General features: G+C 53.8%; 11 protein-coding genes and 1 long non-coding RNA gene across 16 annotated transcripts in view; 1 reads left to right on the top strand and 11 right to left on the bottom strand.

Moving 5' to 3' along the window:
• Nucleotides 1-6,267, bottom strand: part of KLK6 (kallikrein related peptidase 6) — a 7,868-nt gene extending 1,601 nt beyond the window's left edge. The window contains exons 1-5 of the mRNA XM_081275828.1: nucleotides 6,151-6,267; nucleotides 5,134-5,243; nucleotides 4,709-4,759; nucleotides 4,178-4,334; nucleotides 683-930 (exon numbers count right to left, since the gene is read on the bottom strand). Coding sequence (XP_081131954.1) covers nucleotides 683-930; nucleotides 4,178-4,334; nucleotides 4,709-4,757 — 454 coding nt within the window. The 5' untranslated portion in view covers nucleotides 4,758-4,759; nucleotides 5,134-5,243; nucleotides 6,151-6,267. The remainder of the gene's footprint in view (nucleotides 1-682; nucleotides 931-4,177; nucleotides 4,335-4,708; nucleotides 4,760-5,133; nucleotides 5,244-6,150) is intronic.
• A 9,400-nt stretch (nucleotides 6,268-15,667) lies between these two features.
• KLK7 (kallikrein related peptidase 7) lies at nucleotides 15,668-18,607 on the bottom strand (the record flags this gene model as incomplete). Its single annotated transcript, XM_081275835.1, has 5 exons — nucleotides 15,668-15,823; nucleotides 17,088-17,224; nucleotides 17,693-17,936; nucleotides 18,054-18,217; nucleotides 18,535-18,607. The coding sequence occupies 5 exons, from the start codon at nucleotides 18,605-18,607 to the stop codon at nucleotides 15,668-15,670; spliced, it is 774 nt and encodes a 257-aa protein (XP_081131961.1).
• A 7,892-nt stretch (nucleotides 18,608-26,499) lies between these two features.
• On the bottom strand, nucleotides 26,500-30,710 carry KLK8 (kallikrein related peptidase 8; the record flags this gene model as incomplete). 2 transcript variants are annotated; one of them, XM_081275837.1, is made up of 5 exons in its annotated part: nucleotides 26,500-26,695; nucleotides 27,794-27,927; nucleotides 29,601-29,863; nucleotides 30,058-30,217; nucleotides 30,641-30,710. In XM_081275837.1, 5 exons carry the CDS (start codon nucleotides 30,708-30,710, stop codon nucleotides 26,540-26,542), a joined length of 783 nt encoding a protein of 260 aa, XP_081131963.1. In that variant the 3' UTR covers nucleotides 26,500-26,539. The 2 variants fall into 2 exon arrangements, with proteins under 2 accessions (XP_081131963.1, XP_081131964.1); XM_081275838.1 differs by lacking the exons at nucleotides 29,601-29,863; nucleotides 30,058-30,217.
• Nucleotides 30,711-32,411: 1,701 nt separating this feature from the next.
• On the bottom strand, nucleotides 32,412-37,110 carry KLK9 (kallikrein related peptidase 9; the record flags this gene model as incomplete). The annotated part of the gene is made up of 5 exons (XM_081275851.1): nucleotides 37,065-37,110; nucleotides 36,742-36,898; nucleotides 34,158-34,423; nucleotides 32,892-33,028; nucleotides 32,412-32,564 (listed from the first exon to the last, which is right to left on the bottom strand). Exons 1-5 carry the CDS (start codon nucleotides 37,105-37,107, stop codon nucleotides 32,412-32,414), a joined length of 756 nt encoding a protein of 251 aa, XP_081131977.1. The 5' UTR covers nucleotides 37,108-37,110.
• A 2,905-nt stretch (nucleotides 37,111-40,015) lies between these two features.
• Nucleotides 40,016-44,376, bottom strand: KLK10 (kallikrein related peptidase 10). Of its 3 annotated transcripts, none has more exons than XM_081275814.1 (6): nucleotides 44,326-44,376; nucleotides 43,728-43,832; nucleotides 42,737-42,914; nucleotides 41,799-42,073; nucleotides 41,282-41,415; nucleotides 40,016-40,880 (listed from the first exon to the last, which is right to left on the bottom strand). In XM_081275814.1, the coding sequence occupies exons 2-6, from the start codon at nucleotides 43,816-43,818 to the stop codon at nucleotides 40,728-40,730; spliced, it is 831 nt and encodes a 276-aa protein (XP_081131940.1). In that variant the 5' UTR covers nucleotides 43,819-43,832; nucleotides 44,326-44,376; the 3' UTR covers nucleotides 40,016-40,727. The 3 variants fall into 3 exon arrangements, with proteins under 3 accessions (XP_081131940.1, XP_081131938.1, XP_081131939.1); XM_081275812.1 differs by lacking the exon at nucleotides 44,326-44,376 and adding an exon at nucleotides 44,165-44,315; XM_081275813.1 differs by lacking the exon at nucleotides 44,326-44,376 and adding an exon at nucleotides 44,009-44,157.
• Nucleotides 44,377-45,004: 628 nt separating this feature from the next.
• KLK11 (kallikrein related peptidase 11) lies at nucleotides 45,005-49,864 on the bottom strand. The gene is made up of 6 exons (XM_081275826.1): nucleotides 49,409-49,864; nucleotides 48,632-48,739; nucleotides 48,097-48,253; nucleotides 47,466-47,731; nucleotides 46,821-46,957; nucleotides 45,005-46,331 (listed from the first exon to the last, which is right to left on the bottom strand). Exons 2-6 carry the CDS (start codon nucleotides 48,669-48,671, stop codon nucleotides 46,179-46,181), a joined length of 753 nt encoding a protein of 250 aa, XP_081131952.1. The 5' UTR covers nucleotides 48,672-48,739; nucleotides 49,409-49,864; the 3' UTR covers nucleotides 45,005-46,178.
• A 1,517-nt stretch (nucleotides 49,865-51,381) lies between these two features.
• On the bottom strand, nucleotides 51,382-54,477 carry KLK12 (kallikrein related peptidase 12; the record flags this gene model as incomplete). Its single annotated transcript, XM_081275827.1, has 5 exons — nucleotides 54,385-54,477; nucleotides 53,917-54,094; nucleotides 52,968-53,224; nucleotides 52,349-52,482; nucleotides 51,382-51,537 (listed from the first exon to the last, which is right to left on the bottom strand). Exons 1-5 carry the CDS (start codon nucleotides 54,419-54,421, stop codon nucleotides 51,382-51,384), a joined length of 762 nt encoding a protein of 253 aa, XP_081131953.1. The 5' UTR covers nucleotides 54,422-54,477.
• A 16,805-nt stretch (nucleotides 54,478-71,282) lies between these two features.
• KLK13 (kallikrein related peptidase 13) lies at nucleotides 71,283-81,580 on the bottom strand. Its single transcript, XM_081275823.1, has 6 exons — nucleotides 81,468-81,580; nucleotides 80,874-80,960; nucleotides 75,516-75,705; nucleotides 74,949-75,217; nucleotides 74,035-74,171; nucleotides 71,283-71,801 (listed from the first exon to the last, which is right to left on the bottom strand). Exons 2-6 carry the CDS (start codon nucleotides 80,923-80,925, stop codon nucleotides 71,613-71,615), a joined length of 837 nt encoding a protein of 278 aa, XP_081131949.1. The 5' UTR covers nucleotides 80,926-80,960; nucleotides 81,468-81,580; the 3' UTR covers nucleotides 71,283-71,612.
• A 10,039-nt stretch (nucleotides 81,581-91,619) lies between these two features.
• KLK14 (kallikrein related peptidase 14) lies at nucleotides 91,620-96,151 on the bottom strand. Its single transcript, XM_081275850.1, has 5 exons — nucleotides 95,851-96,151; nucleotides 94,976-95,147; nucleotides 92,803-93,056; nucleotides 92,553-92,689; nucleotides 91,620-92,026 (listed from the first exon to the last, which is right to left on the bottom strand). The coding sequence occupies exons 1-5, from the start codon at nucleotides 95,888-95,890 to the stop codon at nucleotides 91,874-91,876; spliced, it is 756 nt and encodes a 251-aa protein (XP_081131976.1). The 5' UTR covers nucleotides 95,891-96,151; the 3' UTR covers nucleotides 91,620-91,873.
• A 610-nt stretch (nucleotides 96,152-96,761) lies between these two features.
• On the bottom strand, nucleotides 96,762-103,398 carry LOC308638419. Its single transcript, XR_014019833.1, has 5 exons — nucleotides 102,082-103,398; nucleotides 101,062-101,168; nucleotides 98,042-100,606; nucleotides 97,582-97,772; nucleotides 96,762-96,990 (listed from the first exon to the last, which is right to left on the bottom strand). It is a non-coding gene; the product is annotated as an uncharacterized lncRNA (long non-coding RNA).
• Nucleotides 103,399-105,526: 2,128 nt separating this feature from the next.
• Nucleotides 105,527-112,326, bottom strand: CTU1 (cytosolic thiouridylase subunit 1). Its single transcript, XM_081275801.1, has 3 exons — nucleotides 112,220-112,326; nucleotides 109,122-109,646; nucleotides 105,527-106,136 (listed from the first exon to the last, which is right to left on the bottom strand). The coding sequence occupies exons 2-3, from the start codon at nucleotides 109,627-109,629 to the stop codon at nucleotides 105,613-105,615; spliced, it is 1,032 nt and encodes a 343-aa protein (XP_081131927.1). The 5' UTR covers nucleotides 109,630-109,646; nucleotides 112,220-112,326; the 3' UTR covers nucleotides 105,527-105,612.
• Nucleotides 112,327-131,815: 19,489 nt separating this feature from the next.
• Nucleotides 131,816-135,675, top strand: part of LOC308638377 (sialic acid-binding Ig-like lectin 8) — a 10,124-nt gene continuing 6,264 nt past the window's right edge. Inside the window, exons 1-6 of one of the 2 annotated variants that reach the window (XM_081275787.1) lie at nucleotides 131,817-132,438; nucleotides 132,650-132,928; nucleotides 133,147-133,194; nucleotides 134,071-134,328; nucleotides 134,929-135,025; nucleotides 135,388-135,469. In XM_081275787.1, coding sequence (XP_081131913.1) covers nucleotides 132,003-132,438; nucleotides 132,650-132,928; nucleotides 133,147-133,194; nucleotides 134,071-134,328; nucleotides 134,929-135,025; nucleotides 135,388-135,469 — 1,200 coding nt within the window. In that variant the 5' untranslated portion in view covers nucleotides 131,817-132,002. Of the gene's footprint in view, nucleotides 132,439-132,649; nucleotides 132,929-133,146; nucleotides 133,195-134,070; nucleotides 134,329-134,928; nucleotides 135,026-135,387; nucleotides 135,470-135,675 lie in introns of both variants that reach the window. The other variant, XM_081275788.1, reaches the window with a different exon arrangement.

Genomic DNA, 135,675 nt, shown 5'->3' with positions numbered 1-135,675 from the left:
GTGGGTCCTGCCCTTCCGCATTGGCTCTCCCTTCTTATTGGCTCTTCATCCCCTGGTCCACAGCCCTCATTGGTCCTTTCCTTTTGACCCCACCCTTCTCCATTGCCTCTCAATTCCTATTGGCTCTTCATCAGGGAATCCGCCTTGTTCATTGGTGTTTCACTCCCAGACCCTCCTCCGTGGTTCCTACTGATCCATCGAACCTGTGCTTCCTCTGATCCTTCCTCTAATGACTCCTCTCAACCCCTGGCCTTTTCCCATTTGACCCCTTTCCCACCAGCTGTCTCTACCCTGTTTGCATTTGGAATTCACATAACAGACTCCTCTGTTGATTGATCTCTCTTCTTCTATTAGTTTCTCCTCCATTTATCCATTCTTGCCCATAAGTGCATCTTGTGGACCGTTGGCCACCTTCCTGATTAGAATATTCCTACTGGTCAACCCTTGTCACTGGCCCATCTTTCCCACTGTTCATCCACTGGTCTACTTTCCCCATTGGCTGTTCACCCACCGGCCCAGCTCCTAAGGATCCCTCTCACGGTGATGCGCCCAGCAGACCTCACCATTAACCCATCTTCCCATGCCCTTCATCTTCTGACCCACCTTCATTTTTGACCATTCACCCTTTGCTCACCTCCCCCATCGCCATTGGCCTGTTCCCCTGTCACCTCCCCTCACTAACCATCGGCGGTCTTGCCCCAGCCCAGGATGTGGCAGCTGGTGTGGTTGGCCAAGCAGTTCTTCTCCAGCGGCAGGGGCTGGATCCATTCAGAGAGTTTGACAGGGTATTCCAGACGCAGCAGCATGATGTCCTGGTCATGGGTGGCAGCGTTGTAGCCAGGGTGGGCCACAGCCCGGACCACAGGGCTCTGCTCCTGTGAGTTCTCCCTTTGCCGGAGGTTGTGCTTCCCCAGGTAGACTTGAAGCTTTCTGCAAGGGAAGCAGGCTGGGTCTTACCATGGGCTGCATCTGAAGCTGGAAAATCGTGACTCACCTGCTCTGCTCCTCCCACAGCCTTCCAGAATACCCTGGGGGCTATCCGTGACTGTCTATTTCCTGCCCCACATCCAAGCTGTCCAGAGGCCCATTTGGCTGTGTGAGTTATATCCAGCCGCTCACCTCCACCATCGCTACCATCTTGGTTTGAGCTGTCGTCTCTTACCTGGACTACCGCAGTGGCCTGCTTACTGCCTTTGTCTCTCTACAGTCCACCCTCCACAAAGCAGCCAGAGGGTTCTAACAAGGAAAGTCAGTCCTGTTCCTCTTGTGCTCACACCCCTCCTGCAACTCCCCCTCCTGCAGAGTGAAGGCCAAAGTTCTCTCCATGGTACAGACAGCATCTCCTCCTCTCCCCCTCCTCCTCTTCCATCCACACTGGCTTCCCCTGAACACAACAGTGGTCCTCCCACCCCAGGGCCTTTGCAAGAGCTGCTTCTTGTGTCAGCAAGACAGGTATCTGCATGGCTCTCTCCCTCAGCTCCTTCAAGTGTCACCTTCTCAGTAAAGCTTTCCCTGCTGCCCAGTGAAAATGCAAATATCCAGCCCTGCTTTCCTTTTCACCAGAGAATCTGTCACCGTCACCCGCCCACTGTGTATTTACTGCTAAATATTCTCTACTGCATCTCCTCCTCCTGTAGCACTGCCGTCCAATACAGCTTGCCGCCATGATGGCATGTTCTCCACCTACGCTGTCCAGCACAGTGGCCACCAGCCGCATGTGGATATTGAGAGCTCAAAATGTGCCTTTTTTTCCCCATTCATTTTTATTTAGTTAGCCCCTGAGGGCCGTGGTGTTTATTAGATGGTGAGGCCCTAGGAGTTTAGCCCAGAGACTTTTATTCTGTTCAGATACAGGATCCCCAGGGCTCAACCTGCATCTGGTACATGATACGTGTTTGATAGATATTTTTAAAACAAATCAAAGAATTCCTCCCCTGCTCAAAAGTTCCCCACTGCCCTCAGAAAAAAGTCCAAGCTGCTCAGCCTGGCCTTGGAGACCCCCTGGGATCCGCCTGCTCACCTCCCGCCCTTCTCTCCCACCACCTCCTGCCCTCCAGTGAACTAGTCACTCTTAGAAGATCCAAGATTGTTGGGTCTTCAGGGGCTTCATTTTGGCATTTCCTGGGCCTCCAATGCTCTTTCCCCTTCTTCCTTTGGCTACCAGTTCTCCTATTTTATGCCTCAGCTTGAATCACATCTCATGGAAAGTCTTTCCTGATTTCTCCCATCAAAAGTAGGAACCCTGTTTTTTCCTTCTTTAGCCTTATGGTAATTCGTAATTATCTTGGATTTTGAAGATGTGTTTCTTAAAGATCTGACTTGCTGGGGCTGGGGATGTGGCTCAAGCGGTAGCGCGCTTGCCTGGCATGCATGCAGCCGGGGTTCAATCCTCAGCACCACATACAAACAAAGATGTTGTGTCCGCCGAGAACTAAAAAATAAATATTAAAATTCTCTCTCTATTTAAAAAAAAAAAAGATCTGACTTGCTACTTCTTTCTGCCCTGATGTGTCCCTGGCTGAAGCTCTACCACCAACTCAGATCTGGCACTTTGTGGTATTCTTAGTCACTGTGCACCAAATGAGTGGATGGTGATGTTGGGGGTGACCCTGGGTCTCCCTGGGGGCCTTGGAGTTCCTGACTCTTCATGATTCTGCATTCCCCACACGGGGAGTCCTGACGATTGGTTTCCAAATACCCAAATTGTCATTTACTACTCATCTGAGCTCAGTTTCCTCATCTACTACTGCAGGAATTCCAGGACGGGTGTAAACTGTGTTCTTCACTGTGTGATTTAACCCTGGTCTGCATTTAGCACTGAACGCAACAGCAGCTGGAATCTAACTGGTGATCCTGAGGTCCTGGGCTGAGCCCTGGGTCCTCTATGCTTCCCTGTCTAGAACTGCTCTTTGGATGATCCTGTCTAGTCTCATGTCTTTAAATACGATCTGTTTGTGGATGGAGCCTTAATTTTACCTACTCCTCTGAGTGCTCCCCTGAGTTTCAAGGGCCCACCTAGTGTCTCTGCTTAAACACCTTCAGGTAGCTCAAACTCACCTTGGCTGTAAGGAAATGTCTGATGTCCCCTCCCTGCACCTGGCCTATATGACAAGACTCCCAGTTGTTCAGGGCAAGCACCTGGAGATCAGCCCTGCCTCCTCTCTCTCCAGTCCTTTGCTATCATGTCCTTGGTCTTAAAATACCTCCCAATTTCCCTCCATCCTCACTGCTACCTCCCTGGTCCAAGTCACCATCTCATGTCCTAGGCGACAGCAACAGCCCCCACTTGGGGCTCCCTTAATCTCCTCTTGCCCTGTCCTCTTTCACATGGTTAGGTGCTCCCCAAAATGTAAACCTCACTCTATTGAGTCCCACTGTGGTTAAGAGTTAAACCCCCAGCATGTCCTTCAGGACCCATTAGAAGGCAAGTTCATGAGAGGAGCAATTCTGCCAGGCTTCCTGCCCCGGCACTGCTTGGTACAGTCAGTCCTCTGATCTGCAGATGCCACATCCACAGAGTCGACCATCCTTAGACTGGGGAAGAAAACGATCTGTACTGATCATGTACAGACTCTTTTTTTCTTGTCATTATTTCCTAAACAGCACAGTGGAACCACTATTTGCATAGCATTGGCACTGTCTTAGGGATTAGCTGGGTGCAGTGGCTCAGCCTGTAATCCCAGTGGCTTGGGAGGCTGAGGCAGGGGGATTGTTGAGTTCAAAGCCAGCCTCAGAAACTCATGGAGGCCCTAAGCAAGATCCTGTCTCAAAATAAAAAATAAAAAGGGCTGGGGATGTGGCCCAGTGGTTAAGTGTCCCTAGATTCAATACCCACCACTAAAACAAAACAAAACATTGTCTCAGGAATTATAAGTAATCTAAAAAGTATTTAGGAGGAGGTGCATAGGTTATATGCAAATACCACGTCATTCAATATTCAATCTACCATTCTCGAGCACCTGAGAGTTATGCCGTCCTTATGGGATCCTGGAACCAACCCCTGAGAATTCCCAAGGATGATCAGTACTCCTTTAAGTACTATCTGGATGAACTTAGTCATGTGGGGGGGCAGGGGGTTGTGCAGGGGCAGGTGGAGGCTTGGGTCTGCCTCCTCCTAAGCCTACGAGACACCTGAAGGTCTAATTGCTTCAGCTCATTCTGCAGCGCACAGACTCACGGTTTTTTGCAGTGGGCAGCTGTGAGGACCCACTGCGGGTGAATGAGGACCCCACCACAGAGCAGGTGGCCCGAGGTGTAGAGGGCAGCTTGGTAGGGGTGAGATGTCTTCTCACAGGGTCCACCATGGACCAACTTATTCTGCTCCTCTGCCCAGGCTGAGGGAGAAAGGGTCTGAGTCAGAGAGGAATCTGGGCATGGCCACCAGGCAGACCCACCAAGGTGACCTCAGTCAAGGCCATCGCCACTCCCACCAAACCCAGCCCTGTGTCCATCTTCCTCCTCACCTTCTCCACCGCCCACTCCTTCCCTGTGCCCATCCTCAAAGCCAAACTCATCCCTAAACTCTACCTCCAACCCCTGCTCCGGTCCTCCCCATCCCCCTTCTCCCCTCCTCACCCCATTCCTAACTCTTTCTCATTTTGAAGGCACCCCCCCCTCCATGCTTTGGCACATCCCACCCTGCCGACTTCTTCCCCATGGAGGCAGACTCCACCACCAGCCTCCCCCATCTAGGTTTCTTTCCTCCCACCTGCAGCCACGAGGGTGAGCGCCACCATCAGTGTCTTCTTCAAGTCCATTCCTGGGGGAGAGGCCAGCGGTGCCTTAGTGCCCCAGCCTCCCCCTCCTCCTCTCCTTCCTCTCCACCTGCTCTGCTCCCCTGACTGTGACCTAGCCTTTCCCTCTGGCCTCCTGATCTTCTTTCCCCAAACCCATGCCTTCCCTCTGAGGGTCCCATGAAGGCGGGTGCCAAAGAGAATCCACAGCCACGTCTCCTGGGCCCGAGGCTCAAAGATTCTGAGTCGTGCTTTCTGCCTCTGCAAGCTCTAGATCACCCCTTGGAGGCAGGAGTTCAGCCAGAGGGTCCCTGACCTTCTTCCCAGCTGTGGGACTTCCCCTCTGCAGCTTTGTTCTGTGCCGACCTTGTCACTCACCCCCACATCTGTAGGTTCTTACCTGCAGGTGGCCTGGGGCCTCCTAGCCACAGGTTTCTTGGGTGGGAGGAAAGGACAGCAGCTTATCACTCTGGCAGACAGGGAGGCCAGGCCCGGAGAGTCCGGGAGCCCCTGGCAGAGAAGTGGGGAGAGGAGACTCACAAAGCAGAACAGGTGTCTCCGAATCAGACACACAGGGAGCAGGCAGGGACGTGGGTGCTGCAGGGGCTGTGCACAGGACCTGCCTGGCTCCCTGGCCTCCTGGGAAGAGGCTGGGTCTGTCCCCAGACGCTCCCTGATACTTCCTTTTAACCCCTGTCTCCCCACGTCCTGGAGCCTAAAGGCTGACCCCACCCTTTTCCTCCTAACCCAGGCCACCCACAAGCATTCCTTCTGCCCCACACCTCGGCTCCTGGTGACCCCCTGACCCAGCTGTCAGGAAGGGAGTACTGATCCCAGAGTGCACTGGGGGTCTGGGCCCCAGGTCTGAGGGAGGAGGCTGGGCCTGGACCCCAGTCTGAGGGAGGAGGCTGGGCCTGGACCCCTGGAGAGAAGTGGCCAGGTCCCTGGGTCTGAGGGAGGAGGCCTGGGTCTGGACCCCTGGGTCTGAGGAGGAGGGCTGAGGTCTGGACCCTGGGTCTGAGGGAGGAGGCTGGGCCTGGACCCCTGGGTCTGAGGGAGGAGGCTGGGGCTGGACTCCTGGTTCTGAGGGAGGAGGCTGGGCCTGGACCCTGGGTCTGAGGGAGGAGGCTGGGCCTGGACCCCTGGGTCTGAGGGAGGAGGGCTGGGAATCAGGACTCTCAGGTCTGAGGGAGGAGGGCTGGAGTCTGGAGAGCAAGGTAAAGTGGATTTGTTCTCCTTCTTTTTAGACTTCTGAGTTTTTGAGAAGCTGACTGAGGACCCAAATGCCAGCCTCCCAGATAATCAAACGGAGGCCCAGCCTCAGGAGTCCCCCACCCTGTCTGTGAACTTCTGGGACCTGCAACCCTCACTCCTGGGTGGGGAGCTGCCTGGGTTCAGTGGGGTTGGGGTGACTCACCTGCCCAGAAGTCCCTCTGTGGGTGCTGACGACCTCTGTGTCCCAGGAGAGTGTGAGCAGCTGGCAGTGAGAAAGGGTGTGTCCGCTCGCTGGCCCTGGCCCCCGCCGCGGGCTGGGGAGCAGGCCCAGGCACTGTGGGGAAAGGGCCCCAAACAATCCGGCTTTGTCCGCCCTGCACCCAGTGCCACGCTCCCAGCAGCTCCGTTTCTCAACCTCTTCCCAGGCAGGCGGGTGGGAGGCTGTCTCAATGGCTCTCCTTTGTCCCTGTCTGATTGGCAGTGGGCCAGGTCCTTGACTGCCCACCTGGTCCTGCCTGGGTGTTTCAGCACTCTGGATCCTCCTGGACCCGCTCCTCTAAGTCTGGCCACCTTTGGGGTGTCTGGCTCCATCTCTCCCCCGGCCGTGGTCAGGTGTCTCCATGTCTGTCTCTCTTCTCCATCCCTGGTTTGTGTCTCTCTAACCTTTGCCTCTTTCTTGTTTTCTCTGCATCTCTCCCCCTCCCCGCCTTGGCCGTAACTCTGCGGGTTCCTGCAGGTTTCCTGGGAAGTGTGTGCCCATGGAGTTGGTCTCCGGGGCTGCAGAGGTGGGAAGCTGGCAGGGCCCGGGAGCAGCTGAGGGCTCACTGGTGAGATGAGGGCACTCAGGGAGGGACACAGAGGGAGAGGGAAGCAGGGATGCAGATGACTCGGGAGCCACAGGGTTTGGTGAGAAGTGGGGTAGCAGGAGGCTATGCAGGGATCTGGGAGAATTTGGGGAGGTGCCTTTGAACTTGGGTCTGGAAACTGGAGGCAGGTGCTAGTCAAGGACAGAGGGTGTGGCCCCTCAGGTGACCTCGTTTTCCTTGCACTACATCTAACTGTCACCCTAGATTGCTCAGCTCCTATCACCTTCACACAAGGTCCAAACTGGCATTCAGGATCCTCTCTGGACCCTTCACACCTGGTCCCACCTGCACTTGGCATCTTCTTCTTGGGACCTAATCGCAGTCCTTGGAGCTGTAACCCTGTCCCCCTGTCTCCTCTCTGTGTGGGCTCACCTCCCCTCTGGCCACATGTTCCTGGCTCCTCTCTCATCAGACCCCCCACCATCCAGGGGCTCCTGGTCTCTGCTTCCCCTGCTGGGCCCCAGAGGGTCTCTGTGCCCCCACCTGGCCCTGATTCCAATCCCTGCTTCTCACCGCCCTGCCATGGTTCCCCACACCTCATGGGACAGTCTCAGTTCTTGACCTGGTATTTAAGAAACTTCAGCATCCAGAGAAGCACTAATCAAGACACACATAATGCCCCCCCCCATGCTTACGGTTTCTAGTAGTCACATTTCTTTAAAAACTAGAACGAAGGCTGGGGTGCATGTACTCGCCTAGCATGCTAGCCCCAGGGTTCCATCCTGAGCACCCCCAATAGTAAAAGTAAAAAAATAAATAAAAAGAAAAAGAAGTAAGATCTTCCATGTTCTCACCACACACACACACACAATAAGAATCAACATGTGAGGCCGTGTGTGTGTCAAATAGCTGGATTTCGCCCTCACACAAGGTACACGTGACTTTTATCAAGATCTCATGTTTTACAATATAAATATGCCCAACTTTTACTTGTCCATTTAAAATTTAAGAAGGAAAAAAATAAAAAGAAACAGGAATTCATTCTAATACTCATTTAACTCAAGGTGTTAAAAATTAACATCTCAGAGAAATGCAAATCAAAACTAAGATTTCATCTCACTCCAGTCAGAATTATAGCTATTAAGAATGCAAACAACAATAAGTGTTGGCGAGGATGTGGGGAAAAGGTACACTCATACATTGCTGGTGGGACTGCAAATTGGTGCAGCCAATCTGGAAAGCACTATGGAGACTCCTTGGGAAACTGGGAATGGAACCACCATTTGACCCAGCTATCCCTCTCCTCCGTCTATACCCAAAGGACTTAAAAACAGCACACTACAGGGACACAGCCACATCAATGTTTATAGCAGCACAATTCACAATAGTTAAACTGTGGAACCAACCTAGATGCCTTTAGTAGATGAATGGATAAAGAAAATGTGGCATATATACACAATGGAATATTACTCAGCAATTAAAAAAAATAAAATCATGGCATTTGCAGGTAAATAGATGGAGTTGGAGAAGATAATGCTAAGTAAAGTTAGCCAGTCCCCAAAAACCAAATGCTGAATGTTTTCTCTGATATAAGGAGGCTGATTCATATTGGGGTGGGATGGGGAGCATGGAGGATTAGACGAACTCTAGATAGGGCAAAGGAGAGGCGGGGAAGGGAGGGGGATGGGGTGACAAAGATGGTGGAATAAGATGGTCATCATTGCCCTAAGTACATGTATGAAGACATGAATGGTATGACTCTACTTTGTGTACAACCAGAGACATGAAAAATTGTGCTCTATATGTGTAATATGAATTGTAATGCATTCTGCTGTCATAGATAACAAATTAGAATAAAAAATTATCATTGGCACATGAAATTACAGTAAGAAAATCAGCACAGGGATCTTTGGGTTCCCCCTGCTTGGACTTTGCCATCTTTGACATGTCAGCTCCTCTCAGGGACACTCACCACACCTAGGGCCATCGGAAGCCAGGTGGCTGGGGGCAGCTGAGGGGGACGGGGGTCATGGGGAGGCCGGGGGGCCCAGGGGGCTGAGGGCGGCCGTGCCTCCCATGTTGCCTGGCGTGGGCTGCCCACCTCTCTGCGCTCCACCGCCCAGGGGTCCTAGCAGCGCGTGCCCCTGACCTTGGCCTCCACTCTGCTGGGCCCTCTTAGAGGCTCTCACCACATTTTCTAGGCAGCAACCACTTGTTCTTCCGGCCTTTCCTGGGCCTCACCTCTTCCTTCCCTGAACACTAGTCACCTCCACCTGCTGCCGTCATTAGTCACTCTCTCATGTGGTTCCCACAGCCTGTGCCTCCTTCCAGTCACCCTGGACCAGGGCCATCTGGATCAATGTCCCTGACCCCCACGGGACTTCAGGCTCTTGGGGACAGGCCTGGGGCTGACTCACTGCTGGGTCCCACGTACCTGCACAGGACCTGGCCCAGAGGAAGCCTTAGGAAATGTTGACCTAATGACTAAAAGACTTTGTTACGCCCACTTTTGTTTTACAGATTGGAAAACTGAGGCTCAGAGAGGGGAAGTTCATTGCTCAATGTCAAACAGTCAGGAAGAGGTGGAGCCTGAATCGGAACTTGACCTCCAACACGGTGGTGAACAGGGCCCATCTCTTGGCCTCCCCTTAGTGGTCAGCCTTGGGGAGTGGAGGAACTTCTAAGAGAGACCCAAGCCTCCAACTCCAGCCACTTGACAGTGACTGTCATGGTCTTGCTGTCCCCCCAGCCATCCTGTTTATTCATTGGATATTTGTCTCCAAAGTGACTTGCTCTGCAGAGGTCTAGGTCTTCAATAAATTACTTTTAAAAAAGTTTATATTTGGGCTGGGGATGTGGCTCAAGCGGTAGCGCGCTCGCCTGGCATGCGTGCGGCCCGGGTTCGATCCTCAGCACCACATACCAACAAAGATGTTGTGTCCGCCGAGAACTAAAAAATAAATATTAAAAATTCTCTCTCTCTCTCTCTCTCTCTCTCTCTCTCTCTCTCTCTCTCTCTCTCTCCCCTCTCTCACTCTCTCTTTAAAAAAAAAAAGTTTATATTTGACAGTGGAATGCATTACAATTCTTATTACACATATAGAGTATAATTTTTCATTTTTCTGGATCTCTGGTTGTATACACAGTATATTCACACCAATTCGTGTCTTCATACCACACTTTGGATAATAATGATCATCACATTCCATTATCATTAATAACCCCATGCCCCCTCCCTTCTCCTCCCACCCCTCTGCCCTATCTAGAGTTTGTCTATTCCTCCCATGCTCCCTCCTCCATCCCACTATGAATCAGCCTCCTTATATCAAAGAAAACATTCAACATTCAATGCATGAATGGATTAAAAAATGTAAATGTGGCATATGAACACACTGGAATATTACTCAGCAATAAAAGAGAATAAAATCATGGCATTTACAGATAAATTACTTTAAAATTTTTTTGTAGTTGTAAATGGAAAGAATGCCTTTATTTGTTTATTTTCATATGGTGCTGAGGATCCAACCCAGCGCCTCACCAGTGTGAGGCAGGCTCTCTACCACTGAGCTACAGCCCCAACCTGATAAATTACTTTTTTTATAAAGAAAGTTCATAAGAGAATGAGCAGGAAAAATACCAGGAGTCATAAATAATAAAACCCAACACCTATTGAAGGCTTATTCAGTGTCAATTTCTACATATTAACTTATTTAGTCTTCATCACAACCCTGTGAGGCAGGTACTCTTTCTCCCAGTTCAAGGGTGAAGGAGAAGCTAGGCACAGTGCTGCTCACCTGTAATCCCAGCAGCTCTGGAAGCTGAAGCAGGAGGATCTAGCGTTCAAAGCCAGCCTCAACTACAAATTGGTGCAGCCACTATGGAAAGTAGTATAGAGGTACCTCAGAAAACTTGGAACGGATCCACCATTTGACCTATCTATCCCACTCCTTAGTTTATACCCAAAGGACTTAAAATCAGCATGCTATAGGGACGCAGCCACATCAATGTTTATAGCAGCTCAATTCACAATAGCTGAACTATGGAACCAACCTAGATGCCCTTCAACAGATGAATGGATAAAGAAAATGTGGTACATATACACAATGGAATATCACTCAGCCTTATAGAAATTATGGCATTTGCAGGTAGATGGATGGAACTGGAGAAGTTCATGCTAAGTGAAATAAGCCGGTCCCCCCAAACCAAAGGCCTATTGTTCTCTCTGATAAATGGATGCTGATCCATAGTGGGGGAGTGTTGGGAGTCCCCCCCTCCAAAGACTAACTTCCCCATCCCCCAAGAAGAGCTGTCCAATGGTGAGCCCTGCTGGCTCACATGATCCTTACCCACCAATCAGACTAGCCCTGCTGGCTCACATGATCCTTACCCACCAATCAGAAAGCACCCTGCCAACTGTCAAACCCTTCAACTATTAAACTGTCATAACTGTCAAACTGCCCCTGGCTCTATAAATATGCAGAGCTGTTCCTCAATAAACGGGCATTTTCTCCGCCGGCAAGCCTTGAACGTTCTTTCAGGGAGAGGGTTAGGGAAGAATGAAGGAACTTGGGTTTGTGCAGAGGGGAGTGAGGGGAGGGGTGGGGCTGTGGGGGTGGAAAGGACAGTAGAATGAGACAGACATTATTACCCCTATACATTATGATCACACTACTGGGGTGGCTCTGCACCATGGACAGCCAGAGGAATGAGAAGGTGTGCTCCATTTGGGTGCAATGTGTCAAAATGCATTCTACTGAAAATTTATTTATTTATTTATTTGTTTGTTTATTTATTTATTTATTTATTTATTTAAAAAGTCAGCCTCAGCAACGGCAAGGCACTAAGCAACTCAGTGAGACCCTGTTTCTAAATAAAATATAAAATAGGGCTGGGGTGTGGCTCAGTGGTTTGAATGCCACTGAGTTCAATCCCCAGAACCCCCTCCCCTACACACACATAAAAAAGGCTGAAGGAGAGGGACAGTGAAGTAATGCAGGAAGAGTGATCAGCTGGGGTGGGCACGAGACCCTGGGTTCCATCCCAGCATTGCGCGCGCACACACACACACACACACACACACACAAATAGCTGGGATTTAAATCCAAGAAGCCAGGTCCTGGAAGCTGCTGCTTTTGACTACTATACTATATTATACTGTTTGTTAAAAAAATGATGTTATTATTTTTTTTAAAAATCAAAATGAGGAGCTGCGGTGGTGGCTCAGCAGTACTTGCCTAGCATGTGTGAGGCCCTGGGTTTGATCCTCAGCAGCACATTAAAAAAAATAACTAAATAAAATAAAGCTATAAAAATGTATATTTAAGGGGTTGGGGATATAGCTCAGTTGGTAGAGTGCTTGCCTTGCATGCACAAGGCCCTGGGTTAGATCCCCAGACCAAACAAACAAAAATATCTTTAAAAAAATATTCAGCTGGGCTCAGTGGCGCATGCTTGTAATCCCAGTAGTTTGGGAGGCTGAGACAGGAGGATCGCGAGTTCAAAGCCAGCCTCAGCAATGGCAAGGGGCTAAGCAACCCAGTGAGACCCTGTCTCTAAATAAAATACAAATATGGGATGGGGATGTGGCTCAGTGGTGGAATGCCCTTGAGTTCAACCCCTGGTACCAAAAACAACAACAACAACAACAATAAAAAAAAACCCCAAAACAAAACCAACCAAAAAAACAAAACCAAAAACAAAAAAACAATTTAACATGAGCACCATCGCCAATCTTTGCAAACCAGCCCACCTATAGATTGCCCATGGAAGCAGAGGACCAGAGGCCTCCAGGCCAATTCAGTGCAGCAGTTTTTTCTATATTTTAGATGTGTGTTGATTTGGAGTGGATGCAGGAGAGAGAAGGAAAATGGCTGAGCTTTGTGGGGTTGAGTGAATAAAATCCCTTCACATTCCTTAAATTCAACACAGGCCCCAAGACAGAGGGAACTGAGGAGCTGGGGTCTGAGAAGAGGGCTGGGGTCTGAGCTCCTGGATCTGAGGGAAGCGGGCTGGGCCTGGACCCCTGGGTCTGAGGGAGGAGGCTGGGCCTGGACCCCTGGGTCTGAGGGAGGAGGCTGGGCCTGGACCCCTGGGTCTGAGGGAGGAGGCTGGGCCTGGACCCCTGGGTCTGAGTGAGGAGGCTGGGGCCTGGACCCTGGGTCTGAGGGAGGAGGCTGGGCCTGGACCCCTGGGTCTGAGGGAGGAGGCTGGGCCTGGACCCTGGGTCTGAGGGAGGAGGCTGAGGTCTGGACCCCCAGGTCTGAGGGAGGAGGCTGGGCCTGGATCCCTGGGTCTGAGGGAGGAGGCTGGGTCTGGACCCCTGGGTCTGAGGGAGGAGGCTGGGCCTGGACCCTGGGTCTGAGGGAGGAGGCTGGGGCCTGGACCCTGGGTCTGAGGGAGGAGGCTGGGCCTGGACCCTGGGTCTGAGGGAGGAGGCTGGGTCTGGACCCCTGGATCTGAGGGAGGAGGCTGGGCCTGGACTTCTGGGTCTGAGGGAGGAGGCTGGGCCTGGACTTCTGGGTCTGAGGGAGGAGGCTGGGTCTGGACCCCTGGAGGGAGGAGGCTGAGGTCTGGCTTCCTGGTCTGAGGGAGGAGGCTGAGGTCTGGACCCCTGGGTCTGAGGGAGGAGGCTGGGCCTGGACTCCTGGGTCTGAGGGAGGAGGCTGGGCCTGGACTCCTGGGTCTGAGGGAGGAGGCTGCGAGTCTGGACCCCTGGATCTGAGGGAGGAGGCTGGGCCTGGACCCCTGGGTCTGAGGGAGGAGGCTGAGGTCTGGACCCCTGGGTCTGAGGGAGGAGGCTGGGCCTGGACCCTGGGTCTGAGGGAGGAGGCTGGGCCTGGACCCCTGGGTCTGAGGGAGGAGGCTGGGCCTGGACCCTGGGTCTGAGGGAGGAGGCTGGGCCTGGACCCCTGGGTCTGAGGGAGGAGGCTGGGTCTGGACCCTGGGTCTGAGGGAGGAGGCTGGGCCTGGACCCTGGGTCTGAGGGAGGAGGCTGGGCCTGGACCCCTGGGTCTGAGGGAGGAGGCTGGGCCTGGACCCTGGGTCTGAGGGAGGAGGCTGGGCCTGGACCCCTGGGTCTGAGGGAGGAGGCTGAGGTCTGGACCCCTGGGTCTGAGGGAGGAGGCTGGGCCTGGACCCTGGGTCTGAGGGAGGAGGCTGGGCCTGGACCCTGGGTCTGAGGGAGGAGGCTGGGCCTGGACTCCTGGGTCTGAGGGAGGAGGCTGGGCCTGGACCCTGGGTCTGAGGGAGGAGGCTGAGGTCTAGACCCCTGGATCTGAGGGAGGAGGCTGGGCCTTGACCCCTGGGTCTGAGGGAGGAGGCTGAGGTCTGGACCCCTGGGTCTGAGGGAGGAGGCTGGGCCTGGAGTCCTGGGTCTGAGGGAGGAGGCTGAGGTCTGGACCCCTGGGTCTGAGGGAGGAGGCTGGGCCTGGACTCCTGGGTCTGAGGGAGGAGGCTGAGGTCTGGCTTCCTGGTCTGAGGGAGGAGGCCTGTCTCTTGTGAGCCTCCTCTCTGCAGAGGATTGGTGGTGGCAGTCCTTCGGTATGACAGGCCTAGGGGGATCAGGAGAGTCTCAGGGAGATGAGATGAGAGGGAAGACCTGGGGAATGTTGGTGGGGAGGAAATTCTGGGAGAGAAACAGGAAGGACAGGTAGGAGAGCAGCTCCTGGGCTGGAGAGATCCCTCTGTCAGCAGCGTCTGAGGTGTGACTGCCCAGAGTTGTCCAAGGGCAAGTGGCTAGAAGGCCACCTGCCTCTGAGTCACAGGAGACTCCCCTGCCCCTTCGAGACGCCCTTCCCCATCTTTGTGGAGCAGGAGCCCACTCACCACCTCCTTCCTCTGGCACCTGGACACGGGTTGCTGACTGGGGGCAGGCCTCTGGGCTCCCCTTGTCCTGTTACCTGCCACACCCACCCCTTTCTCCCTCCTGTGTGTGGCTCAGGAGATGCTCAGAGCACTTTCACATCCTGCCACCTGATGTAGTGGGCAGCTCCTCTCCTCCTTCTTCCCACCCTTTCTATCTCCCACTTTACAGACGAGAAAAACTGAGACCCCCGAAATGGAGAGAAATGATGACCAGGTGTGGAGGAGAGACCAGGCTCAAGGTCAGACACAATCCTAGTCTCCTTCCTCAAGGAGCCCTCCCTGGCAACCTTAGGACTTCGGAGCTTTCTCAGCCTGATTTTTCAGGCTATGAATATGCACATCCATAAAGGAGCCAACAGAAGAAAGGAGACTCTCAGCATTAACACCACCTGCAGGGTGGCACATGTCCTTCCAGGTTTTATTCCGTGAACATTTCATTTTACATACATTTTACATGGTTAGGATCACATAATTTTTTTTGTGGTTTTCTTTCGTTTAACATCATATAGTGTAAACATTCTTGCATGACACAATTCTGCCTGAGTATTATTTTTAATAACTTCGTAACATCCTTGGACAACCTGACCCAATGTCTAGACAAGCCATTCCTTTGGAACATATTCAGTGTTTCCATGATTTTGCCACAATACATAATGTGGTGATGGATTCAAACCTCATTGTTTTTTTTTTTAGTTTTGGTACTTTCTCCCTAGAATTGGAGCTACTGGGTCAAATGCACTAAGTGAGGTTTTCAATTCATGTGGCCAAACCACCTTCCAGAAAGATTGTACAAATTTACTGCTCCAGCGTTTGAGAGTGTTGGTCTCACTGCGTTTTCCACAGCACGGAGGGTTTTTGTTTTGTTTTCTTACTTCTTTGGGTTTTAGATCCTTGCTATTTTGACAGGTTTATAAACATGGTGCATTGTGGGGGTTTTATTATGTCTTTAAGGAAAGAAAGTCAGATATGACTTTACAGGTCATCCATGTCCTTATCTCCGCAAGCTTTCTGTTCAGAGCACGCGGTGATGTATTCACTCTTGGTGTCGCCTTAGCGATACCTTTTCATGGTCTCTTTTATCCAACTGGTAAACTTGCAGACTTGGGTGTAGACACCTGGGTCATTGGGTTGGCCACAAGGGAAAGTTCCCCAGGACACTATACCTTGCAGGGTACCTTTGCACACCAATGGTCCTCCTGAGTCACCCTGGAGGGAACAAAGGAGGGAAAATGGATTAGCTTTGGATTCAGATCAAAGCCCCCCAGAGTCCTAACTCAGTCTTCTACACCAGCTCACGGTCTTTGTCTTGCCAGACCATTGGCTTCCACTCTGGCCAATGAGAAGAGACTCATCTCTGTGAACCAATGGGAGAGCAGGAATTAGTACCCTAGCAGAATGGACAGACATTGGTTTGAGCCTGGCCAACGCAGCCAATCTCAGGAAGGGGGCGGGGCTTCCAAGGATGCGTAGGCCATTAATTTTCCCACACAAGGTGAACGATAAGGACTTTTCCAAGCCAGTGGGCAGAGGAGCATTTCTCCAGGGGAATGATGTATGACCCCTCCTGCATGAAGTGGGCCAGGAATTCCAGGACAGCAACAGGGGAGCTTTAAACCAAGCGTGGGACCCTCTGAGTGTGAGATTCAGGGTCCCTACACAGCTTGTGCATTCAGGAAGCCAGCCTTCAACAGAGGAGGGAAGGATGCCCACTCTGTCCAGAACATGCTCTTGTCCTTCCTCGTTCCTAATAACACTGTTCCACCTCCCCTGAGAGCTGAAAGGGAGGAGTCATGGGCAGGTGGGGACCAAGCCTGCCCAACACAGAGACAACTAAGAGAAAGAATGAAGTTGGGCATAAAGAGAGAGATGTGGGGAAATGTTCAGAGACAGAGGGTGGTGACAACAGATGAGGAAGAGGGGACAGGATCAGGACAAGGGTCAGGCAAGTGAGGAATTAGCATCAGGCATAAAATCTCAGTAATCACAGTAAATAATGCTTTAAGATAATACTTTCAAGATCAAATGTAAATCAAAAAACTACCACCTGGATGACACAATAGCAAATTTTAAATAATAACAGCATCAGTCCCAGGCTGTACTAAACCAGGCTGGTGCCTGAAGCAAAAGGACATTCAATAAAATGAATCCACTTTTCATTTAAAATTGTGACACTCTGTTCTTTGTGGGCTTTTTGCATGAATAATATTAAAAATGTGTTGCTTAGAATATGATTTATCTTAATCACTGAGTTTTTGGTGCCTGAGGCTGCTGAGTGGCCCCACCCATCTTTTTCAGTCCCATTGAACTCTGCACATGCCCAGGGTCACAGCAGCCCCTGGGTGGGGTCCTGCCCCTGACCTGGCAGAGAGAGGGGTAGAGAGAGCTGAGGAGGCCAGGCCTGCAGAGACGGCAAGGGCAGGTTCAGAGCTGAGAGGAGGCAGGCAGGGCGGCGGCTGGAGGGGGTGCTCACGTTGCAGGTGTTGGTCTTGGAGTCAGGGACACCAGCACACAGCATGGTTTTCCCCAGGAGGTCCTTGTAAACCTTCTTGCAGTCCTTGGAGGAGATGAGCTGCACATTACTGCACATGAGTGCTGCTGGAAAGGTCACTGCAGGGAAGGGGACAGTGTCAGTCAGAGGCGTGGGTGCCCGGGCTGCTGGTGCTGATGGGGAGAGGATGGGGTCAGAGTACCCGAAGGGTCAAGGCCAGGCTCCCAGATCTGAGGGAAGAGGGCTGGACCTGGACCACTGGGGTCTGAGGGAGGAGGCTGGGGGGATGGACCTGGACTGGTGAGCCTAAGAGAGGAGAACTGGGGCTGGACCCCTGGGTCTGAGGGAGGAGGCTGGACCTGGACCCCTGGGTCTGAGGGAGGAGGCTGGACCTGGACCCCTGGGTCTGAGGGAGGAGGCTGGGCCTGGACCCTGGGTCTGAGGGAGGAGGGCTGAGGTCTGGACCCTGGGTCTGAGGGAGGAGGGATGAGGTCTGGACCCCTGGGTCTGAGGGAGGAGGCTGGGCCTGGACCCTGGGTCTGAGGGAGGAGGCTGGGCCTGGGCCCCTGTCCCTGAGGCAGCCTCACCGTCAGGGCTGGTGGTGGTGCCCCAGCCAGAGACAGTACATGTGGTACCCGGGGGTTCGCAGCTGGAGGGCAGGTCGACCTTCTTCACTTTGGACGACAGCCTGGCCCGGCTGTTGAGCCTCACAAGCATGAGGTCGTTGGCGTGGGTCTTGGTGGAGTAGCCAGGGTGTCGGAAGGACTTTGAGGCCCTGATCTTCTGGGCACTCTTGTCCCCCAGCCGATCACTGCCCAAGTGCACGTTGTACTCACTGGGAGAAGGAAGTGACATTCAGAGACCTGACAGAGGGAAAGGGACAGGCACCCAGAGAGGGGTGGAGGCCTGGCTGCGCCCCCACCCCCGCCCCCCGGCCGCGCCCGCCACCTGCCTCATCCTGCAGTGGGCGGCGGTGAGCACCCAGCGCTCGTCGAGCAGCACGCCCCCGCAGTGCAGCTGGCTGTTCTTGAGCAGGGCCACCTGCCACGGGTGGGAGCCTCTTTCACACGGGAAGCCATCGATGATCTTGTCCCCACTCTTGTCACCCTGATCTGAGGAGAAACGTGGAGACACGTGCGTGAACGGCAGCAGAGGGGGCGGGCAGCCGGCGGGACGCCGGGCGGGGATGGAGACCCCGGGAAACGCACGGCGGATGGAGGGCAGTCTCAAAGCCCGCGGGAGCGTCTCATCCCAGGCCGAGAGGATGGAGAGACGCTGAGGGGAGGAGACAGGGCCCTGGGCAGGCAGGGGCCCCTGGAGTTGGGAGGAAGCCAGGCAGCCCCCCCGGGGAGGAAGATGCCAGGGAGGAGGGAGCGCTGACCCAGGGATTGCTTGGAGAGCTCAGGGGGGACGCGCGGAAGGGCCTCACCATCTTGTCCAGCAGTCCCCAGGGCTAAGGACAGCAGTAGAATTAGCAAGGACGGGAGAAGGGATCCCTCCATGGTGCCTCTCAGGGACTGCCAGATGAGGACTGGCCCCTGCTGGATCTGAGAAGGGGAGAGAGTTCAGGACACCGGAGTTCAGCTCAACCCTAACCCTCAGGCCCAGGAGTCCAGCCTCCTCCCTCAAACACAGGAGTCCAGACCCAGCCCTCCTGCTTCAGACATAGGGGTTCAGGCTCCAGTTCTCCCCTCTCAGTCCCAGAAGCCCAGACCCAGCCTCCTCCTTCAGACCCAGAGGCCCAGGGCCCACTATCCTCCCTCAGACATCCCTCATACCCAGGGCTCCAGTCCCAGCCTCCTCCCTCAGACCCAGAAGTCCAGGTCCCCTGGCCCTTACAGGCTCAGGTATGCAGGCTCCCATCCCTCTCCCACCCCGTGAACCTGTAAGTGGGAATTCTCAGTCTCTTTCCAAGTTGCAGGCCTCCAGCGGCATGGCACCTGGAGTCAGCAGGTCTGGCCAGCATTACTGCCTCGCCCCCACACAACGTCCTTGATAAGGTCCCTTCTCACCTTTGGAAGGTTGATCTGATCTCAGCTCTGGCCTCTGTTGGGAGCCAAGTGTCGGCAGCCCTCTGCAGGGCTGTCCTCTTATACCACCCCCGCCCCCGTGCCCGCCCCCAGCGCCCTGGGGTGCAGGCAGAGCCGGCTCCAGGACACCTTCTTCCTGTGTTCAGTTAGGGTTATCTGGAATCCCTGGGGCAGCCGAAGTAATTGATACCACACTGCTTCCCCACCCTCCTTCCCACAGCCAGGCTGGGCGGCACCCAGCTAGCTCACCCCTACATATTCGGGCCCTACCACCCCTGCTGGTTGCTCACTGGGAAGGCCCAGGTGCAGGGCCTGAGGAGCAGGAGAGGAGCAGGATTCAAGAGAGGCAAGGGACAACCGCTGGCTCTGTCCTGGGTCCTCCTCTGGGGCCATTCCCTTGCCCTCCCCTGCTCTCAGGTGGCCTGGGCCCTCCACCCTATGGCTGAGGAGCCTGTGGGAACCGGGAGAGGCCAGATCCCAGTCTTACCTTTGAGCCTGAGCTTGTTTCCAACTGAGGGTTTTCTGTTAACCGCTGAGTCTGTGTTCTGTTTATTTCTATTCATGTCATATGTAGGTTTCTCTCTATAGCCAGTATATGTAATAAAAAATGTCTATAGCAAATATTATCTAATGCAACCTTTTTTTAATATTTATTTTTTAGTTGTAGTTGGACACAATACCTTTATTTCACTTATTTATTTTTATGTGGTGCTGAGGATGGAACCCAGGGTCTCGCACGAATGAGGTGAGCGCTCTACCACTGAGCCACAACCCCAGCCCCACCTTTTTTTTTTTTAAACTTTACAAAATATTGTGAACAGTTGTCCCTGCTGGTCCCTTTAGATCCTTTCCCCTTTCTTTGTAATGTTGTATGATATTCCGTACTATGGCTTTAGTATTGTGGCTTATGTAATCTGCTTCACCTTGAAGTTCGCTTGCGGAGTTTTGAATGTAATAATGAGGAGTAAATTGGTTACTTCATCTTTGCTAGTTGCATTCATCCTTCAAATGTCTACCGTGTGCCAGAAACTGCTCTGGGTCCTGAGGCCACGACAAGACAGATTTCTGCCTTCATGGGGACTGCCTGCTTGGTTGAGTTGGAGACCCAAAAATAAACATATGGAAATAAATAAGCTCATGAAATACAGAGTTTGTTAAGTGGTGGTGAGCGCCATGGAGAGAAACTGACATGTGATGTAGTTCTAGCCAATGAGGAGTGAGGGGGAGACCCTGGCACTTCTGAGAAAGCAGGGAAGAGGGTGAAAGAATTATGGGTTCCCCCTGCCCTCCAGGATTCTGGGCTCTCATATTAGGAAAGATGTTTCGAAAGGCTCCTGGTGAAGGTGGCATGTGCACTTGAAGGAGGTGATGGAGGAATCCATGTGGTTACTTGGGGGTGGAGAGTTCCGGGGAGAGTGAATGGGCAGGTGTGTTAGACAAGCAGCAGGTGCAGGAGGCCATGCAGCCGGAGCTGGGTGGGGAGAGGAGCTGACAACTAGGCAGAAATAGAACAGGACTCTGTGGCGGGGACCTTGAAGGCCAGACTCAAACGGGAACCATTTTCAGATTATTTCTTCAACATGATAGAATTGACCTCAATTTCTAGATCAGACTCAAAAAGTGATCCAGTCTTCAACCCTGGGCCCAGACCTGCTCTCAATTTGACCCTCCCCTCCACCTTTGACCTGTGTTCCAACTGTGACAGGTATTATGTCCACCCAGGCTTTTATTCCTTCTGCAAACTCTGATTTTCTTTGAGTAACCTTTTTTGGGGGGTACTGGAGATGTGCCCCCCTTTTTATTTATTGATATTTTTTAGACAGGCTCTAAGTTGCATAGGGCCTCACTAAGTTGCTGAGGCTGGCTTTGAACTTGCAATCCTCCTGTCTCAGCCTCCCAAATCACTGGGATGACAGGCGTGAGCCACCACACCTGGCTTTTTGGGTAATCTTTTATCCTCATCATGGCCATAATCTTGGAGGATCCAATTATGGAAACCACATGATGCTTGCTGCTGATTGGTTTAAAATTGACATGTGATATGGTCTTAGCCAATAAGGAGTGAGAAGACCCCCCCAAACTTTTTTTGAGAAAGATGTCCTGATTTTCCCAAAGACAACACTGGAAGTTTCTTTATTTACCCATGGCATCTCTTCTGAATGCAGATTCTGGAACTGCGTGAGCGGACCATGAGAAGTGGGCAGAGGATTAAGCCAAAACACTGCCGGAGCCCACAGGTCATCGGCTGGGTCTTCCATGCAGTTGCTGGGGTGGCTGTCCGCCAGCTGTGCAGCCCCATCATCACATGGCTTTTCCAGGCTTCCTGGGGGGTCCAAGTCCTTTGGTCCTTGTAGTCAAGTTCATCCTTACTAACACCTCAGTGTTCCTGTAAATCCCAACTCAGATACCAGATCTTGAGCCGGAGCCATGAATCCAAATCCGGTGGCCATTTGAATCCCTATCTGGAAGCCACTGTAGTCACCAAACCCAACCCTTCCTCCAGCCTTCGTCCCCTGTCCACAGAGGCCCCGTCCTTCACGCACTTAACAACACGTAACAGGCAGAGCTGTGCCAGGCGGGGTCGGTGCTGAGTACTGTGGGGCAGGTCACTCCGAAAACACACCAAGTCCCCGTTTTGTCCAAATTGAAGAGTCTTTATTGTTGGACCGGCAGAGACTGCTTCCTACAGGACCACGTTTTATCTGCAGGAAGACAGACTAAGCCTCAACATTTTAGGATATTTAAAAGCAAAAACTGCAAAACCCACATTCAGGTTGACATAGCAACCAGCAAGCAAGCAAGCAGGCAGGAGTCCAGGAGCTGAATGACACCATTAACCAAACAATGCAATGTCCTGAATCGTATTTTCACTCTATTTCAGTATTTCTCATGGGATTTTCCATAATCATAATCAAAAGAGAAATGGATCAAAGTGACCCTAGTCGAGTACAAGTTAAAGAATGGTTACTAACGTCTAATCAATTATTCCCCAATAAGGTACACTGCCCAAGGAAAATGGGAACCAAAGAGAGGGATTTTACATCCTATAAGAATTGCTACTTTGTGTTGCCAAGTATGCTGTGCTAGGCAACTAGTCATGGGTACAGAGGCGGGGCTTTCCCACGGGAGAAGCATTTCTTACATGCTATGGAGTCTCAGGGTAAAAATGGAGTCTGTTTGGTCATTGCCCATATAGCCTGGCCCTTAACACTGAGGGCACCTGCACAGATCGGGATAGAGCCCTTTTCTTCAAGGAGCTGTGGGTCTCCTCCAAAAGAACAACCTCAAATAATTCAGAATAAGCCAATGTAAAATATGGTATGCTCTGAAGGAAAAGGACGGGGTATCATGGAAGCACATCAGGGAATTTTGACAATGAGCTCAGAGTTGAAAGAACAGCAAGCGTTGAATGGAAGTTTATGGGCGGAGCAAGGAGGACACACTGTGCAAAGAAAATGACAGGTGCAAGGGCCCTGTGCTGGCCGCGGTGTGGATGCAGCCCAGAGCCAGAGGCCGATGGGGGCAGGCCCCGAGGAGCCTTGCGTGTCGCAGTGAGTCCCACTCTATCCTGCAGACAATGAAGAATGACTTGGACTTTAGTGAGGAGAAGAGCATAACAAGACCTGTATTTTCAAAATGTCACCCTGGCCGCTTTATTTGGGGGATGAGAAGACCCTGGGAGACCATGAGGAAGTCATTGCTCTTGTCTAGGGAAGAGACGTTGGTGACTTGGACAAGGACATCGGGAGGTGGAGATGATGGTAAGTGCATGGATTCAAGTTATGCTTAGGAGAGAAAATCAACAGGTCCAAGCCAACAACAGATGTGTGCAGGGTGGAGGGTGTCAAGGCTGTGGCCTCTCGAGGGTGCTGATGGAGGAGGGGCATGGCTGGCGTGGCCAGCTGCTTCCGACAGAGGCAGAAAGAGCTTGGAGGCCAGCTTCAAGGTCAACTCTAATGCCAGCCAACACCAATCTTCACACTAGCCCTGGGCTGAACTCCAAACCTTGACTGGTACACAATCGTAACACCAAATTCTGCTCATCCTTGACCAACCCCAATTTCTACCTGAACCCAGAACTTCAACCCTGACTTGAGTTCCTGACTTCAAATATCCACACAGGCCAGAACCCAGACCTCAATAACCTTGACCCTGGATCTCCCCTAACCATGAGCCAAACTTAGCCTGGACCCAAATACCGAGTATCACCATAGCCTCAACCCCAGACCTGCCCCACGTACAACTCAGACTTCAGTGTCTGCCTTGGCGGCAGGGAGCCCACTTGATGTCCTCCCCACAGATCCACCCAGCTGCCATCCCACACCAGTCCCAACACCCTGACCCCAATCCCACCCTGATTCTCATCCCAACCCTCGATTCTATTCCAACTTCTCCCCAAACTCCACTGTCACTTCTTCAACTGACCCTTCATTGAACACAAACTTGAAAATAAACTCTGCCAACTAACTCGGTTCTGACGGGGATGCTGGGCTAATTCAGTTCAGCCCCGAGACGTTGACTCCCGTCAAGTCCAACAGCAGATTCCAGAACTGGACCCTTGGCCTTGTCCACTGCACAGCAGGGCCCTGGCCTTGGGGAGCATCAACCTTCCTGATTTGAGCTCCCCAAACAAATGCAGGCAGACCCTGGGCCATGTGAGGTCACAGCCCCATGACCCAGCACCTGAATCTTTCCTTCCTGGCTTCCCAAATAGAGGAGTTTTAGCAAGACTCGCAGGATGCTATCTCCTGCCCACATGTTCATCCCAGATCCTCTCATCCCTCAGTTCCCTGCCTCCTCAGCAAAGGAAAGGCGCTATGTTGGCGGGGAGCCCTGTCATCCACCCCTGAATCACCAGATGTGGTTGGCAGACCTGTCACCCTGGAAGCTGTGGCCTTAATTATTTAGTCTGGCTTTGTTGCTAAACGCTGGTCTTCAGGAGCAGAGGCGCTCTGTTGTTTTCTTTAGCACCCAGCCCAGACCAGAAAAGATAGGAGGGACTTACACAAACACTAGTTTGCAAGCCTCTGGCACCCACAAATCCACTGCCTTTGTGCTCAGGCCTCCCTTGATTTCTGAGCCATTCTGCCTCAGGGTGTCATAGAAAGAATGTGGCTCACAAGTCAGTCCAGCCCAGGTTTGAGTCCCTGTTGCCCACCCTGCAACTTCAGGTAAGGGCCTTTTCTTACCTGAGTCTCACACTGCCCTTCTCTAAGGCGGGAACCCGCAGAGCTTACTTCTCGAGCCAACTGGGAGGATTACATAAAAAGGATGGGAAGTTGACAACTACCCAGTAGGCTCCAAGTTAGTATCACTCCTGTGATCCACCATCCAGGGAAGGAAGCAGGTTGCCACGCAGCTCTACCTACAGGGGGCGTGTCCAGTGTTCTCAGATCTTATCTCTATTCTTATCTCTATTTGGCCCAAGTGAGGATTGACATCTTCATTTTACAAATGAGGAAATGGAAGTTTAAGAGGTCAGATCCCCTGAGCAAAGTAGCACACTGAAGGAGCAAGTGTCAGAATTTGACTGTCAGGGATTGAAGAGCCCACGGTATCCCTACTGCACAGATGCAAACTCTGAAAAGGAAAGTTCCCTGTTCCACCCTCAAACACCTTGAGTCTCTCTGCTTTCAAGACAGATTCAGAAGCCCTGGGCCTGATACAGATGCATGCCCCCACATGGGTTAGAGGCCCCTGTGCCCTTCAGGGTTAGTCCCAACACCTGTTGCTAAGTCCACCCAGACACCTGGCCTCATACCTCCCGCCCTCTGACCCATGTCCTGAACCTCTGTCTGGTGACTCATCCTGCAGCACATGATCACATGAGAACTGGCATCTGACCATCCTGCCCCGAGGGACCCTGGACACTGTGACTCTAGCACCTCCTGACTCAGCCTGTGGTTTGATGGCCCATTGTTTCTGACTTCCTGGATTCCCTTCTCCCTTCCTCCAAGAGCAGTACCCCACTTCTTTAGGGGAGTTGCTCCCTCATTCCCTGTAGTTCTGGAACACTGTCAATCATAGGTCTCCAATCCCAGAGGCCCACTGGGCCACAGGAAGGACTCAGGCCAAGCCAAGGAGTCTCATGCTTGACCTTTAACAATAATGATGGGCCCAAGGGGTGGGGCCAGTTCAAGCTGGACCAATCAGATTTGGAGACTGCTGTGAGCAAGACATCTCAAACACAAATAGCCCTAGTGGAGAATGGCCTTCCAACAGCCCTGAGTGGCCAAGTTTCCTACCATGTGACTCCACATAGCCACCCATTGGATAGGACTAGTTACCTGACCAGAATGCAAACAAATGGTCACTCAGTGATCTATGCTGTGGCTAACGGAGAAAAGGTGAGCTGGACCCGTCAAATTCTCTTTTATAAGAATAATCTGAAATCCTAGGACAGTGACTGTTTATGTCCTCACACTATGTACTACCTGCCACCTTTCCCTAAGAAAATATTTATTTATTTATTTTTCGAGATGCTCAGGATGGAACCCAAGGCCTCACACATGCCAGGCAAGTGCTCTGCCACTGAGCTATATCCCAGCCCTCCTAAGACAATTTATGTGTTTTGCTCTAATGAACAATTCCCAAAAGGCGCGTTGCTCCACATTTCAATTTGGACACAATGTCATTTCCTATAGTCATGGCAGATGCCCCAAGACAACTCTAGGTTGTGAGAAGGATTTCTAGATATGGGGGCTAAGAGGTATATTTTTTTTTGCTAGTCCCACAGGTGTCATTTGTAAATACCTGTTCTCTTCTCTATGCAGATTTCACAATTGAAAAAAGTGAAAAAAAAAATCTCCCCAAAGCTTATAACACTTTAGCTGCTCAAGAACAACAATGACTACAACTAAATGAAACCCTTTAAAGGGACATATATTTGCTCTCATATGTGGAAGCTAGAGAGGAAAAAGGAAAAGAAAGGTGGGGGCGGATCTCATAAAAATCAAAGGGAGAAAGTAGAGGAAAGAGACTGAGGGTGAGAGGTGGGTAGGGAGGGGGGAGTGCTGGGAGTGACGCTGGCCAAATTATATTGTCATCTTGTGTGTATGTAGGAATATGTTAACATCAAATCCCATCATTATGTACAATTATAATACACCAATAAAAATATGGGGAAAAGACTATCTTTCACATCAGCCACCTGGATATTGAAAAATTTTGAACGTCTTTCCTCTCTTGAAAAATGTTCCCACTCACCCAAGTACTTGGGGGTGGGGAGTCACTTCAGGCAGTGGGATGGCCAGAGTGGCCACGGGGTCCAAGTCTCCGCAGATCTCCCGCCAAGCCCGCCAGCAGGGGGCAGCACCTCCCCCTTCCCGCCAGGCAAAGCCCAGACAAGCAAGAAGCCAGCCAGTCTCGTGAGTTTATTAAAGGAGGCCCGGGGTCCCCCCAGGATCATCCCCTCTTTCCCATGGTCTTCTTGATCCAGTCCAGGTAGCGGCAGAGGTTGGTGTAGACGCCAGGTCTATCGGGCCGCCCGCAGGGGTCCGAGCCCCACGACGTGATGCCCTGGAGCAGGCCGTCGCACACCAGCGGGCCTCCGGAGTCGCCCTGGAGGGGGAGCCACACGGCGATGTCCCTTAGCCACCCACAGTCCCTCCTGCTGCAGCACCTGGCACTTAGACCAGGTCTTCAGCAGGATTGGTCCCTGGAGCCAATGGGGACGAGCACCGGCCCCTGAGACCAATCAGGAGGGAGAAGGCGGGGACACAGGATGTCCAAGGACTATGGCCAAAATCCTGAGCCGTGAGGGAAGAGTGAAGTCTCTAGGGTCCCACCCCGAGAGAAGACAGTGGGGACCAAATGGAGGGGACTGAGCTGTTCCTCCGTGGATTCCAGTTGCCAAAAATGGGAGACGGAAGCAGAGTTCTTGTGGAGACAGACGCACGGACACACACACACACACACACACACACACACACACACACAGCAGCAGCAGCAGCAGCAGCAGCAGCAGCAGCAGCACAGCAGATCCCCAGGGAAGAAACCCCTGACCGGTGGAAATGACTTCATGTTTGGCCAATGAGGAAGAAAGCATTGTCTTCAGGGGCCAATCAGTAGCGACGGGGGTGGGGCTTCCATGAAGGAGTCAAAGCCGGGGGACCCTGGAGGACCCCGGAGCAGTTACAGCCAACGGGGAATAAAAGGCCTTAGGAAAGGGGATGGGAGCTTACTGAGGAGGCAGCAAAGTCGAAGCCAACGTTCCCTGGCCACCTGGCGAGGCAGCCTGGCTCCGCACGGAAGCAATCAGAGGAGAAGGGAGCCATCCCAGGGGACCCAGGCAGGTAGGGGAGGGAAGTGGCTGGTGCCAGCAGATTCCAGAAGTAAGGCTGGGAGGGCGCAGGGAGCCTGCCTAACCTCCAGCCAGACTCTGTCCCCTTCGAGGACGTCTCCCTCATTGTCTAGAGCGCCCCTCCCGGCAGGTCATCCTGCAGGCAAGGGTTCCTAAGAGGATGAAGTCACATCCAATGCTCCTGATCCCTACGCCCTGCGACCTCGACTGGGAGTTTGGCTTCCTGTGTGCCTCCTTCCCACTCAGTAGGGGTTGGGGCAACCTCTCTGGGTACTAATTCTTTGGAGTCCCCTTCTCAAGACTGGAACTCCTGAGGGTCCTGCGAGATGAGGGAGGAGATCTCAGAAGTCACTCACCTGGCAGGTGTCAGCCCCGTTGCTGTTGCCCGCGCAAATCATGCCATCTGAGACCTGCCCTGGGTAGGCAGCCTCGCACTTGTTCTGGGAAAAGATTTGCACTTCTGCGCAGTTGAGGGTATCAGGAAAGTTCTCTGAGGAGAAAGAGGTGGTAAGAGAGCAACCCTTTCTTTCCATTCCCATCTGGATCTAATCCCCACTTTGTTCACTGGAAGCTGCTCTGGGGGAGTTTTCTGGAACATTCTGCTGGGCCTACGTACTAGATACATTAAAGGAAACTGCAAATAATACCACAGACGTGTCTTTATCCATCTAGAGAGTGGCTGTCTGATCTTATCTTGTCCTAAGTCATTTTCAAATAGAAAGGCAGGTGACTGGGGGAAAGGGGCTGTGATGTCCCCTTAAGACACCTCTGACCCTCTTAGCTAGTCTTCTTGCCCTCAGACCAATAGGGTGGAGGGGGGAGGGCTCAATTTTAGATAATTCCACTTTCCAAATGTCACTCTTTCCTAGAAACATTTCCTGGCTCCTCTAATTAAAATGCCACCCCTCTACCGCTCTCTACATTTACCCTCCACATTATTTAATTATAGCTCTTAACTCTACCTGATATTTTATGAGTATTTGCTTACTCTCTATTTCCCTCACCTGGCAACGCAACTCCATAAGGACAGGGTGCTATGGTGTGTTCATGATTGGATCCCCACTGCCTACAATAGCACCTGGGGCATGCTAGATGCTCAATAAATAAGTGTTGAATTAATGCTTGAAAGTGGAATTCATTTTTTTCATTAATCTCCTTTGAGGAATAAACATAAGAAAATAATTTTCTGTGCTAGAGTGAAATGCTCACAATCTCATGTAACCACAGCAGCTCTTTGAAGGACAGACACATTCCTTCACTTTCTTGTTACCTCAGTTGTTCAACAAATACTTGTTGAGCACCTTCTATGTACCAGTCACCATCCCAAACACTCAGAACACACAATGAAGAAAACAGATGTAACCTAAGGCCTTGTGGAGCTGAAGAGAGTCTCTTGGATGATGATTCTCAACTTGCAGATGAAGAAAGGGAGGCTGAGAGATGGAAAGGGACTTCCCCAGGTAAAGGGGCTGAGCTGTGGTTTAGGTAGATTCATGAGCAGATGTGTTTCTGCAGCAATACAACATCTCATCTGCATCAGGAGTCAGGCATGCAGGGACCTGAATCTTGCTTTGCCACTTCCTGGAGGATCCTATTGCTTCTGAGAGCTGAGCCCCAACTTTTATTTTCCACTATGAAGTAAGGCAAGGGGCTGTCTAGATTCTGAAGTCCCAAAAGGATGCTTTTAATGGAGGTCCAGACTTTTGGACCAAGAGTAAGAAGGGAACTAGGGACCTGGACCACTGAGTGCTGGGGGAGGAAGGGTATAAACTCATACCAAGGCAAGAGGGGATGGGGCCAGGTTTCCTGGGTTCTACAGGGAAGGGACCGAGGAGCCTGCTTTCCTGGGCTCCTGCAGAGCCCATATATCCCAGGTCTGTTATGAAGATTATATAAAATCATAGACAATGAAAGTTTTCATGAGATGGTGCTATCTACCAAAAAGAGGACTTTGGGGTTTGTTTTTCCAACCCTGCTTAGCCATCTGTTGACTCTCTTTCCCTCACCACTCCTGTCTGGCTTCAAGGTTTCCAATATGGACCTCTGGTGAATCTCAACATCACACATCACTTTCCCTTCTTTATCTTCTGTGGGAGCTGTGCCTTGCCCATGGCTCAGGGTCCACTGGGCCAACAGCTCCTCTTCTCCCTCCAAGCCCACTACCTCGGGGGCTGGTGACAGTGCCCCAGCCCGATATAGTGCACTTCTGGCCAACATGGGCACATTTATCCGCCAGGTTGATGGGCTTCACTTTGGGCCCCAGGGATGCTCGACCACGTAGTCGGATGAGCATCAGATCGTGACTGTGGTCATCCATGTTGCTGCTGTTGTAGCAGGGGTGTTGGATGGACTGAGCCACTGTGATTTCCTGCTCGGGCCCGTCTTTACTCTGCAGGCTGTGATCACCCAGTCGCACTGTGTACTTCCTGTAAGTGGTAGGAGGTAGCTTGGAACCCAGGCAGGAGCACCTGAGTACTGGGGCACCCAGCATCTCCTCCCTCAGGACCCAGAGTCCAGACCCCAGCCCTCTTCCCTCAGACCAGGGGTCCAGCTTTCTTCCTGAGTGAAGGCCTAAATCCCCTCAGACTCCAGCTTGCCTCTGCCCCAGAGATCCACTCACATTTTTTTACAGTGGGCAGCTGTGAGGATCCAGTTGGCACCAACAAGGACAGCCCCGCAGAGCAGTCGCTGGCCTTGGAACAAGGCCGCCTGCCAGGGCTGAGAGTGGGCTTCACACTCCTGGCCCTCCAGGATCTTGGACCCCTGTGCCTTGGCGCATCCTGCGGCAGGAGGGACAGGGTTGGATCTCCACCCTCGGGGTCAGTGCCCGGGCCAGGACAACCACTGTGGGTTCAAATGGACACACGGACAGTCCTCCGTGTGCTCACTCACTGACGGTCCCAAGTCATCGTGAGTCACATAGCCAAGTATGCGTCTGCATGCATTCACACAGATCCTCATACGTACGTGTGTCTGTGCAGGCGCCCCCCTGAATACTGATGCCATTTTCAGCAGAACTGAACCCACTCCCACGCCTGTGGTGTCTTCCACACCTCCACCCACACCCAGGAGGCCCACAGAGGCTCCCACACCAAGTCACACGCTTCACACGCCCCACACCACCACACGCACCCACATACCCACCCAACTTTCACCCAGGCTGCCTTCTGCCCCCTCCCTTCAGAGGCCTCCCTGTCCCCTACCTGCCCAGGCTCCCAGCAGCAAGAGCAGGATCCTCCAGTAAAGAGCTGCAAGGGGTGGGGGGCGTCCCATGGTGTCTGAGGGAGGGAGAGGGTGGGGCTGAGACAGAAGGGAGGAGCCTGAAATCCTAGCATTTTGGGGCTGGGGAGGGAGCCAGAGGATCGGGAGCAGTTGGGAGCTGTTGTGAGTCCTGTACCAGGAAGGAGCTGGGGATCCAGATTCTTGAGACTGAGGAAGAAGGGGACAGGAGCCCAAATTTCCAAAGCTAAGTATGGGGGCGGGCCGGGTGAGGCTGGGGAACTAGATTCCTGCATTCCGAGGGAGGAGGGAATTCTGTTCCTGGACTTCTGGGTCTGAGGAGAGAAGGACCTGGGAGTGGGACTCTGAGTCCGGGGAAGTGGGAGTTGGGGTCGGATTGCTGGGTCTGGAGGGAGAAGGGTCTGAGGCTGGGGTCCTGAGGCCTGGCGGGGAGGGGTCCCTGGGCCTGAGGCCAGTGTCTGAATACCTCTGCACCTCACCTTCCAGAATCCAGGGGGCGGGGTCACCTACTGATTTCGGGCTCAGAGGAAGAGGCCCCGGTACTTCAGTTCTGTCTGCCTGGTACACGATTCTTCAGCCTTTTAACTGGGAATCCCCGCCCCCTGCCCCGCCTCCTCCCGCACCTGAGCTGGGGACACATCTGGGAACCCAGGGTGTGTGTGAAGAGGGGCGGGTGGGGGCTGAACCGAAGTCTTGGGGACGGGGCTGGAATCTTGAACTGAGGAAATGGAGAGGGGTGCTCAATGCTGGGGCGGGGACCCCCGGGTCCGAGGGAGGAGGGCTGGGGTCTACGTTCCTGGGTCAGAGGAAGTGCTGGGGCTGAATTCTCCTCTTTGGGGAGGGAGGGGCTTGGAACCCGATTCTTGTGGGAGGAGGGGGCTGCTTCGATAACCCGGAAGAAAGGCGGGTCTTCTGGATTCGGAGTGCGGAGGGCGGACCCGGCCCGCCCGCGGCCCCGAGAGGTGCGGGATCTGGGAAGGCAGGTTTGGGAAGCACCGTGACCTGGTTTCCCCTTCCCCTGGGGGTGGCGGGACCAGCCCAAACAGAACTCAGCCCTGCGCAATGGAGACGATGGAGACCGACGTCAGGCAGGACTTACTAGGGGTATGTGCAACTCGGCGGCGGAGCCCTCATCTGCCTTCGCCTCCCATCAGTGCCCCCCTCATTCCACAGCACAGGCAGATGGAAGGCGCGGCTCCCCGCTTTATTGTACAATCATCCCTCGACTCTGAAAGGACCGAGACCCCCAACTTCTCCCAGTCGGGTCCGCGCCAGGATTCAAACCCAGGACACGCCCAGGGCAGGGCCGCGAGGGGCGGAGCCCAGCAGGACTGAATTTCACGTGGGCGGGGCTACAGAGCCACTGACGTCATGGGGGCTGATCGCTGGCGGCGGAGGCGGGGCCCAAAGGTCAAGTCCCAACGGGAAAAGTTCGGAGGGGAGGGGCTACTTGGTTGAAGATGTTCCTTAGGGCGGAGCCACACGGTGGGGCAGTTCCAGGGGATGGTGTCCGTTCTTGGTGACGTCATAGAGACTTGGCCAAGAGATGCGGACCGGTGTCCCTGCGCCTTTCCGAGGGGGTGTGGCTACACCGCGGTTTAAGCGCGGGGGCGGAGCCTGAGGGAGTGCGCAGCCTCAGTGTCAGGGCTTAGTGTGAACCGTGACGGTCGAGGCTGGATCCCTGCAGTAACTCTTGATCCCGCGTCCTCGCACAGTCGTCCTTAGCTTGAGGGTTCAGTTTTCCTCTATGGTTTTTCGAATCCAGTCCACGTAGTGGCGTACGCTAGTAAAGACAGTGGGACGCCGGGGTCTGGAGCAGGGCTCAGCGCCTCCAGACACCACGCCTGCAAGGGTCCCATTGCAAACCAGGGGTCCCCCAGAGTCACCCTGTGCACGAGAGAAGAGCGGAGAAACTGTTAACGCCAGTCTACTCATGACAATTGCATTGGCCACTTCCTCTTTCTGGGAAGTCCCCCAGAGTCCTCAACTGTCCAGGTCTCCAGTCTTTGCTCTCTCAGACACAAGAGGAAAAGCTCAGAGACCCGTCTCTCCCCACGACTTGGCATTCTGAGCTCCTAGCCCTCTCCTTCCCCAGGACTCAGTGCCCCCTCCCCACTTCCCAGTCTCCTGGGAGCTGGGGTGGGGGTCTGGGGTTCCAGTTGTCTCCTCCCCCAAGATCAGGCCTATGGCCTCCTCCCCACAGCAGGGTCTTACCTGGCAGGAGCCTCGGCCCCCCTCCCACAGGCCTGCACATATCATGCTGTCTGAGATGTGGCCTGGATAAGCCCAGTGACAGAGTTTGGCGTCCAGGATGCTGATGTTGGCACACTGCAGCGTGAGTGGATACCGCACTGTTTAGGAAAGAGAGCCACAGAAAATGAGCTGCCAGCCCAGCAATTCCCCCTTCCTGAGTCTTCTCTGAAGCCTTTCCACTGGAGAACCCACAGAACCACATCATAAGACTCAAGGATGGAGACAAGAGATGGTGACATAGACAGTCATAGATGTAAGAGAAACAGAGGGATGGAGGAGAGAGAGACCAAGAGCAAGAGAAAGAAAGAGGAAGCTGCAGAGAGCAAGAGATGAGAGCTGTGTATCACTCACTTGGAGGGAAATAGACCTTGGAGGGAGGTAGAGGCTCTTTAAAGGGAGATTCTCAGAGGAGACCATTACGAAAGAGAAGAGACCCAGAGACATGGGAGGGGAGCAGGGCAATAGGGAGGGGACAGACCGTCACTGACAGAGACAGAGACACACATAGAGATACTGCATAAAGCTCGAGGTAAGCTACAGCCCGTCCAAGAGAGACAGACAGGGATACAGATATGCATGTAGAATGTATGTGACACATAGCTACAAATCAGGTGCTCAGGGGACTTGCTGGGTAAATACGAGTCCCGGTGGGGACTGTGCAGCTGGCGGGCAGCCAGAGGGGTGGAGTGCAGCGAACCCATATCTTGTCTGAAGAGGGCAGCCTCTACTCACTCTGCCCAGGGTGCTGTTCTCGGGATGTGGGCAACTGTTATCAGTTCCTTAAAAATTTCAAGCAAATCCAGAAATCTGGCTTTCTAAAGTGTCCCTGTTTTAGATGTTGGCAGCAACAAATTCAGACTGATTTGTTTTAAAGACACTTGGGAAACTAACGCTAACATGAAAAGCCAAATGTGGCTAATGGGTTGCCAGTGTGAGTGAGATGGAGGTTTGATTGCGATTCTAAGATGCACAGATGTTCACATTGAAATGTCTGTGGAACCGGGATGTGTTCTCCAGTCCGTGAGGTCAAACAATCAACTGTACTTTTTTCCATTCTTAGCAGTTCTTAAAATAATTATGCTTTTTAAACTTTATAGCATTTTAGATTTGATGAATAGGTAGGTGAACGGGGGGAGAGAACAGAGGAGAAAAGGCAGAGACGGGGGCAGGGAGCCCAGCCCTGGGCCTGAGACCCAGGGGCTGTGTCACAGGCAAGGAAGGCCATACCCTTGGGGCTAGACACTGCCCCCCAGCCTGAGATGAAGCACTGAGTGCCTGGGGCAAGGTAGGTCTGGCTGAGGCTGAGGGGCTGCACAGCAGGACTCAGGCGTGCCCGCCTGGGCAGACGGATTAGCATGATGTCATCGTTGTGGTCATTGGCACTGAGGTCCTCATTGAACCCGGGGTGGGGGAAGAAGTCTGTGACCCGGAACAGCTGCTCTGGACCCTCCCACTGCCAGAGGTGGTGCTCCCCAAGGCGCACCCACAGGTACCTGCTGGGACAGACTTCAGAAGTCAGGTTAGAGGGAAGTGGTGGTGGGGGGAGTCAATCAGCCTCAGTTCTCCTTTTCTCTCCATCAGGGTGCTGTGTGACCCTCCACAAGCCAGGCACCCTTTCTGGGTTTCTGCTTCCAGCTCTGACTTTCTGTCTCCCTCTGCCTGTGTAGCCCTCCCCCAACGGTTCCCCTTCATAGCCTACCATGCTGAGTGAGCCACTGTCCTTCCTGCCCCACCTAGAGTTCCAGTGGTGACCTGGGTCCCCTGGAACCTTGTAGACCACACAATTAGAACCATACAATAACAACCCCACCTCCTGTGCCCACAGGGCTGTTCACTTGTGTGGGAGTGGCTCGAGGTATGTTTTGAGATATGTGTGTATGGAGAGAGAGGAAATATGGAAAGTCCCCAAATTGGGGGTCATCCCATGGCCTTGGGCTTTTTCTGTCATATTCTTTACCCTTACCCTGCAGGGCAGTTCTTCTTTTTTTATTTTTTATTTTTGTGGTGCTGGGGATTGAACCTAGGACTTTGTGCATGTGAGACAAGCACTCTACCAACTGAGCTATATCCCCAGCTCTAGGGAGGGCTTCTTGAGACCTAACCTTAAGTCCTCTTGCTGTAGTCCCAGCCCACCTGTTCTAGTCTAGGTCCATGCTCTGAACAGATGGGGGCCCTTTAGGGGTCTACATGTTCATCCCCCATCTCTGACCCCTGACTTAGGCCCTAGACTCATGACTGAGAATTTGGGATTTAGGGAGTATGAGCTGGTATTTCTGTCTCTGTCCCCCTCTCCACCCTCGTGGTCTTGACTCTGTGTTGGGGAAGTTATCCCCTACACCCCCATCTTTGCCTTTGAATCCCTTCTATCTGCCTCTCTCCATTTTTGTCTTTGGGGCTGAATCTAAACATTGTTCTCTCATTCCGAGGTACAGGCTTGGGTTAAAAGAGACCCCATTGGGCTGGCGATATAGCTCAATTAGTAGAGTGCTTGCCTCACATGCATAAGGCCCTGGTTTCAATACTCAGGAGAAAGAGAGAGAGAGAGAGAGAGAGGGAGAGACACCAACTGAGAGAGACCCCGTTGTGGAGCAATGCATGATGGGAAATTCCCATCTGGCATCCTGAACCAGCATTTTTGCTTCTCTCCTGGAGAGGATATTAGAATAGACAGGCTGGCCTCTGCTCAGAGATAGCATATAGAAGATGACTGCATCCCATAAACCCTAGGATTCTACTAAAGTGCCCAGAATCTAAGATTCTGGAATTTGAAGATCCCAACACCCACTGTCTATTGTTGTAGGAGTCTCAGAGGCTCAATTTTAGAATTTTATGGATCCAAGATTCTAACATCCTATATTTCTGTGAGTTAAAAAGTACCGGATTGGGCTGGGGTTGTAGCCCAGTGGTAGAGCACTTGCCTGGCATGTGTGAGGTCCCGGGTTCAATCCCCAAGACTTCCAAAGACAAAACAAAACCCTAGAACATCATCATTCTAGATCCATAAATCCCTGATTTTAGAAGTTAAGTGTCTAGGAGTCAATGAATTTAAGATTCAAAGCTCTCTGAGTGAAGCTCCTGTCTTTTAAGACTCTGGCATGATCAAATTCTGAAGTATTGATTCTACATGTTTATGAAAATAGGCTTCTAGAATTCTGGAATCACAGTGTCTGTGAATCAAAGATTCCATGACTTTAAGTCTCAATGTCCCATGAGCCTAAGACACTTGGAACCTAAGATTCTAGGATTGCACTAGCCAACACTGCTACTGAGCACTTGAAATGTGGCGTGTCCCAATTGAGATGTGTTATCTGTAGAAAATACATGCTGGATTGCAAAGCTTTACTTAAAAAAAAAAGTGAGCTATGTCATTCATAAGTATTTAAAATGTTATTACATTTTGAATCAATATTTTGAGTATGTCCAATTAAATCTGTTACTAAAGTCAAATTTGCCTATTTCTTTTTACTTAAAGGTGTCTACTGGAAAACTTCAGCTACACCTGTGTCTGGCATGACATTTCCGCTCCCAGGGCTGATCATGTAGATCACGTAGATCCCCGAGGTCTCTGCATCTGTGATTCCAGAATTCCAAGGCTCCAAGATTTCCAGACTCTAAGATTCTGGGTTTCTCCGGCCAAAGCCTCGAATCTTAGACTCCTAGAACCTGGGATGTTTTAGGGCTCTGGAATGAAGAGTTGGACTTCTGGGGTCAGAAATGGAGGTCCCTCTGTGCTCCACCCTGAGGCCCCTCCTCCGCCACCCGCTGGGGCTCCCCATTCCGCTGGCCAGCGTGGCTGGTCCGGGGCACTCACGGCTTGCGGCAGTGGGCAGCTGTGAGCAGCCAGCGGTCACTGATGAGAGTCGCCCCGCAGAAGAGCCGGGTGAGGTAGAACAGGCCAGCCTGCCAGGGCTGTGAGTTGCGTCGACATTCCTCTGCCCCGATGGTGCGGGTGTCTGCCCAGCCTTGCCCTGGGGTGGGGGCAAGAGGGGTCAGGGACAGCAGGCGGGAAGGGAGGGCCTGGGAGGGGATGCCGAGCCCAGAAGGCAGGGTGCCTGAGCTGGGGCTGGGAGGCCGGCTCAGAGGGCCTGGGCAGGAGCCGAGTCGGAGAGGGCAGCAGGGCTGCGGTGGGCTCACCTGCTAGAAGGGACAGCAGAGCCCAAGTGAATCCCAGCTTCATGACCTCGGGGCCTGCGGGTCCTCAGCTGGCGCTCGTTGCCCGAGCTTCTTTAAGGTACACCATGCATCTCCTTCCTCCTCCCCGGGGCCGCCCCTGTGATTAATCAGCATTGGGAAACGTCCCTGGGGGAGGGGGAAACCCTGGGGTTGTGCTAGGGGTGGGGGAACCTTGGGAGCGGCGGTGGGCTCAGGGGAACCCCCCTATTGGGAGAGCTGGACCAGAACTCCACTAAATGGGAAGGGGTGCAGGTGTGTGGAGGGGATGTGGGTGGCTCCTCTGGGCCTTCAGAGTGGGGGCTGCTCTTCCCCATGACCTTGGGCTGCAGGATCTGGATCAGAATCTCAAGGCCTGGAGGAGGCAGGGTGCCTAGGGCAGGATCCCAGGAGGAAGGTGAGTGGACTTTGGGAGCTGGAGTAGGGCGCTGGACCCACCCCTGGGTGGCTGCCCAGAGCCTAGGCTGGGGGAGAAGGACCCAGGCAGGCAGAGCGAAGTGTCAGGAGAGAGAGGAAGAACAAGAGGGGGGGCGTCAGTGAGAGGACCCCAGGCAGGCCAGGGCCACAGGGAGCCCCACACTGCACAGAACCCTCCCTGCCCTGGGGACTTGAGCCCCTCCCCAAAAGAGAGAGGCCTCTTCCACAGTCGGGAGCCTGTTTCCCTGCCCCCTTAATCCCCTCCTGTCCCAGCCTGCCCCCTTCCCCACAGCCCCATCACCCCAGGGACCAGGTGCCCCACCTGCCTGGACCCACGTGCCCTGCCTGCTCTCTTAATGCCACCTGATCTCTGCCAAGTCCCAGGAGCTTTGGCCATATCCTCCCCACCCATCTCTCTCCTCCCTGCCTCCACTGTCCTTCCCATCACCCCCTCGCCTGGCCTCTTTCCCCATTTCTTCTCACCAGCTGGGTGCCCCTGAGGAGCCAGGCCCAGGTCTGACTCATCTCTGTGTCCCCAGAATCACCCGTCTGGGCTGGGCTCACAGGAGTCCTCAGGAGATGTCAATTGGTGAGTGACTGTCTTTCCCCACAGCCTTCTTTATCTGGTGAACTCTTACTCACCCTCCAAGGCCCAACCTAAATGTCCCTCCACCAAGGTGCCTTCTCTTACTTCTTCAGGCAGAGTCACCCCTGGCTTCCCTGGGCACTCACAGCCCCTTCCACTCTCCCTTGGCCTCGGGCTTATCAGCTGGGTGGCTCCATCTGGATGTCCCCAGCTGTGGTCTCAGGGTCTGGGCCGTGCGTTCTGGAACTGAACCATCTGTGCCCAAGTCCCCTGCTGGCACCGGCTAGGCATGTGACCTAGGGCAGGTCACCAGGCCTCTCTCCTCTGCTCAGTAGCAGTAATATCCAGGCTTTCAGGGGGTTGTGGGGGGCAACGGCTAAGAGACTGGGAGCACCCAGGAGCGGGCCAACTCACGGTGGGTCCTCAGCCTGGCTCTCCGTCTCCTGTGGAGTCCACACAACCTTCCTCAGAGCATGACATGCCTGTGGCCAATTCCTCCCTCTCCCAAAGGACCTACTGTGTGATGAGAGCCCCACTAAACTGCTTTACAGGATACTGAAAAGCTATCTTCATTCTGTACCTAGAGAAGGCATGGCTCATGAGTATTAGCCCATTCGATCCTGGTGAGAGTCTAGTCAAGCAGGTATCTCACCGCAGAGCGGAGAACTGAAGTGCAGAAAGCATGCGAATAACTAGCTCAAGGTGCCATGGTGATATGCATTGTCTTCTTTCGCTGGTGAACTCCTACTTATCATTTAACACCCTCCCAATATCCCTTGGTGTGAGAAGCCTCCCAACTCCTTCAGGCAAAGTCCCCAGATGCTCCGAGGTGTGTCTGTGGTGCGTGGACTGATGGATTTGTGTTCCTTGTTCATTCAACAATATGCTGATGGTTTCTGTGCCAGGCACTAGAGCAAGTGCTTAGAATCCACAGTGGACAGTACCTGAGTCCTTGTCCTCACGGACTCTGTGTGTAAACAGGCGAATGAAATGATCCCAGCTATGATGAGTGCTGTGAAAGACATAAAGGGAGCGGTGGAATTGGTGACCAAAAGGGAACCCCTTTCCAGGACAATCCAGGAAAGCTTCCTGGAGGAGGTGACCTTTGAATGGAGACCTGAATGACAAGAATGTAAGTCCTGCCTGCCTCCCTCCTGGACCTGACGCACAGCTTCCTGAGGGCAGGGCTTATTCAGACTCATCTCCGAGGCCTGGCACAAGACACAGCTGCGTAAACAGCATGGAGTGCGTGAAGGCATGGACGGATTGACTGGAAATGTGTCCAGCCCCGAGTTCCACCTACTTCACTTGTGATCCCTGATGACCAACCGGGCTGATACACAGGACTGACATTTCCTGGGTGTGCTATGGGGTGGGACAAGGAAGAGCCAAGGGAGGAAGTGGTATACCCTACTGTGTGCTCAGACCTTGACTGCCCATCTTCTGAGGGCTCTGTGGGAGCAAGGACCTTGTGGTCACCAGTGTGTCCCCACCACCCAGCATGGGGCCTATCATAGAATAGATGCTCAATAAATTGGTGTTTGAAAGGGCAACCCAGTCCATGCTCTGTGGAAGAGTCCTGCTGTGTCAATGTTCAGCTGCGTCATAACTTACAAGTTCAGACTCCAAAGTCCAGGCAAAGCTGAGACCCTCAAACATCTGCTTGTTTTATTTTGCCTGGATTCTGTGTGTAAGCCCCCTTCCCCCCAGGACAGAAATATTTACAGAGACAATTTCAGGGAGAGGGAAACAATCCCTCCTTCCAAGCTTCCAGGACAAACATCTCAAAGCCAGTTAATAACAAACCAAAGATTCTCCCTGAACCTCAGAGGCTCTGGGCACTGAGGTAGGAAGCGAGGCTTGGCCCTCTGGTCCTGGGGGCCCGGAAGGATGCAGGGTGAGTTCCCTTCAGTGGCCCCATGAAGGCAGAGAGCAAGCAGATGAGTCAAGGGCAGGCTCACTGCTGCTGGGACAGAGGAGCTGGTGTTGGGTGGACCCAGAAGTGGGAAGTAGTGGGTGGGAAGGAGGAAGCAGGTGCAGTGCTCCCTGAAGCCCAGATGGAGAGCAGGGAATGGTCCTCCCATCAGCCCAGGGTGGGGCTGGGGTTTGGAGTGAGGGCTATGCTGGACTTTTCTGCCTTGGACAGAGACACTGTTACCACGATGTGGTCATGACAACAGGTACCGTTTAGTCAGCGCTCACACTCATTGATCAGGCTTACATGACAATGACCAGAAAGATTTACGCACGTTCCGTCACCTGTGCCTGATGGTGCATTTAAGAGGTAGGCACTTCATTGTCCCTGTTTTTCAGGTGAGGAAACCAAGGCTCAGAGAGGGTACATGGCTTGCCCCGGGACACTCAGCAGTGAATGGTAGAGGAAGCCAGGTCAGCTGACTCGGATAACTTCGCTCAGAGATTTGGTGACTTTCAGGTTCCTTACTTTTCCTGAACAAACCTTTGCCACAACTTTCTCTTCTTTGGCTCCAGAGTGAGCAGAGAACAGGAGTGTCAGGGGAATGAGGGAAGAGAACAGATGGGCAGGCAAGGTACGGAGGGTCTGGCCAGCCGGGGAGGAAGGGCCGAGGAGGAAGTCAGGTGGTGAAGGGGTCTTGGGGGCTGGATCATTTGGAGCGTATGGTTTTCTTGATCCAGGGGACATATTTGCAGATCTGGGTGTAAACAGCCGGGTGCTGGGCAGAGCCGCAGGGGTAAACGCCCCAGGAGAGGATGCCCTGTAGGGTCTGGTCACACACCAAGGGGCCGCCCGAGTCGCTCTGCAGGTGAGAGAAGGAAGACCCCAATGTGAGAGCTTCCACTCGGGGTCTGATGAGGAGGGAAGGGGCTGGGGCCAGGCTAGAGTTAGGTGGGATAATGATGGGGTCGGGTGGGGTTGGAGTTAGGTGTGAGGTTGGCATGCACTGGGGTGAGGATGGACGTGGACTTGGGGTCCAGGGTAGGGTCAGGAGATGTGCTGGGGTTGAGGTTGGACTCTGGATCATGGTAGGTGAGGGGTGGATAGGGATCGGGAGATGGGAGGATTGGTGGGGTGAGGACAGCTGGAAGGTGGGCTAGGGGCTGAGAGGGTGAGGAACAGGGAGGGCCTGGGGTCAAGGATGGAGCAGGGAATGGGGTTGGGGCAGGGACAGGCATCTCTTTCCTCCTGGCCATTCCCTACCTGGCAAGGGTCCTGGCCCTGGTCCAGTCCAGCACAAATCATGTTGTTGGTGATCACTCCAGGGTAGAAGACTTCACATGCTTTAGGGGTCAGGAGAGTGACCCTGGAGCAGCTCAGGCCCTTGTTGTACTTCACTGATGGGAGAACAGGCCAGGTGATTCCTAGGGCCAGCCTAGCTACCCAGGGGTTAGATGCAAGACTGCCTAGCCCAGGCCCCAGATGTCCTCCCAGGAATCAGGCCCCAGCCTCCCCTCTTAGGCCCAGGGATCCAAGCCCAGCCCTCTTCCCTCAGACCTGAGGTCTAGGCCCAGCCTCCTCCCTCAGACCCGGGGTCCAGGCCCAGCCTCCTCCCTCAGACCCAGGGGTCCAGGCCCAGCCTCCTCCCTCAGACCCAGGGGTCCAGGCCCAGCCCCCTCCCTCAGACCCAGGGGTCCAGGCCCAGCCTCCTCCCTCAGCCCTGAGATGCAGGCCCCACACCTCCTCCCTGAGATGCCAGCCTCAGGGCCCCCACTCTTGCCTCTCCGGGAGGATGTGGTGCCCCAGCCAGCGATCTGGCACTGGTCTCCAGGCTGGGCGCAGCGGTTGGGCAGCTGCAGGACCTGGACGCGGGGCCCCTGCACCACGGGCCTGCCCAGCTTCAGCAGCATGAGGTCATGCTCATCTGTCCGCCTTGGCAGGATGGGGCCTGAGCCCTGGAGGTACTTGGGGTGGACAACGGGGTGGCCAGCCAGGCGGAGCTGCTCCCCCTGGAGAAGAAGCAGGTGGTCGTCCCCAACTCGAGCCCACAGGGACCTGGGGAGGAAAGAGTCACAGGGAGGCAAAGCCTTCTTGGAGCTTGGGCCCCGGGCTCCGGGTCCCTGGGGTGGAGGGTGCAGGCAGGGAGTGAGGACCCACACTTGTGTCCTGAGGTAGGAGGGGTCTGAGGGAAGAGGGCCACAGGAGCAGGGGAGGCTGGGACTCCTGGGTCGTACGGAGGAAGGGGCTGGAGAGGGAGTGGGGCCTGTGGCCTGGACTCCTGGACATGGGGGCAGGGGTTCCTGGGTTCTGCAGGAGTTGAGGGCTGGGGGCTGGTCCTGGTTAGGTCTACCTCCTGCTTTCTCTATAATGACACCCAGTCCTTCTCCCTGGGTGGGGACTCCTGAGGTGAACATTACCCTTTACTTCTAAGTTCCTGACCACATGAGATCCCGACTTGGGCCTCTTGCATACAACTACCTCCTCCCAGTGGAAGGGGAGAATCAGCTAGCTGGGCAGGCATCATGGACCCGGAAACACTGAGAAGGACACACCGCCCCCTGGTGTCCACCGCACAAGCCCTGCCTCTCCATCTCCAGGAAGGCCTCCACGATTAACCCCATCTGGAGCTGGGAGAGACCCAGTTGTTCCTGCTCTTCCCGCCCCTCCCTGGGATCGGTTCCCACCCACTCCATGGCGTCCCCGAGGAGCATCCCCTACTTGTCGTTCCAGCAGTGCGCTGCAGTGAGCACCCAGCTCTCGTCCACTAGGACGCCTGCGCAGTGGAATTTGAGGCCCTTGAAGAGGGAGACCTGCCAGGGCTGCGAGCCGCGCGTGCAGGGGGCGCCAAAGGCCGCAAGTTCCAAGCCCGTGTCATTTACTGGGAGCGCATTCGCGGCTGGAGAGAGAACGGAGAAGACGGGGCGGGGGATAAGAGCCCGTAGGGAGAATCTGGGGATTGGCCTGGCAGGGAGTGGAGAACAGGGGGACTGCTTGAACCGAATGAAAGTGGGCGAAGAAAGGCGCGAATGTGCAAGGAGAGGTGGACCGAGTAGCGCAAGTCAGAATGGGGGGGTCTGGAGGGGCGAGGACCCCACACCTGACGCTGTGCGCACAGAGGGGTGGTAAGGCGGGGCCGCGGAGGGCTGCGGCATGGAAAGGGGCGGAGACAGACTGCGGCTGATGATAGGGGGCGGAGCTAGAACCCGGCGAGCGGCCAGGGGGAGGAGCTCGAACCCGGCGGGACTCTAAAGGGGGCGGAGCTAGAACCCGGCGGGCGGCCAGGGGGTGGAAACAGAAGGTGGTAGGGCGGTAAGGGGGCGTAGCCAGAACGCGGCCGGGAGTTGCGCAGGTGGCTGATGGAAAGCCATCGGGGAAGAGGGATGGGAATACGCAAGTGGAGTTGGAAAACAGGAGAGGGTAAAAAGTGGCAAGGCAAAGCTTGGGCAAAATGCGGCAGAGTGAGAAGAGGCGGGGACAGAATGAGGCCGAGTAGGGGGAGCAGAAGGACTGGGGCCGGACAGCACAGTCTGATGGGGCGGGACACCAGGGGCCGAGCTAGCAAAGGGGCTCCCGGACGCGGCTGCGACCCGTGCTCGGGAACGTGGGGTGGGTGCGGGGGTCCCCAAGGGAGAAGTGCGCGAGGGCGGGTGGCAGCGCGTACTCCTCCCTTGGTCCCGGCCCTCCGGCCGTCCCCTGTTTCCCGTCTCACCCCAGAGTTGCGCCATCAATAGCGGCAGCAGCAGCTTCATCAGGGCCCAGACGCCAGAGGCAGCGGAAAGGTGGCGGTGCGAGGGTTTCATGGCGAGGACCAGGGCTGGGAGACGGGAGGCGGGTTAAAACAGATGCTCAGTCAGGGACCCCCACCTCGCGGCTCTGTCCGTCTGCCTGGGCCACCCCAGATGGCCGCGACCGGTTTAACCTGCAGCCGACCACCGCGGGGGCGGGGGAGCTGGCAATTGGGGCCTGAACTGCCCTAATGGGAGCAATTACCCTAATGACACCCTTGGTAGCTTCCTCCTCGAGTGGCTTCCTCCCTTCCTCCCTATGTCCCAGAGGAGACCTCCGAGAGCCCGGGCGGCCGCGGTGGCCAGCCTTGTCGCACGCCGGGTTTCACCCTCCTTCGCAGGTGGGGTGGGGATCCCAGACCTGAGCCAATGGGGACCTCTTCTAAATTGCACTGCTGTGGGATTTCCCCGTCCCACCAACAGGGAGATCGAGGCTCAGACAGGGCTCCTGCCTGTGGCCTGAGGGTCCCCACCCAACCTCTCGGCATCCGCCCCGACGCGGGTGGACTGCATCCGCTTCACCTGGGAGTCCTCAGTAGGAAGGAGGAAGAAGAACCAGAGTCCCCTGCCCTGCAGTGTGGGCCGTCAGAATCCTCTGCCCAGGGACCCCTGGCAGATCTTCCCTTTTAACCCTCGAGATCCCGGAAGCTTCCCCACCCTTCCCCCAGGGATTCACTCCCTCTTTTCCCTCTGCCTAATTACTCCGTGGGTGAGGCTGGCACCCGACCTGGGCCCCAGATTCCTGCCCTGGGAGGGGCCCTGGAATACAGGCTTCTCCCTGTGACCCAAACACCCTTTTTGTGGCTGCATTCTTATGGGGACTGCCGGGGTCCCCTGTTTCAAGAAGTCTTTCCAGGTGTGGTTGTGGTGGGGGGAGGGTGCCCTGAATCCAGGGAACCCCGGGTGGGATAGCAAGTGATGGTGTTCAGCCACTGGAGAGAGGAAATGAACAGGGAGACAGGTGAGAGCCGGCAGAATGCAGAAGGGGAAGGAGGCAGAGGCCAAATAGCTGGATGGAAAGAGTAGGAGGGACACAAGCCAGCGGGGGAAGGGGGACCCTGAGGAGCGAGGCGGAGGGAGGGAGGGAAACAGGAAAGACAGGAGAGGAGAGGAGCAGAACAAGAGAGAAGGATGCTTTGTGTTTGAGCCCAGTGGGCTTCTTGTGTGTGTGACTGGCGCTCGGTGTTGGGGGGGGCGGTGGCCTTGCATCATACCATGCATGCCCATCTCACATCCTCCCTGCCATCTGTGTGTCTCCAGGTGACACTCGGGCTTATGAATCACAAGAGGCCCAGGCTGCAAGGGGCATCAACATCACCTGGGACTACTCCCTTATTTGGGGTGAGGAACTGGCAGGCTCAGAGACGGCAATGACTCACAAGAAGTCACACAGCAAGTCCACCTAACAACAGAGAGCCCTAATTCCAGCTCTGGGTCCTCACTCCTCACGCCAGATACCTCCCTTGCAAGGCGAGCAGAACATTGGAAAAGATCCTGAATTCCTGACGATTTATGAGGCACCTTCTCCTTCGGGAATTAACTTCAGAGGCTGTTCAGCTCAGCCCTGTCTGACCATCCTTTTGGAAAGGATGCTAAAGTTCTGTATCCATATCTGATGTGGCTGTGGAGCATTTGAAATGCGTCAAGTGTGACAGAGGAACTAAGTTTCTGATTTTAAATGGATGCATGTGGCCACCATATTGGCCAATGTGGGCCTCAGTCAACTACTTGTGACGGAAGTTGGAACATAACTAGAGGTCCCTTTGTGAGGCCTTGCTATGTGCGGGCTGACTTATTTACTGTGCTGTCAGACTTTTGGGTGCACTGTTTTACAGCTAAGGAAACCGAGCTTCCGTCAAGGTGGGATCACTTGTTAGTTAAGAGATCACCTGGCTTCAAATCCTTGCCCTTCTTTTCCTTACTGGCCGTGTGACCATGAGCAGCAATTTCCTTTCTCCATGCTTAGTTTCCTCATCTGTAAAATGGGTATGATAATAGTGTTGACCTTTCAGAGTTTGTGAGGATTGTGTTGGTTGATGAATTTAAAAGCCCTTCGGACTAGGGTCTGTCTGGCCCGTAGTAAGTACTCCATGGATTCATTCACTCTAAATATTTATTACAACCTTGGTGTACATCAGGAACTGTCTCTGGGGTTAGAGATATGACAGTGAACGTAACAGCTATCATCACTTCCAGAGTCACAGGTTAGTGCCAGCCAGGCCGTCCCTGATTCCAAACCCCAAGTTCGTTATAAAGCTATAGCATCTCCTGCAGCCAAGGAAGTGCACAGAAGAGTCCTGGCTTAGGGTTTCGCGTGAGCAGAATGAATGAGATCAAATGTTTACAGGAAGATGGGGCTGAGGGGTGGGTCCTGTTTAATTGTTGTTCATGGTCTCCTGGATCCAGTCTACATATTTGCAGACTTTTGTGTAGACACCGGGCTTTCTGGTGACAGCACATGGATCTTGGCCCCAGGAGATAATGCCTTGAAGAGACCCGTTACAGACCAGAGGGCCCCCAGAGTCACCCTGGGCATGGGAAGAGAGAGAACCAGTCAGAGCAAAGGGCGGGGGTTCTGGGAAGCGGGGGGATGGTGTGGGAAGGGAGGGAGGGGGGAGAGGATGTGTTGGCAACGGGACTGGTGATGGACTGGGGTGGTGAACTTGGGATTGTGGGTGGGAGTAAGGATGGCTTTAAGGTCAAATGAGTTTGGGGGGCTGGGGTTGTAGCTCAGTGGTAGACCACTTGCCTAGCATGTGTGAGGCCCTGGGTTCAATCCCTAGCACCACATAAAACTAAATAAACAAAATAAAGGCATTGTGTCCATCTACAACTAAAAAAAATGAGTTTGGGGATGGTGCAGTTGGAAATGGGGATGGGCATGGGGCTGGGGAGTGTGTTGGAGTCAGATATGGCAACTGGGGATGGAGTGGGTTTAGCTGCAGGGTAGGTGGACTTGGCACTGAGGTTGGGGAAGGGGCTGGGGTGTGGTGGGAGACCTGGCCCTGCCCTCTGACCTGGCAGGAGTCCTTGCCCTCTTTCTTGACGCTGGCGCACAGCATGGTGTCCGTGATGTTGCCCGGGTAGGCGCTCTCACACTCCTGGTGCTCAATGATAGAGATGTTGGCGCATCGCAAGGTGTGGGGCAGGCGCACTGCAGAGACAGTGGGAGAGGCCGTGGGAAGCCAGCCTCCCTCCCCAGCCCCATGAGTTGCGCTCCTCCAGGGAGAGCCCTTGTCCTCTGTACACACAGCCAACTCGACTCTTTGTACCAATAGCAATGGTCACATCATTGAGCCAATCTGTCTGCAGTCGCTGTCTCCATGTTATCTCTAATGCCACCCTGGTGTGTGCGTGGGGGAGAAAACCAAGCTTCAGAGAGGTGAAGCTCCGTCTGAGGTCCCCTGTTAGCAGTTTTAGATTGCACATCACACCTGTCCCACTGTGAGGCTCAAATTCGTGTCTCTGTCCCGCCCCCCACATGTCCAGTCCTGACTTTTCCATCTTTCCTGCAACAGAGCCTACTCCTGACACCCCCAGGCAACCCCTCTTGCATCACTATGAATCGGACCTCAGAAGGTTCCTCTGGTCCCTCGTGTTATTTCGTCCTCGTGACCACCCCTCCCTTCCCACCCCCACCAGGTTCACTCTATGGTCCCTACACTGGGGGCTGGACGTGGTGCCCCAGCCGGAAATGAGGCAGCGGGTGCCAGCAGTGACGCAGTGTGACGGCAGGGTGAGGGGTCTCACGGCCCTGGTAATGAGGGCCGGGGAGGACATTTTCACCAGCATGATGTCATTGCGATGGTCCTTGTTGGGGAGGCTGTTGTTGAAGCCTGGGTGGGGGAAGGACTCGGTGGCCGTTCGCCTCTGCTCACAGCCATCCTGATGCTGCAAGTTGTGCTCCCCCAGGACGACCACGTAGCTGCTGAGGTGGGAGGGACAGTGGTCAGAGATGGAGAGGTGGAGGGGACACACGCGCAGGGTTGGGGAGGAGAGATGAGTGACACCTTCGAGAACAAAGGGACAGGGCTCCGCTTCCAACCCCATCTCCCTCCGGAGCTCCCTTCCAAGCTCCGACCCCCCCCCAACCCATTCCCAGAACCACCAGGTCCCCAAACATCCATCCCTCGGTCTGCAATCCCAACCGATCCCACCCCTCCTGCTAACGCCCCCTCCCCATCTGCGCCCTGCTCTCCACCCTCCTCCATGTCCTTCCTGTCCTCAAGCCCCCTGCCACCCATCTCTCCACCTCCAGCCCCCTCCCAGCCCCGCCCCAGCCCCCGCACCCACGGCTTGCGGCAGTGGGCTGCTGTCAGGAGCCACTTGGGGGCGATGAGGGTGGCCCCACAGAGCAGCCGCGTCTTCTGGAACAAGGCCACCTGCCAGGGCTGGGAATGAGGGGGACATTCGTAGCCCTTGATGATCCTGGTCTCTCCCCTGACATGCCCTGCAGGTGGGGCAAAAGAGGGGCTCAGGCCTGGGAAGGGCTAGGCCCAGGAGACCCCGATGTGGGAGAGGAGAGTGAGGGGGTGGGCTGGCCCTGGCCTGGGTCCACTGGGTGTGCCATGGTTGGGTCAGGTGTTGAGGAACTGAACTGCTTCCTCACGGTGGCTCAGCCCTCCCCCCCACAGCTCCCTGGTCCCTCCTCTGGGCCCCCGATCTCCCCCCATTCTGGCATCTAGAGGGGTTACACCCAGCATGGCCCTATGGTGGTCTCCATGCCCATGACACACAGGTCTGTCTAGGTTTTGAATACCAGAAGGTAGGGTTCCCAGCCATGGCAGAACCAGGGCCCAGCCGTCCCCATCTGTCACCATCACAGTACCTGTCACCAGAGCAAGTGTGATGAATCGCAGAATCATCATGGCCTGGAGCGGGGCAGGGCAAGGCCCGGGTTCCTCTGGGGACAAGAAGGGAGCCGGCCCTTAGCACTCTGAGGGGAGAGGAGGGCTGTTCACGACACCCCGCCTCATGCCAGCTGCCCCCTCTCCTGGCCCTGCCTGCTTCCCCCACGGAGGAGCCAGTCTGGGGAGCCCCCTGGTTCTCATAGCACAACAATCAACCTTAAGGTCAATCTTAGGCTCCAGGGTGGCCTAGAGGGGACTTGGGCCAACTAGAAGCTTCTGGAATGCCAAGGAGCCAGAGGAAGTTGCTGGGAAGGGCTGTGGGGCGCACCAGGGCAGGCCTCTGGGCACACTGTGGAGGTGCTCTTCTTCTCACCCCCCCACACCTGGCCAGGCTCCAGGCCCCATTGGGTAACCACCCCATTTTTTGTGGTCTCAACAGCAGGGCCACATGGAGGCTTTGAGGTCCGCCTCCAAGGAAGGAAGTGGTCAGCATGGGACCGTGTCTGCCTTCCTCCTTTCCCCTTGGTGCACCCCTGCCCCTTTGAAAGACAGCCCGAGGGAGCTGGGCGGGGTGGACGGGAGGGCTGTGCCCTGAGATGCCCTGCCAGCGGGGGTGGGACTGAAGGGTGGACTGAGCTTCCCAGCTGGGGTCAGAGGTCATGGAGGTTGGGGGCAGCAGGTTGGAGTTGAGAGACCAGAGAGAGGTAGAGAGCCCCACCCAAGCTGGAAAGGACAGAGCAGAGGGGAGTGGGTACCGAGGCAGAGGAGGACTGGTGTCCAGGGTCAGCAGACTCCTGGAGGGGGCTTCTCTTCCCTCCCCGACTCACGGGCTCTGGGCTGGGGCTCCGGGGGCCCGGCAGTGGCAGCTGCGGCAGGCTGGGTCAGAGTGCCAGGCACCAGGCAGGCCGGCAGGCACGGGTGGCCCGGGGCAGACCGGGATGACTGGCCTCCAAGCCCTGCCTTGCTGCCTGGGGGCGGGGTGTGGGGGCCTCCCTGGCACTCTGCTGCCCGCGTCACCTCTCCAGGCCCCTCTTCCCCTGCGTCATCTGTCTTGTATGCACCGGTCCCCTTCTTGCTCATCTCTGAATCTGTTTCTGTCATTCTCTGCCACACTGGCCCTCTGTGTGGGAGGTCTTCTTCCTTCTGTCTCTAGGCCTTCGTCCCTGTCTGCTCCTTCCTCCGTCTGGGCTCTGGGCCCTGTCTCTCGTGGCCTGTCCTTCTTCCTGTCCATGTCTCAGTGGCTCCCGAGCTTTCCAGTCCCTGTCTTCCTCCTGTCCCTCTGTCTCTGCCTGCCCTGCCCCTTTCTCCTCGAAGCCCCAGCTGGCCGTGGCCCCTGGCCTCCTCTGGGCCCCTCCCTTCTCCTTTCCAAAGATGGGGGAAACTGGGGCGTCAGGGAGGTGGGGCTGCTGCCAGGCGAAGGGGCAGGACGGCAGGTGAGAGAGGCAGGTCGGGGCCTGCACAGCCAGGGCCCAGCCAGGGGAGAAGAGCCCGGCAGGTGCCCCAAGCCCTAGGGCTCTCTGGATCCTCCTTCTCTGAAGCCTCTTCCCTCTGCGGCCCTCCCCCACCTCCTGGGCTTCTGGATGCTGGACATCTGGGTCCAAGTCCAGCTATTCACTTACTCACTGCTGCGGGGCCTGGGCCTGACGACTTCCAGTCCTTCAGCCACCTCATCTGGGAAACCCGGTGAGGAGCCCCACTTCTCCCAGCTGTTTGTTCTCAGATCTCCTCCCTGGGTCTTTCTCTGCTCTCTCCCTAACCAGATGTGGAACAAGGTGGGGTAGCCCTAGGTTCTGACAGCAGCCAACCCTGGCCTCAAACCCCGGTTCTGCCTCTTCCTACCTCTGTGACGTGGGACGAGGGACTCCACCCCATGAGGCTCAGTTTCTTCATCTGCAACATGGGGGTGACGGCCCTGCCTTGGGGTGGGGTGGGGGGTGGGATAAAGACTCCAGAGAGTCACGAGGAGAGCCCAGCTCTGTGGGGCTCAGTCAGTCACAGGCCTGGCTGCGCTGCTGAGCCCTGTCCCCCTCAGTCCCCAGGTCCTCATCCACACTTTTCAGAGGATGATGTTCTCTTTCGGCCTGTTGGAGAGAACCCCAGAGGTGGGCAGGACCCTTCGAGACAGAGGCCACATTCCACCACCCTGGGCCATCCAGACATTAAAATAGACTGACTTCCTGCACCAATATAAGTTGGCTCAACACAAAAGAGCCAAGCCGCCATCGGCCAATGTAAAAAAAGTCACATGTCATAGACATTTCATTAAATGGTCACTGAAATTTGATTTTCAGTTGGCATTTGATATTTTCTTTTTCTTCTTTCAGGTTCTTCATAGGCCACTGAAGAGCATATAAGCTCTGGGCACTATTTCTATCATGCCTGACGGAGAAAGATGGCCTTCATTTTTAGTATTACCAGTAAATTTTTTTGCCCCATTCCTGTGTGACCCCTGAGGGAAAACCCTACTGCTCTCGGGTGTCTATTTCTGTACCTGGAGGTAGAGGAGCCCAGGAGGCTCCCTCCAGTCTCAAAGAGCTTAGGATCATCAGACAGACACAGCCCTCCTTCAGTTACACGGTATTTATTTCTGACAGTTGTGCAGTCCTCCCCTCAAGTCATGGGTCTCAGGAGGAATCGCAGTTCCAAGAAGTTCCCCAGATCAACAAAAGATTCTGGTGCTGAGGGTCAGAAAGGCCCCCAAGTTGAGGGTGGAGATGGAGGAAGCAGGTCAGTTGTTCCTGATGATCATCCGGATCCAATCCACATACTTGCAAACATTCGTGTAGACTCCTGGGATGCCTTTTTGCCCGCAAGGCTCCACGGACCCCCAGGACACCAGCCCCTGAAGGACTCCCCCGCATACCAGGGGTCCCCCAGAGTCACCCTGTAAGACGGAATGCTGCATAAATAAGGGAGTCATCCTGCTCCTGCTTTCCTCCCCACCCCTCGCCTATCACAGATCCTTTCCTAGGCCTTGGAGGTGGTGGTCCAAGCCTGGTCTTGGGAGGGAGGAACACAGCCAGGCTCCGGGAAGATAATAGAAGTGGCCAGCCAATCGAAGAGAGCACACTGTCCCTGAGGGCCAATCCCAGGAAGGGAGGTGGGACTCTTCCAGGACATTGGCTGGGACGCTGGCCAATGAGTGAAGAGAAAACTATCTCCTACGGCCAATCCCAGAGAAGGAGGGCGGGACTGCACGAGGGCAGAGAGTTCTCTTAAGGACAGTGGCTGGGTACCGGGACAGTGAGATTTAGCAGCCTCCTCCTCCTTCCTGGGGGCCCCCAGAGAGCAAGAATGTGGAATCAGAGGGTAAAAGCCCACTGGCCCCTTCCCGTCTCTGTCCCCACATCTCTTTGTCACCCTGGAGCCGCACCAGCTGGACGATAGTGTGGGGAATGCCCAGAGCCCTGGGTCTGGCAGCTCCAGATCCTGGCTGGTCCTTTGCCCTCCTCACCCTTTGTCCTTCTGTTCCCCCCTCCCTCTCTTTGGGCCACCTGTCCGTCTCCACCTCCCTCCTCCATTCCCTCCCTCCTCGTCCGGCCCTCGACCTGCTCTCCGCCTCCCTGAACCTCGCCTTCTTTCTCACCCATCTCTTCCTCTGTCCCCATTTCCACGAGTCCCTCCCTGCTTTGGTTTCCCTTCCTCAGCCCCCACTTCCTGTCCTGGGTGACCCTGCACCTCCTGTGTGTGCTCACCTGGCAGGCGTCCCTCCCAGCGACCCCGCCGGCGCACACCATGTTGTCGGTGATCCTCCCGGGAAACACGGCCCGGCAGGCGGCATTGGAGACGATGGGGAGGCTGAGGCACTGGAGCCGGTCAGGGAATGGGCCTGGGGACGGGAGGTCGTGCTACAGGGTCCCTCCAAGTCCCCCTCTTCATTTCCTTTGTCCCAACTCCAGATGTCTTCTGATCCTAGTTTATCTGACCCCAGATTCTATGAACCTAAACCTCTGGCCCCTGACTTCTAATCTCAGATATGAGATAAAATCCCAATTTATACCCAGATCTGCAACATCTGGATCCCAGAACCTCTATACCCAAGCCCCTGACCCTTGACACCCAGATCCTACTTATATATACCTTTACTCCCCTGACCTCACTCTGACCTGATTGCATCCCTGACCTCTGACTTCTGACCCCACACCCACTCCCTTCACCTCTTTAAGTCCTAGGAGATCCCTCCTGGTCTCTGACCCCAGACCTGGTCCTGGTGTCTACCGCACTCCCTTGCTGCCAGGCCTGACCTCTCTCCTGCCCTCTCACCCTCCACCCCAGGCTTTCCCTCTTCTGACCCCTGCCCAGGGGGCTCCTTACTCGATGGTTTGTTGGTGGTGCCCCAGCCGGAGATGTGGCACTCTGTGCCAGCTGCGGCGCAAGAGCTAGGCAGGGGCAGGGGCCGCACGGCGCGGGTCACACGCACGGGTGTCCCCAGCCGCAGCAGCCTGAGGTCGTGCTCGTGGTTCTGCAGGGCTCCCCGGTAGCTGGGGTGGGTCACGGAGAAGCCGCTGCGCCGGATCTGCTCGGCCCAGTCCAGCCTGCTGAGGCTGTGCTCCCCCAGGCGCACCCAGTACCTGCTGGGGTCGCAACGGCTCAGCAGGTGGCAGGACAGCCCCGCCCCCTCGGAGCCGCGCCTGCTCCGACGCTCTTAAACAGTGAAGCCCATGAGGTGATTGGAGTTGACATCTTCCCTAGTTCAATGCCTGTCCCTGCCACTTGGCCCCACAGAGGAGTTGTCAGTACTGTTGACTGAGCAAGTGAGTCATGCATGGCATCTCTGTCCTGCTGTCCCCATGTCTTTCAGTCCCTTCAGGTCTGATCTCCCCTTTCATCAAAAAACCCCAGAGCATCAGACCTAAAAAGTGGCTCATCTTGCAAATGGGGCTACTGAGGCCCAAGAAGGTGACAGACCTTGTCCCTGTGGTGGCACTCAATTTGGGGTAAATGTGGTCCAGGACCCAGACTGGGACCAGTAGTGGCTGAGACTGGTGACAGATGCCATATAGGAAAGGGTGGCACATGAGGACCCTCTGGATCCTCCACCCACTACACCTCACCCCACCCAGCCCCACCCTAGTCCCACTCTTGAGGAAGTTCCACTCCTCATCTAACCTCAGACTCTTTTGTTGCAGAACTAGTTTTGTACCCTTGGCACCCTCATCCCTGAAGATCTATTCTGAGGGATGCCTCCCTGGGGGCCCTCCCTAGCACTTGCCTCCCCATCACCCTTCTTTGCCCACCAGGAAGGGCCCAGACTGGGGCTCACCTGCCGCTGCAGTGAGCAGCTGTGAGGACCCATCTGCGGTCAATGAGGACTCCCCCGCAGCGCAGGCTGGTGCCCTCAAAGAGCCCCACCTGCCACGGCTGCGAGTGAGGCAGGCACTCTACGCCATTGACAATCTTCTCTGTGTCGGCCTGGCTCGCCCCTGGGGACAGGCACGGAGCTGGAGAGAGGGGGTCAGAGACAGAGACCAGGGGTCAGAGAAAGAAGGGGGTACAGAGATGGAGAGAGCCGGTCTGAGACACAGTGGCCCACCAGAGTGGCCCAGAGAGGGACGGAAAGGGGACAGAAAGACTAGAGGGAAGCAGAGAGCCCGAGACACAGCAGCAGCAGGGCAGGCCAGGTGTGGGCCAGAGCCGCCGCCCCCTCCCATCCTAGGGCCAGGCTGGGGCCAGAGCTGAGCTGGAAGACAGAGCCTCCTCTCGCCCGTCCTGGCCCTGCCCAGGAACTCACCAAGAGTGCACAGGAGCAGGGTGATGCCCAGCCTCATAGCGGCCGCCGCCACAGCCTGGGAGAAAGGGACTCTCAGAGGTGGCCCTTCCCTGGCCTCCCACCCATACCCTCTCTCCCCTCTCCCCTTCTCTCTGAAGATCTCTCAGGGGCTGACCTACTGTCCCCTCTACTTGTCCCCACATGCCACCCCTCCGTGGTGGATGGCCTATCCCCGCTCACCTTCTCTGTGGCTGCGGGATCCTCTCTGTGGCTGTCCCTGGTTCCGTCTGCCTATCTCTGTGTCCACCTACCTGCCTGTCCTTTCATCTGCCGGCCACCTTTCACACTGGCCACCTGGCTCCTCAGCCACCTGTCATGCTGCCCCACCTGTCCCCTCTGTCAGCCGCCCCAGGCCCCAGGCTGACGAGGCAGTTAGCTCTCTTTGTCCCAGCCCAACTGGGACTTCTGACTTCCGGCTTGTGGGAAGGGGATGAGGAAGATGAGGTGGGGCTCTCTAATCCCCAGGAGCTCTTTCTAGCTGACAGGTGACTCCTTGGAACCAAGGGGACAGGGCGGAAGGAACCAGGGTGGGAAGACCCGGCCCCTCCTCTCCACACCAGCTCGCAGCCGGCTGATGACTCAAAGCACCGGCTCCTGGAGCTGGGTTCTAATCCCCACTCTTCAGTGACAAAGAACCGGGAGGGTGGGGCTGCCTGGAACCTGTGGGCAAGGAGGCAGGAGGAAGGGGAGGCTGTGGAACCCGAATTCCAGGGCAGAGAGCACCCCAGAAAGAGAAGGGGGTGTTGCCAAACAGGGAGACACAGGGAGGCTCCCCAACTGTGTCCTGTCTGATTCTAAATACAGGGTTCATTCTGGTTACCCCAGGACCCTTGCCTTCCTGCTTTTTATTTTTATTTTTTGGTCCTGGGGATTAAACCCAGGGGCAGTCAACCACTGAGCCACATCCCCAGCACTTTTTTATATTTTATTTAGAGACAGGCTCTCACTGAGTTGCTTAGCGCCTTGCCGTTGCTGAGGTTGGCTTTGAACTCGAGATCCTCCTGTCTCAGCCTCCTGAGCTGCTGGGATTACAGGTGTGCACCACCACACCCAGCACCATCCCCTCCTACTCTGTCTGCCTCTCTCTCCTTTCTGTCCCCGTAGCTCCTCCCACTCCCACCTGGACACTCAGCCTCTAATCTCCCCCCTCTCCAGTCCACCTCCTACATGTGGATGGCTCTGTCTACACCCAGAGCTGACCTGCTCACAACCCTCTTGTCCCCCCCCCCCCCCGTATCCCAAAGTCCTGGCCCTCCAGCACAGATCTTCAGGTCCCACAAGACCCACCAGAAGCCCCCTCTTGGCTCTCTGCCCCCAGCTTGGCCTTTTGGGAACTAGAAATGCCTGGATTCTTGGTCCCCAGCCCAAGGTGCCTTTCCCTGCACCGTGAGGCCCCTTCCTGATCTCCTCATCATAGGAAGGAGCCCGGAAGCCCCCCCCCCCATCTCTCCAGGCTGGTCAAGTGCCTGTGCGTCCCCCTGGGAACCCACAGAGGGACCTGCCGAGAGCACAGCGGGGCAGGAATGCTACCTGTGGTGTCCCTGTGTCCCTGGCATGGACCTGGCATGGACCTGGTGTTTCTCGGTGGGTGAGCAGATGCAGGCTCAGAGTGTGCCTTGCCCATCCCCCTTTGACACCCCACTCACTGGTTGTGAGCACCTCTCAGTGCACGATGGACTCCTGCACCCCAAATTTTGTTCAGTTGCAGGGACTAACAGTGCCCCGCACCCACCAAGAGGGTCAGCGATGCCTGGCATTCTCATGATGAGGTTTCCTGCGGGGAGGAGGCAGAGGTCCCCACCTGGTCCCAAAACATCCTGAGATAGAACATCCGGAAGGGCCGGCGGGGTGAGGGGTCCCGTGCCCAGCCAGGCGCGTGTGGGCTGAAGGAGCACCGAGGTTTTCCCATCTATGGGGAAGAAGGGAAAAGGGAAAGGAAGACTTCAAAGTTATCAGAGGTCAGATGTCAAAACGGAATCCAGCGTTTTATGAGGATCCACCCCCGAGCTGGGTGGATGAGTCACGGGGACCGTGTTTCCTAGACCTGCATGTGGACGTGTATAACAAGCTGTCCCGAGCTGAATGGGCCCGAAGCCGAGTTCAGTAAAGGAAAGTCGACCCCGTCCAATGCCTCGTCCCAGAGCCACACTCAACATTCCAAAGGAATAAAATGTGTGCCCTGGTCATTGTCAGCCACCTGTGGAACCCTGAAGAGGAAAAGGAGTGTTTTGTCAAGGATGGCAGAGAGGTGTGGATTTGATCAATAGTGGGTACCTGTGAAAGGAGAGATTTCCAGAGTCTTCCCCCAGGGCTGACGGCAACTCTGGAGAAGGAATCGCTGGGTCAGGACCTAAGCGCCAGGTCACTGGCAGCGGCTCAAGCACCTTTAAGAACATCTCCTGCTGTGGATCGCTGGCACAATCATCCTGAAGCTCATCCTGTCCAGTTCTCCCTCGGGGACACCCTGGGCAAGGGATGAGAGGCAGCTGTTCCCTAGAGAGCTCCGACCTGTGTGTTGGTGGTGCTGCCACCACGCAGTCCCATTGCCGTTCACTCCCATTGCGGGTCCCTCCAGCACCACAGCATCTGCAAGGGGTGGTGGCTAGGGGGGTCACCCTTTCCTGCAGGTGGGACGCGCCAGCGCCCTCAGACTCAGCTCCATCCTGACTCAGGAGGCCCCATAGCCATGCTGGATGTGTGGGCTGCTGCTTCCAGGGTTAAAGGCTTAAGCCGTTATTGGCAGAGAGTTCAGAGGTCACAGGCTCTGAGTCTGTGTTTCCTGGAAAACCCAGCATGGGACCAGGAAGTGCCTCTCTCTCTCAGGGCAAATGGCCTGAATCCAAAAGGACAGTCAGAAGCCCAGAGGCATCTGTGGCCCTCACAGTGGTCCAGTCCCAGGAAGCCTGAGAAGCTGCCAAAGCCTGCCCGGTGAGGGAGACTCTGGGCGCTGGTGGGAGCCCGCCGTGTTGTGGTGGCCGGATTCCGGAGCCTTGGTTGGAGGCCTCCCTCCTTTCAAGGTGGCTTGCTCTCCAAGTAATGGCAAGAGTGGGCTTGAGTGAAATTTGTAGATGAGGGATACATTGTTCCATCCCACTGCAGCCTGAAACATTATGTGTGTGTTTGGCGCTGTGGGTGCTCAGAGGCTCAGTAGCTATTTCTTGACAGTGCCAAGGCCGAGGGGTTCTGGTTACAACTGAATAATTTTCAGAAATTCAGCCTCGTACTCTGGGTGGCCAACCCCCTCTCCTGTACGCGAGCTCTTTGTGTGAAGGAGTGTGTCGGACAGATCCCCGGGACAGGGGCCACATCATCAGCTGATGTACCTGTGTGCCAACAGCCTGACGGCCTATCTCTGCTTCTGGGAAGAGTTGGATGTGGTGAGTGTCATGCCCGTGGAGAGGCTCAGAACTCCACGTCCTCAAGCCCGTCCTGCGTCACTTAGCCATGGGGATATGTCCTTGGAAATGCATTTGTTTTTGTCATTGTGCACACATGGTAAAACTCACTCACTACCTCAGTGGTCTAGGTCAGTGACTCCACATGGCCTCTTAATGCCATTGAGCCATAGAATATGGGAGATGAGGTGTTCTGTTTCACAGTAAATATTCTTTTTTGGGGGTGGGGTACTGGGGATTGAGCATAGGGGCATTCTGCCACTGAGCCACATCCCAGCCCTATTTTGTATTTTTATTTATTTATTTATTTACTTATTTATTCACTTATTTATTTATTTATTTATTTATTTTTGAGAGAGAGAGAGAGAATTTTTTTTTTTTTAAATATTTATCTTTTAGTTTTCGGCGGACACAACATCTTTGTTGGTATGTGGTGCTGAGGATCGAACCCGGGCCGCACGCATGCCAGGCAAGCACGCTACCGCTTGAGCCACATCCCCAGCCCTTGTATTTTATTTAGAGACAGAGTCTCACTGAGTTGCTTAGTGCCTCGCTTTTGTTGAGGCTGGCTTTGAGCTCGTGATCCTCCTGCCTTAGCCTCCCGAGCCACTGGGATTATAGGCTTGTGCCACTATGCCTGGCTGTATCACAGTAAGTGAAAAAAATCATATATATAAATATATATGTATATATATATATATATATATATATATATATATATATATATTTAATATTTGTTTAATTTTTTGGTTGTAGGTGGAAACAATATCTTTATTTCATTTTTATGTGGTGCTGAGGTTTGAACCCAGTGCCTCACGTGTGCTAGGTGAGTGCTCTACCTCTGAGCCACAATCCCATCTCCACAGTAAATAGTGTTTATGAGCAGAAGGCATGCTCTCTAATAATCATTAAAAAGTTGGGCTAGGGCGCTTGCTTAGCATATGTGAGGCACTGCGTTTGATCCCCAGCATCACATAAAAATTAAAAAAAAATAAAAAAATAAAGATATTGTGTCCATCTGTAACTAAAAAATACTAAAAAAATAACAGTTTATACAAACATGAACCAGCAGCATAGCCATGTGTCCTCACGATCAAGGACATTGTCCCGAGCCATCCATGGGCTGTATGTGTGTGAGCTGTGCACATCTGAGTGTATGAGGAGACTGGTCTGTCATTGTGCCCCCATTGGACCGTTCCACACAAAAGTGCCTGCCGTCTTGCTCTGCCTGTGACCCCACACAGCACCTGAGATGGGTGTGGCTTGCCAAGGGTCAGTCAATCTGCTGACCACAAGACATCACCAAGCAAGACTCCACCCTTCGGAACCCTACCCCTTGCCTTATTTGGGTGGAATATTCTATGGAATGTCTTCTCCCCAGTAAATAGGGGGGTGCCAGGGGTGCTGCTCTCTCTTACCTCGCTTGCTCCTCTTGCCCTTCAGCCCAGGAGCTGACCCCTGAGGTCGCAGAGCTGTCCCTGGCTCCTGAAAAAGTACTTTGGGTTTGTGTGGTCTTTTCATTGCTGGCCCGATTCCCACGGAGCGACCCTGACTCCACTGCCTGCCGGGATGTGGGCACCGAACATGATACTTCATCATCAAGTGCATGACATGATTGTAGGTGCCACCTTTGATTCTACTGCGAGTGCAGTTGGTCCGTTGGCATCTTGCCGTCACTAGGCGATAGGAATTCTTGAGTCCGTTTTAATCTTAGGGACCACCAGTGCACACGCGGGCCATCGCTGACTGAAGCCTCCTGGTGTGGCCTGTGAGCTCCGCTGAGCTGAAGGAGGCCAGCCTCTGGAGCAAGAAGTTCTCCCCGGAATTTTTCCCTCCTCCTTCCTCCTCCCACTTCTTTCCCAGAATGGCTCCTCGAAACTGGAACTTCTCTCCCCCAAAGCAAGTCACACCACCTAGAAATGTCACTCTCTGACCTTGTCTCTAACTCCCTGAAGACCCTCCGGGGACAGGCCCTGCCTCCCCATGGACAGAGGAATGGCACACAGAGGCCCAGAAGGAGCTGAACAAATGGGCGGAGCAGGTGTCCCCTCCGGGATCCTGACCTCAGGTCAGGCTCTTTGGTCCAGCTGCGTTCCTACCCCATCCCTTCTGCACCCAGCCCGAGCACAGAGGTACGGCTCCCCTGGGGCTTCGGGCCTTCATTTCTGAAGACTCCATGTTTCACCAAACTTGGTTAAGTGCACGAATTCCTTCCGCTGCTCTTGGGCTAATCCGTCTTTTGTTACAGACTTGTGAGCTGCAGACCCTGAAATGGGCGGGGGGGGGGGGGGGGAGGCATTCACCATTTTGCCCCGACATCTGCTGCACACTGTGTGTGGGGCCAGGCTGTGGGTGCCCGGGCAGCTGGGCAGGCAGACTGTGTCCTTTTGGACGAGGCCAACTGCAGCCGAGGGGCTGTGACAATAACAGAATGAGCAGAGCAGCCAAGTCTGGCCAAGCACAGGAGCCAGTGAGGGATGGAATGGAACAATGTAGTGCAGTGACCCTGGGTGGGGACCTTAACAGGCGGCCCACATAGAGACTATTGCAACCCCCCCACCCCCAGGAGAATGAATGGGCTCTTAAAGAGAGAAGCATTGGGGACAGCCACCTGTCCTCTAAATGGGGCTGGTATGACAAGTTTCCATCCTTGAAGGAAATTGTTTTTGGGGGCTGGATGCAGTGGTACATGCCTGTAATCCCAGTGACTCAGGAGGCTGAGGCATGAGGCAGGAGGATCGCAAGTTCAAAACCAGCCTTAGCAACTTAGCGAGGTCCTAAGCAACTTAGTGAGACCCTGTCTCTAAGTAAAAGGTAAAAAGGGCTGTGGATGTGGCTCAGTGGTTAAGGGCCCCTGGGTTCAATCCCTGGTACAATAAACAGATAAATTAAATTAAATTAAAAAAATAGTTGTCAGATAAACTGCACACACTTATGGGGTGCTCCATGATGCAGGGCTGTGGGTGTAGCTCACAGTGGAGCACTGGGGTTCATCCCTGGCCTGTAGTGGGGGAAAAGAAAGAAGTACGTGTACCTGTGGAATGGCTGAGTCAAGCCAGTTACCCCGCGCCTTGCCTCACATGCTTGCCATGTTTCTGTGATGGGAGCGTCACACTCTCCTCCTCGCTCTTCTCAAGGGTGCAACACATTGTTTTACGTTGGTCACCATGTTGTAAAATAGACCCCTTGAACTTCTTCCTCTTGTCTTAAAAGAATATTGGTTTTTCCGACTATTGGATACACTTCGGGGTGAGGTATCTCCTCTCCGCTCTATTCATATTTACACTTTTTTTTTTCTCTAGTGAGCCTCAAGTCAGTATTCCTGGGATCAGCTCTCCCCCCCCTGTGCCACGGCAGTGTTGTATTAGTGGGTTTGGGGACTTCAGGCTTAAGTCAAGTTTAAATCAACCCCTAGCCAGAGCTGGGTGGCCTCTGGGGAGTGTGTTTAAAACATTTCTGGGAATGAGGGTCTTTGTTCTGGTAGAGGCAGCAGCAGATACAGTAGCAAAGTTATTTGTAGGGTCCTAATTACCAAGCCATTGGCTTTTAAGAATGTGACCTCAGCTTGCAACATTGTAATTATCCTTCCACAAGTGTCTTGGAGACCTGCCAGGTTCCTATGTAACACAGGCGTGTGCCCCCGCCCCAACCAGGACCCTAGAGAATGGGAGCCAGCACCAGTGGGACCAAGAAGAGAGTGGGAAGACCCTGAGGTGGAACTTCAGCCTCCAAGTGAGGTGGCATTAAGACACAGAGGGTGGGGCTGGGGATGTGGCTCAAGCGGTAGCGTGCTCGCCTGGCATGCGTGCGGCCCGGGTTCGATCCTCAGCACCACATACCAACAAAGATGTTGTGTCCTCCGAGAACTAAAAAATAAATATTAAAAATTCTCTCTCTCTCTCTCTCTCTCCCCCTCTCTCACTCTCTCTTTAAAAAAAAAAAAAAAAAAAAAAAAGACACAGAGGGTCCAGGCTGAGACACATGGCCCAGGCACTGAAGGAGAGTCCCAACCCCATACTTCTGTTCCTAGACACCAACTGTCAAAACCTCAGACTTGGGTTGGTTACAGCTGTAGCAGAACCTCTGTAGGTCCGGTGGCTTGGCTCTGAGTGAGTGCCAACAAGCCAGTGAGCCAGAGGAGCCGGGGGAGGAAGACCCCTGGTCCACCCCTGTGGGGACGATGGACACCTGGACACCCCCCCCCCCCACAGCACCAATTGTGTGGTCACCCCACAGAGGCCCACAGAGGCTGTGGCATGGTCAGTCTCCGTGTCCAAGCCAGTTCTAGATGGAGTCCCTCCTGTCTGAGGTGGCCACATGTCCACTGAGACCCACCGAGTTCCTTCCTCTAAAACTCCTGACCTGAGGTGGGCTTTTTTTGCCCCTGCTAGTCTGGAAAGTCCAACCAGGTCTCTGCCACAGGCCTGGCGCGAGGGGGTGGGGGCGGGAGGCATGGCTGAGCCTGGCCTGGACCCTCCGGGCTGAAGGGGTGGTCCTGGGGTGTTCAGGACCACACCCCCCTCAGCCTGGACGGGGTGACATCAGCAGTGCACTTTCCTTAGTCTACCCTTCCGTAGAATGGGACAGTTTTGCCCTGGGGAGGAGGAAAGAAAAGGGTTTCCCACGCTGTGCAGAGCTGGGCGGGGCCAGGAGCACAGCTTTCCCCCCAGGAGGGGGGAGTCCCCTCCTCCTCCTCTCCCGCCAGCCCTTCCTTCCCGCACATTCCTGCACAGGCCTCCATTGTGACTAAAACCCCGTGGGCAAAAGCAGGAAGAGGAGGCCCTGAAATCCCAGGGGAGGGCGGAGGGGGAGGCCACAAGCCTCGCCCCCCACTGGCTTTCCTGAATGGAGGTGTTGTTGGTGTAGCCTCAGCTCAGCTCCTTCATTATTTTCTGTTCCACCGGAAGGCTTTGGGCGGCTGCCTCCTACTCTCTCAAATCCCCAGCTGTCACTCAGAGCAGCTGGCTCTGGCCCTGGGACCTTGGAGACAGAGCATCATACCAATTATATCAACAATAAGTGCAACCACCATGATAATGGTAATGATGACAGCCACCAATTAGGAAGGTGCTCTCAGGCTCGACAGTAATCCCACGAGGAGGACCCCGTGCCTCTCTGAAGCTGGTGTTAGTTTTTGTTAACTTAAAAATGTTTTTTCAGTGTGTTTAGTTCTTGATCCTCTGATGGAGAGAGTTGAATTAGTTGGTGACATTATCTTTAGTGATGAGTGTAAGGCTCTTGTTTTCCTATTTATTTGATCCCTTTGATCCCTTGATGTTGTCTTTATATTGTGTATCTTTTGCTCTTTATGAATGTGTGTCCGTTGCTATTGCTTTTATTATTGTGTATGCTTTGCTATCTTTGTTATCATGTGTCCTTTGCTATTATCTTTATTATCCTGTATCTTTTGCTATTGTACTTATTATTGCATTTGTTTTCTTAGGGTGAAGTTCACACAGACAATTAAAGTGTAGAATTTAGCAGGGTGTGGTGGTGCATGCCTGTAATCCCAGCTACCTGGGAGGTAGAGGCAGGACAATTGCAAGTTCGAGGCTAGCCTGGGCAACTTAGCAAGATCTTGTGTCAAAAAAATAAAATAAATAAAGGGGGGGATGGGGTGTGTAGCTTAGTGGTAGAGCACCCCCGAGTTCAATCCCCAGTATGGGAGAAAGAAGTGTTTAATTTAGTGCATTCACTGTTTTTTTATTAGTGTATTCATAGATCTTTTTATTCATGCATATCTTACAAGTTCTGTAGTGTTTTGTGTGCACATTTTTCTTTTATGTCAATGGTGTGGTGGTGCACAGCTTTTCTTATTTTTTCACTTAAAACTGTCTTTTTATCCTTTTTTTACTTTAACAAGTTGTTATTTACATAAAAGTAAATACACTCTTCTTAAGGCTGGGGCTGGGGCTCAGTGGCAGAGTGCTTGGTTGGCATGTGAGGCACTGCGTTTGATCCTCAGCACCAGATAAAAATAAAGAAATAAAATAAGGGCACTTTGTCCATACACAACTACAAAACAAAACAAAAGAAAACCACTCTTCTGAAGTGATCACTTTGACGAATCTTGGAAATTGGAGGCAATCAGGTAATGAATTCCATATAAAAATGTAGAACACCCTCTCCCCCCTTTTTACCCTTTCTCCAAGCTGCTTGCTACCCCTTTTGCAAAAATTTTCATTGCCCATGCTGCCCCCAGGCGACCACTGAGGTTTCTTCTGACACAACAGTTGTGCTTTGGGCTTCAATAAGTGATTGACGTCTTCCTCTGGAACAAAGCATTTCAGATCCCTCCACGGTGTTGCGAGCGTCTATCAATAGTTCATCGTCCCTGTGCCAAGTGGTGTCCAATCCATGGCTTTTCCCAACTTGTTTATCCGTCCCCCAGCTGTTGAATACCTGGGTGACTTCCAGTTTCTGGCTGTTACACAGAAGGCTGCTGTGAACATTCACGTGCAGATCACTGTGTGGACGTATGTTTTCATTTCTCTTGGGTACATACCCAGGAGCCAAATTCACTAATCTTATCCTAAGATAAGTGCAGGGTTAAGTATGCAAGAAATTGCCAAATGTTTTGCAAGTGGTTTGGACCATTTCTCTCCACCACCAGCAGTGCTTAAGTTGCCCACGTCTTCACCAACTCTGGGTATGGACAGTCCTCTGTACCTTTCAGGTTTGATACCTAGTTTGTCGCTTGGAACTGCTATGCAGTCCTGTGTGGTGGGGATTGGCCACATCCTGTGGGAAGCTACTCCTGAGCTTCAGTGTCTTCACTGGGCCTTGAGCCAAGGAGATTTTGGTCTGGCATGGCAGGCTATTTGGGGGCCCCTCCCACTCAATGGATTACGCAATGCATGTGACTTAGTCTTCCTGGGCTGGAAGGCTGCTCTCCTAGCTCCGGAGTTGGGCGTGACCCTTGGGCCTGGACAGCCCCCCTCCTGCCTTGTTTGACCAAGAACATTCTGTGGATAATCTTTGAAATTTCCCCATTTATAATAAAGCAATGGGCTGGGGATGTGGCTCAAGCAGTAGCGCGTTCGCCTGGCATGCGTGCGGCCCGGGTTCCATCCTCAGCACCACATACCAACAAAGATGTTGTGTCCGCCAAAAAAACTAATAAATAAATATTAAAATTCTCCTGTTCTCCCTCTTCCCAGGGTGGAGACTGGACCCCTAAGGTCTAGAGCCGTCTGCACTCGCATGACTTGCGTGTGGTGCAGTTTCTTGGGACTTCTTCTTAGCTTAATTTTGCAGCCAGCCCGCTTCACACAGAGGAGACCAAATTCCATCGCCTGCGCGGGACCTGGGCGAGAACAACCTCCATCCACATCCCGGCTAAAGAGCGCTCCAACTTCCTCTCATTCTGCCACAGGGAGGAATCCGGTGACAGACACCTCCTCCTTCTTGCCCCTGTGTGAAAAATTGTCACCTGTGGGTTGACATCCAGGAAAGGGACTGAGTCCTGGGACGTACATATGTAAGTGTTCAACCGATGATAAATCCATCCTAAGTTGAAAACACGTCAGTTGAAAATGCACTTAGTACACGCGACCCACCAGACCTTACAGCTCAGTGACGCGGGGCCAGTCATTGCTCCTCAGGGTTGTGGGGCTGACTGGGAACTATGGCTCATTGCTGCTGCCCATGTCTTGGGAGAGAATCTTACCATGAATTGCCAGCCCAGGAAAATACCAATGTGCAAAAGTCACAGTGCAGTTTTTACCGAATTCATCCAGCGTTTGCACCATCCTAAAGTTGAAAAATTCTGAGTCGAATCATTGTAAGTTGGGGGTTGTCCATACTTAGTTCAACCAAGGTGTGCAAATGACTTTTCCAGGTACACATACCAATCTACGTTCACACCAGCTGGGCGCAGGGTTCCTGTGTTTCTGCATCCCTGTGAACACTGGGGTCAACTTTCCAAGTTTTTTTTTTTTTTTAAATCCATCTAATGAATACAAAGCGATGCGTTATTTGTATTTCTTACACAATTAATGGTTTGAGGATCATTTTGAATGACATTTTTGGGTTTCCTTTTTTACAAATCTGTTCATATCCTTTGCTCATTTTTCTCACCTGTTTGCAGGAGTTCCAGAAGGACTGAGAAGCACCTCTGGGTTGATAGCAGTTTAGGTTGCAAATATCCCTGAGCCAGGCTGTTACCCATCCACGTACTTTGTCCAGTGTCTTGTTGAACAGAAATCCTTAGCTATGATTAATCAAATTAAACGATTATCTGCCTCTAGGTCAGTCCTTCTGATGTTTTCAAACGTCTTTTCTCACCCCTAAGTCACAAATATGTCCTCTGCCATTATGTTCAATTAACTCTGTGGACAACCTTTTGCTTTTGGGTCTTAAGGCCGCCTGGCGGTAAGCACATTCTTACACCCACGTGAGCGACTGGAGAACCGAAGCACAAGGAGGGCAGGTGGCTCTGGGTTGTCAGTGAGTGACAGAGTTGGGATCCAGACCCAGGCTGCCTGGCCTTAGCCACTGTGTCCCTTAGGACTCTGCTCCTTCTCGGAGGAGGAGCTGGGCTGGGAATCGGCCGCAGGCAGAGCTCTGAATTGCTGATCTTCCACTCAGTCCTCCCAGCAACCCTGAGCTGGAGGAGCCCAGGCTCCCAGCACACAGTGGCCAAACCAGACCTGCCCGACTCCACCCTCTTTTGAACACTAAACTAGTCATCCCTGGCCTTACAGGGGATTTGTTCCAGGACCCCCTCGAACACCAGAATCAGGGGGTGCTGAAGATCCTTCTAGAAAATGGTATAGTGTCACGGGCTGGGGTTGTGGTTCAGTGGTAGGGCACTTGCCTAGCACGTGTGAGGCACTGAGTTCTATCCTCAGCACCTCATAGAAATTAAAAAAAAATATATCCATCTACAAATAAAAATATTAAAAAAGAAAGTGGCATAGTATTTGCATATGTCCTAGGCACACCCCAGTATTCATTAAACCATCTATAGATAACTTATAATACTTAATATAAGTGCTGTGTAAACAGGTGTTGTACTGATTTGGTTTGGGTCTGGGTATCAAATCCAGGGCCTTGCGCATGCACTTGATATGGAGCTCCATCCCCAGCACCAAACAGGGGCTGTACTATATTGTTTAGGAATAACATCAAGAAAAGTGTCAGTACGTGTTCAGCTTTTTTTTTTTTTTTTTAATTTAACCCCAGGGATTTAACCCCAGGTGCTTAACCACTGAGCCACTATCCCCAGCCCTTTTTATTTTTTATTTAGAGACAGGGTCTGCCTAAGTTGCTAAGTCTGGCTTTGTACTTGCCATCCTCCTGCCTCAGCCTCCTAAACTGCTGGGTTTACAGGTGTGCACCACCATGCTCAGCCAGACACAACTTTTAAAACTTATTTTGAATCTGAGGTTGGTGGAATCTGAGTGTGCAGAGCTGAGGGTACTGAGGGCTAAGTTCTCCTGGTGAGAACCGGGGTGAGCAGGGAGTCATCCTCCACTCCTGTTTCACCCCCACAGGCACCGTCAGTCTGACTACTCACTAATTCTGTATTTTTTAATATGCCCACTTGATAAAAACTCGAGATGCCCCCAAACCAATCATTGTGGGGCTTTCATGGTCACTGCGGACACGCAGCCTGGTGGAGTCGAGGTGCCACACGCAGGATCCCAGCTCCTCCAGCAAGCCGGGCCTCTGCCTCTGTATTTCAGCTGTCACCCCTTAACCAAGCGTCCTTTGCCTGGTCTCGGTAGTGTCCGGTTTCCTTTTCGTCCTTGTGTGTGCGCACATGTGATTTTGCTGTTTTTAAAGTGTCCCCCAAGTTTAGTGCTGAAGGACTGTGTAGTGCTCCCAAGGGCAAGAAGGCTGTGACACGGACTCACACACGAGATGACCTTCCTTCTGGCTGTTTAGTGCTCTGGGCTGTCACTTCAATGTGGATGAATAATGCTATCTATTAAATCAGGTGTCTTTCAACAGAAACATTCATAGAACATATTTGATGGGTTGACAAAAGCAGTGTGGCTGGCACTGTACTTCTCCCTGGGAGCACTATTTCGGTATTTGCTGATTCAGTATCCACGATGGCTGGATTCCTGTGACTGACAGACTTGACGCCCTTGGATGGTTCTGCACTCCTCTGCGGATCCACGACAGCTCTTCATCTGTTGGCACCCACACCATCACCTTGACAGTGGATTACTACAGGGGGCCCCAGGTTCACCTCCCAGCTCCCCCATCACCTCACACAGCAGCCAGAGAGAGGGCGCATCTCAGGTAAGACTCGTCCCCTGTTCATTGCTCCTCAGGGCTTCCCCAGCACACCCGAATAAAGAAGAGCTCTTCTAACGTGGCCTAAAAACGTCCTGCACACGTGCCTCCAGCTGGATCCTCCAATCTCATTCTAAAACTCAGACTCGGTTTCTCCACTGAACTCACGCGACAGCAACCAACACTTGTCACTTCTGTGACTCCAAAAGGTGTGGTGGTTTCTCCCCACCAGCAAGCCAGCCGGGTGTCCTCTAACCCAACTCAGTTCTGACGCATGGAGCTGAAGGAGGTCGCATCTCATCTCCCTGGAGACAGGGTTAGATCCCATAAATTTAGAGCTCAGATCCCCAAACTGCCCCCCACCCGCTGCTGGCCTCAGCCGCCAGCCACAGCCCCAGGTTGTTTTACCAACAGGCTGTGAATCGGGGTTCCCACAACCCCTTCCTGTCATCCAATTAATTTGTTAGAGTAGCTCAGAAAACTCAAGGAAGCACATTTACCAGTTGATTGCCAAGATTACAAATATGTATTTTGGTATTGGGGATTGAACTCAGGGGCACTCGACCACTGAGCCACATCCCCAGCCCTATTTTGTATTTCACTTAGAGACAGGGTCTCACTGAGTTGCTTAGCGCCTTGTTTTTGGGCTGAGGCTGGCTTTGACCTCGTGATCCTCCTGCCTCAGCCTTCTGAGCTGCTGGGATTACAGGCCTGCGCCACCGCGCCTGGCTACAAAGAATATTTTAAAGGATACAAATAAACAAGCAGCCGGATGAAGAGATGCTCAGGGCGAGGTCTGGAAGGGCCCCAGCTCAGGTGCTCTGTCCCTTGAGTTGGGGTGCACCCCAGTGGCACCCTGATCGATGTGCTCTTGTTCACCCTCCTGGGTGTGCTCAGCCACTGCAAGCTCTGCGTCCAGTGTTTCCTTGTTTTTGTTCTGGGTTGCTCATTACACAGGCATGATGGATCAGCCTCAGCCACTGTGACCCACTGAGACCTCAGCCCTCGCCCCTCCCTGGAACTTCAGCCCTTAAAGCAGGAGGCTGATCCCCGGGCAAACAGCCCCTCACCCCCAATGGTTTTCTAGGGACTTTCCAAAACTCTCCTCTTGACCTAAGTTCAGCTGTGCTTTGGAAGGACTAGTGGAGAGCACAGGCATGTCCTTTATATTGGTGACTCTGAAGCTGGTCTGGGGCAGCTTCAGGAACCAAGGACAAAAAGTCAAATGCTCTAACAAAGACATTCTATTTCTCTAGTGACGCAGGAAATAACAGGTCCCGGGAGCCGTGAGCCAGGAGCCAAAGCCAAAGAAAACATGATGATGATATCCCGTCTTCACTCCCCCGCCTCCCTCAGTCCCAGGACAGGCTAACCCCCACCCTCGGGGGACTTGCCTGGCAGCTCCCTCTTTCGGAGGAGGTGGTCCCCCGCAGCTGCCTCCTCCGAGAGGCCCTCCTGGACCACCTATTCTCTAACACGAAACCCTGTTTACGTCCTTCATGGAAACGGCCACATTTACTATGACACAGAGATCACTGCAGTCTGTGTGACCGCATTTGTAGCTTTATTTTCTGTAAATTCCCCGAAGGCCAGGCCTGTTTACAGTTGGCTGTCCCAAACAAACTCCCTGTCCCGCCCCCACGCTCCCCACATTCAGGTCTGGTCTGAGGGTCTCTCTGACTCTCTCCTGCGCACACTCCCAGGCTCAATGTCAGGTGCCTCCAACAATCCCACCAACCAGAACTCCGCTCGGCTCCTCTAAGGCCATCACTGCGGTGCAGGATTCGTCACCTCCAGCCGAGGCGGTCAGGGACACTTCCGTACTGTGCTTCCTCTAGCCTCCTGAGCCTGTTCCCCACACAGCAGCCAGAGAGATCCAGTCCACACCCAGGTCAGCTCACAGCCCTTCCCTGCTCAGAGCCCTCCCTGGGGGCCCAGTTTACTCAGGGTCAAAGCCAAGTCTCCCTGTGGCCCACAAGACCCCAAGCAGCCCCATTCCCTCCACCCTTGCCTCGCTCCCTCTCCTCCTTGCTCATGGTGGCTGCAGCCACACCAGCCTCCTCACTGATCTTCAGGCACACCACATAGGCTGCTGCCTCAAGGCCTCTGCACCTGCTGTGCCCGCAGCTTGGAATACTGTGCCTCAGATATGCCACTGGCTCCTGTTTTTGAATATTACTCTCTCAGATCCTCTTCCCTGACCATCTTGTTCAAAACAGCCTCTCTAGCCCAGTCCCCTCTCCAACCCAACATTCCCTATCTTTCCTCCCTGCTTCCTTCCTTTATTTATTTTTCTGGTCATTGCTTAAATTATCACTTGACAGCTTATTTTTATGCTCTTCATTTTTTTTTTTATGGTTTTTCCCCATGAACATAGGCTCTACAAGTGCAGAAGTTTGTGTCTGTTCCCTTCAGGGCTTATCACCTGTGCCTGCTCCCCTGCGTGACTCATAATAGGCACCAGTATTTGTTGAATAAATAACAAAAGTTGTGCTTCCCAGCACTCAGGAGAGTCCTGGCATGTGGTTGGCACTGAATAAGAAAAATAAATGCCCCTAACTTTTTCTTGGGCACTCTGCAGATGGGAGGGGTTGTACTTCTGAAAGTAGTATTTATATGGAAATAATAATAGTGGTGAGCGTTCAACACACGTTTGTAACAATGCTAGGAGGAGGAATTAAGAGCCCACTTTACAGATGAGAACACAAAGAGGCTCGGAGTTTCACGACTTGGGGGATCGCATTAAGCAGACTCCAGGAGCTGAGGACCGGGCCCCTGCATTTTTGAGGTCACGGGCAACGACAGAAAATCAAGGGACATTGAACACAGATGTTCACGGGGGAAACCCAGGACTCGAGATGCAAGACAGAAAACTCGGTGGCCCAGCACAGTGGCCCTTGGGGATACCGAACCCATCACTGTGGAGGTTGGTGTGCCATTGATCCTTAGTGGGGACAGGGATTCAGAGAGAGGGGGCAGTGGCAGGGGCGGGCATTCAGAACAGAGGACGTCTGTGAGGCCCAGGGCAGGTGAGTGACCGTTCTGAGGATCCCGAGTTATCTGGACGAGCCACTCAGGGGCGCCCAGAGTGTTGTCAGGGCTGAAGATTCTGGGCAGAAGGGATTTTCAGGAAGAAATCTCGTGGGAGTCGGCACTTCCTTGAGTGAGGGGCGGCGGGACCTGCTGCCCTGGCACTGAGCGAACACTCAGGGTCAAGGGTACGTCAAGGGGGTCTGTTCGCGGGCGGAGGGATTTATGGATATCGCCGCGGGCAGCGCGCACAGGGGTCCACCTGGGGGCCTCAGTGACCTGGGAGACCCGGGGTGCTGTCCCAGTGCGAGTCATTAGAGTCAGAGCCTGTCCGGGGTGCAGTATCTGGGAGGCCGCATGGCTGGCTGTTGCGGGGTCTCGAAACCTGGCCCGTCGGGTACATTTTGAGAACAGGGATCAGTGGTTCAGATGCCACACTCCGGGCAGAAGGGACAGAGGTGGGCTGAGCAAGGTGGGGGGCGCGGCGGGAGGAGGACAGGTAGCTCCGCCCCGCGCCTACTGAGCGCCCTTGGTCCCCTTCTGCTCCTGGCTTCCGCGTTCTCCGATTGTTTCACGGATCCACTGGACGTACTTGGAGACGCGGGTGTAGACGCCAGGCCGGTTGGGCTGTCCGCAGGGGAAGTCTCCCCAGGAGATGATGCCGTGGAGCGTGTGGTTGCAGACCAGGGGACCCCCGGAGTCTCCCTGAGGGGGGAGAAGAAACCAGGTTGTGGCCAGGGCCACACGAAGGCAGAGATGGGAGAGAGTGGAAGACGGAGAAACACGCAGAGACGGGGAGTCAGAGACAGAGCCAGACACAGAGAAGGCAAGACACTGAGAAAGAGAAGTCAGCACGGGGCGCAGGCAGACAGTGGGAAGAAGACTACAAAGAAAGATCCCGAGACAGAGAGATAGGGACAGAGATCGGTGTCTGCATATCTGTTTTTCTCTATTCTTTATTCTTATTAAAAGGTGATGCTAGGTGTGGTGACACACGCCTGTAATCCCAGCAGCTAGGGAGGCTGAGGCAGGAGGATGGCAATTTCAAAGCCAGCCTCAGCAACTTAGCGAGGCCCTAAGCAACTCAGCGAGATCCTATCTCTAAAATATGTATATATATATATATATATATATATTTAAGAGAGAGAGAATTTTTTAATATTTATTTTTTAGTTTTCAGCGGACACAACATCTTTCTTTGTACGTGGTGTTGAGGATCAAACCTGGGCTGCACGAATGCCAGGCGAGCGCACTACCGCTTGAGCCACATCCCCAGCCCAAAATATTTTTAAAAAGGGCTGGGGATGTGTCTCAGTGGTTAAGCACCCCTGTGTTCAATCTCTGGTACCCCCCCCCCCAAAATGGAAACAGCTTATATCTTTCTCGGTGCCCTGGTACCAGCTCAGCTGCTCTGTGCCATGTCCCTACTGACTTAGCACAGTCAGGCATGACAGGGTATGCCACACCCATGCACCTCCCACCGGCGCCCAAGCAGATATTACTAATGCAACAAGACTCACGTCATTCATTCACCATCATACCCTTCCCCACTGAACCAAAACTCTCTCAGCAGCCTCTCTAAGGCACAGTTTTGAAATAATCCAGAATGGCTACTCTGATCTTTGTTGATAAGGTAAACGGAGAACCAGGCAGCCGGGTGGCGCTGAAGGGTGGGCAGAAGCTGGGGTCTGGGCCTGCATCAGAGCCTTAGAGGGGAGATCTCAGGTTTCAACGCCACAGATTGGTGAAATATTTGATGTTTTTACCTAAAATTCCCAGGGAGGCTTTGGGAGCTGCCAACAGAGCTACAGTCAAGACTAACAGACTCTCGGACAAGAGCAACCTAGCTTCTCTGCCAAAACGATGACTAAGAAGACTAGAAAGTCAAAAGCCTTGGATGACACCAGTACAGAAACAGAAAGCTTCTCTCCCTTGTCCTGAGGTGCCTGGAGGGCAGCAGGCTGCACCCCCACCCTCTTGATGCCTGGGAGGGGAGAGGACTTGGGAACTTGCAGCGGGCCCTTCACCCACCGTGGCACCTAACCTGCTGCTGTCCCTGTCAAGTGCTCGGTTGACTCTGCCACCAGTATGCCATGACCTGGATATTTAAATTTCTTAGTGCTTTACAGTCTGAGCATGTTGGTATTAACAAAGCATTTCTTTGTTAAAAGAAGGAAGAGGAGGAGGAGGAGGAGCAGCAGCAGCCGCCTCTCTATTGTTCTGCCCCTGGTATCTCTTTCCCTTGGTTTAGCAACAGTCTCCTACTTTTGTCTGGGAGCTCCCCCATTCTCTCTCAACCCAGGCCACTGGCCCCCAGTCCTCTCTGGCTCCCACAGCGCAGGCCAGGGCAATGGTTCAGGACACATGACAGGTCAGCCTAGTGAGAATGGTGCCCAAGACACTTGTTTCAGCTATTGGAAAAGAGGTGTTCTCTCGGTCCAACAGGGTTCTTAAGAGGGTAGGTGCAAGCCCTAAGCTGCTGGGCTGTTCCGCGTTGCATGGGAAGCACTGGCTGAGAATGAGGCCTAAAGAGAAGAGAAAAGCTAGAGAGAGACAGAGTTCCCAGGACATGCTCTGAACACCTGGATATATCTGTGCCTGAAGGCAGCCACTTCTGGATTTTCAATGTCAAAATCCAGGGTTTTGTTTGGTTTTGTTGTTTTGCTGAAGCCAGTGGAGCTGGGTTTCTGTCACAACTGGAATAATCTCAACCTTCATGCATCTTGATGCAGGGACCTGGGCAGCTCCTTGGTCAAAGCTGAAACTTGAGATGAATTCTATGTGCCGTCCTGGGTACCTTTAGTCCTGACACCCTTATGCTAGAGGTCATCTCGCCTTAAAAGGATGGGTTTCCCCAAGGTCGGGAGCAGACCCTTCCCCCACACCTGCCCCAGCTCCACTTCCCATCCTGGCCGGGCACCCCAGCCCCTGGTCTCACCTCACAGGAGTCCTTCCCGCCCTCTGGGGTGCCGGCGCACAGCATGTTGGCCGTGATCTTCCCTGGGTAGACCTGGTGACACTCCTCATCCGAGCGCAGCTGGATGTTGGCGCACTGTAGGGTTTGGGGGTAACTCACTGAGGAGGAGAGAGACCGTCTGAGTGTCTGTTCTGGGTGGAAATGGGGTGGAGGCTGCCGAGGAGAGCCACAGGGGCCAAGAGGTGGTGGGGAGCGGAGGTGGGGCCTGAGCCTGGGGAAGCCCCACAGAAAGAGGGGAGATGCAGTAGAGAGGTGGGGGGAGGAAGGGGAGGACTGGGAGGGGGGAGGAGGGGAGGACAGGGAGGGGGGAGGAGGGGGAGGCAGCGATGGTACCTGTGGGGAAACCGCCAAAATGCGAGGGGACACTGCCCCAGAGACCCAATGCCCTGTGGATTGTGCTATGTTATTGATACATATAAGGATGTCTAATTTATATTTTATTGCATTTACTAAATGCATGCTTATTAATATATCAAAAGTATTTTGCAAATTATAAAAAATACATGTTACTTATTATTATAAAACATATTATTATAAAACATGTATTTATAATTTAAATGTATTGTAAAATATAAATTCATTTATGATATATATTTAAGCATAATTTATATATATTTAAATATATAACATTTATAAACTTTACTCAACCTATGGGACATAAGTTATAACTTGACAGCATATACTTATAAGAACATATTACTATATAATATTAGACAATATATTTATATTTTTGAATACATTCATATATATATAACATGTCCCTTTGTAATTATTTACATTTTTATACATAAAGGGTCTCTCCTCTGCCCTTCTCTCTCATGGTGGCCCGGCTTCCCCAGCTACTCCTGTGGGTCACAGGCCCAGTGTGGACGTACCCTGGGGGCTGGTGGTGGTGCCCCAGCCGGACACCCGGCAGCAGGTGCCAGGGGGCAGGCAGTCGACTTGGGAAAGGGGCAGGGTGCGGATGTGGTCGGTGAGCTGGACCTCGGACTGTAGCTCCAGCAGCATGATGTCGTGGTCGTGGTTCAGGTGGGTGGGGCTGACCAGGTATTCAGGATGGGGGACAGAGCGGACCACCTCCCGCACCTGCTGGCCGGTCTCCACGCGCCCTAAGGCGTGCTTGCCCAGGTGAACTCTGTACCCACTGCGGGCGCAGGAAGGGGTGGTTAGGGGACAGCATGAGCCTTCTCCATGCCCAGCCCCATCTCTTCCCCAACCCTTCTCGCCCTCCCTGCCCCCACCTTTCTGTCTCCCAACACATCCTCAGCTCCAGCCCCGCCCACCTCTTCCTGGGCGGTCATCCTGCACCCTCCACATCTCCCCGCCAACCTCATTCTCACCCCCAAGCCCTAACCCCAGCCTTGCCATTAAATCCAACTCCTGACCACCGGCCACCCCAGTCCCGTTCTCGTGTCCACCCCACGCTCCCAGGTCCCACATACTCTTTCCGGCAGTGTGCCGCCGTGAGCACCCATCGGGGGTGGACCAGGACCCCCCCGCAGAGCAGCCTTCCGCGCACGAGCAGGGCAGCCTGCCAGGGCTGGGAGTGGGGGAGGCAGGTGTAGCCCCCGGGGAGAAACCCACTGGTCCCGTTGGTGCTGTTGAGGATCTTGGGCGACTCCCGGGAGATGCCTGGCGAGGAAGAGAGATTGTTAGAGAACTGGGGTCCCGCGGGCGGGGGAGACGAGGCCGAGGCGGAGGTTCCTGGGCTTGGGGAAGAGTCAGGCTGCTGTTCTGGGTGATGAGGAACTGTTGTGAAGGCTCAGTTTTTGGTCTGTAGGAGTTGACATGTCCTACCTGGTGGACAGGAATCAGGGCAAACGTTTCTTCTTCTTTTAAAAAAAATATTTTTATTAGTTATTGATGGACCTTTTATTTATTATTTAATTGCTTATATGTGATGCTGAGAATCGAACCCAGTGCCTCACACATGCTAGGCAAGCGTTCTACCACGGAGCCACACCCCCAGCCCAGTTTCTTCTTCTTCTTCTTTTTTTTCCTTTACAGATATGGCAAATCATCCAGTGGGGGGTGAAAGAAGAGTTCATGGAATAAGAATGTTTCTTTTAGGTCAGCAAAGCCTGACCTCTCCACCTGTCTTATCATTACCCCCCAGGGATGGAGAAGGTGGAAGAGAGGCTGACCTCCCAGGCAGTGTCCATCCATCCATCCATCCATCTTTTTGACAGGTATTTACTGGGTGTCTCTGAGGCAAACCACTCATGAATTCACATCTCCAGCTCCAAGCTCTTCCCTAAGGTAGAAACTCGAATGCTAACAACTCCTGTGCTTTATATTCATCTTAAACCTTGTGTCCCCAACTTGATTTTTCTCAACCAAAACTGTTCCTTCCCATCTTTCCCACCCTTTGGGGGATATCGTAGGCAATGCCTGGGGTCCAGATGGGGCAACATTAGACCGGGTGGCCTGAGAAGACCTCTCTGAAGAGGTGACATTTGAGCTGCGCTCTCAAGATCAAGGACCAGACATGTGACTTCTACATTCTGAACTCCTCAACGCTCAGCCCCAAACTTGGGACTCATCTTTGCTTCCCCTTTTTCCTTCGTCCCTCACCTCCAACAAGTTCTGTTGGTTTTATCTCCAAAATATCCCGTTTTCTCCAGCTCCCTGCCACCATCTTGGTCCAAGCGCCAGCTTCTCCAGCCTGAACAATTCCAACAGTCCTAAAAGCTGCCACTTTGGTGTCTCTCCAGTCCAGCCTAAGGAGTCTCCAACAAGGAATGTCAGGCCATGCCATTACCAGGCTCGACTTCCTTGAAGTAAAATCCAAAAACTTGGCCAAGAGTTGGAGGCTCCTGCTCCATCTGGCCCTCGCCAGCCTCTCTGTCCATCCCTGCCTCTCTGCTCTTGGATCCCTCCACTCCCGCCTCATGCAACTGTTCTTCAAGCACCCCAGACCTCATCCTTGCTGTTTCCCCTTTCTAGACAGTGCTTTATCTGTAACTATGCTGTTCAAGATAGTAGCCACCAGCCACTTGTGGGTCTTTAGATTTAAATTAATGAAAATGAAGTGAAAGGCTGGGGCTGTAGCTCAGGTAGAGCACTTGCCTCTGTGAGAGGCCCTGGGTTCCATCCCCAGGAGCACACACACAAGAAATAAAATGAAAAATCCAGTTCTTCAGTGATGTCAGCCACATGTTCGACTGCCCAAGTGGCCAGTGGCTTTCGTATTGGGCAGTTCAGATAAAGGACATGTTGATATTCTACCAGACAGGGCTCAGAATCTAGAAGTCACATATCGGGTCCTTAATTTTGAGAGCTCAGCTCAAATGTCACCTCTTCAGAGAGGTTTTCTCAGGCCACCTGGTCTAATGTCACCCCATCTGGACCCCAGGCATTCACTATGACACCCCCCCAATGATTTTCATTAGAGCAATGATCGCTATGTATTTCTCTTTATATTTGCTTGTGTTTACATTTCTTTTTAGAAATATCTCTACCTAAACTGTAAGCTCCTTTGACTACAGGCACCTTAACTACTCTATCCAGAGGTGCATCCCTAGGGTCTAGCACAGTGCCTGACACACAGTAGGTGCTCAATAACTGAACAATGGGTGTGGCAGGCACAGCATTGGGCAGTGGGATAGACAGTCCATCCTGAGTGGGCCACTTTCATGCAAGTCACCAGTCTCAGTTTTCCCAGTTGTCAAGAAGGAAGAGTACAGCTTTCTCCTGATATCCATCAGGGGCTGGTTCTGGGACCCACAAAGACACTTAAATCCAGGGATACTCAGGACCCATATATAAAACGGCACAGTATTTACATACAACTGACACAACCCTCCTCTACAATTTAAATTTTCTCTAGATGACTTATAATACCTAATCAAATGCAAATGCTACAACCAGTGGTTGATGCTGTATTGTTTAGGGAATCATGAGAAGAATAAAAGTTTAGTACAGAAGCAACTTTTTTTCCTGTATATTTTCCATCTGTGGTTGGTTGAATCCTCAGATACAACCTGTGGGTGTGGAGGGCAGGCTGTAGCGGTTCCTCAGACCCTGGGCAGCCGGGAGATCCACCAAGACCCTGCATTTGAACCTGCAGTTCTGCAGCTGGCACAGAGACAACACTCTAAGTGGAAAGTTCTTATTAATTCTTAGCTATAGCAGGAGGTCCCTTATGCCCCCAGGAGCATCCCTGCCCGCATGAGAAGCATTGGGACTGACCCATGGTTCTTAAGAATTAGGGACATGGGGGGAGGGATGGAGCATGATTTTAGGTGAGACAGAAAGGAGGTATAAGTGACATTAAATTGCAAAGTCAGAAATGGAGTCGCCATCCAACTGTCTTTTTTTCTTTTTTTTGATACCCGGGATTGAACTCAGGAGCACTTGACCACTGAGCGACATCCCCAGCCCTATTTTGTATTTTAGAGACAGGGTCTCACTCAGTTGCTTAGTGCCTTGCCTTTGAAGAGGCTGGCTTTGAACTTGCAATCCTCCTTCCTTAGCCTCTGGAGCTGCTGGGCCACCGCGCCTGCCCAGTTGTCTTTTAATCCTGATTTTGTCAAGTATAAAATTCTCATGATGATATTAATATGATTTTAACACCTAGTCCTCACTGAGCTCACTTTAATTTTTTTTTTCAATTTTAATTTAGATGGAAACAGGACCTTGCGTGTGCTAGGTAAGCGTGCTATCACTGAGCTACACCTCCAGCCCTTTTAACTTTATTTTGTCCAGGCTGGCCTTGAACTTGGGATCCTAAATTGCCCAGGTTGGCTTTGAACTTGTGATCATCCCGCCTCAGCCTCTGAGTAGCTGGGATTATAGTGTGCACCACCACGCTCAGCTGAGTTCACTTTTAAAACCAGAGGAGAGCTGGGCACAGGGGACACACCTGCAATCCCAGCAGATCGAGAGGCTGAAGCAGGATCTTGAGTTCAAAGCCAGCCTCAGCAATGATGAGGTGCTAAGCAGCTCAGTGAGACCCTGTCTCTAAATAAAATACAAAATAGGGCTGGGGATGTGGCTCAGTGGTTGAGTACCCCTGAGTTCAATCCCTGATACCAAAAACAAAAACCAGGGCTGGGGTTGTATGTAGCTCAGCGGTAGAGGGCTCGCCTAGCACATGTAAGGCACTGGGTTCGATCCTAGGCACCACCACCAAATAAAAATAAAATAAAAGTTATTGTGTCCACCTACAACTAAAAGACAAACATTAAAACAACAACAAAAACCCAGAAGACCGCAGACGCTTTCCACAGGCAACCTGACATGCATTAGCCAAACTATCTGCACTAGTTAATTAAGAGAGGTCCAAAAAGGCCAAGTAGCTGGGGATGTGGCTCAGTTGGTAGAGTGCTTGCCTAGCATGCACCAAGGCTCTAGGTTCAATCCCCAGCACTACCACAAACAAAAACCAAAAGGGCCAAGTGGAGGTGATTTCCAGTGGTCCAACCCAATGAACAACTCACTTTGAGTTCCCTATGAGGTTTATTTTTTCCCTATAACTTCTGAATATGGCCAGGGAGGCCATTCTCTACTCAGGACATAAACTTTACTTTTAATGTGATTTTGCTTCAGTAAAAACAAGCAAAAAGTATAAGTCCATTAGGTCAAAGTTATGCAGTCAGTTTGCAGAGCCTCATGTCCAGGGTTTGGTGGACAGGGCGGCAACCTGGCAACCTGGGTAAGGATCCTGACTCAGGCATTGCTGGTGTTTTGGGACAAGATCCTTCTGTCTCTGAGTCTCAGGATTTCCAGCTGTGAAATTGGAGTAATTATAGTGCACCTACCTCATCAGGCTGTTGAGGATTCCACAAGATGTAGCATGTGGGGCTCCTGTCCCGGGTGTGGCACCCAGGAGGGGCATGGGTGTGAGTCCTGGGAGTGTGGCCAAGGGAGAGGAGCCACCCCACCTTCAGGCCAAGGATGGTGCCAGGTGTCAGGCTCTGGGGGACCCTCCTCCACCAGATCTGGGCTCCAGAGCAAGATCCTTAGTAGGACTTCCAGGCCAGGAGCCGCCATTACCCCTCCTGGCTCCTGGCATCTCCTGCCTGGTCTCATCTCAGTGTGAATCAACTGTTAACTTGCTATTTGGGCAACTGTTTGAATAGCTGTCCTCCCCAGCTGGGGTTTGGATGCTAAGGGCAGGGACCCAGCCCAGGGTCTGGTGTTCAACAGCTACTTTCAGAATGAAAGAATGGGGTCTGAATGGGATCCCCAGGTCTCGCCTGCAAATCCAAGGAACAGGGACTCAAGTGCAAACAGAGGAATCTTTGGAGACAAATTTTGGGCAGGGACACCCCAAGGATTAAGGGAAGAACAAACTATAAAGTCCTGGAAGGGGATGAGAATTGTTAGAGAGCAACCAATAAAGTCATAGTGACTAACTTGGGGAGTCCCATCTGTCACTCATGAGCCCTTGAAAGCATTCCCTCGTTTTCTCATTCACAACACCCCCTGCTGGCACACACGTAGAGGGTCCCATTTTACAGAAGGAAACGACTCAGGCACGAGGGAACTAAGCTACTTGCTCAGCATTGACTTTGTGTCCTTCTGGAGCCCCTGGTTGAACTTGAACTTGGGAAGCTGTGGTGCCTGTGTTGTAGGGGCTGGGAGATGGACGGCTGGACACTCTTAGGTCAGAAGTGAAGGGACCCAACTTCAGCAGGGAAATCAGGTCACTCAGGGACAAGCAGGAAGCTGCCCCCGCGGCTGGCCCCGAGTGGGCGGGGGGCGGAGCTGGCGGGTCCCACGCCCCCTCCTCCCGGCCTGACCCTTCCCACCTTCGCCGCCAGTGGCGCCGCACCTCCGCCCCCATGCATGCTTACCTCCTGACAAGGCCACGGTCAGGGAGGCGATGGCAGCGGCCAGGGGCCACATGGCGGCTCTGGGGTGGGGGGCAGGGCGGGCGGGGCCTGAGAAGAAGTTGAAGGGGGTGTTGCAAAGTGGCCGGAACCCCCACGTGGGAAATCTTCTCCACGTCCTCCAGCCTTGCACCGCCCCTCCCCTTTCTCTTCGAAAGCTCAGTCTGGAGTCTGCCCCTCCCCCATTCCATCCTTGGGGGGCCGGGGAGCAAAGCGGGAGGGGCGCGTGTGGGGCTCCTGCCCGCAGCTCCTCGCTGCAGAGGCCACGCCCTTCTTCCCAGCCCTCCAGCGAGTGGGGTCCGCAGGGCACTCTCTCCTCCGAACTGCCTTTCATTCTTCCGGGCTCTGACCCCATTCTCCCCTCCCCAGACCGTCCCGACCCCTGGTCTCCAGCTGAGTTTCTGTCTGTCCTGAGCTTCAGTTGCTCCTTCTCTGCAGGTGCCTAGGTCCTCTCCCGCACCTCGCTGATTCAGCTGTTCTCCCGCAACCCCTTCCTTCCGCTCCACTTTGACCATCCCCCCCCTTCCCCTCCGATGGCCCCCCACCCCGCGACCCTACCTGAGTGAGGGGCCCCGTGAGGAACTTCAGCCGCCAGCAGCCTAGAACTTCAGCCCCGACCCATGGCTTTTAACCCCTGAACTCCCTCCCCCAGCTCGCTCAGCATTTCCCGGTGGCTGGCTCCCCTCTCCACCCCCAATGGCTCAGCAGGCTCTCCATAGGCACCCCCCAGCTTGGGCTTGGCCCTCCGCTTTGGGCGGAGCTTCTAGGACAAGCTGGGACCCAGATCTGGCCCCGCCCAAGTTGGAGTTGAACCCACTGTGAACTTTCTGGGCAGCAAGGGGAAGGGGAAAGCCCATTTCCATCCCCCAAGCCCCTAGCCCACTCCAGCTTCAAAGGTCTTCACCCATGCCCTAGCCTCCTCCTCCGCGGGTCCACGTGTTAACACGGCAGCTCCCAGATTGCCAGTTTCTAGCTTACTTCCAAATCTCAACCCCGGTTAACCACACCCTGCACCCCCCACCTCTGCTCTGTCCCTCAGCCCCGATCCCATGGCCAGCTTCACCCCCGCTTGTCTCAACACATCAGATTGCAATTCCTAGCGTCTCCAGCCCCTTTTTCTCTGAAATGCACAGAGATGGCCTTATTTATTCTGTCGGCCCCTCCCCAAGACATGCCCACAGCCATCAGGCACAAGGACTCATGGGTTAGATGGGTAGAAAGTCAACTGCCCTTGGGCTTGCACGGGGGCAGGGACTGGGCCTGGGAAAGCCATTTTGGTTAAATGGCCTTTTAGGAGCCGTGGGATGGGGTGAGGGAGTCCATGAAAGGTAGGTGGAGAGGGAGCAGCAGAAATCCTGAGGCTCTGGGGCTGGGATGGGGGTGGGGAAGAGGAAGGAGGAAGGGGTGGTGTTTGGGGATGAGTAGGCGACTCCAGGAACTTTGTTGGGGTGGGGTTGTGAGTTAATCCCAGGGGGGCGGAGGGGGCAGGATTAGGGATTAAGAAGGATGGAGGTGTCCTCAGGATTTGGACAAAAGCCAAGGATGGGGACCAGGTGAAGTTTGGAAAGAGAGAGCTGGCAGTGTTGTCATCATGAAAATCAAGGGCAGAGACAAATGGCAGAAGGGGATCCCGCCCAAACTGGGGAGTCACACATGGGATGTGGCGATCAAAAGATACTTTTTTAAAAAAGGAGTAACTAAGAACATGCAATAGATGCGAAATGAACATGTCAAACAAAGATTATATTTTGACTCATTAATAAGTGACTAACCAGCAAAGATGTTACACATGGGGGATTAGGAGTGTGAAATGAATTTACAGACATGAAAGTGGCTTATTGCAGTGGTGTGGAGGGGAGGAGGGTGATTAGTGGTACTTCTACAGGATGAAGTTCGTTTGCATGGTTTGGGACAGGAATTATTTGTGTTGCTATCAGCTATCTGCAACTGGAAGTTGCACAGTAGCTCAGAGGCAGTAAAAGATGCAGAAAACCAGGTACCCACAAAACCAGGTAACCCACTTAGTTTTCTAAGGGAGATACCTGTTGGGTCTCTTTCAAAGTCTTTCACTGGGAAGAAAGTCTGGATTAGGCTTCTGGTGGTCTGGGGTCAGCCCTGGCATGCCACAGGTCTGGGGGGGGGAATGGGCACTAGGTGAGGACGGTGGGGCTTGTAGGTGGTTCTAGAGTTGACTTTGGGGATAGGATTGGGCTGTAGATGGGAGGGACAGGGGATAGTGCTGTTGATGGGGTCTGTTGGTCGGGGCTGGATTTCGGGCGGAGGCTGAGGTCCTGGATGGGGAGGTGTTGAGGTGGTTGATCTGGGGCTGTGGGTGTCCAGTGGGGATGAGGATAGACAGGGAGTTGTCCTCCGGGGTAGGTTGTGGTGCCTGTGTGGGGGCCTGGGTCAGAGCTGTGACTTCTGAAGGTGACGGAAAGGCTACTGTCCTCCACACCCTGGACTTCCTCCACCCCACAGGTTAGGGCAGGGCCTTGAGTGGGTGCTGAGCTCATTCTTTCTGAGCGTTGGGGTCAGGTGGGGTGGCAGGAGGGAGGATGCCAGGTGAAGTGAGGTGACACGCTGTGTGGGAAGTCGGGGTACCTGTGCCCTCTTGTGGCCTGGGTCCAGACTTCCAGAAAAGCTTTCTCATTGGGAGGGACTGGAGCCTGGAGTGGGGGCGGCTGGCTTTGGCATTTGCTGAGGGGTGAGTGCCAGGTCACTGTTGATATTAGGGGTTCTGATTGGCAGGACTCAGGTTGGCTGGCTGGCGTTGAAGTTAGGTCATGGACCCACCGAGGGCTGGGTTCCTTCCACCTCCTCACTTGATTAACAAGGTAAGAGGAGCCCACGGCTGAAAGTCACACAGGAACTGGACCAAATCCAGGTACGCTTCTCACAGATCCAGGTGTAGAGGGAGCAGGGCTGGAGAAAGAAGGACTAGAAAAAGAGGCAGTGTTCCTAGTGGAGCTCCTGAGTGCAGATGAGGTGGCTGTTCTGGGCCTCAGTGTCCCCATTTGTTAAGCGGCACCATGCATAACACCTACCTCCTAGAGAAGGGTTAAATGAGTTAATATCTGCAGGTGCTTAGAATGGAGCCTGGCCTCAGCTGAGGGCCACAAGTGAGAAGCCAGAGATGGAGGCAGCCTGAGGTTCCCTGAGGAAGCCCCACCCTAGCTTGGCTTCAGAATGGGTTCTTTGTCAAGCAGAAACTGGAAGTTCTGGTTGGAATTGTTGCCTGGGTCCAGAAAGTCAGCCCCACACCCAGGCCCAGAGGAGGGGCCCCCATGCAAACATGGAGGGAGGGGAGACAAAGAAAGACAGGAAGGATAAACAGGGCCACCGGAGAGGACAGACAGACAGAGACACCCAGACAGACAGCAGCACAGAGCCACAGAGCGTGGAAGGCAGAGAACCGGGGGACAGCAGATTCTTGGAGGGATGGAGGCACAAGGTCAGAGACATGCATTCTTCTTTAGAGCTGGGTTTGTGGTGTCCCTCGGGATGCCAACGCTGTCACCACTTGTCCCAATGCAGCCACTGGCCACTCTTCTCCCATGAGAATAGCAAAAGTCAGAAGAGTCCGTCTGGCCACCCCCGCACCTGTGCCCACGTCCTCTGCCTCCTCTCCTTTCTGTAGGTGAGCAGCCTGCCCCTGCCACGGAGGGAGCCCCTCCGCCTCGCTGGGTGTCCGTCCCTCCTGACCTTTCCAGGACCTCGTGCCAGCCTGGTTCCTAGCAAGTCCTCCCTCTTGCTAGTGTCACCAATTATTTTCTTCCCTCATGAGCTGTCCCCACAGAAACATGCTACGATTCCTCCCACATTTCACCCAAAGAACAATAATTACCATTAAAAAAAAAGAATCGCCTTCTCTCTGCCCTCATGTCTGCTCTGCTCTGGGCTGCTCTCCTCCTGACAGTTGGCCACATGCCCTGGCTGCAGTCCTCTCCCCGGTTTCTCCCTGGAGGCCGCTCTCTGGGGGCTCTAGCAGCCGTACCCTGCGGGATCAGCAGCTTAGCCCCTGGCCCCCTGCCTGCTCCCTCAGAGAGCTGCTCTTTTCCTCCCAGTTCACCGGCTGCTCCTCCTGGGTGCCTGGCGCTGGTGTCTCCGGGTCCCCTTTCCACATGGCGGGCGCCCCAGTGCTGGCTCCTGGGCCTCTTCTCTCTTGGGTCCTCGATGACTCCCTCTGTGATCTCATCTGGTCCCGTGGCTTTAAATGCCATCAGCTGCTGACGACTCCCAAACTTAATGTCTCCAGACAGACCTTCTCTTGAACTTCATGTCCAGCTGCCCGCTCAACATCTCCATGCTCAAAACCGGACCTCGGTCCTCCACCCCTCACCGGCCAGATGTGCTTTCCCTGTGGCCTTGGTCTTTCCAGGAGAGGGTCATGCCATGTTTTCACGACTTGGCCAAACATCTTGGTCTCACCCTTGAGTTCCTTTTCTCATGTCCCCAATCCATATTGTTACTAAGTCCTGTCGGCTCCACCTCCAAGACAGGTCCAGGGTGGAACCGTTGCTCCCCATGGTCCATCCTTGTCCCCTTCCGACTACCCTCGCCCCTCAGGCTGGATCCCCACACGTCTCCTGTTGGGTCTCGGCTCCTGTCCCCATCTTCCTATATTTTATTTTCAGCAGAGCAATTAATGTGGCCTTGTAAAATGCCAGCCAGAGCAGGTCACTCCTGTTCTCAAAATCCTCCACTTGTGATGACAGTCGCGTCTCCTTCTGGCGGCATCTGGCCCCAATACTCCCGATGTCACCGTCTACCCTTCCTCCCCTCCTGCCCTCTCATGCCAGGCACGCCCCATCTTGGAACTTTCGTACCTGGGGCCCACATGGCTTCTTCTTGTCATGGTCTCCATGAAGACTCTGACCACTGTGGTCAGGGGTCCCCAGAACAGGTTCAATGATTCGCTAGAAGGAATCACAGAACTCAGAAAAAACCGGTTATACTCATGGTTCTGATTCATTGTGGTGAAAGGATACAGTTAAAATCAGCCAAGGGGCTTGGGGATGGGGCGCAGTGGTAAGGGGCTTGCCTAGCACATGCGAGGCCCTGGTTCTCATCCCTAGTACCACAAAATCAATCAGTCGATCGATCGATTCATCAACCAATCAATCCACAAAGGAAAAGATGCATGGGGCAGAGTCCAGGAATGACTAGGCATGAACTCCCACTTGTCCTGCCCTGGTGGTCACGTGGGCAGTTCTTTGCTCTCCCAGCGAGGCTGCATAACAGGCGCAGAGTGCTGCCCACAGGGAGCTCAGCCGGGCCTTGGTGTCCAGGGTTTTCTCACTGGGGGCTGCCTGTCTACCCGGCTGACTGTAGTATCCAGGTTCTCTGGAGGTCAGACTGACACAACATCTATGTCCCCACTGTAAATCTGTGTGGATTTCCTGGCATGGCCAAAGGCCCCAAGGTAAACAAAGACGCAGTTATTAGGCAGGATATTCCGAGAATCCACAGTTTATCTCCCGGAATCCAAGCAGGGGCCAAACCTTTGTTAATAATGTGTGGAGTTTGGCCACCCAGGCCTACTGGCCTGTGTAACCACCAACACCAAACCCAGCTCACCTCTGACATTCTTTATCCTCATCTCTCAGACTTCCTGTCTTACTTATCCATTGATTTCTTGCCTTCCCTCTAGAATGTGAGCACGTAGAGAGCAGAAGTGTTCAACCGTTTTATTCCTAGAACCATACCTGGCACACAGTAGGATTCAATTACTATTTTCTGAATGATTTCATGAACTACAGACGTTGTGGAGGGTGTAGGAAGAGAGGAATCTTTCTTTTCTAGATTAAAAAATGCCACTGCCAGTATTTGGCAAAACTGATTAAAGGCAGGTCTTTTGGCTCTTTCCTCTGTGCACATTCCAGAGTCTTCTATAGGTACACTGGTGGCACGTTAGAAAATATTCACTTCCCTGTTGCTCTGGTAGTGGAGGGAGCCTAGGTGTCCATCGCTGGGGACTGGGTCATTAAACACGGTGAATGTACACTATGGAGTGATGCCTCTCAAACTTTGTCATGCATGGAATCCTCTGGGGATCTTGTTATGGTGCACACTGACTTAGTTGACCTGGAGTGAGGTCCAAGACTCTGCATTCTTAATAAGCTCCAGAAATCCCATGATGCTGTTTCCTGGACCACACTGGGAGAAGTAAGGGTATAACTTTGAGCCGTCTCATCCAATAGAACTTTCAGACATGATGGAGAGCGTCTGCATCTGTACTGGCAGCCAGTGACCACATATGGTTTCTGAGCACCTCAGCAAGTATGACTAAGAAATCACATTTTAAAATGGTCCTAATTGGGCTGGGGATGTGGCTCAAGCGGTAGCACGCTCGCCTGGTGTGCGTGCGGCCCGGGTTTGATCCTCAGCACCACATACCAACAAAGATGTTGTGTCCGCCGATAACTGAAAAATAAATATTGAAATTCTCTCTCTCTCCTCTCTCTCTCCCTCTCTCACTCTCTCTTTAAAAAAAAAATAAAATGGTCCTAATTTTAATTAAAAAATTAAATAACCACATGATATATCTAATGGGCACCATATTGGTCAGCACATGTCTGGAAGACTCTGGACAGTAAGAAGCAATAAATGAGATGGACAAATTACTCTTTTTGTTTAAAAAAGCATTTGGGGAAGTCTGAACACTACTTTTTTACTACTTCGGTGTGAGTCCTCTCCTACACTTCCCTCCCTTCATGCCCTGTTACACTGAATACAAGAGGACTGTTGACCTCATTTGATGTATTAGTTTATACACTACTAAGAAAAAGGAGCTGCTAGTTAAAGTATGACATGATGTCATTACCTGGTGCTCAACCAGTTGTGAGGTGCCACCCAATTCCAGAGGTATTAAAATGTGAACAGAATGTACATCTTGGATTCAATAAAATATGGTATTCAACCACTACAGCTGGGTTGGTGAGTTGGAAATTGCATTAAACTACTTTCACTTTGTTTTACAGAAGGATGCAGGCAGATTATTACGGCATGGGCTGAATCATCTCGTCAGGGCTGAGGCTACACAGTATGAAGATTCTTCTGACTCCTTTCTCCCACAGAGCTTGTATGGCTGCCACATGTGGAGTCACAGTATGTGTGTGTGTTGCCTTGACACAGAGGGCACATCCTCCATAAACCTAGGTGTGGACACCGTAAGACAAGAATATTATAGGCCAATATCCCTGTTAAACATAGATGCAAAGTCGTCAGCAAAATACTGGGAAGCAGAATTAAAGAGATAATGAAAAGCTCATAACACCCTGACCATGTGGGATTTATCCCTGGGAGCAAGAAGGGCTCAGTGTATTAAAAAATGTGATGTGCTCCATTAAATGACGGGCAAAATAATGCAATCGTCTCACTAGATGCAGAAAAACCACTTGACGTAACACGAAATCCTTTCAACATAAAGACCCTTGATGAATGGAGTATAGGAGTAATGCACTTCACATACAGAAGGCCGTGTGTGACCAGCCCCAGCTAACGCACCCCGTGGAGAAAAGCTGAGAGCTTTTCCTGTGAGATCAGAACAAGGACACCCACTGCAACTACCTCCTTGCTTTTCTTCCCTCATCCCTCCTTTCCTTCCTTCCTTCCTTCCCTCTTTTTGTGGTGCTGGGAATCAAACCAGGGCTTCATGAACGCTAGGCCCACAGTCTACCCCTGAGCTTCACCCTCGGCCTCCACGGTCGGTATTTCTATTCAACATCGTGGGGGCAGTCCTGGGCAGAGCAACAGACATTTCAGATGTCTGTTTTCAGATGACATGATCTTCTATATAGAAAACCCTGAAGAGTCCACCAAAAAAATCGTAAGAACTAGTAAATGAATGTAGTTCAGTTGCAGGATACCAAATCAACATACACAAATTCACTTGTGTTTCTTATATACTAACCACAAACTATCGGAGAAAGATTAAGAAGACAATCCCATTGATAATAGCATCAGAAACAATAAAATACCTAGAAATAAATTCAACCAAGTAGGTGAAAGATCTGTGCACTGAAAACTATAAAACATTGATGAAATTGAAGATGACACAAGTCAATGTGAAGATATCCCATGTTCACGGACTGGAGGAAATAGCATTGTTAAGATGTCCTTACCGACCAGAGTGGTCTACAGGTTTAACGCAACCCCTGTCAACCCAGTGGCATTTTTCACAGAAATAGAAAAAGCAATAATTCTAAAACTCATGGAAACACAAACATAATTGGATATCCAAAAAAATCTTCAGCAAGAAGCACAAAACTATAGGCATCACGGTGCCTGATCTCAAAATCTGCCGTCAGCCACGTAATCAAAACTGCATGATATCGGCATGAAGTCAGACGTGGAGAGCCTGGAAGACTCTGGACAGTGAGAAGCAATAAATGAGAAGGACAAATGGCTCTTCTTGTTTAAAAGAGCCTTTGGGGAAGTCTGAACACTACTCTATTTACCACTTCAGTGTGACCCCTCACCTGCACTTCCCTCCTCCAGGCATTTACTGCCAAGTTATCTTCAAGAAAGATGCCAAGGACACACTGAGGAGGAAGGACAGTCCCCAAAGAGCGAAACTGAATGTCCACATGGATCCCCGCCTCTCACCATACACAAAAAAAAAAAAACAACCCCAAATGGATCACGGACTTTAACATAAGACCTGAAACTCTAAAACCACCAGAAGAAAACACGGGGAAAACTTCCTGGCATTTGAATATGACCTCCAAATCACCAGCAATGGAAAAAAAAAAACGAGTGATCACATCAAACTAAAAAGCTTCCACGCAGCAAGGGGAACAATCAGGAGTGATCTCTCCCCACCTATGGAGTGGGAGAGAATATTTGCAGAATATACATCAGATGAAGAGTTAATATCCACATATATAGTCAAGGAACCCAATAGCAAGATCACAAGAAATCCAATAAAAAATGGGACCTGAATAGACATTTCTCAAAAGGTGTGAATGGCCAAGAGATATATAAAAAGGTGCTCAGTGTCATCAGGCTGAGGCACATTGAGATATCACCTCAAGAGATGACCCACCATGCACTCTTGTAGGAACTTATAGAAACAGTCTGAGGCTCTTCAAAAGAGTAAACACGGAGCCACCACGTGATTCCGCAGCCCGTCTCCTGGGTACACAGCCAAAGGAAATGAAGTCCGTCTGTCAGAGATCTGCACTCCTGTGTTCACGGTGGCATCCTCCACGATACAGAAGCCACCTTGGTGTCTGCTGAGCACTGAGTGCACAAAGGGTAATGGGTGTGAATCGAAGAGGGTCGTTCTTGTGATGACGCGGGTGGACTGGAGGACTTTACGCTAAGGGAAGTGAGCCAGATGCAGAAAGACAGTCACTGCACGACCTCACGTAAGTGTGGAGACTAACGAGTCCATCAGGCACTGAGAACAGCACCTACAGAGACTGGAGGGCCCGGGAGGAACACGGGCGGGGCTCTGGCCGTCCATCCTGGCCATCTTTTGTGCAGCTGCCGTGAGCAGGTCCCAGGCCTGCCACCTCAGAGCTCCCCAGTCCCTGCCATCTCCCACAGAACCTGAGGCCAGAGTGACATTGTACTGTATCTGAACTCTGTAGGATCCGAACACAGAATTTAGAGAAGACAGACACTAAGACACATTCCGGGCAGACCCATCCATGTTCTAGGAGCCAAGGCTTAGCAATGGCTCCCCGAGGAACAATAAAAGCCTCTGTGCGTGCCTGTGCCTGTGGCCTTGGTCAGCCTCTGTGGTGTGAATACACTGTGGTTGCCATCGATCTACCAATGTGGCCTCACTGGACACGGAGTTGGGAAGAGATGTGTCGAAGCTCATCAGCACCAATGTAGAACCATGGACAGAAATGACCCCAGATCACAGGTATTCGTTTGAATAATTAGGGACAGATGCTGTGGTTATTGACTTCATTTAACAAATCACCCAATTTTAAGTTTATGTAACTCAGTTTTTAAGAATGGCTGTATGTAGCAGCTGGCTCTGGAAATTCCTGAACACTCTCCAGTGGGCTATAGTAGCAGGTAGGCGCTGGCTCTGGCGCACACGGGGCCTGCCACCCTGTCACTCACAGGAACTCTGCTTTATTTTTACTCTACTGTTGCCGGCCCGTCGTGCCTTCTAGAACGCAGGCTCCCACGACCATGCCTGGTATACCACAGGCACCCAGTAAATGGATGAGCGCCTCGGATGGGGTAGGTGTGCAATAAATACTCATCTAGGGGTGAAAATAAGAAAGAGAATGAGACCCCTAACACAGTGGGGTCATGGACGTCACGTTCCACGTGACCCTGCGTGCTTTCCCAGGATGCATGGAATCTGAGGCTGCTGTGTCGTCCCTTTGGGGAGGAGGACTGTGGAGATGGGGAGGAAGGGCAGAAACAACTTTAAAGTAAGGGTTTTGCCAGACCTTGACCTCAGGAGTGTGACGCGCCCGGCTCTGCACACCTGAGACCTTGCAGCAGGAGGGCTGGTGCGTGTGCACAGTTTGCGGGAAACCTCGCGCTGGCCCTCAGCAGCTCTGGAGAGGAGGCTGAGGGAGGACAGCAGTGCTGGGGCATCGCCTAGATACCAGAGCAGACCCTCGGTACCAGCACCTGCCTTCGAGAGGCAGTCCTCTCTATGGGGCCCACTGTGTCCTTGTTTCTCACATGAACTAAATGAAGGATGAGTGAAATCTGGGATTATTCTGTTTTTATTGTTGTCGTTTCTTTGGGTTTTAGAGACACTGAGAGTTTTGACAGTTGTCTTCTTGGAAATAGGATGCCAGCCCGATGCTTGTGTCCCTGCCCCCTGTGCCTGAGGGAGTCCTGGGGTGGGGGACGCCTGAAGCCCTGCTCTGGGAAGCAGGAGGCTGGAGTTTGGCTAAGAGTCAGGGAGCTGGGGTCCTGGGCCGGAGGCAGCAGGGGCTGGGGAGGCTCGCAGGGCAGCTGAGGAACTGTCACGCGGATGATCAACTGCCCCGAATCGTTTCCTGGATCCAGTTTTGGTACTTGCAGAGGTTGGTGTAGACACCTGGGTACCCAGGCTGGCCGCAGTGCTCCATCCCCCAGGACACGAGGCCCTGGAGCTGTCCTCCACATACCAGGGGTCCCCCAGAGTCACCCTGAGGGGAGGGACAGAGATGTGGGTGGGGAGGGAGGCGGCTGAGCTGCCCACCGTCCAGCCCTGCCCAGGGGACAGGCCAGGGGCACTTGCCTCCCTCCTCCCGGGGTCCTGCTCGCCTCCACCCAGCCCTGGGCTGGCCTGGGGCCTTGGTGGTCATAGGGCCCTCTCCATCTCTGCTTTGTCTCCACAAAACTGTCTCTCCTCAGCCCTGCCGTCTCCGCCCACTCAGATGGTCCGCCTCCCGAGGCCGGTGCTCCCCAAACCCCTGTGTGCCCCGCTGTGCACCCTGGCCGCTTCCCACGACGCCCGTGTCCAGTTCCACCAACCACCCTGACAGGGGTCACCCCCATTTACTGATGAGGAGACTCAGGCATGGAGGGGTGCAGGGCTAGGAGGCAGGGGGCCCGGCTCTCGCAGCCCCTCCCCAGACAACCTCTGCTGACTTTCTTGCTGCCAAGATTCTTTGGTCCTAAAGAGGCAGCTCCAAGCAACCCCCTCCCTCCAGCCCACACCCGGGGCCTCACCTGACAGGAGTCCTTCCCGCCCTGGGGGACCCCGGCACACACCATGCCCGAGGTGATGGCTCCGGGATAGGCCTTCCGGCACTGCTGGTCTGAGGAGATGTCCACGTTCACGCACTGCAGCACCGTGGGGTACCTGACTGCGGGCATCGAGCAGGAAGACCCAGTAAGACCGGGCTCCGGGCCCAGCCTTCCTCCCTCAGGCCCGGGAGCCCAGGCCCTGGTCCTCCTCCCAGGGTGCAGGTGTCCTTACCCACGGGGCTGGAGGTGGTGCCCCAGCCTGACACACGGCAGGAAGTCCCAGGGCTGGCGCAGGACTGGGCCACGGGGATGGGCCTCACTGCCCTCCCGAGCCGAGCCGGCTTCTCTAGCCTCAGCAGCATCAGGTCATTCTCGTGGGTCCGGGAGCGGTAGCCAGGGTGTGGCACCTGGCGCGTCACGCGCAGCACCTGCTGGGTAGCCTCCCACCTCCTCAGGTTGTGCTTGCCCAGGGACACCTGAAGGATCCTGGCCCGTGAACCCCCAGAGTCAGGCAGCTTACGGTGGGCCTCGGCCTCCTCCTGCCTCCAGCCCACCCCACCCCAGGTGACGTTTTCCCTAAGTCTAACTTGCTCCCCTCTAACTGCAGGCTGAACATTTTCTTATCCTTTTTCTTGGTTTGGGCATTCCCCCGCCCTCTCTCTTTGGGTAGCAGGCACTGAACCCAGGTGCGTTCAACCACCGAGCCTCATCCTCAGCCTCCTTTATTTTCTATTTTGAGACAAGGTCTCCCTAAGTTGCTTAGGGCCTCACTAAGTTGCTGAGGCTGGCCTTGAACCTGTGATCCTCCTGCCTTAGTCTCCTGAGTTGCTAGGATTACAGGCGTGCACTACCTGGCCCGACCCCCAGCATCTCTTTTAGGCCATCCTCACTTGCCGTCCCTCTTCCCCTGAGCTGTGCTCTGGCTCTTGGCTTGGGTATAAGGTGGTGACTGGAGTTTCCGGCTCTGTCCCAGGGTCTGTGCAGGGTTCTACGCTTTGAGGCCTTGATGAGGTCATGGCTCTGGGCTCTAAGTCAGGATGGATATGCTGGAGCAGGTTCATCCTAATCCAGCCCAGACTCTGGGGTCCTGAGAGCTTGGGTTTTGACTCTGGCCTACGATCAGGATTCGGCATCAATTCTGAAGACAGCACACTTTCCAGGTTCTGATGTGAGCTTTCGGGCTGAGGGTTCCATGTTTAGCAATGTTTCCTGAGCTAACAGATTCTGAACTCTGGTTTGAGTGCTGGGTTCTGGGTTAAGCTCTTGTTCACGACTGGGTTTGAGACGACGACTTGAGCTCCATGCTCTGCTGGGGCCCAGGGTTCTAAATATTGGTCTGAACTTTTTATTTTTTTGCAGTACTAGGGATGGAACCCAGGCTCTTGTGCATGCTAGTCAAGCTCTCTACCACTGAGCCACATCCTCAGGCTGCTCTGAACCCTAGAATCTAGGCCAGGCTCTGAATGACAGATTATAGCCTGGGCCTTTGCTTGTAGATTTGGCCTGAGCCGTCCACCCCAAGAGGGGCTCTAGATGACCACCGGGTACCAGGTTCCAGAGGCTGACTTTCACTCTGAGCGTCGTGTCCTACACTTGGCGCTGGGCTCTATCTCTAGGTGCTAGATTGAACTTCAGTGTATGGCATTCATCTGGTTTGTAGGCTATGTGAGCTTTAGCCTGCACTTGGACTTCAAGGCTGGGGTTTGGGTTCTTAGCTCTGGCCTGAGATCTGGGAGGGGCTCTGGGCTCTTATGGGTTGGGGTCTGCATTCTGGTATTTAGACTCAGGTCTAAGAGAAGGGGGCTGGGGGCCTGGACCCCTGAGTCTAAGGGAACAGGGCTGGGTTCTGGACTCCTGGGTGTTGCTGGGGGAGGGACCTCCCCTTAACCTCTCATTCCCCCACCCCGCAGCCAGGTACTCTACTGCTCTGCCCGGGGAGTCTGGTTCTAGATGCTCAAAGATGACTGTAGAGGACCGTGAGTTTAACCTTTCGTGGGAACCAGCTCCAGTTTCTCACCCTGTTCTTATATTTGTATATCCCAGCTGCAAGATGGGTTCTGGATTTATGTCTAGACTGTAAGTTCTGAACTGGGCTCTGGGTTCCAGGTACAGCCCGAGTTCAGTCACTGATCTGGAAGGGGTTACTGGTCTTGAACTGGAGCTCGGTCCACGGACGGATCTCTGGTTATGCCTGGGTTTCTGAGCTGCACTTTGGGCTCTAGGATGCCAGCTGGCTTAGACTCTCATCTGAGCTCAAGGTTCACGGCTGGAATCCACACTGTGAGCTGTCTTTCTTTTCGGGCGTTCTCTAGACCCCAAGCTGGGACCCGGTTACTAACTGGGTTCTGAGCTCAGGTGCTCGACTCTGAATGCACTTGGCATGAAGGGGCCAGGGGCTCACTCACGGGCGGGCACAGTGCGCGGCAGTGATGACCCAGCGGTCGGACAACAGGATCCCTCCACAGAAAAAGCGGCGCCCGGCACCGGCCAGCAGCGCGGCCTGCCACGGCTGTGAGTTCTGGATGCAAGTGTAGCCACCGATGATCTTGTTGTCATCCTCTTGGCTCCTTGCCAGGCCTAGGAGTGGGCAGGGGTGGGGTGGGGAGGGGAAGGCTGCTGGACAAAGGCTCCCCCCCTCTCTCGACTCTGCACCTGGTCCAGTGACAAAGCCCCTGCCTTCGACCTGATCCCTGAGTCACTCATTCTTTCTGCCCCACCCAGTGTGTCCAGCACTGTCCCCAACCAGGGCGTTTTGTGACCTCTCCCCCACATCTCCTCCACAGTGTCTGCAGTTTCCCTGGCTACCTCCTCCTGCACCCACAACCCTTGACTCCATCCCCCATCAGTGAGTCTCCCTTCACTCCCCGCCATCAGTCCTTCCTGAACACGTCCAGGGGCTCCCTGTCTCTCCCCAACCTTCCCACCAGTGTGGCCCCGCCTCCACCCCACCCCACACACCCTGCCCCGCACCTCCAGCCCTACCCTCCTCCACCGTGCTGGGACAACAAGCCATTTCTTCCCGGACTGGACCAAGGAGAGCCCCATGGCCCCCCATGCTGGTAGGACCTAGAGTTTCCCTCAATTCCTTATGCGTTTTCTCTCCTCCCATCCCTGCCTCTCTCCCCATCCCCACCCCTTCCCAGTATCTCTACAGCTGGGAACTTGGGCCTGCAGTGCGCATGCCGCCTCTTCCCGTCTCACCAGGCCCTGAGCCTCCTGCTTCTCCAGAGCCCTTCCCTAAGCGCTTCCCAGCGACTCCAGGGAACCACTCTGCCCTTACCTACAGCCAAGACCTGAAGTGCTGTCAGCAGAAGGAACATTCTGGGCCTGAGGGTCAGGTCCTGGCACGTGCAGAGGTAAACGGAGAGGAGGAGGAGCTGCAAGAGACTCAGGGCTGGTAGGCACGGGCCGCGAGGACCACTCACACCGAGACCCCGAGAGGCCCCAGAGACGGGAGAGGGGCAGAGGGGAGAGGCCAGAGCCCCAGAGGGCGGGTCCAGGGGCTCCTCAGGAGGGAAGAAGGATGCTGAGCAGGCTAGGTCCTTCCTGCACAGTGCAAGCAGAAGCAGGGGTGGTGGCTCTTCCCGGTCACGCCACAGAGCCTTTTATCCCTGGAGAGGCTGGCCCTGCTCCCCACCGCCCTTCTGACAGGTCTTTTTTTTTTTTTTTTTTTTTTATTGCCTGGTTTTCATTCCAGGACTGCCTGCTTCCCTCCCTCCTCTCTCCGGCCAGAGAAGCAGCCAGAGTTGTTAGGGAGAACCGCCCTGCTGAGAAGGACCCCAGGGCAGGGTGGGCAGGGAGCTCCCAGCCCGGGCAGCCGGGGATTTGGTGGTGGGATGGTGAAATCGGGGTGGGGGGGCTGGAGGAAGCCGCTGGGAGGGGCTGCGACCTACAGGGACCGAGGCCTCCGCCCCAGGAGCGTGAGGCTGCAGAGTGGATGGGGATAAGCCTTGAGAGGCAAGGACAGAGAGAGGATGCTGAAGGCAGGGGGGACTGAGGAGAGAGATGGAGGAGGAAGAGGAAGGCCCCTGTGGCTGGGCAGGTGGGGGAGGCAGATGGAAAGAGAAGGGGTGGGGGAAGAGGTTGAGGGAGGGGGGAAGGGGTGGAGGGAGGCAGAGAAGGGGTGGGGGGCAGGGAAGGGGTGGGGGGCAGGGAAGAGGTGGAGGAGGGGGCCCTGGAGAGATTCAGCAGTGTTGATGGAAGAGGCCGAGGCAGAGGAAGTGGTGATAACAGGAAGCAAAAGGCCACACAGGTGAAGGGGACACAGATGGGGGACAGGGCTAGAGGACAAGGAGACGGAGGGGTGGATGGAGAATCGGTTGGAGACAGGCGGGAGGCACCAGCACTTGCTTTCTCAGTGTGATTCCTCATGTCCTGAGACGTTGGGGACAGGAAGAACTGGGGGTCCCTGGCATGAACTCTGCAAGGGTTGGGGAGACCCAAAGTGAGGTGGGCAGAGACAGAGACAGTCATAGACCCGGATGGGGGAGGTGGAGGGAGGAGGCTGGCCCAACCTGGTGGGACCCCGGAGCTGGGGGCTGCATCCTGGGGCCTGTCATCCTCAGCCCCTCCCCCAGCCTCTTAAATTCCCTAATGATTGTAATTTGTCTCTGGCCTCCAGCCCCAGGCCCAGGCCCAGGCAGGCAGTGACTCAGGAGGCTGCCTGCCTGCACTCTCCCTGGCTGACCCAGGGTGGGGCCGCGGCCTGTCTGCATCTCTGGGTCTGGTGTCTGTGTGTATCAGCGCGTTTGTGTTCCCCCTGAAGGGTCCTGAAAGTCCTGGAGAGTGAGATGCATTGACAGAAGAAGCCCCTCACTGAAGAGAGACGATCCTGGGAGTCTACCTGGTTCTGGGTCTTGATGCGGTGGTGGTTACACCAACTTACACAGGCAATAAAGTGACAAGACAACGCACATGCAGGAGAGCACGCTTGATCATGCACAACCAAAGATTCATTTTAACAATGGACGTGGCATAAAGTCTGTAGTCCAGTTAGCGATACGGTACCCACGGTTGACTTCCTGGTGCATCACAGTACACGATGATAGGATTCGCTGTCACATATTCCTACACCTACACAGTAGATTTCCTGATTTTGATATTGAGCGCCATTGGAAGAAGTCGGGAGGGCACTTGGGATTCTGTCCTGTAGGTGCCACTTCACATAGAGGACACAGGGCCTTATTATCTCAAAACAGGGAGCTAAAGACAAAATAGAATTCCTCTTTCTAATGAGAACACCCTGCTTAGCAGCAGGCCCTGGTGACCCCTGGGCGACCTCTGGGGATGCAGCCTCCAAGGAAGCTCAGCTAACTGTGGTGGGGCCCAAGGACCGGCCTCCCCTGCTGGGCGTGTCACTGCCAGGTTCCCCAGCCTCTCCCTCCAGACTAAACTCCTGGGGATCCACCTGCCACTGTCCTCGGCTGCTCGGCAGAATCTTGTTTGCCATGACATGGGTGCTCCATAGATACCTGGTGAGTGAAGGCCACAGTCCCTGCCCTCCAGGAGCTGGACACCCTATGGGATAGGAGACCGGGCAGCGGGAGACTCCTGGTGTCCTCTGTGCGGGAGGGGACTGATGGAGCTCCAGAGCCACGGAGAGGGCTCCAGGGTCTGCAGACGGATGCGGGTCCTCCGGGGTCCTCCGGGGTGTGGTGTGTGGCCGGAGTGGGCGGGGCCTTTGGCAGGAGGATGAGGACAGAAGCAGCAGGGGCGGAGGCTGCCCGCTGAGGGCGCAGGGTGAGAGGTGTCGCGATTCTGAATGGGGACAGAAGAGCGGTCAGGATGGGCATTGGGGTGTGGCGCCTACGCAGACCGCGGGCAGGTGGAGCACAGCGCCTGCCTGCTGTCCTCTGCGGACTAGAGGGGCGGATCCCGACCCGAGGGAGACCCACAGCTTCGGTCGAGCCAGGCAGGAGGGACTGGAGAGCCGGGAAGACACCAGGAGAGTGGTGTCCCGAAGCTGCGTAAAGTCCTGTCGTTGATATTTAAACTTCTAAGAAATTCCTAATTTTTTATCGTTGTAAGACGTACAGAAAAATTACCAATTGACCATTTCTTCAGTGCAGTTCAGTAGGGTTATGTTCTGCCGCCGTCCTGGGCGTCCACGTCCTCAGAACGTTTCTACCAACCAGCCACACGCTGCACCCAGTGAATAATCACATCCCTTCTGACCTCCAGCCCCTGCGCCCGCTTTCTGTTCCTGCGAACCTGACCACCTGGGCGCCTCATATGAGAATCGCACAAGGTTGGCCCCTGGAGTCTGGCCTGTCTCTTAGCACGAGTTCCTGGGGTTCACCCCGGCTGCAGCATCTTTCAAATGCCCTTCCTTTTCAAGGCCGAGTAATATTCTCTTGAATGTACGGTCCCATTCCGCTCACCTGGCTCTGTTCTGCTGGTATTACCTGCCTCCCTCCCTCTTTTCCTGTTTCTCTTCCTTCCTCTTTCTCTCTCTCCCACTTGTCTTTCTTTTCTCCCTCCCTCTTCTTAACCAGTATTTATTGACCACCTGCTACCTACCTATCCCTCCTGGTTCTAGGCACTGGGGAAAGAGTAGTGACAAAATACACCAAAACAAAACAAAACACCCCTGCCTTGTATTCTAGGAGAAAGAGAAGAGAAATGTAAGTATAATATTTCAAGTTATAAGGGCTTATGAGAAGGAGAAGTGAATGGAAAGGCCTTGAGGTAGAGAGGGCCTGGCGGGTTTGGGGACCAGCGAGGAGACCAGTGTGGCTGCAAAGGAGCAGGAGAAGGAGGCAGTGACTCGTGGAAGTCTGGGCTCTGTATGGCAGGCTCTATCTTGCACCCCACTTTACAGACTGGGAGACTGAGGAGGAGAGAGAGGAAGTCCCCTGGCCAAGGTCACCCAGCTGGAAAGGACAGGAGGCAGCATACAGCTCTCACAACTGTCCCTGGACTTCTCTGTACTGTCCCCGGGGACCTGCCAGCTTCATCTGCATGCTCACATGTGTGTCCAACAGGATTTTAATGCACCCACCCGATCCTTCCCCTTGGCAGGCAGCTACCCTCTGGCCCTCGCCCTAGGGACCAGGAAGCCCAGCTGGTCGGTCCTTCCCTGGTTGCACAAGGCTAAGCAGAGACGCCACTCCACCATGGGAACCCAGGCGGAGGGCTCTTCACCTAGAACAAAGGGGCAGATGGAGCAACCGGCTGGGGGTGCGGTCAGTCCTGGACCAGGAACTTCCATTGTTGGAGGAAGGAAGGAGGAAAAGGTGGGTGGGGTTGTTGGGTGTGGGTCAGTGGCAGGGAGTTGAGGCCAGGCCTTGGTGGGGGCTTCTGTTTTCTGCAGCTGGGCGGGTGGGCCCTGGAGGCCGATGGCGGAGGTGTCCAGGTGGAACTGGCGACCACCTGTTGGAGGTGTCCAGCAGGTGGATGCTTTTGTTGACTTTTTTGTCTCCAGCAGCCTGGACGGGCAGGGAGAAGTCACCCGCAGGACAGGACGTGGTGGCTGCGGGGATGCTGAGACTGGGGAGTGGAGGGTGAGCAGGGAGGAGAGGTCCTCGGGGCCAGGAAGTGAAGACAGGGGGTTTGTGGGGGGCTGCCTGGGGAGGGTCGGGCGCCCCTGGGGGAGAATAGGTACAGCAGAGCCACCCACAGCACTGGGAGCTGGAGGCTGCGGCCGTGGGGCTTGGTGGTCTCTGGTGGAGCCCTTCTGGGCCCGGAGGTAGAGGGGGGCGTGACGGCGGGGAGTGGTCTCTGCTGTGGAGGGCTGGGGATCTGGGCCCCTCTTTCCCCTGGGCTGAGGACTCCCAGTGCCACCGAATTCCCACCCCGTCTCCACTTCCTCCCGCATCCCGTGGGCTCAGTGCTTGGGAGGGGATCCTGGGTAGGGCTCAGTCAGGAGCCAGGCCTTGGGCAGGAGCAGCCGCGCAAGTGGCACAGCCAGGACTTGCATGGAGATGGCCTGGCCGTGAAAGGTGCCTCCTGTGTCCTGTTGAGGGCCAGGGCCCTGTTTGTGGCGTTCCCGATGCAGTGTGATTGGTTGTGCAGGGAGCGGGCGAAGGCTGTCTTCCCTGCAGACCCGACAGGCTCTTGGTTGGCAGTGCTTTAGCGCCCACCGCACTCTGGGGTGCAGTCCTCCTGCCAGCCCTGGCGGGGGGTGCCCACAAAGACACCCGTTTTACAGATGAGGAGAAATGAGGTCAGGAGCCCAACCCTGCTCAGCTGGACTCAAACCCAGGCCCGTCTGACTGATACCCCTGCTGCTGATCTCACGAGGCTCCGATTACTCAGACTCTCTCTGGGCGACCTCTGACGTGGAGTCTGCACCTGTATCTGCGATGTGCCAGGAAGCCTCTGTGTGCACACCTGTCCCACATCAGGGGGGACAGTGTCCCTGCCCCGCTCCCCTCCCTCTCAACTGGCTCCCATTTATTTCACGCAAGCCATGGTCCCCCCACCTGCCCCTGAGCCTCCCCTGTTCCTCTGCTCAGCTGCTCAGGCCAAAAGCTGGGAGTGGTCCTCCTACCTCCCACTTTAGCAGTTCCTGTCACCTTGGCTCCAAAATGGACGACCAAGAATCCACCCACATGCATCTTCTCGGTCGCCCTTGTCCAAGCCACCCTTACCTCTCACCTGCACAGGTGCAAGAGCATCCAAACTGGTCTCGCTGCTTCCGCGCTGGACCCCCACCTCCAGCCTCCACCCAGCCAAGGCCATTCTCCACCCGGCAGCCCACAGCTCACACCGAGATCCCCCCCACTCCCTAGAACCTGATGCTTCCAAGGCAGCCACGTCTGCTTCCTGTCCTTCCAACCTCACCCTCCTTCACGCACGCCCCTTGCACCCTGACCCCTTTGGTTTTCTCAACATGGTGGGGACCTTCCTACCCAGGGCCCTTGTCTTTGCTCTTCCTTCTGCCTGGGACACACTTCCCACCCTCTGCCTGTGATCATTCTTTAACTCTCAGCTTGAAGGTCACCTTCAGATCATCTCTGGAGTCGACATTCTCCTCTAACTAGGCCCTTGGTGGTTTTCTTCTTCTTCCTCTGCCTCTTCTTTTTTTTTTATTTTAATTTTTGGTGCTGGGGATTGAACCCAGGGGTGCTCTACTACGGAGCTACATCCCCAGCTCTTTTTGAATTTGAGACAGGGTCTTGCTGAATTGCTGAGGCTGGCCTCCAACTTGCCATCCTTCTGCCTCAGCCTCCCGAGTCACTGGGATTACACTATACACCCTGTGCTGTCTCCTTGCTGATCTCATTTTGACCTATAATTGCTTTCTGTGTTTGCTTCTTTGTTTATCGTTGCTGTGCATTTCTCTGTGGCACTTGTCCCAGTGGGGCGTCCCTCATGTTTTATGTATTGCCTCTCTCACCCTAACTCTGAGGACAAGCACATCTCCAGTAACAAGAGCGTCAACTCTGACTGGGCAGAGATCTTCACCAGCTCTACCCGTCGCCCTGGCACTTGGTGGGTTCTCAGGAACATCCGTGGGAGTAAGAGACGTCTCTCTCACTGGGCCTCAGGAGGGCAGGGCCTTGCCTACCTGGTTCACTGCTCTCCCTGGTGTCCAGTCTGGCCCCCAGCACGGGGCAGGGGCCGTGTGAGATGAGGCAGCAACTCTGCACCCAGCACCTCCACCTCTTCGGGGCTGACAGTGGTCTCCCACACAGAGATGGAGGCTGGGCCAACTCTCCAAAGCCTGCAGGAGGCGAAAGCTTCTGTCCCCAGGGAGGGGACGCTGGACTTCAGGCTTACTGCCCCTCCAAAAAGAATGAAGAGTCCCTGGTGTGTGCGTAGGGGTCGTGGTCAGCTACCTCTCCCCGTGATGAGCCTCCTCCTGCCTCAGCAGCCCCTCTCCTGCCCTCCATTTCGCCTCCTTCCTCCACAGGCTCCAGCCACCTGCCTGGTGCGGAACACCTGCTTAGAGGAGATGTTTCTTGGGTTTATGGTCTTTGAGTTCACGCAGAGGTTATTAGGAAACACCCTGGGCTGGAGACCCACTCTTGGTGGGCTGGAGACCTCCAGCTCTTGGTGGGAACTTCTGAACTACCCCAGACGCCCCCATATCTGCTCCCACCTTGCCACACCCTCGGGTCACCCCCCTTCAGCTCTGGGTCCTCTGCTGCCTGCGCCCCTCCTCCTCCCAGGCCTCTGCCCCTCCAGTCTTGCCCTGACAGCACAGGGCCCCAAAGGCTCCTCCTGGTGGACCTAGGAGCTGGCTCTGTCTGCTTGACCCCATCCAGGAGCCCCACCAGCTCCGGTGCCATGTCCATCTGGGGCAGGGCTGACCTTCCTGCCTGGGTGCCCACCACACCCCTGCCGGGCCCCTGAGTCCCCCTCCCCCCTCCCCCAGGCTCACTCTTCTCACTCATCTTCTGGGTCCTGGTGTAAACACCACTTCCTTCAGGAAGCACCCGTGACACACGGTTCTGAGCTGGGCGCCCCACCTCTGGGCTCCCGTGTCCTTCCTAACCCTCCAGGTGGCACGTTGCCCTCTCGCTCCTGCCTTGCCAGTGTCCGTGCCCGCCTCTCCACCAGACAGGGAGCCCATTGAGGGCAGGGACAGGGGCTGACTCAGCAGTTTCCCCACTCCTCTGCAGGGCCCGGCTCTGGGAGGTGTCAGGAAATGCTTGCTGTGTGAACAAAGGGATGATCCTTATCATCGCTGCTCTGCTGGGAAAGCCTGAGCCTGAGACTCCATGCAGCCTAGTGCTCTGCCTCTTCCACTGACCCCTCCCGCCTTTCTTTGAACCTCAGAGCATTCATGCTTGCTGTTCCCTCTGCCAGCAATGCTCTTCCTGCAGGTCTGCTGAGCTCCCCGCCTCATCTCTCACAGGTCTTTGCAGAATATCGCCTTCCTCTTGAGGCCTCTCCTGTCCCCCCTGCTTCAATGTATAGGACGCTCCCCACCCCCACAGTGGGCTCCATCTGACATACTATATACGCTGTGTGTTCTTTGTCTCTCTAGAACAGGATTTTGTTTTGTCCACTGCTGTCAAATTGTATCCTCCACTCCTAAAAAAATCGCAGGCCCAGTCAACATTTGTTGAATACATGAATGAATGCAGGACTCTCCAGGGCAAAGAGGGCTTCCATTGTTTCTGTGGGCTGCAGACTCTCCGCTGTGGGGCTCTGTCCTGGGGCCTGACTCAGAGGCCAGAGGGAGCAGGGAGGAGAGGGCCCAGCTGGGGTCTGGGCAGGGCAAGGCCTGGCTTTGCAGTCAAGGTGTGGTCACAGTGCCTCCTGGCGGCCAGAGCGGAGAACAGCACCTTTTTCCAGAGAGCTTGGGCTAACAGAAGCAGCAAGTGCTCAGCTAAACTCCAGGTGCTCTCAATGCACCCATCCACCTTCACAGGGCGAATCAATGGCACACCTTCAACAAGAACGCTGGTTCCTGGCTCCCAGCAGGTGGCAAAGCTGCTCCTTCCCTGATTTGCTGTTGTGTGGCCTTAGGTAAGTTACTTCATTTCTCTGGGCCACAAGATTACTCTTCATAAAACTAGGAATAAAAACCCACTCCTTGCATCACTGAGCTGGCCAGGAAGGAAGCTCGTGCCTGGCGGGCAAGCGGCGACCTGCAGAGCCGACCGCGATCACCTTGCGCCCCCTACAGCTGCATTCTCCTCACAGCACCTGGAGCAATTTTTAGAAAACGACAATTGGATAGATTTCTAGGAGGGAAGCCCCCCAGAGACTGACTGTCACCCTCAGAATAAAACCCAAGTGCTTCTCTCCTCGAGACCATGCGTGACCCACCCGGCCACTGCCATCTAGGCCTTGCTCTTCTCGCTCACTCTGGGCTGGCCACACTGGATTCACCACGCTCATTCTCACCTCTGGGCTCTGGCATGGGGGTCCCCTCCTTCTGGGGAGCTTCTCCCCAAGAGGCCTCAGGTTCATTTTGCTTGATGGCGGTTTCGGCTGAAACCTGTGGAGACCGGCTCTTCCCGTCTCCCTCTCACCTTGGCCCTTTCGTCTTTTCTTGCTGTCCCTAGTACCTGGCAGTTTTGCTTTCTGTCCGTTTCTCCCAGATGTGGATGTCCTCAGGCAGGGGCTCTTGTGTCCTGCACTGCGACCCCTGGCACCCAGAGCTGCGCTCGACGCGGGGAAGGTGCTCAGGGAATGTTTGTTAAATGAATAACTAACCCGATGTCAAATCCCCCCCCCCCAACCTCAGAGGAGGCGGGGCATCCTGCCGGCCAAGGACCAGAGGATGAAGTCGGAGTGTCCTCTACCCAGGACTGGGTGGGAGGAGGAGGCAGGGAAGGCTTCCAGGAGGACCCTGAAGGAGTAGAGCAGGATGGGGGGAAAGGGAACATTCCCGAGGAGCCCCTGGAGGTGGGATGGAGAACGCCACTGCCTTCCCAAGGGGCTTCAGGGCCTCACACCTGCCAGCACCCTGGGACAGCACCCCGGAGCCCTCTGGTGGCCAAACATTATTATGAACATCCAAGTTGGCCACCATTCGCTGAGCTCTGAAACCTCTCTGATCTTCCCTGTCCTCCCCACCCGCTGCTTTGAAGGGGACGAGGTGGGTCGTTTCCGTTTTCAGAAGAATTGGGAGATTCGTCGCTCAAGGTTGGGGCAGCCCACCTGCCCCTTCTCACCAAGACAGGGCAGGGAGGGCGCTTCTTCAATCTCGGAGAACCCTGGAGGGGCCTGATGAGGACTCTTCTAGCTGGGTAACCTTGGGCCATCTGCAGCGCCTAGGCGTGGATGGAGGCGGGGATGGAAGGAGGGGACAGTGCTGGAAGGGAGGGGCATCCTCGTGGTGACTGGGCCCCGCGTCTGTCACTTCACTTGACTTTGCTCATCTCACTACACGGAGCTCTCAGAGGCCACAGAGGAGCTCAGCACACAGTCCCCGGACCCCCAGTGGCTCTGAACGCAGGCTGCTCCCCCACTCCCTTGGCCCCAGGCCTCTGGGGTGCAGCTTCTACTGGGTTCCTGGGTCCTTGTCCCCTCTAAGTCCCACGTGGACGGCCAGGTACAGGCAGCTCTGAGTTTATTCACAGTGTTATTTACAGGGAGCCCCTCCCGCCCGGGTGCCAGGTCCCAGAGGGACCTGGAGCCGCTAGAAGGCCGTGAGGGCATCGGCGGCGGGGACGCTCCGCCGACCCCGTGGTGCCTCTTCCAGCTCGCGGCGACCTTTGCCAATGGCCAGGCGGGGCAGGCCGCGGTTCAGGCCGTCCAGGAGAGCGCAGGCCTGGCAGAGAGCGCGGCTGGCCAGCGCCCCGCAGCGGGAGCAGGCGCCGGGGCGCGGGGGCCTCGCGGTCGGGGCCAGCGCCAGGCGCTCGGCAGAGTGCACCAGGTCCAGCACTGCCGACGGCCGCGCCGCCTCCAGGCGCTTGAGCAGGTCGCGAGCGTGGCCGCGAAAGGCCTCGGGCGCGTAGACGCACTCCTCGGAGAAGTAGTGCAGGCGGCGGAAGTGCGCGTACAGCACCACCTCCTTCTGCGACGCCAGCTGCAAAGGCCGGCAGCGAGGCAACGCGCCCCCCTCGCCCGGGGAGCCCAGCCCACCGCCCCGGGCCAGCCGCCCCGCGTCGCCCCGCAGGAAGTTCATGAGCACTGTCTCTGCCATGTCGTCCGCGTTGTGACCTGCGGGGGGAGAGCACAGGTGAGGTGGGCGGCAGAGCACACCGAGGGCCACAGAACCCTGGGGACCCGCGAGGAGGCAGGAACCAAGGAGAGGTAGGGCAGGAGGGTGGGCACCCAGGCAGAGGCAGAGTGGACACAGCAAGAAACACACACAAGCTTCCTGGAGCGAGGCTGGGAAGCCCGCGTTGGCCACCTCCTGCTGCACATCAGACCTGAGCCAGCTGCCCTTTCACATGGGGAGCTTCGGCGCTTTGCAGCAAAAGCCTTATTAGCCTTAGTTAAAAATAATCCAAAACCAATTCAAACAAGTCAAAGTGCCATTTAACGGAGATTCTCCAGGGCACTGTTTGGTGGGCAGGCTCCCCTTGCCCCATGCCCCAGGGGTCTATGTGAACCTGTGCTTGTTTGGTGACAGGGCAAAGGGGAATTAAAGTTGCAGGATGAACTGGGGTGTTGATAACAGGCTTTGTGGAGGGAGAGTACCCTGGATTATCCAGGTGGGCTCCACGTGATCACCAAGGTCCTTAAAGTGGAAGAGGGAGGCAGAAGAGCCAGAATAGCAGATGTGAGGACAGGAACAGGGTGAGAATGACACTCTGAGGACTCGATCTGTCCCTGCTGGCTGTGAAGATGGAGCAAGGAACGAAGCTAGGGAACGAAGCCAGAATGCACCTTGATAACGCCTTGGTTTTAGCCCAGGGAGACCCCTGTGGCCCTCTAACCTCCTGAATTGCAGGATAATAATTGTGTATTTGCCTCAGAATTTGTAATCACTTGTCACAGCAGCAACAGGAAACTAATAGTTTTTGACACAGTGCCTTTGGCAATGTGATTGCAGTGTTTATCTTTGTTTAGAAACACCAGACAGAAATGTTCACATACCACTTACTATAAAATGGAAACTAAATCTGTGCCTATTCTGCATCTTGCCTAGTTATGTTTAAGATTTTATCAGTGGTTCTCAACCAGGGGTGATTCTGCACCCCACCCATCCCGGGAGCATTAGCAACTCTTCTAGTTGTCATGTTTTGGGCTGGAGGAGTACTAGCATGTAGTGGATGGAAGTTGGGATGCTGTCATGATCCTGCAATGCACAGGACAGCCCCAAACAGCAGTTACCTGCCCCCAAGTGTCAACCATGCTGAAATGGAAAATCCCTGGTCCGCGTGGTGAAACCCACCAAGAACTTTGCTCTAATTTTGTTTGCAGTAATAGTTATTTTCCAAAGACCTGCCAAGACCCATGACCTTGACAGCAGTTGTCTTTGCTCCTGGAAACTACATCTGGCTATATATGTTCACTGTCTGCAGGTCTGTTGACTTAAAGTTGGAAACCACATTACTCACAGGAGGCTGGACTTGCTCCACATCTTGTCATTACAAACCCACTTAAGAGCTCAGTAATTACAATAATTATTATAAAATGCCTTTGAAAATAGAGTGTATATCTGCCGAAAACTAAAATAATTAATAAAAAAAAGAAAATAGAGTGTATAAACAAAAGGCAAAAAAAAAAAAAATCACCTTACAAGTGAGGGATTTTTTTTCTGGAAGCCTTCACATTTTTACAAGCACAATTAATGAGAGATTCTAACAAATTAATTTTAAGGCAAATTCTCATTCTTCCTTACACACCACTCTTATGTAGAAAGGATTACTCCTCCCCTTTCCTGCTGAGAGCTAAGAGAGATAGATCCAGGGACACACTAGGGGACGAAGCTGTCTGTCTGAGTGCATCCCTGGCATGGGGAGAGAAGAGAGATCCCTTCCTGTTTCCCACGGCCATCTTCTCTCAGTAGATGGCTGAAGCTGCCTTCCTCCTACTGACCCCCTTGGCTGGCCGTGCCCCTTCCTTGCCAATCCAGGGTGAGCTCCTCTAAGCCACATCTCTTCCTCTTGCTTCCTCATTGTCCAGAGGCCAGGGTCTGACTTGTCCCCATCTCTATCTCCCCTCCCCTCGCTCTCTGGGCTTCAGTCACACTGGACTTCTTGGGAGAATCTCATTTTGGCCTCCACAGGTGGTTTCCTCTGCCTGGAACAACATCCCCACACTCCCTGACCCCTTCACCTCTTTACCTGGAGCCTTCAGATCTCAAGAGACTTCCCTGACTCTCTCCCTCAGGTCCTAAGTCCCCTGCACACATGGGTCATGTAATCTCCTTCAGTGATTTTTATGACTGTCTACTCCTATTAACTCATCTAATTGTTAAGCCAACCCATGAATTAGGTACCGCTGATACTCCTGTCTTAGGGATGAGAAAGCAAATATAGAGAGGTTAAGGAGTTTGCTGTGGCTACGATTTGGATCTGCTGCGTAGTACAAACTCAGCAGCTGTGCCTTGAAGGAGTGCATGAGAGAGGGACTGAAACAGTCGAGGAAGAGAGGAGAGGTCACAAAGAAAAGGCGTTAAGGGACGGAAATACTTTTCAAGGCAGTGAGGGATGGAGAGGTGGACCATGAGAGACCAAGAATGTTAGAAACAATTAAAAATAAGTAAAGAGCCAGGCGCGGTGGCGCATGCCTGTAATTCCAGTGGCTCCGGGAGGCTGAGACAGGAGGATCGCGAGTTTAAAGCCAGTCTCAGCAAAAAGCGAGGTGCTAAACAACTCAGTGTAGACCTCTGTCTCTAAATAAAATACAAAAAATAGGGCTGGAGATGTGGCTCGCGGTCGAGTGCCCCTGAGTTCAATCCCTGGTATCACCTCCCCGCCAAAAAAGTAAAGAGCCAAGGATCTCATCTCCGGAAACTAACTTCTATACCCACCCCTTTGCCAAGCTGTGTAGGCCAAGACGGTGGCTAAAACCCAAATATTTTTATACCCTGCACCAAACCGGAGCATGCGCATAACATGCATCCTTACTTGGCTCCTCCCCTTAGGTCAGGCGCAGGGTCTCCTTGCCCACTCCTTGGGCATGCGTCCTGGTTCCCTCCCAGCGCCTTCTCACACAGCCACACCACACCATTTGTTTAACGCCTGCACTCACCTGTCACGATGTGCGTGGCTCCCACAAGGCGTGCCCCTTCCTCCAGTGCTCGGCGACGCAGGACCCCACAGAAGGTGCAGCAGGAGCGGCTGCGGCCAGAGCCAGCTGTACTGCGGGCCACCGCATCCATTGTCCAGCCCCCAAAGAGGTCTTCGTAGGCCACGACAGTGAGTGGCAGCTCCCAGCGCGCTGCCTGGTGCCTAACAGCTGCCAGCGCCGCATCCCGGTAGCCGCCGATGCCCTCATCCACGGCCACAAGGTGCAGTGAGATGTCCAGCTGGGGTGCCAGTGCGCGCAGGACGTGCGCGAGCACGGTGGAGTCCTTGCCACCCGAGGCACCCACGGCCACCACAGCGCCGCGTGGTAGCAGGCGGCCAGCGAGCACCGTGTGCAGCACCTCGGCTTCGAAGGCATTGCAGAAGCAGGCACCACACAGCGCCTGCCCCGAGCGCGGGCGCCGGAGGTTTGCCCGAGCCGTGTGGCAGGAGGCGCACGTTGGGGCGGGCATCGCGGAGTTGGCTTCTCCTGGAAGGGAGAGAGAAATGGGTTACGTGTGGAGTCTGGATGGTGGGGGGCTGCCTGGACAGCGTCCATGCTCGGGATGGACTAGGCACAGGTGCACACAGGAGGGAACTTCTTCCAGAGCTGGGGACAGGAGAGTTACACTTGAGTTCCCAGCTAAGGGAGACCATTGCCTCTGGTAAGGGTTCTGGAATTGCACTCAATATGCACCAAGAAGACAAAGGGGCCAAAGGAGGTGGTTTCAGGGGGAAAGAGAGAAACAGGTTATACTCAGAATTAGGTTGTGTCCCTTCTAGAGGGATGGGGTGCCTTTCAGGACCAGTTGCAGAGCCTCCCCTGTTACAGCCCTGATCAGAGGGACACGGTGGAGATCATCAACCTGGCTGGCCCTCCAGGGCTGCTCAGAGTGTCTGGGAGGAGGTGCAGGACTCACAAGGACAGAGGGAGGTCGGGGCCTGCAGCTGTGTTGGAGGGAAGGTAGATTAACCTGAAAGACCAATTGGATTTCACTACTGGGGACGGGATACCGCCTCCAGGAATGGCCTGATCACTTCCTCTGAAAGGAAGGAAGTCACCTCTAGAGACAGGGGCAGCATGGATGGCACCTCTGTGGGGACCAGCTGGGGTTGCACCTGTTTTAAGTGCACAAGCCTCTGTGGCCTCACAGAGACATGGATCAGCCCCCACTAGGACCCTCTCTGTTCTCCCCTTTCCTGCATCATCCATCCCCACCCAGCCAAGACCCCAGGCCTCCAGTCACACTTCTCTCGCCTGGAGAACCCAAAAATCTCAAGAGGCTCAGTCCCCCTCACAAGCCACCCTGGTCTCCAGCTTGGACTACTCAGTAGCCTTCTCACCATTCAGAGGTCAGGCTGCTTCTAGGATGCACCAGAATGTTCAGAATTAGATTGTGATTGTATATTTACTCTCTGTACCATGAGGACAGGGACAAGTGCCACTGAGATATCAAGTAGGCATCTCAAACCCTAAATCCTGGATTCCTTTAACGAAAAGCGGCTTCTCCTGTAGTAAAGGGCAGCTCTACCCTTTCAGTTGCTCAGGACAGAATCTGAGATCTGCACTGCGCTTTCTCTCACCACTTCTTGTCACTCTCCCTGTTGGTGGCTCAAAGCGGTGAAGTCAAGTCCTGACCTTTTCTTCATATGCACCAGGGGCACATCCTTGGCCTACAAAACCAGATATCCAAACAAAATACGGCAAATCCTGCATGACTATATAGTTTCAGGACAGAGTCAGAAGCCACATGCTTCTCACCGTCTCCCCAGCTGGGACCTTGGCCTGGGCCATCTCTCTCCTGGACTCCCTTCCTCGACCTCCCCTCCTCTGCACACACATGCTGTTCTCCACATAATGTCTGGTGGAGACCTGCCCGGTACCTTCTCAGTGTCTTTCCGTGGATCTCATCTCATGCTAGCCAATGCTGATGGCCTATGAGACCCTACCCCATGTGGCTCCCTTTCTCTAACCTCACCTCCTCCCACTCTCCTTCAGCCACTCTGGCCTCTACTCTCAAGGGTGTCAGGAACATGCCCCCCTCTGCCCAGAGTTCTTTTCCCTGTCACTGAACCCACTTAGCAGCCCTCAGGACTCATGTGTTGTGACCATCAGGCAAGTGTCACAGCTGAAATCTTTTCTCCCCTGGTTTGGACAATCTGGACTTGCTCCTCCTGCCAAGTTTCTTTTGGGGAGTCCTCTTCTTGTCCACAGTCCTGGCCGCACACTTCCTCCCACTCTCCTTGTGAGGGGCTCTGAATAGGATTTAAATACCCAGATGTCTACCCACGCTGCTCCTGCAAATGGCCCGTGAGGTTCCCCACTGGTGCACTTTTCAGACCCTCAGCCCCTAAGTGCCCCAAACCACCTGTTCTGTCCTCAGAGGGGTTCTCTGTCTCCTGAGAGCAGACATTCTCCAGCCTTTCTGTCACCCTGGACTCATCTCTCACCCTGTAAATCCACGGTCACCCAGTCCAGGTGGGGAGGGGTGTGCACATCCTGAGGGAGGGAGACCCTGGCAGGAGATGAGGCTGTGTGAGTTGGCAGAGCCTCACAAACCAGGATGTGGAGTTTTAGTTTTATTCAGGGATGTGATGTGACAGGTCTTAAAAGGATTCCTTTGGCTGGTGCGAGGAAGAGTGTAGGGGGCAAAGACAGAAACAGGAGGCCACTGAGAAGGCTGTGAGACATGACGGAGGACTGCCTGGGGCTGGGGCTCAGAAAATATCTGTGGGATGAGGGCACAGTAAGGGTGACCAGACAGGCCACAGAGCCCAAGGATGCCTCCGAAATGCAGCCTGGTCGGAAGGGCGGGTAGTGTGCCATCCCGATCAGCACAGCTTCCAGGGCAGAGGAGGGGCCTTCGGTCGGACCCAGCTGGGGCAGGGGCAGGGGCAGGAAGAAAGCCTTATCCTGACAAGAGGGACAGAGCGGCCTGGAGGTCAGGGGTTGGAAATCGCGGAGGCAAGTGTCACACCCAGAGAGAGACCCTGAACCCTCCCACGGCACCGCAACACGGAGGTGGGGCTGGCGTGCCTTGCCGCCGCGGGAGGAACACTCACCGGTGCAGAACGCCACGTCTGGAAGTGCCGCGCGCCGACCACGCTAAGCCCGGTGCAGAAGTGGCTCCGAGACTACAACTCCCACAAGGCCATGGTATTGCGGAACTACGACTCCCAGAATGCAACAGTCTGCCCAGGAGCCTGTGGCTCTGGTGCCGCTCTACTCACGTTTTCCACCAACCCTTGCAGTCCGGGCTTCCGCTCTGTCTAACACTCCCATAATGCACTGCTCGGCTTTTTCTGTGCGCCTGCGCGCGGGCGCGACGCCGTGGTCTGTGGTGTCGCTGCGGCAGAAGGTTGTCGCGGGTGGATCCTCTTGAGGCGAAACAGCTTTGTCCTGATTTCCTGGTTCTGTGCGACACTATAGGCTACAGGAATTATAGAAATTACGATTTGCACCCTTTGAGGTGGGGTTGCGGGGAGGGAGTGAAGGGGGTGCAGAGGCTGGGGACTTGTACGGGGCAGAACGCGCATACGCGGGGCGGAGTCTCGGAGGACGGGGACCAAGTGGGCCTGTGTTGGGGCGGGGGTAGTGGTGCGTGTGCACAGGTGAATGTGGAGAGAGTGTTGCCGTGGTGGGTGCAATTGAGCCCCCCACCCCACCCCAGCAGACCTTGCACAGTGAAACGACTACCCTCTGGACCTGGGGTGGAGCTTGAGGTTGGAAGATGGGTGGGTGGGGCAGGTCTTGATGGGATCCCGAGATGCTGGAGACCCCAAACTGAGGGGCCGCCCCAAAGGCTTCCCTGGCCCGCCTTTCTCGAATCTCCGTCAGAACCTGAGTCTTCCCTCAGAGTTCCCAGATGGATGAGTGTCTCTCCCCGAGGACCCTGGCAGGGCTCCCCAGTGCTCTCACGATAAAGCCACCTTCCTCAGACTCTACTGCAGCCCTGCCCACCTTCCACCTCAACATGCCTTGCTCTCTGTAGGGTCACTGAAGCAACTGATGCCTGGTAGAGGGGACAGTGGTCTGGCCCGTCCCTGCCAGGTCTCCGTCTTTGTGTGGCCCTGGGGACGTTGGTCCATGCAGTGTCATCCTACATTTCTGAGGTGGCCTCTGCACTGGCCCTGAGGGAGGAACTGGGGATGCAGAAGTAAAGGTATAGTGAGTCTCAAAAGAGAAGTACTCATGAGCCATTGGAATGCCAAACAAGCCCTCCTGAGCCACCAACTCAGGTCCTCAGCCCCTGCCCTGTCTGCAAGGATGAACACAAGGGCAATGCACAAGGGCCAGAGAAACAGCCCTGCTCCCCTCTAGTGCAGTCCCTAACTACTGTCCCTGTGTAAATATGGACACCCCAGACCCAAGGTGTTGCTGTTTCCCCCTGGAGATGGCCCATGTTCTCTCTTGAACATGTATTTTTTACTCCAGAAGCTTCTCACCCCCACGATGGCCTGGCATTCTGTCTTGAACATGTGTCTGCTTTCATAAATAAATTGGTGTCTCTGACTGGTCCTCCATCCAATAGCTTCAAGGATCTGACTCCTTTCTCCAACCTCGAGAGTCGTCCTGGGACTACTTCTTCAAATGATTATAGCATCTGTTGGAGTCATGGCCTGTGAGAGACCTTATGCTATAGGACTTAGTAAGCTGCACTCTGATTCAGACCCAGAGAAACCATGAGATTGGAAATATTTTTAAGATCCATTGAATCTTGTGGCATTTGTCCTGACCCATACACCATTCATGTGCTGTGGTCCTCAGAGTGTGGCCACCCCAGGAGTCTGACCTGCAGCATGCCAGAGCCCTCTAGAAGGTTCCCTCCTCCATTCCCATGGACGCCAGTCTCCCTTATATTTCTTCATCCAAGGAGTCCATGTGGCCCAGTGTCCATCCCTCTGTAACCTTGGAGTCCTTGGGTTCTCCATTAGGTGAAATCCCCAGAGTCAGTGCGGCCAGGGAGAACTGTCTTATCCCACATTGCTTCTCTCTGCAGAAGAAATGGGATGGCGGGTGGTGCTGGTGGTCAGAGCTGTGGGTGACTTGTGTCTGGATTCTGGTAACTATTGGGGAGCTGGTGACATATCAGTCACCAATTCCTTCCTCGGATCCATGCTTCTTGAGTCCACATCGGCCCTCCTGCACCAGAACTTTCTTCTCTAGACGCTTCACAGAGACTGGCTAATGGCATATTCTGGTGAGAGGGCAGTGGTAGGGCATGGCATGCCACCAAACTAAGAGCAGAGTTGGGACTGTCACTAAGTGAGGGACGGTGCCCAGTGTGCAGAGGCCAACGCTGGGCACCAGTGTATGCAAAAGAACTTTATTGCATGAAGGCAGATGAGGAGGGGGAGGAGGAGAGCTCAAAGCTCCCCATCTGGCCAGTCGTGGAGGGATTTAAATGACCTAGTGGATGGGGAAATAGGCCGGTTGTAACCTGGAGTGTGGGTGGCAGAGCCCACGTCTAGTGGCTGGTCCAGGTGCGACTGTGGGTATGCTACAACTGAGGGATTTCCAGTCTCTCTCATCAGGTCTGGGCTCCGGCTGTTGGTGGCCCCCCAGCTTTTAATCCAGGGCTGCGAGGCCCTGCTCCTGGGAGACTTTGGTCCTCTCGTGCCATCAAGGTAACTTTAGGCCGTCCTAAGTGCTGGGCCTCCACCTGAGGAAGCCTGAACAGTGTCTCTGAGCAGACACGGACTTTGGCACTTTATGGCTCCGTATCAGGACCTCTGGGGACCGAGGACAGAGATGAGACAGCTCCTCTCATCCTCCAGCTGCTGCCCGCTCCTTCCTTGGAAGCCCTGCAGGAGGCTCTTGTCCCCCTCTGGCCTTGTCCTGCTCCTCCCCCCAGGAGCCTCCTCTGAGTCTCCACACCTGCCCGGCCTCCCTTCTCCCTCATGGCCCCCCGTGGCTCTCACTCCTTCTGTCCTGTCCCGTCTGCAGGGAGCCTCAGAGGAGCCCCTTTTCCCTCTTGGTGATGGAGCTGCCACCACTCCCCAGTGACGACCCTAGGAGTCCCTGGGGTCTCTCTCACCCACCACACCCCACGACACGAGTCTTGCGAATGTCCCTTCCTGAAGGTGACTCACTTCCTCTGCCAACATCCCCATGGCCTCCACTCCTGGTGGGTTGTATTCACTTCCTCCTCGTCTCAGCTTACGCTGATCTCCTCCGCAGCCCGTCTCCCCCTCTCTCCCACATACCGTCCCCTCGGGGTTCTTTAAGAAGGGCCCCGTCCCTCCCTTGCTCTCACCCTATGCAAGTCTTTAGCTGACACTTGAGCCCTGCTCAGCCTAGTTCCCTCCTCTTCCTTCAGTGTCACCGTGCCTGGGTACCTCTGGGGTCATTAGTAAGTTCTCTGCTTTGCATGACCCATTTGTGAACACTGTCATGTGCAGCCTGGCCCTGGAGGGGACAAACCCTTAACAGCCCCTCTCCTTTATCTGCCTGTGCCACCCCAGGCATCCAGTCCTCACTGCCCGTTTCCAGGGCAAGTCTTTGCCCAATATTCGATGCTGGATGAAGGTGTTTTTATCTAGTTTCCACAGCAAGGATGGTGCTGGATACATCCTCCCAATAAGTGCTTTTGTAATTTAGAAAAATGGTGCTACTGTTTACATGAACTTCTCATCTCAGGTCTTTGTTCTGACCCCAGCATTTTCCTGTCCGCCTTTCTGTCTTTAGTGACAGTTTCAGTGCCCCCTGTTCTGTCCTGCCAGATGGTGAGTGTATAACAGGGATCAGGTATTTGGTGGCCCTCAGGGTGACTTGGTTAGTTTTACGTGTAGAACAAGCTCAGAGAAACTTCTGGCTCAGTGAGATACCCCAGGAAGCAAAGTAGACCAGCTGGAGAACCTAGTGGTTTCTGGGAAGCAGGATGAGCCTGCTCCGAGACCTGGGGAGACTCTGTCTCATCCCCAGGGGTGCTCCCTGCAGGCACAGCCTGAGAAGGTGGGTAGAGAAGTCAGTGCCTCGGGTTTCGGGTGACCCACCAAGAGGAGCTGTGGGAGCCATTCTGACACGTGATTGGGTGACTCCCGTTAAGGGCCTGAGGCGCTCTGGCTGTATCGGAGCTATCCCGACCCTTTCCTGATGAGAGAGCCCATCCGTGTGGGGGTGTGCGTGACCACTGACCCTGGAGACCCAATCACTGACCCTGACCTTGGAGTGCAGCCCCCCCCAACCTTCATTGGATGGAATTCTCCCCTGAATCTCTTGTGCCCCAAATAAAAGGCTACTCCCCGGCGTGTTAGCTCTCTCTCTCTCCTGCTAGCCCAGAGTAATCCTCGCTGCCCTGCTGGGTGGCTAGAGGTGGGAACCAGGGAGGCGAGCCGTCTCGGACCTAGCAATGTAAAATAAGGTACTGGTTTGTGTGTTTTATTTTGATCTCTTCTAACTAACTTAATGCCTAGAACCTCATTAATGAAACCACTGCGCAGGCCGCGTGGTAGAATTGGCGCCCAACGTGGGGCATTATGAATTAGTTAGATTGAGTGGGAGCGCGCGCTAAAAAGATAAGGAAAAAGAAATAAAGAGGAAATAAGGAAAATAAGGAATAAAATAAAGATAAGGAAGAGGTGACATTTGGGTCACAAAAGTACCGGGAGATATTGAAGGAAAGAGACGTTAAATTACTTAAAATGGGAAATTCTACTTCTTCGGATAAGGAAATGTATCTGACTATTTTAGACAGTATAATTAATCAGAAAGGAAAACAGGTAAAGAAAACTCAGTTATTACAATTCTTAAAGATTGTAGGTGAATATTGTCCTTGGTTTTGTGACCAAGAGTCTCCAAATTTACTTACTTGGGAGAAATTAGGAAGAAAGTTACAGAGAGTCTGTCTTTCTACTGAAATACCTGGAGGTATAGAGAATATACAGAAAACTTGGACAGCCCTAGAAGTCTGTCTTTTTGAATACATGGGCCAGAGTTCATGGCCGCCAGAAGACCTTCTAAAAGGCATTCAAAGAGCTATTAGGTCTATTCAAATGGAAAATCGGCCTGAGGCTAAGTTAATTTCCTTTCCTTTGAGCCGTTTAAAAACTAAAGCGCTAAAAGCCAAAACAAAGGTTAGAATTGTGCAGGCTAGCCCGCAGACAGATTGTATAGAACAGCATGATACAGAAGAAGCATCTCTAATCTTAGAGGGCCCTCCGGAAGAAGTAAGCGATCTTCCTGGAGAGGAAAATACGGAAGAAACTCCTAGAGGGGTTCAGGTTTCTTCTCAACCACGTGAGTTAGAAACCCAAATTCCAAATGGCGATAGTACAGAGTCTGATAGCAGCTCACAATCTGAGGAAGAAGAATTAGACGTGGAAACTCAGGACTTAGAGAGAAATTTTAATAGACTGCATTTAGCACCACCTGCCCAAGCTTTTAAAATTCGGCCGGTACCTGCTAGAAGGACCAAATTTAACAGGTGTACTGAATTAAAGATGACTTTTCTTACCCCAGTTCAGCAAGGTATTAGGAAGGCTCAAGAAATGGGAGAGGATACTACTGGTTTTCACCTCTTTCCAGTTTTTGAGCAAACTAATGAACAAGATAAGAGCGTTAGAGTTCATGCTGTAATTCCATTTAAAACTATCAAGGAATTGAAAAATGCATGTGAAACGTATGGCCCAAATTCGCCTTTTGTTCAGAGTCTGATAGAAAATATTTGCTCACAACCCCTTCCTCCTAGTGATTGGATTTTTTTAGCCAGATCTTGTCTGAGCGGGGGAGATTATTTGCTTTGGAAAACTTATTGGACTGATTTTTGTAATGAACAAGCAGAAAGAAACAGAAGACAGGGCATAGAAACGCCAGTAACGATGTTTTTAGGGACTGAAGATTTTGCTAATTTAGAAAGACAGTTAAATTACGATTTTGTAGTGTACAATCAAATAACTGATTGTGCAAAACGTGCCTGGAGACAAATTGTCCCCAAGGACCAGTCCAATTTAGTTCTTACCAAAATCAGACAAGGTACCAGTGAGACTTATTCAGATTTCGTAGCCCGACTATATCAGGCTGCGAACAGGTCCATCGGGGACCCAGGAGCTAGCGAATTTATCGTTAGGTAATTGGCTTTTGAGAACGCAAATAAAATCTGTCAGGATGTTCTCCGACCCCATCGTAAGAAAGGAACAATTTCTGAGTATATTCGCTTGTGTTCTGACTTAGATTCCACTCAGTTGCAAACGGTGGCCTTAGCAACGGTATTAAAGGAAACCTTAGGGCCGCAAAATTCAGTTCAGAAGTCCCGCAATAGGTGTTATGTTTGTGGAAAAACCAGTCATTTTGCCCGCGAGTGTCGCATGCGCAATTTTAGGTTTAGGGCTCCATCTACTGGTGATAATAGATATTGCAGGACTCAGCACCTCGTGGTTGATTCGGGTGGCGCGGATGAGCCCGCCTTCTCGCCACAAGTATTTCCTCCTAGCGAGGGGACAAAAAACTTCAGTTCGGCCCCTCCCCGGGCCCAGAAACAATATGGGGAACGGTCGCACAGTGTGACGTCACTGGCAGCGCCGACCAGGGCAGTCCGCGATTTTTACCGGGACAGAGACAGGGATCACAGACAGTTTTCTTAGGACCTTCAGAGACAGTTGAATTAGATCCTGAAACGGGACCAACACAAATCCCTACTGGGATTTTTGGGCCACTTCCTAAAAATACTATAGGTTTAATTTTGGGGCGTGATAATTTGAAGGGAGCCATTGAAGTCATACCTGGTGTAATAGATTCAGAATTTAAAGGGCAATTATATGTTACTGTAAGATCCAATTATGCCCTAAGACTCACCCCAAGGGATATTTTTGCTCAATTAATATTATTGCCTTGTGTCTCAGAAAGGCACCTGCCGGTAGATTCAGTTTCTAAACCGCTGGACAGAGTATATTGGTCCCAGTTAGTACGACAAGAACGCCCTTTATTAAAACTTAAAATTAATAATAAAAATTTCCTAGGCATCATAGACACAGGGGCTGATAGCTCAGTATTGTCCAGCCGGTTTTGGCCCAGGACATGGCCTTTGCATACAGCACCAGCTAACCTAGAAGGAATAGGACAGATTTCACAGCCTGCTCAAAGTGCCAACTATCTCCGTTGGGAAGATTCTGATGGGAACAGTGGAGTATTTAAACCTTATGTGTTAGAGTCTTTACCAGCTAATCTATGGGGAAGAGATATATTAGCCAAAATGGGACTGTTATTAGTTACTTCAAATTCTATAAGATCAGTTGAAGAAGTTAATCAGAGGTATTTTCCTGAAGATGATAAGGAGACCTTTCAGGAAGAATATCTATTTACAAGCCAGTCTCCACGAAAAGGATTAGTAAATACTCCAGACCAAAATTTTTATTAGGGGCCCTGAGTACTTCCCCGATCCCTAAGACAGCTGAAAAAATCACGTGGCTCACAGAAGAGCCTATATGGATTTCTCAGTGGCCCATCTCAGGGGAAAAGCTTAAAATAATTCATAGATTAGTTGAGGAACAACTTCAGGCTGGTCATATTGAACCAACACTTAGCCCTTGGAATACACCTATTTTTGTTATTAAGAAAAAGTCAGGAAATTGGAGATTACTACAGGATTTAAGGGCGATAAATCATGCAATTCAGCCCATGGGATCATTACAGCCAGGACTTCCCTCCCCCACAGCCATTCCTTTAGATTATAGCTTGATGGTAATAGATTTAAAAGAGTGTTTTTTCTCTATAAGGTTACATCCTGAAGATTGTGAAAGATTTGCTTTCACTGTACCAGCAATTAATTTTAAGGAACCTGTTAAAAGATATTGCTGGAGGGTGCTTCCTCAGGGAATGCGTAATAGCCCTACACTGTGCCAAAAATATGTTGACCAGGCAATAGATCCCATTAGAAATAGCTTCCCTGATGCATACATTATTCATTTTATGGATGATATACTATTGGCTCATGCTAATCCAGAAGTACTTTCAGAAATTTTTACTCAGTTAGAGACTTCACTTACAGCAATGGGTTTATGTATAGCTCCTCAAAAAATTCAAAAGGTATCTCCTTTTCAATATCTAGGTCAGATAATTCAGGGACGTACAATCCGTCCTCAAAATCTTCATATAAGAGTTAAAGAGTTACATACCCTTAATGATTTTCAAAAACTATTAGGAGATATTAACTGGCTAAGACCATCTTTAAAGCTAACTACTTCTGAGTTAAGTCCTTTATTTCAGATATTACAAGGAAATCCTTCTCCAACCTCTCCACGTCAACTAACTTTGGAGGCCAAGGCAGCCTTAAGGAAAGTGGAAATTGCAATTAAAAATGCACAGCTTACTAGAATAGATCCTAAAGAGAAAATGTATTTATTAATATTTCCAACTGAGCATACCCCAACAGGAGCCATATGGCAAAGATTAGGAGTTATTGAATGGATTTATTTATCCCATTCCCCTCAAAAAACATTAATTCCTTTTCATGATTCTATAGCTCAATTAGTTATTAAAGGTAGGACTAGGATTTTACAATTAATTGGATCTGAGCCTGATATCATAATTATTCCATTTTCTGTTCAACAGACTAATTGGCTTTTTCAAACTTCTAGTTCATGGCAGATAGCTTTTGCAGATTTTCCTGGCCAAATAGATAGCCATTATCCTCGTGATAAGATTGTACAATTTGCATCATTAACATCACTTATTTTTCCAAAGATTGTACGTTCTCATCCAATAGAGGAAGCTTTATCGGTGTTCACGGATGGTTCCAACAATGGTAAGGCAGGTTTCTTCAGCCGTGTTCACACAGAGGTAATACAAACTTCTTATACTTCTGCCCAAAGAGCAGAGCTCCAAGCTCTGATTTGTGCCTTAGATTATTTTTCAAATGAGCCTATTAATATTTATTCTGACAGCTTATATGCAGTCGGAGTTGCCAAAAATATTGAAACCTCAGTTATTGGGTTTACTTCATCACAGGAGTTATTTGAATTATTTCATAATTTACAAAAGACAGTGCTAATGCGAAAGTTCCCATGTTTCATTGGACACATCCGTGCGCATACTAACCTTCCCGGACCCCTAATTGCAGGTAATGACAAAATTGATAAATTAGTAGCTTTTTGTCAACAGATGTCTTCATATGACTGTGCACTAGCTTCCCATTCCTTGCATCATCAAAATGCTTCTAGCTTACGTAAAAAATTTAATATTACCAGAGAACAAGCTCGTCAGATTGTAAGCCAATGTCCTAAGTGTGTTATTCACACTCCATCTCTGCCATCAGGGGTAAATCCCCGTGGATTAAAACCAAATCAGATATGGCAAATGGATGTAACTCATATTCCTCAATTTGGTAAGCAATGTTATGTGCATGTCATAGTGGACACTTATTCTAGATTTATTTTTGCTACAGCACGTACTAAGGAAAATACTCAGCATGTAATTTCTCATTGCTTAGCAGCTTTTTCCGTTTTAGGGTGCCCTATGCAGATTAAAACAGATAATGCTCCAGCTTATGTAAGCTCTTCTTTTCAACAATTTTGCCAAGAGTTTCAAATTAATCATAAAACAGGAATTCCTTATAACCCCCAAGGTCAAGCCATTGTAGAACGAGCTCATTTATCTATTAAACTTCAATTACAAAAATTAAAAAGGGGGGATAAGGTTGTGACTCCCCAAAATAGCCTTAATCATGCCTTGTTTGTTTTAAATTTTTTAAACTGTGACACAGAAGGTCACACTGCTGCTGAGAGACAAATGTCTCCCTCGGTGACAGGCCCCTTAGGCAGAGTTCTGTGGAAAGATTTACAGACTGGTCAGTGGAAGGGGCCGGACCCGGTAATAACATGGGGCTGAGGGCATGCCTGTATTTTTCCAGAAGGTACTTTCCATCCTATTTGGGTGCCTGAACATGCTATCAGGCATGGAGGAGATAGAACCCAGACTCAAGCGACTGAGGATCGACCCGGAGGAGCCACAACCCAGAAGGAGGAGATATCGGAAAAAGATGAAGAAAGACCAGATTGAACCAGCCGAGAAGCTGATTTCGTGGAAAGATGTGAAGAAATTGACAACCCAGGCTTCCCAAATACTTCGATGCCTAGGAAAGAACAGGACCCCAGTCTTGATGGTAGCAACAGTAATTGCCCTACTGGGCTGTCAGGTAAAAGGGAATCAAGTAGACACTTATTGGACATATTTCCCAGATCCACCCCTGGTACACCCAGCTGTGTGGACTGGAGAATCTATTCCAGTATTTACTAATGACTCATTCATGATGGGAGGATTTACAGATACTCATATTACTCCCAATCATGTGACTAGATTTAATTATTCTGGCTACAGTGCCCAATTACCTTTGTGTTGGTCACATGATAAACATGCTGGCTGTCTGAAAGTATCATTTGAAGAAAAGACAGCGATTGGTAAACCTAGACTGACAAATAATTCTATTTATGGGGACTTAAAACCTAATACTAGATCAGTAATTAAGATGGGACTTTCCCATAACAAGCCAGTCATTTCTGCAAAACCTCCACAGATACCCCACTGTCCAAATAGTTCTACAATTGAAATTGGCACCTTTCCTAAATGGATGGATTGTGTAAATACCTTTCCTGTACAACATAAGGTGCCTAAAACTAGTGGGTATATTTTAGACTGGTCTCCAAAAATTGATGAGACAATTACGAAGAAATTCTGCTATGACACCTGCAGGATTTGTTAGTAATATTTTGACCTATAGTGAAGGAGGTATTCAAAGAGATGTTTGGCATTTAATTGCTGCCTCAGAATATTTACATTTTACAGATAAACCTTTACCAAAATTTGTCGGCAAGAACTGTAAAGAGGGATCTTGCTATGGCCTAAGAGCCTGTGTCCAATCTCCTTATGTTTTAATTATTGGAAATGTAAAAGTTAAATGGATAGATAACAGATATTTTGTTACTTGTAATAAGTGCAACCTAACCAATTGTATTTCTAGGTATAATGGAGGAAAAGGAGTGCTGATACTTCATCAGCCCTCTTTTGTTTTATTACCTGCTAATATTTCAGAGCCATGGTATACTGATGCTGGTTTACAAGTCCTGCAGCAAATTCTTGCCCAGCTAACAAGACCTAAATGTGCTATTGGAGTCATAATTGTTGGTGTCTTAGCACTGGTCTCATTTATTGCCTCAACTGTCTCTGCATCTCTGACATTGTCTCAGAATATTCAGCATGCAAAATTTCTTAATAATTTAGCTCAAAATACTTCCAAGGCTCGGCATAATCAAGTAAATATTGATGAAAAGATTGAGACTAAATTAAATGCCTTAGAGGCGACTGTTATAAACATTGGTAATGAACTTTCAGCCTTAAAATTTAAGGAAAGGCTTAAATGCCATGCTAATTATAAGTATGTATGTGTTACAGCTGCCAAGTACAATGCTTCTCTCTGGGATTGGGAGAAGGTTAAAAACCATTTATTAGATATTTGGCAAAATAGTAATAATAGCTTGGATATTCTGGAACTTCATCACCATATCCAAGACATTCAAAATAATAGAGCTGATTTTTCAGATCCTTCTTCCTTGGCTAACCAAATATTGAAGGAGTTAAATGGATTCAACCCTGGAAATTTTCTTAAACACTCCGCTTGGTACATTATTGGACTATTCTCTTTGCTGTTAATCCTCTTTTGTATTGTAACTATAGGATGGCGAGTCTTCCAATCAAGAATCCAGGGACTCCAGAGAGTGAACCGCCGCCTCATTGTTAAGAAAAGAAAGGGGGAATATGTGGGGAGCCATTCTGACACGTGATTGGGTGACTCCCGTTAAGGGCCTGAGGCGCTCTGGCTGTGTCGGAGCTATCCCGACCCTTTCCTGATGAGAGAGCCCATCTGTGTGGGGGTGTGCCTGACCACTGACCCTGGGGACCCAATCACTGACCCTGACCTTGGAGTGCAGCCCCCCCTCAACCTTCATTGGATGGAATTCTCCCCTGAATCTCTTGTCCCCCAAATAAAAGGCTACTCCCCGGCGTGTTAGCTCTCTCTCTCTCCTGCTAGCCCAGAGTAATCCTCGCTGCCCTGCTGGGCGGCTAGAGGCGGGAACCAGGGAGGCGAGCCATCTCGGACCTAGCAATGTAAAATAAGGTACTGGTTTGTGTGTTTTATTTTGATCTCTTCTAACTAACTTAATGCCTAGAACCTCATTAATGAAACCACTGCGCAGGCCGCGTGGTAGAAGGAGCCCAACACAGAGACTCCCGGGGGACCGCCCTCCCCAGCAGGTTGCCCCCCTCTTCTTTAAGGTGTGGGGAGCTCCGAGGTCTTCCTTTCCAGGGAAGGACTCAAGACTGTCACGATGATCAACGTGTTAGCACCTAAATCTGGAGCCTTTAGCTTTTCCCAGAGGAGAACATAGTAAGGGGGACCCAACCCTCAGACCCACAGCTCTGATTTCTCTCCTCTTTCTTTGAGGAGGTTCAGAAAGGAGGAGACGGGAAGGCAGTGACACTGGAGGAAAGTCAGTCCTCTTTGGCACAAATCCATTGTCCTAAGCTTTAACAGAAACCAGCTTGGGTCACTTTCCCCAGCTCTTCCCTGGGCCTCTGGGGACGTGGGCTCCAGGAAGGTGGCGTTCTGGTGTCCTCTTTGCTCAGGTGGGAGATGGGCTGATGGATGCTGTTGAGGATAAAATGATGGGGGGGCACTGACAAGGTCTAATGGAGGTTTGAGGTGCGCTGATATCTTCTAGAAAGTCCTCCCGTGGCCAAGTGAGAAAGACCTGGAAAATGACGTGCAGAAGTCATGAGGTCATCGCCCGTTACTAAGGAGTTGGTGGGGACATGAATTCCCAGCCTCCCGTGAGAGGTCAGTCATGTGCCGCACGCTTCTTCAAAACCAGGAGGACACGAGGAACGCTGGAAAATCACCAAGAAAGAGAAAATAGAAGACACAGACCACATCTCCAAGAGGCTCCAGATAACAGAGAGAAGAAATGCCCAGACTGTGAAGACAGAAGTGCGCCAGGATGACCAGGGCTGCTGGCTCTGGGGAGCAGGACCAGTTCTGATGGTGTCATAGACTGTACCTGTAGGAGGGCTGCCACAGAGCACAGCCGACACTCAGGAAAGGGGGAGTCATCTGGTCTCTCCTGGACCCACTGAAACTGTTGAATGAGCATAAACTGCACCAGCAAAGTCTGTGAGAAGCACCTTTTAAAGACCCTGCGGAAGACAGTCCTAAGGAAGAGTGACCCACTTCTTGGTGTTATGACGATCAATCTCTGGAATAGATGGCCCCTCACCCCTGAGTCCTTGTCACTCAGTTGTCCCCCTCTGTGCCCATGGCCCGTCTCCCTGAATCCTTCTCTCTTCAGGTTTGGGATTTTCAATCTTAGGCCCCATGGGGTTTCCTGGAGACTCAGTGTTCCTAAAAGAGCAGGGACAACAGGAGAGTCCCAGATGGACCAGGAAGGGGACGGCAGCTCTCCAGATCCCAGCCCATGGACGAGGTCTGCTTGTTCCCAGATCCTCCCTGTCAGACAGGCCAGACCTTCCCGCCCACGCTCCTGGCCTGAGCTGGGTCCCCTCCCGTGGGCCCTGACTCCTCTGCAGAGCTGGGTGGGTTTTAAGCCCAGGCCCCACCAACGCTGCTCAGCACCGTGGACAGCACCGCCCAGGGCCTGGGGTCCCCAGGTCCCTGTCTTGGGAGGACAGTTTCACTGTGTGCTGAGCCACCTCCCTGGGCCTCCAGACAGACGGGGTCAGGGTCAGGTTGGAAGGAGAAGGTGGACCCCAGGTCAGAAAGAGCAGGGTGCTGGCAGCCATCTCCAGGTCCGTGCTCTGTGTCTGGGAAGGTGACATCAGGCACCACGCACAGGGTGTTCTGGGGCCGGTGAGTGGAGGAACTGTCCAGCTGGATGTCTCCTAGGAGTGGGGCCAGGACTCCAGGACCCTGAGAGCAACGGGGACCCCAGGGAGAGTTGAGGGTTAGGGACACTGAGGGCCTGGTTCCTGGGGACAGACGTAGGAGGGGAGCCCGGACTCCACCTTCTGTGCTGACTCTGGTGTAGGCGGAGGGGGGCAGCGTCCGTGGCCGCACCCCCACCCTGAGCAGGAGCTTGCATCTCGTCCCAGACCTGCTCTCCCTGGCACCACCGCCTCCAGTGACGTTCCAAGTAAGAAGGAGAGGGTGGGTCTCTGCCACCCCATGGCAGGGCCAGGAGCCCCAGCTGACGTGGGGAAGGCTGGGGTCAGAGACGGGAAGTCCTTGTTCCCCTGCAGGCAGGTTCCTGTCCCACGACACCTTGATCAGCCCGTGACCCACTCAGGAGCTCTGCTGAAGTCCTCTCAGGTGTCACACGCTGAGCTTGGGGGAGCCTGGGGGGGGAGCCTGGGGGGAGGCTGCAGGGCAGGGACCTGAGCACCAAGTGCTCTGAGAAGAGATGCTGGGGGGAAGCCCAGGGGACTGTCCTCTGCCACCTGAACGTTCCCTTGGTGACACTGTACTGTCCTGACCTCACCCTGAGGCTCTGTTGCATTCTAGATTTGTTGACCCCCCATAAATCTGTGGCTTTAATGGTCTGCCTCTGTGTCACCTACAGTGGGCACAGCCTCCCCAGGGTTCTCAGGTTACAGATGTGAATGGGGGTCATGGGACGTTTGGGGACAGGAATCCCGTCCATGACAATGCCTGGTAACAGGCAGCCCGGCTCCTACTTGCTTTGTATCTCTATGTCACCTGCTGTGGCTGGAATGTGTCCCCCAAAGTCCACATGGGGAAATGTGGTCCCAAAGCCACAGGAGAAGGAACCTTTGGGAGTTGAGTAGGATTAGATGAGTTCCTGGGGGTGGGGACCCCTGCTGGCATTCGTGGCTTTGTCAGAAGAGACCTGGCTGGCGTGCTTGCCCCACCCCACCCTGTGGTGCCCTCTGCCAGGTTATGACACAGCAGAGAGCCCCCCCAGGGGAGAAGATGGGGCTCCACGCTCTTCCTTGTGGAGCCTCCAGAGCCATGAGGCAAATGAACTTCTGCTCTTTGTAAATCACCAGACTCAGCTGCTTCATGATAGCATCAGAGAAGAGCCTGACTCTGTAGTGTCTGCCTGGCTCTCTCCTCCTTCCCCCACCCTCTCTCTCTGTCTCTCTCTCTCTCTCTCACACACACACACACACACACACACACACACACACACACACCTAGGCACTGGGCATTCCTAGTACTGAGATGGGCCTCATCTTTCCATCTTTCCTGGGAGGATGGGGCACTGTGAATAGGACCCTAGATGTCAGGTCAGAGGTCCTAGGTCACTGTCTTGGTAAAAGTGAAATATCAGGGACGACATTTTCCCTGGTTGTTCTCATGTCGCTGTCCATTTCAGTCTCGGCCACTTGGGTCCACCTGGGTCACCAGTGCTTGCCCCAGCACTCAGTGATCCCCGCTCCCAGTGGCTGTCCCCATGACCCTCCCTCTGGCCTGGAAGTGAGGAGCCATTGCGTCTCACCAGTGAGATGACCAACAGATCGTGATGACCTGTGACCCATCCCTGTCATCGCCCAGGCTTCCTGACCCTCCCAGCCCTGTGGCTGCTTCTCCTTCCGCCTGGTCCTGGGTCCACTTTAGCCTGGAGCATGTGGAGCAAAGGATTCTGGGAATGCAGTTCCGGCCTGGCCAGGCTGACCGAGTGGAGACCTCCAGAGGGTCTTCACACAGGGCTCCTCGTGGCCAGCTAAGAGCAGTCCTCTCAGATCAGTGAGCAAGAAGAGCAGCCCAGTGCAGTCCCACCTTCTCCCTCAGCTGTGCCCCGTGGCTTGCTGTTCCAGGCAGGTACTGCTGCCCCTCAGCCCCAGGACTCATTGGATTGTACGTCCCCTGCTGTGAGTGGGCGGGACCCCGGCTGGGCCTGTGGCTGGTGGTTGGCTCTGGGCTCTTTCAGGCAGCTGCACTGAGATGGTGGCCTCTGTCAGGGTGGGACATGTGACATCTTGGTGCTCCTCCACGTGGGTCTCTGTCCAGCAGAGGGCCCAGGATGCCCAGGTGCCCAGGGATCCATGGGTGGGTTGGAGGCTGCCTGACCTCCTCAGTCTCAGAACTTCTCAGCCTCCACATTCTATGGGCCAGAGCGGCCCTGGGCTCCATTCACCCCAAGAGGAGGGGCTGTGGGAAGGGGATAACCCTCTAGTGACCCAATGAACCCCTTGTTCGGTGGGTGGGGTCTGGGTTGTGTCTGGAGACTGTTTCCCACAGCTGCTCACCCACCTGCACACCAGCTGCCCCGTCCCCCTGCCAAGGACAATCCCCCCTCTCAGTCAGGGGTGTAGGGAGGTGAAATGGGGACAGAGCCAGCAGCCTGGTGTGGTCCCTAGGGCATTCCTGAGGGTGGACAGGACAGAAGCAGAGATCTGTCCCCCTCCTGAGTGCCCCCTTCCAGGGGGACCTGGGCTCTCCCTGGCACACCTGACGTGCTGACCCCTGACTGCAGACTCTTGGTCAGGCTCCTCCGCAGAGCTGTGGGCATCTCCTGGGTCAGAACCCACTCTCATAGCACCATGGACAGCACCCCAAGGCCTCCCATCCCCAAGCCAGAGCCAGTCCTGAGCAGAGGCAGCGCCCACTCTGAGCAGTGCCCTTTTCCCTGCTGGGCAGAGTGGGAGTGGACACAGACGGAGCACAGACTCACTGCTGGCTGAGGACTTCAGCAGAGGGGCTTCAGAGGTGTGGGGAACTCAGCCAGGAATGGCCTTTGTCTCAGCGTCCCCTGGGTCACCCATGTCCCTCAGGGCTGCCCGACGTCCCCACCATGTCCCTCTGCCTGTGTCCCCTGAGAGTTCACCCTCCTCTCCAGAAGAGCAAGATCCCCCCCACCCCCAGCTGGTGCCCATCTCAGCCACCTGCCTGTGGCACTGGCATTGTCTGGGGACTTGTGTGTCCCCAACCAGACGTTGCTGTCCCTCAAGGAAACCGCTGGACCTGTCCTCTTCACCCCTTAGCTGCAGACCTCAGGGCCCAGTGTGAATGGGCACCACCTGGCTGTGGCATGAATGCAGCTTCCCCTTGTCCCCTGGACAGACTGGACAGTTCTTCCCTCCCCATCTGACGGGACTTCTCCTGCCCCAGCCCAGTCAGCCCTGGTGGACAACGTTTGATGAGGTGGCTGCCCCAGACAAGAGGCAAGAGAGGGGACCCACTCTGTTTCTGAGTCCTTGGGCTGTGGGGGAGAGGCCATTACCTGGGGGTGTGTGAACAGCAGAGATTTGCTCCTCACAGTTCTGGAGGCTGGACGCCCACAGCCCAGGGGCTCGCCAATCCCATGTCTGGGGAGGCCAGTGTCCTCCTCCACCCTGCCTCCTCCTTGTGTCCTCCTGTGGCAGAAGGGCAAAGGAGCTCCCTTGGGTCCCTTCTGGAAGGACACTAATCTCATCCATCAGGGCTCTCCCCCAGGACCAATCACTTCCCAAAGTCCCCACCTCCTGTGACCCTCCCCTTAGCAGTTAGGATGTCAACATGTGAATTTTGGAGGGACACAGCATTCAGCCCACACACTCACCACTCTGACCTGGGTGTCCACTTCTGAAATTGGGGAACTGGAACCAGAGGGCTTCTCCAGCTCTCTCAGAAGTTCCTCTCTTACATGCAGATTCTCAGTGGCTTCCCCAGGTCTCTCCTTCCTGTTCTTCCATTTTTGTTTGTAAAACAGAAGGGCCATGACCTGCCCTTCTGACTACTGGGCTCTGTAGTTGCTCCTTCTGGCAGGGTGTCTGGGCAGTGGGGGGCTAGAAGGGCTGCAGGTGGGACTGCAGGTGGCAATGCAGGGTGTGGTGAGGAGGGGGCTCTGTGTGGAACCCTGTTCCCTCCCAGCCATCACAGGGCACGTCCCCACCCCAGGTTTTGGGAGCTGGTTCTGGGAATACCATGGAATGGACAGAAGATCCATGGGGCTGAGTGGACGAACACAGACCAGCTTTCTGTGTACACAGAGTCTTTGGAGGAAGTCATAGAGTTTGAGTGTTAGGATGGCCTTAGACCTGAGCCTAAGCAACTCCATTTTAAAAACTCCAGTTTAACCTGCAGTCTCACCAGCATGTCCACAGAGCCCTCCAGTATGGCCTCAAACAAGTCACTTCACCTCACCCTGATAAACAGAGTAAAGCCCCTGGCAGGCTGTCCTTGGCTGATAAGAGGGAAAGGCGAGGAGATCAGGGTGGAGACCAAGGGACCAGATGTTTCTGACCCCAGGGTAAACGATGTCACTGAGAAATCTGGTGGTAGCTGATAAGGATTGAAAGGGGGGGGGTCAACCCCCCAATTTAGTATAAATAATAGAGCAAATGATCAGGGATTCAGCCGGCCGAAACAGGGGTGCACTCGAGCTGGAGGGCCTGACGAGGACCTGACGCCCCATCACTTGTCATCCTTCCTGATCCTCTGCGTGACTCACCGGTTTCAAACTCTACCTTAGTGAGAGCCACAACTCCTCCCTAGGACCCCCTCCTCAACTGTGGTCCACTCCACGCCTTGGTTCCGGACCTGGTCACCGCGGTCTGAGTTAGTGGGCAACTGCTGGATGGAAAGCCTAAGGCTTAAGACTTTTAAAGTTGGCACGCAGAGGGGATGTCTGGTGGGAGCCTGATGATGAAGCCTGAAATTATTTTATTTATTTTTTAAATTTTTTTAGCTGTAGATGGACACACAATATCTTTATTTATTTTTAGGTAGTGATGAGGATCACACCCACTGCCTCCCACACGCGAGGCAAATGCTTTACCACTGAGCTACAGCCCCAGCCCCACGTGGAGCTGTTCTTTTGTGCACATTTACCCACATGACATATCTTTCCTGTCTTCCCCAGAAAAAGGTTTCAAGAAAAATTGACACGAGTCACAGGGCTCCACCTCCCAGGACCCCCCCACGACCTGCCCCAGCTGCAAATCACTATATTCAGGCACATGCTTGGAGGTCACACGAAATCCTGGCCACCCCCAGGGTGGACCGTCCACACTGGCATTTCTTGCTGGGTGCCTTCTGTTCCCTGGGACTCCTGGGAGCGGAACCAAACTCTCATTGGAGTCCACCAGATCTACGATGCTCTGGAGTAACCGGGCAGCAGAAAGCATGGCGGTGAAGGACTCCGTCCTGGTGGCTGGTGACTGAGGGGACGTTTTGCACCTTTTAAAATCTGCCTCTTCCCTTCCCACTGTCTTCCTGGCCAGTCCCTCCTCATGAGGCCTCAGCCTGGGTTCTCTGATCCTTTAGGCCACCTGCCAGCCGGGTCCCTCTGTGTCCTTGGTGTTTTAACATAGAGAACTCAGCCTGGTGTCTCCTCTGCACAGTCCCCCGAGACCAAAGTCCAGACAGGGCGGGAGCAGCCCTCCACGCTGCCCAGTGGATCCCGCTATTGCCCAGGTGCCTGAATTCTTACTGTCTGTAGCCTAAGCGGTGACTCCTTGGGGACAGTGTCCAGGTCTGCTGTGCAGAGAGGGTGTCCCACTGTGTGGCTGCCGAGGGAGGGAGGAGAGGTGGCCTGCTCACCCCAATGGCCTCCCTTGTCTCCTTTACCCTGGGGTCACTCAGGGCTCTGGTTAGAGGAAGCCCATTGAGTGACATTGCACAAAAGTCTCCCAAGAGGAAAGACGTCAACAGGGAGGGAGGAGACAGAGTGACTCAGGGAGGGTCCCTGTCCTCTCTGGCCTCAGGGCTGCAGGATGTGGTGGTGGGGGCTGGCCTCCAAGGGCAGAGGCCGCCCTGGCAGAGGCTGGCTGATGCTCCTCCTCTAGGAGGCCACCGTCCCCTCCGTCCCCTTCCCGTGGGCCTCCTCCTGTGGGCTCTTAGTTCCTCAGAGAGGAGCTCTGGGGGCAGACTTCCCCTGCGGCCCTGCAGCCCCGGCCGACATGCTGCTGCTGCTGCTGCTGCTGCCCCTGCTGCGGGGCTGTGGGCGGATGGAGGGCCAGGGGGCTTATGCCCTGCCAGGTTACACCCTGCAGGTGCCCAGGGAGGTGACAGTGAAGGAGGGCCTGTGTGTCCATGTGCCCTGCCAATTCTCCTACCCCAGGAGCAGCTGGACTAACTGGGACTCAGCTCATGGCTACTGGTTCCGGGGACAGGACACAATGACGGATGCTCCAGTGGCCACCAATGACCCTGACAGGAAGGTGCGGGAGGAGACCCAGGGCCGGTTCCAGCTCCTTGGGGACCCAAGAACCGACAACTGCTCCCTGAGCATCAGAGACGCCAGGAAGACGGACGCGGGGTCCTACTACTTTCGGGTGGAGAGAGGACGCTTGAGATTCAGTTACACAAAATACTGGGTCTCACTGAATGTGACAGGTAAGTCACCAGGTCAAGGCAGCCTCAGGGAGGTCACGGGCAGCAGGGCAGAGCTGGGTGGGACCCTGACCGGGACCCTGCCCCCTGCCCTGGGGGAGTTGGGGTCAAGCATTGGGGGCTCAGGGAGCAGCTGGGTCAGAGCCTGAGCTTCTCTCAGGGCCCCACCTCCCACCCTCCCTCCTGACCCTGCCTGTCCCCCTCTGCTCACCAGCCCTGACCCACACCCCCGACATCCTCGTCCCTGGGACCCTGGAGTCTGGCCGTCCCAGCAACCTGACCTGCTCTGTGCCCTGGGCCTGTGAGCAGGGGACGCCCCCCACCTTCTCCTGGGAAGGGCCCTCTGTGTCCTCCCTGGGCCCCAACATCACCCACTCCTCGGTGCTCACCCTCACCCCGCGGCCCCAGGACCATGGCACCAACCTCACCTGCCAGGTGACCCTGCCTGGAGCCTGTGTGACCAGGACAAAGACCGTCCACCTGAACGTCTCATGTGAGAGCTGGGCTGGGACACCTGGGTCTCTGATGGGGCTGGTCCCTGAGGGAGAGGGAGAGGGGTCAGACCCTGGACACTGGGTGCTGGGTCCTGAAATCATGTGGGGGCTGGGCCAGGAGGATGCAGCCTCCACCCCTCCCCACCATGAGGCTCCTGGGACAGAGGCTGATGTCCCCAGCCTCCCACTGACAGGTCTGCGTGTCTCCCTGCCCCAGACTCTCCACAGAACCTGAGTGTAACTGTGTCCCCAGGAGCTGGCCCAGGTAGGGAGGGGCCTCGCTGGGGCTGGGGGGCAGGGCCTGTTCAGCTCAGGGCAGGGCTGGGTCCCCTCACCCTGGTGACAGAGCCCCTTATTGGGGAACCCATTGATCCCTCTCCACTGAAGCCTTATGTCTGCCTTGAGCTCCTGTCCCCACCATCCCAGGCTCCCTGGACTCCAGAACCTGCCCCTCACCCCACAGGGACAGGGTGACACTCTCACAGCAGAACTGGGCTCCCAGGCCCCCTCCCAGCCTCCTCCTGGACCCGCCTCCAGCCTCCTCTTTTTATTCCCCAACAGCTTTGCTCTAAGTGCTTGTGGGAGGAGGCACAGTCCAGGGCACACGCAGACCAGGCTGTCCCCAGAGCCTAGGTCCCTCCCAGAGGTGACCAGTGTCCATGCAGGATGCGCTGAGCCTTGGACTGTCTACCTGAGGACTGAGAGGTCACTGCATGTCAGTAGCACTCAGGGTCCTCGTTCTGGGTGGTGAGGGTGTCCCATGCCCAGATGGACCCCGTTCTGTGGGTGTCCTCTGCCAACAGGCACTGAGTCCTTTCAGCCCACAGGAGTGAGCAGTGGATGGTCCTGAGCCTCCGTCCACAGCTGGGTGTGCACGTCAGTGAGCTCAGCTCCTGAGCACAGAATACAGCTGAGCCACATGTTCTGGTTCAAGAGCTTGAGTCAATGTAGCTGAAGGAGGTACAGGAAAACACATCCGTCACAGGAACATCAACTTGGCCATGTTCCTGGGCACAGGTCAAGGGTGTGTTTTCCTGTGCTTCATTCAGTCCTTGAGTGTGGGGGGTCCCCTCTCTGGACTCCAGGGTTCTCTTTCCTTTGGTCTCTTTGTCACTCTGACCCTCTGTCTCTTTCCCCACAGAATCCACAACCCTGGGGAATGGCTCATCTCTTTCAGTCCTGGAGGGTCAATCTCTGCGTCTGCTCTGTGTTGTGGACAGCTGTCCCCCTGCCAGGCTGAGCTGGTCCTGGGGGAACCTGACTCTGTGTCCCTCGCAGACCATGGACCCTGGGGTGCTGGAGCTGTCTGCAGAGCACCTCAGGGGTGGAGGGGAATTCACCTGCCATGCACAGAACGCTCTGGGCTCCCAGCACATCTCCATTAATCTGTCACCACAGAGTGAGTGTCACAGTGGGCTGGAGAGGGGCAGGAGGACGGGACAGCACCTGCCCCACACCAGTCCCTGCAGCCACCTCCTTGGCTTGAGAGGGAAGCTCATCTCTCTCCTGCCCTCAGCTGGGGGCCTGGACCCAGAGCCTCGCTGTCCTCTCCCTGCTGGGCCAAGGTGTGGGTGGGTGGATCTTGGAGGCCAGGTGGGCCTTACTCAGGTGTGTCTGGGCAGCAGGGCCCTTGTTTGTGGGCCAGGACTCGTGAGGCCTTTGCCTTGGGCACAACATTTAGGATGAAGCCAGAAGCCAGAAGCCAAGAATAAAAGCAAACAAAACCCCCGTGAGAACAGAACCAGCCCAGACACTGAGTGAAAATAGTATCACGATGCAATAATCAAAAAAGTAAAAATGGATGCAAACCAATTCTATGATGAACAAAATACCAAATTTCAATAACCACACGGCGCCCCCCCCCCCCCCATCCTAGTTCTCCTGGTCTGGGAGAGGGACCAGGAAGGCTCAGTCCAGGGTCCTGCAGGGAGCGGCAGGGAAGGGAGGAGGGATTCTGGGAGCTGAGTCTGCAAAGCGATTCCCTCTGGTGCGTCCACAGGCAAAGCGGGGCCTCTATCCGGAGTGACGCGGGGGGCCCTCTGGGGCGCTGGAGCTACCTCCCTGCTCTTCCTGTCCTGCATCCTCCTCCTCCTCGGGTGAGCATTGGTGGGCGTCGGGGAGGCCGGGCAGCACCCTGGAGAGGAGGAGGGCGAGCCCGGTCCGGCCCTGAGCTGGAGGGACCTGGATGGCCAAGGGCTTGAAGCCAGGGCCCCTGAGGTCTGGGCGGGCTCTGGGGGAGCCAGCCACGCAAGCCCGCGTCCGAGATAGGGGCTCCAGGGCTGTCCCCACTCTCGGAGGCCAGAGCCCAGAGTCTGCCTTCCCAGTAGGAGCCTCCAGGACAGGACTGTCCTCTCCCACTTGGCCACCCTCCTGCGCTCAGCAAGATGCAGGGGTGGGGCGGCCGTCTGCCCTCTGTGCCCTCCTGGCCCCACTGAGGCTCCTTGGTGTCTCCATTCAGAGCGCGCTCCTACAGGAAGAGGTCCGCCAGGCCAGCGGCGGGCTCGGGGGATACCAACGCTGTCCAGGTCCCGGCCTCTCAGGTGAGTGACATGGCGCATCCCCACACCTCCCGGAGATGTCCCCAGGACTGCTCTGCTGAGGTGGCGCAGCTGCTCTCCCCTCTTCCCCAGGACAGCCGGCTGTCCAGCTGGATGCCCACACCGTGGGCTGCTGACAGCACCCTCCTCCCTGCTTTCTCCCAGGCCAGTCCCGAGGGATCCCCTCTGTTCTGCTGTCCTCCTGTTAA

Source organism: Spermophilus citellus (assembly GCF_964194105.1).
Source record: "Spermophilus citellus genome assembly, chromosome: 18".
NCBI classification, from domain to species: Eukaryota; Metazoa; Chordata; class Mammalia; order Rodentia; family Sciuridae; genus Spermophilus; species Spermophilus citellus.
Note: the sequence above shows the minus strand (reverse complement) of the source record. Positions and strands in the feature narration are given on the sequence as shown.

What these genes read in the sequence shown, in the direction of transcription:
- KLK10 (XM_081275812.1), bottom strand. Translation starts at nt 44,291, where the DNA reads ATGCCGAGAGGTTGGGTGGGGACCCTCAGGCCACAGGCAGGAGCCCTG. An exon ending in ATTGATGGCGCAACTCTGGG is followed by an intron (nt 42,915 to 43,727) that starts GTGAGACGGGAA and finishes TTCTCTCTCCAG; the next exon opens with CCGCGAATGCGCTCCCAGTA. An exon ending in GCGCACTGCTGGAACGACAA is followed by an intron (nt 42,074 to 42,736) that starts GTAGGGGATGCT and finishes TTTCCTCCCCAG; the next exon opens with GTCCCTGTGGGCTCGAGTTG.
- KLK11 (XM_081275826.1), bottom strand. Translation starts at nt 48,671, where the DNA reads ATGATGATTCTGCGATTCATCACACTTGCTCTGGTGACAG. An exon ending in CACACTTGCTCTGGTGACAG is followed by an intron (nt 48,254 to 48,631) that starts GTACTGTGATGG and finishes CCCCACCTGCAG; the next exon opens with GGCATGTCAGGGGAGAGACC. An exon ending in AGGGCAAGGACTCCTGCCAG is followed by an intron (nt 46,332 to 46,820) that starts GTCAGAGGGCAG and finishes TCCCATGCCCAG; the next exon opens with GGTGACTCTGGGGGCCCTCT.
- KLK13 (XM_081275823.1), bottom strand. Translation starts at nt 80,925, where the DNA reads ATGTGGCCCCTGGCCGCTGCCATCGCCTCCCTGACCGTGGCCTTGTCA. An exon ending in CACCACCACCAGCCCCCAGG is followed by an intron (nt 74,172 to 74,948) that starts GTACGTCCACAC and finishes TCTCCTCCTCAG; the next exon opens with TGAGTTACCCCCAAACCCTA. An exon ending in GCGGGAAGGACTCCTGTGAG is followed by an intron (nt 71,802 to 74,034) that starts GTGAGACCAGGG and finishes CTCCCCCCTCAG; the next exon opens with GGAGACTCCGGGGGTCCCCT.
- KLK14 (XM_081275850.1), bottom strand. Translation starts at nt 95,890, where the DNA reads ATGTTCCTTCTGCTGACAGCACTTCAGGTCTTGGCTGTAG. An exon ending in GCCGCGCACTGTGCCCGCCC is followed by an intron (nt 93,057 to 94,975) that starts GTGAGTGAGCCC and finishes TTCACGGGCCAG; the next exon opens with GATCCTTCAGGTGTCCCTGG. An exon ending in CACCACCTCCAGCCCCGTGG is followed by an intron (nt 92,690 to 92,802) that starts GTAAGGACACCT and finishes CGATGCCCGCAG; the next exon opens with TCAGGTACCCCACGGTGCTG.
- CTU1 (XM_081275801.1), bottom strand. Translation starts at nt 109,629, where the DNA reads ATGCCCGCCCCAACGTGCGCCTCCTGCCACACGGCTCGGGCAAACCTC. An exon ending in AGCCACGCACATCGTGACAG is followed by an intron (nt 106,137 to 109,121) that starts GTGAGTGCAGGC and finishes CTCCCCCCGCAG; the next exon opens with GTCACAACGCGGACGACATG.